The sequence below is a fragment of the Pipistrellus kuhlii genome, unplaced genomic scaffold (genome assembly GCF_014108245.1).
Source record: "Pipistrellus kuhlii isolate mPipKuh1 unplaced genomic scaffold, mPipKuh1.p scaffold_m20_p_4, whole genome shotgun sequence".
Classification (NCBI taxonomy): Eukaryota; Metazoa; Chordata; class Mammalia; order Chiroptera; family Vespertilionidae; genus Pipistrellus; species Pipistrellus kuhlii.
The window spans coordinates 73,716,187-73,825,250 of record NW_023425540.1 but is presented as its reverse complement, the minus strand read 5'-3'; the positions used below and the strand labels follow the sequence as shown (position 1 = coordinate 73,825,250).

The 109,064-nt window shown below is 56.2% G+C and overlaps 2 protein-coding genes and 1 long non-coding RNA gene across 5 annotated transcripts; 1 reads left to right on the top strand and 2 right to left on the bottom strand.

Annotated features, from left to right (window-relative positions):
• Positions 1-12,803: 12,803 nt before the first annotated feature.
• On the bottom strand, positions 12,804-108,233 carry GTF2IRD1 (GTF2I repeat domain containing 1). Of its 3 annotated transcripts, XM_036410069.2 has the most exons (27): positions 107,890-108,233; positions 77,390-77,518; positions 74,174-74,315; positions 71,327-71,482; positions 69,418-69,601; positions 68,408-68,718; positions 67,140-67,229; positions 65,446-65,529; positions 61,423-61,606; positions 57,683-57,708; positions 56,319-56,427; positions 55,483-55,520; positions 54,915-54,995; positions 54,251-54,340; positions 49,447-49,494; positions 47,902-47,967; positions 46,722-46,905; positions 42,249-42,298; positions 41,976-42,032; positions 40,504-40,587; positions 39,143-39,326; positions 38,574-38,602; positions 21,871-21,948; positions 19,752-19,944; positions 17,968-18,005; positions 14,237-14,373; positions 12,805-13,038 (listed from the first exon to the last, which is right to left on the bottom strand). In XM_036410069.2, the coding sequence occupies exons 1-27, from the start codon at positions 108,214-108,216 to the stop codon at positions 12,970-12,972; spliced, it is 3,168 nt and encodes a 1,055-aa protein (XP_036265962.2). In that variant the 5' UTR covers positions 108,217-108,233; the 3' UTR covers positions 12,805-12,969. The 3 variants fall into 3 exon arrangements, with proteins under 3 accessions (XP_036265965.1, XP_036265962.2, XP_036265964.1); XM_036410072.2 differs by lacking the exon at positions 71,327-71,482 and having other exon boundaries at positions 12,804-13,038; positions 107,890-108,028; XM_036410071.2 differs by lacking the exon at positions 41,976-42,032 and having other exon boundaries at positions 107,890-108,028.
• On the bottom strand, positions 16,701-17,961 carry LOC123651158. The gene is made up of 2 exons (XR_006739662.1): positions 17,660-17,961; positions 16,701-17,226 (listed from the first exon to the last, which is right to left on the bottom strand). It is a non-coding gene; the product is annotated as an uncharacterized LOC123651158 (long non-coding RNA).
• LOC118703263 (dynein light chain roadblock-type 1) lies at positions 95,175-95,849 on the top strand. Its single transcript, XM_036410073.2, has one exon. The coding sequence runs from the start codon at positions 95,232-95,234 to the stop codon at positions 95,520-95,522; it is 291 nt and encodes a 96-aa protein (XP_036265966.1). The 5' UTR covers positions 95,175-95,231; the 3' UTR covers positions 95,523-95,849.
• Positions 108,234-109,064: the final 831 nt, after the last annotated feature.

The window sequence follows — 109,064 nt, the reverse complement described above, 5'->3', positions numbered from 1 at the left end:
ATTCTCTCTTTGTCTTTTGCTCTTGGAATTTTAATAATGATGTGTCTTGGCGTGGTCCTCTTTGGATTCCTTTTGTTTGGAGTTCGGTGTGCTTCCTTGACTTGTAAGTCTAATTCTTTCACCAGGTGGGGAAAGTTTTCTGTCACTATTTCTTTCAGTATGTTTTTGATATCTTGCTCTCTCTCATCTTCTGGGACCCCCATAATTCTGATGTTGGTTCGCTTGAAGTTGTCCCAGAGGTTTCTTACATTATCTTCAATTTTCTGGATTCTCTTGCCTTCTACCTTCTGTGGAGGAGTGTCTTCTGGCTCTTTATGTTCCAAATCTTTGACTTGATTTTTGCGATCTTCCCTTCTGTTTTTAGGACTCTGTAAAATATTTTTTATTTCAGACAATGTATTCTTTATTTCTTGTTGATCCCTTATCATTTTTTGTTGACTCTTTATTAATTCTAGTTGATCTCTTTTCATATCCTCATAGGTCTTATCCATCTTTTCTAGGAAATTCTTGAAAAACCTTATAAGCGTAGATTTGAAATCTATATCCAGACGCTTTTTGTCCTCCATTTCTTTCGTTTGTTATCTATTTTGTTGTCGCATTTCGCAGTTACAGATGGGACGGGGTTTCAGGGTGGAGCCTGCAGCTTTGGCTTCCGTCAGCCCTGCCCTATTCAGGTCCTTCAGTGCTCGCTGCAAGCGCCTCTGAGAGAAAGGTGCCCTTGATTTTCGCCTGCTGCCAAACAGTCCATGCTCTCCCACAATGAGCCCGGTATTGGGGTTCAGTCCAGTTGGAAGTGGAGTTGGAGGTGGCGTTCAGAGCAGTCTGGAGCCCCAGTCTCCTTCCCGTCAGGGCAATCCCCCGGCACAGCCGACCGTCCCTTCTCTGCACGCAGTGTGCGCGCCTCCGGGACCTCCTTTCTCCTCTCCCCAAGGTTCAGCCTCACAGTCCCGGCTCCCTCTGGATGAGCCTGAGTCCCCGGGGTCTGGCCTAGAACTGGGGTTCAGAGCAGTCCGGGGCCCAGCACAGTCGGAGTTTTATCTCCTTTCTGCTAGGGAACGCCCGCCAGGCACTCCGCCTCCCTCCTCTCTGGCTCCGTCCTCTCCGCACACCGCGTCTCCGTACCTTGGGCTTTTCCAGCTCCTCCGCGCTCCTTCTGGTTTTCTCCTTGCTTCTCGCTGTAGAATTTCCAGTCAGTCAACCTTCCTGTAGTTCTGGGCAATGTCCGTTTTATATTTTAGTTGTATTTTATTGAAATTGTTGTGTGCTGCTGCGGCTAGGTGTTCACCTGGGCGCAGCCATCTTGGATCTCTCCTCAATGATTCTCTCTTATCATTGATGCTTCTATTTATCTCTGTCCCTCTTCCTTGCTCTCTGAAATCAATACAAAAATATATTTTTTAAACAAGAGAGGGAAGAAGGAAAAAAGGATCTAACAGCATTCTGGAATTACCTGCTATCACTCAGCCAGCTCAGGCTCAAGGCAGGCTGTGCCCCAGGGAATGGGTGGGTACTGGGCTGAGTGCGGGGAGAGCCAGGCAGGGATGGAGGATTTGGCAGAGCTCTGTGGTTTGAACCACCAGCACCAACTTCAGAGTTGTTCTGCCGACCTTAGTGTGAGGTTCAGGCCCCAGCCCCTCAGCCGAACACTGCAGGCATCCAACATACTATCAGAGTCGCACATGGGGCAGGGGCCTGAGGGTCAGGTGCAGCCTGAAAGAGGAGAGCAGTGGCCAGGGGAAGCTGGGATCTGGGCGGGTGAGGGATGCAATGCAGGGGCCTGATCTGTGGTCCCCAGAGCTGGGCTCTTGCTTTCAGGAGCAGGGCTGTCACCCTCCCTGCTGCACAGGCCTGGGCTTACAGTTAGGTCACAAAACAGTCATGCAGCTGATGCGCTCACTATTGGTCAGCAGCTCTTGGCTTCCCAGGGCCTTCCTGGTACCACTCTGTGCAGCCAAGCGGTTGCGGGTGGGGGCAACAGTGCTGTGGTCCTGGTTGGACCTGGACCACTTCCCCCACCACAGCCAGCTCCAGTTTCCTCTCTGGTGGCCGCTGGGGGCTTCCTGTCCGCCCTGGCTGGTTGGCTGAGCAGCTTCCTCATTTCTCTCTCAGCCTCTTGCCCCAAGTGTCTGGATTGCTTCTGCTCCTGGGAACTCAGGCTGGGACCAAGCAGAGAGCCACTGGGATTGTTCAAAGGGACACCACGGAAGGAACTCCTCCTGGCAGGGCCCAGCTGGGCTCCGCAGAGCCAGTGTGGGGGCCGTCTTCCCCGGGCCGGACTGCTCTGCGGCTCACTCCGCCTCCCCCACTCAAAGGCCTTCTGTGTGCAGATAACAGAGTCTGGCTCCTGAGGGACGGTTGCCAGAAAAATACAGGAAGCCTGGTTCGATTTGAATTTCAGATGAACAACAACAAATAACTTTTTTTTTTTTTTTTTAGTATGTTAAGCCCCACATAATGCATGGAACATGCTCATACTAAAGAATTATTTGCTATTTATCTGACATTCACATTTAACTGAGCCATCAGATATTTTTATTTGCTAAATCTGGCAACCTGATCCTAAGATGGCTCAGCTTTCAAAGTTCTAATCAGGTTTCCCAGGAAGGAAAGGAGAGGGGGTAGAGGGAGAAAAAAAACAAAAAGAGGACCCTGTGTGCCCAGAGTCGGGTGCCCCTGGAGAGAGGGGCACCAACTGAGCCACACTGGCCAGGGCAAGTCCAACCATTTTTTAGTTGGGTTCTGTGTTATTTTTGCTGAGTGGAATGATTAAACACGCACACACACACACACACACACACACACACACACACACACACCACATAACTTAGAGCCTTGGCTGTTGTGGCTCAGTTGGTTGGTTGGGGTCATTCCATGCACTGAAAGGTCACTGGTTCAGTTCCCAGTCAGGGCATATCCCTACATTGTGTGTTCAATCTCAGGGTGCATGCAGGAGGCAAACGATTTTTTCTCTCTTTCACCTTTTCCATTTCTCTCTCTCTAAAATCAATAAACAAACAAAAAAGAAACAAATTGGAGCCCTGGCTAGTGTGGCTCAGTGGGTTGGGCATTGTCCTGTGCACACAAGGGATTACCAGCTTGATTCCTGGTCAGGGCATATGCCTGGGCTTCAAGGCTCAACCCCCCAGTGGGGAGAGTGATGTTTCTCTCTCCCTCTTCCTCTCTCTCTCAAAATCAATAAAAATATATTTTTTTAAAAAGGTATCTGGCCGAAGCCGGTTTGGCTCAGCGGTAGAGCGTCGGTCTGAGGACTGAAAGGTCCCAGGTTCGATTCCGGTCAAGGGCATGTACCTTGGTTGGGGGCACATTTCCAGTGGGGGGTGTGCAGGAGGCAGCTGGTTGATGTTTCTCTCTCATCGACGTTTCTAGCTCTCTATCTCTCTCCCTTCCTCTCTGTAAAAAATCAATAAAATATATATTTTTTTAAAAAGATATCTGCACCCCCATGTTCATTGCAGCATTATTATTATTCTTTAATTGATTTTGTCAACGTAGGAAACATTCAAACCTGTAAAGAATTTTTGTGAGTTTATTTGAGCCAAACAATTGTGGGGAAGCAAAACCTCAATGCGGTGAGATAACACTCCAGAGAACAGCAGTTTTACACCTTATTTTATACTTTATAATGAAAAGAAAAATACATAAGTGGGTTAGATAAAATGAAGTGGGAGAAAGCAAAACCCTTTGGTATTAGTAGTACCTGTTTGACACGGGTGTATACAGGATTGCTAACAGTTAACAGGATTAGAAACAACAGTGAGGGGTATGTAGTCTTCGCTCCGGTGCATTGGTGTGCCCCGGGGGATCTGTCAGAGGATCTGTCTTTCTAAAGGTGTGTTATCTTAGATGCAAAAGACAACACACGGGCCCAGTTAAAGGGAAGACTGATTTTTGTCAGGGAAGGTTCTAGCCTAAGACATGACTATCTGCCACAAACTGCTTTTAGTTAAAACGTTTTAATTCCATGCCCCGGCTGGTTCTGGTCTGTGACAAAAGCGTCGGCCCATTGGTTTGACTCCCGCTCAAGGGCATGTTCCTCAGCTGCCGGTTCCCTATCCCAGGGAGGAGGGTGTGCAGGAGGCAACCAATTGATATGTCTCGTGTCCATACTTCTCCCCTCCCACCTTCCCCCCTCTCTCTAGAAGTCAATAGAAAAAAAAAAAAATCTTCCATTGAGGATTAAAACAAATATATTCTTTAAAGTTTTAATGTCAGACCACCCTTTGTGGTTACTTTAGGCCTCTGAGTTTGAAAGGCCACCACACAGGCTTCCCCTGAGCTTGGCAGGTTAGCACCTGGCCCCTTTTCATCCACATTTTTAGAGAGAGGAAGGGAGGGAGGGAGGGAGGGAGGGAGGGAGGGAGGGAGAGAGAGAGAGAGAGAGAGAGAGAGAGAGAGAAACAACGATGTGAGAGCCTTACATCAGTGGGCTGGCTCCCTCCTGCACCCTCCCTCCTGGAAGGTGGAGACTGGAATCAAACCAGCAACCGTTCGGTGCCCTGGATGCCAGCCAGCCAGCTGAGCCACACTGGCCAGGACCGTCCCAACACTGTTTACAACGGCCAAGATAATGAAGCAATGAAGTGTCTATCATTGGACGAATGGTCAAGAAAAAGTGGTATGTGTACACGATGGAATATTACTAAGGCATGAAGTAAAGAAAGGAGAGCTTGCCATTTGTGAGAATATGGATGGACCTTGGGGGCATTATGCTAAGAACAAGTTAGAGAAAGACATATGCTTTCACTTATAGGTGGAATCTAAAAAAAAAACAAAAAAAAAAACCCCACACAAACAAAACCCAGAAAAACCAAACTCACAGATACAGAGAACAGATGGGTGGTTGCCAGAGGCGGTGGGGGTGTGAGAGAAACGGCTGAAGGCGGTCAGAAGGTAGAAACCTACAGTTATAAAGTAAGCAAGTCCTGGGGGCGCGATGTGCAGCCTGGTGAGCAAGAGGGGCTTCCGGGGAGGGGCAGGTCTCCTGCCGAGCAGGCCTGTGTATGTCTCAGAGCTCGTGAAGCACCAGGTCTGGAAGGCTACAGGAAAGGAAGAAAAGACCCTTCTTTTCTGGGGGTATTTAGGAGCTATTAGCAGCTTGTGTGTCAGGCCATAGGTGCAATAAGCTGTTTCTCCGGGGACAGCAGCACCTTGTGTTAAGTGCTCTGAGAGCAGCTGCTGGGGCGCCCGCCTGGGGAGGCTGCAGAGAGGACCCACGCACTGGGTCGCAGAGCAGAGCAGACCCTTGCCAAGCAAACCGATGAACAAACAAGACGACGACAACAACAACAACAACAACAACAACAACAACAACGGTGTGTGTGTGTGTGTGTGTGTGTGTGTGTGTGTGTGTGTGGTAGGGACAGGCAGGCCAAAGTCTGGGCAGTGGCATGGAAGCAGGAGAGGCTCCAGAATGCTCTGAGAACAGTGAGGACATGGTTTGGCCGGAGTCCAAGGCACACTGGGAGCTACAGGAGTGAGGGGCTGGGGGCTGGGATGCCGGAGTGAGGCTGTGGATTTCCTCCTGGGACAGCGGAGGCCCGCAGCACCAGGCCTACGCCGGGCGGGGCATGCTCAGAGCTGTGGGTGAGCAGGGCTCCTTTTCAGGTGCCAGTTTCTTAATACGTGTGCCCAAGCACTGCCCTGTCATTGGGGATTGTGGCAACACCTCTAATGAGCAGTTTTTAAATGGGGTGTGTCTGTGTATGGGTAGGTGTATCTGAATGTGTGTGTGTGTGTGTGTGTGTGAGTGTGTATGAGTGAGTGTGTGTATGAGTGTGTGTGTGTGTGTGTGAGAGTGTGTGTGTGTATGAGTGAGTATATGTGTGTGTGAGTGTGTGTGTGTGTGTGTGTGTGTTTCTCTGGACCTTCCAGCTGTGGCCTCTGCTGAGATCCCTTCTCTGGGGATTGAAAGCAATATCTGGTCTGAACAAAACCTGAACTGACTGGCAACCATTTGTTTGTTTCTTTTCTTTTCTTTTCTTTTTTATGTATTTGGGGGGGAGAGAGAGAGGGGGGGGGAGGGAGAGAGAGAGAGGGAGAGGGAGAGAGAGAGAGGGAGAGGGAGGGAGAGAGGGAGATTTGTAGTTCCCTCTATCCATCTACTTATGAATTCATTGGCTGATTCTATTTTTTTATCTTTATTGTTGAGAGTACTACAGATGTCTCCCCTTTCCCTTCCATAACCCCCCTCCACCTGGTTCCCACCCTGCCTCAGACTTTCACCACCATACTATCTGTGTCCTGAGGTAAGGTATTTGGTTAATCTCTTCCTGCACACCCCCCTCCTACCGCCCGCCTGTCCCCCATTGACTGATTCTTTTTTTTTTTTTTTTTAATATATTTTATTGATCTTTTACAGAGAGGAAGGGAGAGGGACAGAGAGCTAGAAACATCGATGAGAGAGAAACATCGACCAGCTGCCTCCTGCACACCTCCCACCGGGGATGTGCCCACAACCAATGTACATGCCCTTGACCGGAATCAAACCTGGGACCTTTCAGTCTGCAGGCCAACGCTCTATCCACTGAGCCATCGGTCTCGGCCCATTGACTGATTCCTGTATGTGGCTTGACTGAGGATAGAACCCACAACCTTGGTGTATTGGGATGATGTTCTAACCAACTGAGCTGCCCAGCCAGGATTTTTCCCTTTTTGTTTCTTTTTAAATGTACCTCTCTTCTTCAAACAAGGGGGAAACCAGAAGAGAAACTCTCCCCCAGCCTGAAGTTGCCACTGCTTTTCCATCCCTGCTGGGAAGGGAAGTTGCAGGCAGAATCCATTCTGGGAGGGACCTGGTGGCTTGAATCTCTGAGTCAGAGGCCCTCGCCTTGAATCCTGGCTTGATGCTTAATTTTTCCTGGCTGTGTAACCTTGGATATAGCCCTTGCTTGATCTTTCTAAACCTCAGATTCTTCATCTGTTAATGGAAGAAATAATATTTACTTTGCAGGGCTTGAGGATTAATATTGCACACAAAAGTCTTGCCTAATGGCTGTGACATTGTAAACATTAAGTATACAGCAGTCGTTTTTACTAATAACTGCAAATTGTGTAAGCAAGACAGAATGTTTTTGGTACCTCCAGTGGTGGCCTACTCTGCCTTTTCCGGCACCGTGAATTTATCCTGGATCCCATTTCCTGCATCCTACGTGGGCTGTCTCTGGGACATTGATGTTGAAATCTAGAGCTTCTGGAGTCCAAACACTTAACCAGAAATAAAGAAAGCAAGTTTAGTGGTGGAAATATAGGCAGAGGCACAGTCATGGTTTCCTTATACAAGGATTGGAGGGGGGAAGAAGGGGAGGCAAGGTGTCTGGAATCATTGTGAAACCGGACAATGAATGGGTCTGGGCTGCCTGTCACTACTTGAGCCAATTAAGAAGAGACAAGGTTGAATCATGTATGAGTGTTTATTCTAATGCCAGCAGTGTGGGAGAGCAGCAGGTCATCCACAGAAACCAGCTCTTACCCCCACCCATTACCCTCCCTCCCCCCCTCCCCTGCCGCACCCAATAAACTAGCTGATTATATTGGGTAGAAGGACAAGGATTACGTGGGAAAGTAGGAATTACCGGCATGGGAAGTAGGCACGGCACAATGGTTACAGGTCACAGGCAACGCCGTCTGGGGGGCATAAAGGGCAGGAACCTCAGGGACAAGATGGTTTCAGCAACAAGGCTGTTCATCGTTCCATGATGATAGGCAGCTCTCGGAAAAGGAGAGTGGGCTGCATTCTGAGGTTAACCCCCAATTCTATAATCTCAGCCAGGTCAGACTGTGCTTGCTCTGACCAGAACAGAACGATCACAATTAGCAGAGCGTGATTAATATTTCTTATAATAAAGTTCGTCCCCACTGTTCTATTTATGTCCCTAACATTCCCCACTGCTATTTCTATCATCTCATATCTATGACATTAGTTTTAGGTAAAAAGTCTCGCCCTAACTGGTTTGACACTCTAGTGCACATGTGTCAAACACAAGGCCCGCGGGCCAAATCCGTCCCGCCAGGCCTTGCAATGTGGCCCGCACCGCGCTGTCATCACTGCACTCCGCTGCGTTTCCATCACAATGACAGTTTATGACTGTTCAGTAAACCATTCGGCCCGCGATTTAGGCTGGATTTTAGATTTTGGCCCCTTCTCTGATTGAGTTCGACACCCCTACTCTAGTGGATAGAGTGTCAGCCTGTGGACTGAAGGGTCTCAGGTTTGGTTCCTGGTCAGGGCACATGCCTGGGTTGCGGGCTTGACCCCCAGTAGGGGGCATGCAGGAGGCAGCCGATGCATGATTCCCTCTCATCATGCATGTTTCAATCTCTCTCTCCCTTCCTCTCTGGAATCAATAAAAATATATTTAAAAAGTCTCATCCTGTCGGACTGCACTTGCGTTTGCCTTGAAAGCAGTGCATGGGGATGGAATACAGCGAACGCAAGATCGGAAAAGAGGAAGACACTGGAAGGAGGCTGTGCAGTTAAGGGAGTACTTATTTTCTGTTTGCCGTGGACACAGGTGTAGCTGATTCAGGCACCTGTGTGGCCGGCTCACATTTAGTGTCTCCCACACCCCCTGCCTGTGGTAGGTGTTAGGCTGTGACCGTGAGCAGAGGGACACTGTGCCTGCCGTCATGAAGCAAGGCAGGCAGCCAGAGAATGACTGCACGGAAGACAGCATTGCACGTGGCAGTAATGACACGGTATTTTAAAGAGGAGATGAAATTGGAACACCGTGTGCGCGGGAAAGGTCTCTTGGAGGAGGGCCATTCCATGACGTTTCAGCGAAAGGTGAACGAGGAAGGAGCAGCCGCAAGGGGAGGCCATCTTGAGGAAACGAAAGAAGGACCCCCAATCCAGTGTGACAGAAAGGCGGTGCTGTGGAGACCAGTGCAGCGTCTGGGGTCGTTGGAGTCCTGCTGCCATCCACACCCCGGCTTCTTCTCACTCCCCTTCTGTCTCCTCAGACCCAGTCACCCAGAATGCTGCCAACAAGGCAGGGCTTGCACCCTAAGCGCTGTCTGCCCAGAGACCACAGCCTCCAGGCCTGCTCCTTCGCTGTCTTCGTGTCTCAGTTTCTCCACCGAAACATCCTTCGTGTCATTTCCCCCAAAGCACTCACCTTTCATGGAACCACAACACGAGGCTTACAAGAGGGAATATCATTCTTCTCCATCTTGTCTCTTCTTTCTCCTTCTTTGCCTGGGCCAGCTGAGAGGGAGGGAGCCCTCCACATTTGGGGGGCAGTAGATCATTATGAATAAAATGCTGACCTCTTGCCGAAACCGGTTTGGCTCAGTGGATAGAGCGTTGGCCTGCGGACTGAGAGGTCCGAGGTTCGATTCCGGTCAAGGGCATGTACCTTGGTTGCAGGCACATCCCCAGTGTGTGTGTGTGTGTGTGTGGGGGGGTGCTGGAGGCAGCTGATCGATGTTTCTGACTCTATCCCTCTCTCTTCCTCTCTGTAAAAAAAAAATCAATAAAAATATATATTAAAAAGTAAAATAAAATGTACAGCATTCCATTAAAAAAAAATGCTGACCTCTTTAAAAAAATAAAACGGTTTCTCACAGGCTTGTTATGTAGCTCCAGCCACTGGTGCTTCGTTACCCGCCTCACTTTTGCAGAAGGAAGGTGTCAGGCAGTGAGGGAGGCACTGGGATGGGAGCAGGTGCCTGTGAGAGCTGCCACCTCTCCATCGTCTCTCCTCCCTCCCCTCCCTCCCCTCCCCCCCTCCCCCCTCCCCCCTCCCTCCCCTCCCCAGGAGCCTCATCCTGGCTTTGTCCCTGTGCTGATTATTGCTTTATTACTGTTTTCAGTCAGCTATAATTCTGGCATTTTCTATAATCTCGATCTTTTCACTGATACCAGATTTTTATACAAAGATTTGTATATAAAATGATTGTGTACCCACCAGCATACATTCCCCAGCAATTAGAATGTTTAAGATGCGGCTCCTGACGCTCCTTCCGCACGTCCCTCATTTAGCACTTTCTAAAGTGTTTTTGCGATTTTTGTGTGCGGGTGTGTTTACCAGCCCAATAACAATTCTCATTTAGAGTTGCAAAACACGAAGCCATTTTGAACCCAGACAGATGGCGGCTAAATGAAGTTTAATTAAAGAATGAGCGCTTTGAATCAAATCCCTTTTAAAAAAGTACAGTACACTGAGATGCTGGAGAGGCTGCATAAACAGCATCTGGCTGTTCTAGAGAAAGCAGGGCGGCGCGGTGCTTGCGAGGAACACACTCGGGAAGCCCACCACATCGGATGAGGACTGAGCAAAACAGGCAGGCGGACCGAGACCGGTTTGGCTCAGTGGATAGAGCGTAGGCCTGCGGACTGAAAGGTCCCAGGTTCGATTCCGGTCAGGGGCATGTGCCTTGGTTGCAGGCACATCCCCAGTGGGGGTGTGCAGGAGGCAGCTCATCAATGTCTCTCTCTCATTGATGTTTTTAGCTCTCTATTCCTCTCCCTTCCTCTCTGTAAAAAAATCAATAACATATATTTAAACAACAACAACAGGCAGGCGGTCAGGCGGCCCAGCTGTCCTCTGTCCTCTGCCCTAAGCCCGCACACACCTTCCAAAGCCCGCAGCTCCCGGGACAGGAGGGGAAGCTGCCACAGGCCACCTCTTGGCTCAAGAGCTTTGACTAGGGTCCGGGTGGGGGCTATAAGGTGGGGGGGAATCCCCTTCTAAGTTTATGGAATGAGGGCGGGCACCAAGGCGAGGTTTGCTGCACCAGCCCACTTAATTGCACGCATGCATGGTGCAAACAGACCGTCTGCGGCGGGGGGCGCTCTGCACCCCACGTCCTGGATCGGTGTCCCGGGCTCTTACCCCGGCCCCACCCCCCTCCTTGCAGCTGCTGGGGGCACACGCCCCCGCCCTCCCTCCCCGCCCCGCGGGGACCCACTTCCGCTCTGGCCGCCGATCTGAGCGCCGGGCGGAGGCGGCGGGGTCGGTCTAGACTCCAGACAGCGGAGCGGCGCCAGCGGCCCGGAGGGTGGGGGCGCCCCAGGCTGCAGCCGCCCCCCCGCCGCGTGGGGACCGCCGTGGGGTGGGGGTGGGGGGGAAAGAAGGGGACAGGCCGTGGGGTGAGGGGCAGCGGCGGGGACAGACCGGGAGGAGCCCGGAGCGCCGGCTGGAGATGTGTGCACCCAGAGCTGTGGGGCTGGAAAAGCAGAGGTTTTTAATTCCGGGAGCGCCAGGGGTTCCTGGTCAGGGGGCTGACGGCCAAGTGTCCGCTGGGGCTGGCCTTTTCCTCGTGGGCAGTTTCCGCCTGGAGGGTGGTAGTCGGTGGAGGGGGTCGGCCTTCCCCTGATCCTGCAGAGAAGAGACCCGGGGCTTGAGGATGGAGTGGGGTGAGCCCAGGGGCCCCTGGGACGCGGGAGGGAGGTGGCGACACCAGCGCACAGAGGAATAGTTTGGGTGGGGTGTGCCAAGCTTGTGGTCGCTGGCTTCTTCCGTCACCTGTCCGGGAGGAAGCAGAGTCCTGAGGCTGGGAAGCCCTCCCTCCCAGCTGGGGGCAGGGCTGACCCCGAGGGCTGGCAGAAGTACTGGACTGTCATGTACTCAGCTGACTCAAACCCAGTTCCTCCAAGTCCTGGGCCTCTTGCTGGATCTTGGCTGGGTCTATGGTCACTCTGATCCTCCCACACTCCAGACCAACTGACCTTCACGTTCTGGTGGCTGACCTTGTTCTTCTCCCACCTGGCCGAACCACTGCCAGCTCTTGCTGGAAAGACTGAAGAGCCTCCCATGAGGTCTTCCAGCTTCTCTCGCCTCTGACCTTTCCCCTCTGCAGGAAGGCAGACCATTACAAAATGTGGCTCTGGTCATGGCTCTCCCTCGCTCCCCTGGTACTCCCAGCTCGGCCTCCCTGCCCTCCCCCTTCCACCTCCTAAACCTGGGAGAAAAAGGATGTATCCGGGCCGAGTGCCCTGCTGGGCCGCCCCTCAGTGCAGCATCATGTCCCAGCCTGCTGCCTGCCCCCACCTACCCTCTCTCACCCCCTGCCACACTCCTCCGGCCCCCTGCTCCTGTGACTTCCTGTTCCTGGAGAGCCGGGTTCTCAGTCTGGCTTTGCACCCCGTGTGCTCTCCTCCTAGAACACCATCTGCCCACCTATCTCCCCCCATGTTGTCCCACCAACTCCTCATGTGCTCCTGGTCTCAGCTTCGGGGACTGTTTCCTGATGCTGCGCTAGGGGAGGTCGCCCTGCCCTTCCTCATCAGGACCCTCAGCGCCCATGCCCACCTTCCTCACCAGGAGTGAGTGAGCAGCCCCAGCGTGCCAGGCCCCCTGACGTGTTTCTGCCTCTGGTCCGACCCCTTCTCCCACCTTTCTGTCTGCCCCCACAGCAGTCTTCCTGAGACAAATATGAGCCATCATTCTGCTGTTCCAACACCCTGAGCTCTATAAGAAACCCACCCTAAAAAACAAACAACCCCACCCTATCCTCCAGGCCCAACCCAAAGCTCCTTCCCTCCAGAAGGAGCGCCCACACTTCACAATCACACTTGGCAAGTTTCACTTCACCAAGTCATTGGGGCCAGGACAACCCCCTAGCACACTGCGTGCTTGGGGGCTGGTGGACCCCTCGTCCTGGTCACATGGGCGCAGCAGCAGAGAAATGGAGTCTGTATCCAGACACCAGAGCCCAGGGGTCAGGGATACCACTACTATTTTGGCAAGAAAGGAGGGCGTTGGCAGGCCATCTGAGCTGGGTTTCCTGACCTCGATCTAGGGACGGCTGCAGCTGCGATTCCAAAAGAGAAGACACAAAGGCAATTTTTTCTTTCTTTTTTACTTAAAAAGGCCTTGGTGGCAGGAATATAGTGTAAAAATCATTGGAAAAACTAAAAGGCATCGATACATATCCGAATATACACTTTGTACATAAATTACATTTCCTTTAGTCTTTCTGAGTGAGGTCCTGATTCAGCACTGAGGTCTAGTAATTCAGAGGTCCCGGCAGCTGCACGTTCAGGCCGGCATAGTCCACCATGTACATGGGCCATTGCTAGAGAGAGGGGGACAAACGGTCCCGGTTAGGATTCCAGGTGATGCAGGAAGAACACCAGAACCCTTAGCTTCGCTTTCTGAAGGGCTTCCTCGGATGCTGAAGGCCCAGAGAAGAGACATGGCCTGCCCGAGGCCACACAGTCCGTCAGTAGCCACAGACCCTAAGCTGGAGCCTTCTGGCCTGTTCCCACTTGTGTCTCAGGGACTAATTGTGTGGACCAGACAGGAGGGCCAGAGGGAACTAGCGATCGGCTCAGAACTCCCATCCACAGCCTCCTCCAGGCCTCACACTCCCAAGAAGCTGCCCTGTCTCTCTGGGACGTGGGGGGAGCACCCAAATTACCCAGGTAGGGAGAAAGGCAAAGCCTGAACTTTGGGGTTTTCCAGGAACGGAATGAAGGGAAACATGGTCAAAGGGTAAAGAAATCCTGAACTATAGGAGGAAGAGAAAAAAAAAAAATCTATAACTATGTATGTTAACTACTTATTGTGGTGATCATTTCACAATATATACAAATATTGGATCATTACGTTGTACACCTGAAACTAATATAACGTAGGGCAATTGTACCTTAAAAAAAAAAAAAAATCTTTTCTAAATGTGTTCCAATATTCTTCCCATTTGGATTCAGGATTTCCAAGGTAATATTTTGAAATCAGAAAGAACTCTCCAGCGTCTGCCCCTAAGGAGGCTTTCCTGTTGAGGGGGAGAAAACCAAAGCCAGCCACGTGGCAGAGCAGGCAGGGCTCTGCAAGAGGTTCTCCAGCCGCCACTTGCTGTAGTGAGGTCACACTGTGGAGAGCACCCTCATCTCCCAGGGCTGTGCTGGGGCTGGTGCTGGAGACGTGAGCAGAGATTAGCTTAGTATCTGACTCTCCCCCCAAAATGGGGACTCTGCTCGGGGTCGTGGGCAGGTACTACTGGGGGAGTGGACAGGTTCTCTTCCTCTCTCAGCCTTGGCTCGCCAGTGGGAAAGGGATTGTCTGCCGGGGCAACTGTGAGGTCCTGATGAGCGGGTTGGACCACCTTGTGGGTAGATCAGGCAGCTGTGTCTGCAACCCCAGGCTGTGGAGCCCACTCAGAGTCCAGTGCCTCCCCGCACCCGGAACCCACACCCCACAGTGGACGGCCCTGCCCGAGTGCAGGGCGAAGGCCAGAGAGAAGAGCGCTCAGGTCCAGATCTGTGCAACTTTACCACGAGTGAGATCTGGTTGGTGGTTGCCACGGACTCCGGGTTGGAGGATGAGGAAGAGGAAGACGAGGAGGAAGAGGAGACCGAGTTTCCTTCGGAGACCCGCTTTCTCTTGCGCTTGGGGATGCTGCTGTCTTTGGCTGGTGGGAGGAAAGGTTGCTGACACCAGATGCCAAGACTGTGTCTTGTCTTTACCAACCCCTTTGGGGAGGGCCTTTGTGTCAGGTTTAGAGTCCCCTTTTCACCACTCAAGACTCCCAACCCACCAGAGGCCACTCTCTCCAGCCTCCTTCCCTAACTAGGCCCCGCAGTCCATTCGTCCACCTCTTGCTCCTGCTTACCCGTCTGCCTTTGCTAACACTATATCCTCACCCCCAGGGAGGCCTCCCCAGAACTCCCAGAATTCCTCTGGGGCCCAGAATCCCATGGTGAAAAGCATGGCTTCCCGAGGGCATTGGGGAGAGTCGTTACTAGGTGTACCGGTTACTAGTGCAGATTTTTGTCAATAGATGGAGTTATACATATGTTGACATATATGCCATTTGATATGTATGCTATCTGAAGGTTTTAACATCATAGATATTTTTATACTTAAAAATGTCGAATTTTGTGCCAAAAACATTTGTGGAAAGTTTTGATTGATTATTTTGAAGAAAAGTGCTGTTGAAAGTTATCGTATGCTTCAGGAAGTTTATGGTGAACATGCTCCATCTCAAGATACTTGTGAACGCTGGTTTAAATGCTTTGGAAGTGGTGATTTCGATGTGAAAGACAAAGAACGTCTAGGTCAATCAAAAAAGTTTGAAAACCAATAATTACAAGCATTATTGGATGAAGATGTGTCAAACTCAAAAACAACTTGCAGAAAGATTAAATGTTGCTCAGCAAACAATTTCTGATCATTTAGAAGCAACGGGAAAGATTTTAAAGGAAGGGAAATGGGTGCCACGGCAACTGAACGAAAAGACAAATGGAAAACCGAAAAGTCATCAGTAAAATGATGCTTCAACGGCACAAAAGAAAGTGTTTTTTGCATCGAATTGTAACTGGAGATGAAAAGTGGATTTATTTTGAGAATCCCAAATGCACAAAATCAGGGGATGATCCAGGTCAACCACTAACATCGACTGCAAGGCCAAATCGCTTCAGAAAGAAGACAATGCTCTGTGTTTGATGGGATCAGGAAGTATGGAGTATTATGAGCTTCTAAAACCAGGTGAAACCGTTAATACTGATTGACACCGATAACAAATAATCAATTTGAACCATGCTTTGATCGTAAAGTGAGAAGACACAGCAAAGTCATTTTGCTTCATGATGATGCACCATCACACACTTCAAAACCAGTTAAAGACACATTAAAAGATCTTGCTTGGGAAGTATCAACCCATCCGCCATATTCACCAGACCTTGCTCCTTCAGATTACCACTTGTTCCCATCTATTGAAAAAAATCTGCATTGGTAACCGGTACACCTAGTAAATGTCCCTGCGCCTTCCTTTCCTTGCCAGTAAAATGTAAGTAAGGTTCTTCAGGGCTGCTGGGCGGGTCCCGTGAGATGCTGTGCATGGTCTCCTGTAAATACTCAGAAACTGAGAATTGGTATCGATATTATTGCTACTGTCCCTGCATGACAACCCGAACCTCTCAGATTGACAGTTCACAGGGGCCAGGAGACAAGGCAGTGAGTGCCCCAGTGTAGAGAGCTCCGGTTTAGAGCCAGAAGTCCTATGTTCAAAGTTCACGGCTGCCACCTACCCTGTGGGTGACCCTGGGAAACTGAGAAAGCTCTTTGAGCTGAAAGTGGACAACCAGGTGCTGCGAGACTCCAGGAGGTTGTGTGTGAAAGAGCCCGAGACCGAGCCCGCACAGGGCAGGTCTCGGCAGGTTCTGCTGCTGCTGAATTAAATTGATGTGAGGATCTAAGTTTTATTAAAAAAAAAAAAAATCTGCAACTGTGCACTACACAAGCGGGGCTTGAGGCTTGACTGAGTAACAGGCTACTGAGCAGAATCTGACGACAGCCCACGAGAAGGGTTTTAACGACAGTGTGAGGGTAGGCTGGGCCCAGGGCAATTCCTTCTCTGGCTGGTGAAGAGAAACGGGGGATCTGTGATGTGATAGAAACAGAGACCCCGGGAAACAGAAGACTCTGGAGGCAGGGCTGGCTTAGGCTGTGAGCCGGGGGGAGGGGATTTTGTGGGAGGCAGGTGGGCGCTGCTGGAGGCTGGCTGGGCCCCCTGGATGCTACCCCAGGCCCTGGGCTTTAGAAACATCCCTTTGGCAGTCTCCCTGGCCAGGGGGTGGGGGTGGGGGATGTAAGTGACGGCATCTACCTCTGATAATGTCCCAAACTCTCCTCTTGGAGGCCTTCTCAGGGCCCTGTGTCTCTGCCTTTGACCTGGGAGAAGCTCTCAATCCCAATCACCTCCCTCCCCTGAGTGCCTGGTGCCCTGCTGGGCCTTGGTAATGGGCACATGGTAGGAGGAGGTGGTCTCTGGTTGGGCTGTGCCGCCTCAGGCAGTGGAGTCCCAGGTGAACCCTAACCTATGGGCAGGCGGGCCTCAGGTCTCAGGCTGGGGTGGGGTGGCCTTGCTGAACCCCACTACTCTCCCCACGGAACAGCCATAGACCACAGAGGCCTGCGGTTCAGATGGATAACCTGCACCCTGGGCTCTAGGCAGCCACCAACTCACTGCATGGCCTCGGCCAGTCCTTCCTCCACTCTGGGCTCCGTTTCCCAGCCGAACAAAGAGGCCACCCCTCCCCATAATCGTCCTGAGTGCTATCGCACACCTTCTCAGTCACAACGGACGTACAAGACCGTCTCCCCGGTCCCTGTGAACTGAAAGGCTCTGAAAGCCCAGAGGCCGGTGCAGGCACGGGTCCTGCCAATGCAAGTGGAATCGAGGGGGGGGGGGTGTGTCCAGCCAGTCTCAGAAATACCTGGTTACCTTGCTCCTGCCAATCATGTCACTCCTTCTGGAGGGCCCCTTGGGAATGCACATGGATGACCTTTAAATTAATGTCAGCTGAGTCTGAGGTGACTGGCAGGGCCTTCCAGGAAACAGCCTCCCAAATGTTAAGTACTGATTTCTTATCTTTATCCCTGTGCTTGGAATGAGGAACAAATAGGACCTTGACTCACCCAAGTCTTGATATGCTAAATCCGAGGAATGAGGGAATGAGTAGGACCTTGACCTTAAACCCCCCTGTGGAAATCAATAAATGCGCTGTGTTGTCTGTGGTGGGTTTTGACTGTCCCTCCATCAGAGTGACAGCCCTCCACCTGGCACCCAGCTTGATGAATCTATTTCTGCCTCTTGTCTCTTTCTTTTATTTCTTAACCCCCAGCTCCTCCACTCAGGAACCTGTCCTTCTCCCTTTCTGTGCGGAACGTGGAAAAAGGAGAAGCACCCATCGCACCCAGTCACTTTCATGACCCTATCTGAGGTCCCCTCCTGGCTCCAGCCGGCCCCTCATCCTCTCTCTCCAGTTGATCCGACACCCTCAGCTGCGGCAGGGACCCCCTCCAAGGGCACCTACAGGCTTCCTGGGGCCTTTTGGGAGGGCGGGCCCTGCAGATGGAGATCTCAGGTTACCTGGAGGAGTTACTGAGCAGGAGGGACAGACTGTTCTCTACATGGCCAGACACTTGCTGCATGCCACCTGTTCTATGCCCGCAGGTCGGTCCCTGCAAGGCAGAAGGGTGCCTTCTTCGGCCTCTGACTTACCTGGCACCTTGGCATCATTGCAGATTTCTGCAAAAGGTCTGAAAAAGAAATGAGGGGGCAGTCAGAAAATGAGGGTTCTCTTCCTTCTCACTTGATATGCCCCGCATACGAACATCTCTTGCGAGATGAGAAGCCACCACTGCCGCTGGAGGGCAGCCAGGGAAGACCTGGATGGAGATGGTCAGCACTCCCCTCCCCACAGAGCAGGCAGGATGGCCAGCCTGGTCTCTATTAAGTGCCGTGTGTCAGGCCAATGACCCCTAGAGGCCTGGTTCCCTCATCTCCAAAGCGAGGGATCAGAAATGTATGGCTCAGTTTATGTCAATAGATATTCATCACAGCATTATTATTATTATTATTACAAATCTTTTATTTTTTTATTTTATTTATTATTTTACTTGCAGCATGATTAATATGAACCAAAAAAATTGAGATGCAACTCGAATGTCCATCTGTAGAGACCATATGGCCCATCGTACGGTCATTAAGGGAACTATCATGGACACAAATAGTGCTCAAGTGCAACCAAGACAGCCAGACAGGAGACATCAAGTTTTATTTAGTCTACAGACGAACACGGTGACCTCCGTTTCATTGTCTCCAGAAGCCTGTCTCAGAGGTATGAGGACAAAGTGGAGGCAGGGCTGGAAAGCCCCTGCCTGTCTGTGGTGATTTCTCTGGGAGCTCAGCCTGTGGGGGGTGTGTGTGTGTGTGTGTGTGTGTGTGTGTGTGTGTGTGTGATGAAACCTCTATTCTTCATTGGAGACCTTTCTGAATGATTTGATGTTTTGGTACACATCCAAATCTCATTTTATTTTTAAAACTCAAAAGGAAATATGCGTAGGGGAAAGATCAATGTGAACTCTGAAGAGGAGAGTTGTGGATTATCTTCTTTTCTTCTACCTTTTTAGGTTTCCCTGCTTTGTTTTTAAATCTGAAAATAATCAAATAAACTATTCTATTTAAAATATTATAAGGCTATATGGCAAAATAGGGACAAAAACAAATAAGAATAAAATACCTCTGGGTGATTTAATGCCATTAAAATTATATTGCCATTAAAATGGGTAAAAATTAATGATAAAGTCAGAAAGTCAAATTTAATTCAAAATTTAAAAATAAACAAACACCCATGACTGTTGTGGATGTGTGTTTTAGCAGAAAGGGGTTGTAATCAGGACACCTGGTGATACAGACTAAATGTCTGTGTCCCCCAAATTCAATGTTGCAACCTAGTTGCCAAGGTGACGGTATTAGAAGGTGATTAGGTCCCGAGGGCGGAGCCGTGGTGAATGGGATTGATCCTTATAGAAGAGGTCCCAGAGAGCTCCCTTGTCCCTTCCACCGTGTGAGGACACAAGGAGAAGGTGGCCATCTGTAAACCAGAGAGTGGGCCCTCACCAGACACTGGATCTGCGGGTACCTTCCCAGCCCTCAGAACTATAATATGAGAAATACATTTCTGTTAGGCCACCTGGCCTATTGTATTGTTACAGCGGCCTGGACAGGCTAAGATCCCTGTGTCTGGAACCACATTGACCCACACTGACTTTCACCGCCCCTTCCCTCGATCTGGGTACCAGTTTTCTGAGCTTTAAGATTCCAGTGCTAAGCTAGCAGGCCTCCCGGATCCTGTGCAAGTACATGATAGGTCTCTCAATCTCCCCCTCCCCTTCCCCAGTCTAGGCTGGGCCTGCTGGGGGATTCCCTTCCCAGATCCAGGCAGCACCCTCTCCCCGGCCCTCAGCCACTCTCCCACCTGGCCTCAGGGGCAGGGCACTCACTGGAGCTGGTTGATGATGACCATGCGGACATGCTCCCGGGCCTTCAGGATCTTCTCCAGCCGGTGGATGTCGTATGTGTTGGGGTTCCGGAAAGGGATGTCGTCAGGCAGGCCTGTGACCTCGACGGCATCTGGGCTGTCCCGGATCAGTTTGTAAGGGACCAGCACAGGCCGGTTCAGGCCCAGGGCCTCACCTAGAGGTCACAGGGGGTCAGGGTAAGGAGATGTCCCCTGTGAAGGCCAAGCCCTCTGGGAGAGGGCTGGAACCCGGCAGGGTCCAGCGCAGTAGCCATCACAACTCCAGATAGTTAAAAAGTCAACACAGCTCTGACTGGTTTGGCTCGGTGAATAGAGCGTCAGCTTGCGGACTGTAAGGTCTCAGGTTCAATTCCGGTCAAGGGCATGTGCCTTGGTTGCGGGCACATCCCCAGTGCGGGGGTGTGCAGGAGGCAACTGATAGATGTTTCTCTCTCATCGATGTTTCTAACTCTCTATCCCTCTCCCTTCCTCTCTGTAAAAAGAAAAATCAATAAAAAATATATATATTAAAAAAAAGTCATCACAAACACACCATTTATCCAATTAGCAAAACTACAAATCTAATACCCAATGCTGATAATGAAACAGGTGCTGTCACAGGTGCCGGGTGCAACGATTTGTCAAATGTGCACACCGGGACCCGACAAATGAGGACTTGACAGCTGCTTAAAACCCACTATTTTCATTTAGAAAAAATTAAGTCCTTAAGTATTATGCATGAAGTGATGTAATGTCTTGGGTTAATTTTAAAGTATTACACATATCCAAGTGAGTATGCAGAAACAGATAAAACGAGTCTGGCAAAATGTGGGTAATCACAGAAGCCGGGTGTGAGTTACGGGGTGGGCCGCTAGGTCATTCTTCCTGCTTTTGTGTATGTTTGAAGACAGGTTCCAAAATAAAAAGTGAAAAAGACAACAGCACAACAACACCCCCCCCCCCCCCCCCCCCCCCCCCCCGTGGCTTCCCACTTACTCTCAAAGCGAAACCCTGACTCGCCTCAGGCCTGCCCGCCTCCCTGCCGCACGGGACTCTGGCCCACCTGCGCGCTCTGCTCCTGGCCTCCGCCCTCCCACCGGGCCCTCTGCCTGGCAAGCTTTCGCCCCAGTGTCTGTCCCCTCTGGACATTACAGTCTCAGCCGCAACACCCCCTCCTCGAGAGGCTTTCCTGATCACTAACCGGGAGGCCTCAGCCTCCCAACTCCTAACCCGCCCGCTCATTTCTGCCTTTTCTTCTCTCCCTGAAATTGTTCTCTGTAAAAAATTTACTGTATGCCTCCTCTGCTACAACGCAAAATGGAGACAACACAAAGTTCATCACAGGTCAGTGTCAATGCATGTAGAGCCCGTGGTACAGCCTGCCACTCAATAATCTAGAAAGTGCTGTATCGCCCTAACTGGTTTGGCTCAGTGGATAGAGCGTCGGCCTGCAGAATGAAAGGTCGCAGGTTTGATTCCGGTCAAGGGCATGTACCTGGCACATCCCCAGTAGAGCGTGTGCAGGAGGCAGCTGATGGCTGATTCTGTCCCATCGATGTTTCTAACTCTCTATCCCTCCCCCTTCCTCTCTGTAAAAAAATCAATAATAAATATATAAAAAGAAAGTGCTGTATCAATGGTAACTGTATTAACGGTTCCACCCTGGGCTCGGCCTTCAGCACAGGGCCTCGCCTCTCCTGGCTCTCATCTTCCCATGCCCATCTCCAGCCGGGGCCTGGACCCCTGATGGCCGGGGCAGACTGCTTCCTCTGGAGTCCTCAGGGCTGAGCTGAGCACTGGCCGGGCAGACGGGCATGCGCATAAGTAAGTACTTGGCCATGGGCCATGGCCTCTGCCACAAGCCCAGGCCTGGAGGCGCAGAAATGCTGACTGCATACCACAGACTGGTTCTCTCCCTCCTCAGAAAGGGCCACGGAGGGGCCAGTTCCCATCCATCACCGGCAGAGCAACTATGCCCTAGCGAGCTGGCAGGCCGGCTGGGGGCAACTGGAGGCCATGCTGGCTGCAGAGGGAGGAGGGGCCACCCAGGAAGTCTGGCCCCACAGACCCTGCCCCAGGGGCCCTGCCCGCGGGAAACTGACCGTATTTCTCATTGAAGAGCTCCTTCACCTGCTCCCGAAGGATCACCTTCTCCCCAAGTCTGTTGGCATCATCTTCATCTATAAGAGGAAGACAAGGGGCATGAGGGTTGGCATGGGCTTGGCCACTGCACCTGCTCCTTCTCCCATGTGGCACCCCTCACCCTCATCAGCTGGAGCAGTCTCTCCAGGCCCCATCCACTCCCCTGCAGCCAGCTTCGGTCCCCATCCATCCATCCACCCACCCATCCATCCATCCATCCATCCACCCACCCCTCATTCTCTGAACAGCTCCTCCAGCACAGGCCCCGTGTGCAGCAGGAACAGCCTGGAGAGAGAGAGGCAGGGCCCCTCCACTGAGGCACTCACCGCGCAGAGGGGCAGCACACAGTCCCAGCACCCACCCAGAAGAAACTCCTTCAAGGAGACATGGGGCATGAATCGTGCAAGTCCAGAGAGGCCCCCTGGGAGAGCCAGCTGTTTCAGGGCTGTCTCTCCTTCTCTTAGAAGGCTGGGAAGGGTGGGGTGGGGCTGGGAAAAGGCACCCAGGCAGAAGGACTGGCTCATGCATGGCACCAAAGGGTGCAAGGTCACAGCATCCTGGATGTGGTGGGTGCCCAGGTTGGTGCTAGGGGAAGTGGCTGTGATGGGTCCAGCAGTGGGTACCGGTGTGACTGAACTGGACTAACAGGCACTCACCTTGCCTGCCTCACAGTCCACCAACCCCAGGGAGACAGAACGCACCAGGCAGTGAGGCTGTGCACCCTTTCTGCCAGGGCAGCTCTTCATGGGGCTTGGACCTTGTGTTCCCCTCACCCCTCTCCTAGGCTGAGAAAAGCAGTGGGGTGAGGGGAACCCCAGTGACAGGGCCTGGGCTGGGGGATTGGAGTGTAGGAGAGGCCAGGGGGGTGGATGGCATGAGGAGGGTCCCGGGAGAGCAGGCTGCTGGCTCGTGGCCTGAGCTGGGGAGAGAGCTGGGGTTCCAGGAAAGGCACTGTGCCCCGTCACACAGGAACTCAGTAACCACACTGGCCTCGGCCAGGGTGGGGGCGGAGCTGGACACTGGCGGGGAGCCAGGGCCTGGGAGATAAGGGGCAGAACAGACAGATGGGCCTAGGAGAACAACATCGCCTGCTTTAATCTGGAAAACCTCACAGAACTCAGCTCCATGGAGAAGGCCGACTAGGGAGCGGCGTTTCCCAGGCCCAGTATCTCTCAGCATCAGCTGCCCCATCTGCACACCCCTCTCCCAGCAGGGGAGCTGCCCAAGCTCTCCGCACTGCTGATGCCCTCTTCCCCACGCGCCTTCACTGCTGCCCCTTGTCCTGCCCTGATCGGGGCCCCCCTCCTGACTCTGGAGTCTAGATCTGTCGTATCTAGAAGGTCCTGCCTGTCTCTTTTCAGCTATAGGGATGCCTGAGACACAAAACACCAGGCGTCCCAGCTAACCTCCTGCGTCCCCTTCTCAGGGAGTGGTGGCTGTCCTCTGCCGCACCAAGACCCACAACTCAACCCCTCCAGAGACCCCCCTCCCACCAGCCCCAGCACGGCCCCTCCAGATGGTCTCCAGGACCCCAGACCTGGCTAGAACCGAGTTGATCCTTCTCCAGGTCCTGGGAAGACAATGTGACAGGGTCCTGGGCCCAAGGACCACCTAGAGCGGTGCTTCTCAACCTTCCTAATGCTGAGACCCTTTAATACAGTTCCTCATGCTGTTACTCCCAACCATAAAATTATTTTCGTTGCTGCTTCATAACTGTAATTTTGCTGCTGTCACGAGTTGTAATGTAAAATATCTGTGTTTTCCGATGGTCTTAGGCGGCCCTGCTAGCAGTTCTCAACCTGTAGGGCCTCAGCGTCTCCCCACTCCTTCGCTTTTGTTTAATTTGGAGGAAAGTCGGTCCTTTTTTCTTAGAGGATCGGTGGAATAAATGGGCCGGTAGGTTCTGGGGGTGGGAGGGTTGGCGGGGAGAGGGCCCTGCCCTCTGGGTGCTCAGAGGAAGCAGGAGGCAGCTCCTTGGGCTGTGGGGGCAAAGGAGGGACCCCCTTTCTGGGAGGAAACCTGAACCAGAGGGGAAGGGGCTCCTCCTCCCAGCCCCAACCTGCCCAGCTCTGAGCAGGGGAGAGGGCAACGTGACCATCAGAACATACTGGGCTTGGGGCTCGCAGGCGCCCAGGACAGAGCCGGTCTCCCTGATGTGAGTCGTGGTCAAGGTCCCTGGCCTGTGCAGCTTGGCCTGGCCTCTGCTGACCCCTGGGGCAAAGAAGGGGGCAGGGGGACAGGAGCTACACTCATGGTCTAAAGCACATGTGTCAAACACAAGGCCCGCGGGCCAAATCCGTCCCGCCAGGCCTTGCAATGTGGCCCGCACCGCTCTGTCATCACTGCACTCCGCTGCGTTTCCATCACAATGACAGTTTATGACTGTTCAGTAAACCATTCGGCCCGCGATTTAGGCTGGATTTTAGATTTTGGCCCCTTCTCTGATTGAGTTCGACACCCCTAGAAAGGCTAGTTATTACTACTCTGAATCCTGAGTCAGCAAACCTATCCTGGGTTTGCTGGAATAAACCATACCTCCTGTGCTCCTCTGAACCTAGGCTGGCTGAAAAAGACACCAATAGCTGCAACAGTGCAGAATGTTCTCCATTTGGAAACATAGTTAGGGCACAATGTGGAGTGTGTGTGTGTGTGTGTGTGTGTGTGGCCTTAAGGTAGCTGCTTGGATGCCTATCTAGTGGGGAAGAAGGGGCAGTGACAGGAAAGGTCCCTGGCTCAGTAGATTACAAAGCAATCTTGACTGTAACCCTAATGCTGTGTGACATTTGGAAAACCACTCAACCTCTCTGGAAAACCACTCCACTTCCTCCAAATAGAAATCCTAGCCTGTTGGGAGGATCTAACCATGTCACATAAAAAACTTTTAAGTTCTCGAGCCATCAAAATCAAATCGTTGTTGATGGCATTGCATTATTAGAGCAATGTCTCAATTATGCTGTGGTCCCAGGAAATGAAATTTTACAGGAGACTCTTCCAGATAATGGAAGCTTATTCTCTTAATCCTCTGGGTTTGATTTTCCCATGTTAGGTAGGACAGTTTCTAAAATGTATCCAGTACTGCCGGGACCGGTTTGGCTCAATGGATAGAGCGTCGGCTTGGGGACTGAAAGGTCCTGGGTTCGATTCCGGTCAAGGGCATGTACCTTGGTTGCGGGCATATCCCCAGTAGGGGGTGTGCAAGAGGCAGCTGATCGATGACTCTCTCTCTCATCGATGTTTCTTACTCTCTATCTCTCTCCCTTCCTCTCTGTACAAAATCAATAAAATATATATATTTTTAAAAAATGTATCCAGTACCCTTTTCTTACTAAGCACACAGTGGGGGGCGTGAGAGAAGTCACACCATGATCTATCCCCTAGTGGCTTCCAGAAAGTGCCTCCCCTCCCTGCGAAGCAGTGACCTGTACCCCACTGCCCAGCCCCATCCTGGGGGCATTTCTCCCGCCTCTTCCTGCTCAGTCCAGCTCCCTGGTCTCCTCTCTTTCACCACTGTCTGCCCCAGAGGCTCTCATCTAGTCCTTTCTCATCTGCTGTCTGTTAGCCGAGGATTAACGGAATTTTGCCTGGGGAAAGAAAGCAACCAAGCTTATTAAATCACAGCCATAGTAGACACACAATTTTAAGCCAATCAGCTTCGGGGTGATGCCTGGGGTGGCCCCCCCAGCCTTCTCCTGGGGCAAAGTACAAGAGCTGTAAGCAGCCTGGGCTTCCCCTGCCTGGTGTGAGGCCTGTGGCTAGGACTGACGCCCATGCCCATGCCGATAAGCATGATCATACTCAGAAGCACAGAGGCAGCCAACAGCAAGGGAAGGGCTGCGTAGAGGGAGAGCTCTGTCCACAAGGTGGAATAAATATTCCTCCCCTCCCCTCGCTCTGCCAGGCCTGGACTCCGCAACCCAGGCATCAAGCAGACCCGGGCAGGCCTGGGCCTGCAGAGAGCATGGTGGACGTGAGGGCGCTGCCCCATGGGAGGGCAGCTGCTGGGGCCACAGGTGGGAGAGCAGCCACATTCCTCCCTCCAGCCTGCAGCTGAGCAACGCCTCCCTCCCCTGGCACCAGCCTGTGCCAGGAGAAGAAGGTGCATTGGGTTTGTCTTTTAACCCCTGGTTGGGCCTGCACGAAGGGGCAGCAGGAACTCTGTCATCTCCGTTTTACAGGTGGAGAAGCGGAGGCTCCGAGAGGGGGGCTGGCTGGGCTGCAGGAGGGTGGAGGCCCGTGCCCAGGCCTGTGACCTCATGCGCCAAGAGAAACCCCTGCACATGCGCAAAAGGAAACATGAGGCCTCGGGAGCAGCCCCCACAGCCCAGGGCAGGAAGGCAGATGAGTTCAGGGCGGTCTAACCGCTCCTGGGCGATGTTACGGAGCAGAGAAAACAAACAAGCTACAGCTACACATTTCCGCAACATGTTACACCAAGTTAAGTGACAAACACAAGCCCCAGACTTGATACTTGGTTATAAAAGTAGAAAAAAAAAAAAAAAAGAAAAAAAAGCAAAAAAAAAAAGCAAATGAAACAAATATGGTAGCAACCATACTTGGGTAAAAACTGCTGTTTGAATTTTAACCCTGCCATTCTGGCTTCTGCACCTGCTTAAACAGAGGGTAGTTACCTCAGCTTCCAGGTGGAGACCTGGAGGCTGAGGCGATTTTCCCTTGCCTGGGACCAGGACTACAGGAGACTGATTCCCATTGACTCAGTAGCTTCAGGGGTAGAAACTGTAGATAACCTTTAGAGATTAACCGCTGAGCTCTGCTTCTGTGTTATCGGCTCTCAGAAGATAGGGCCACATTCCAAGCCTTTAGAATTTAGAATTCAGAACAAAGGAAAATTCCTGTGGTCTGGACCTTTAAAAGGACTGCCTACACCTGGAACCGTGTGGTCCTGTGGACTCCACCTGCGTATGGTGCTCTTGTGGCCGTCCTGGCCAGTTTTCCAATAAATCCTTGCCTGCTTTTTTACATCAATCATCTGCCTCCGGTGGTCTTATTTTGAACCCAGGGTTCGACCCCACAACACTTATAAAGAAAAAAGAAGGTCCAAGGCTGGCGATGGGATAACGGAAGCAGAGGGCGGAGTCACGTGTTGAAGATGGAGGAGGGGCCATGAGTCTGAGTGGCCCCCAGTGGCTGGAAGAGGAGAAAACAGCTCCTGCTTAGAGCCTCCGGAAGAAACCTGCCTGCCGATGCCCCAGCCGTGGCCCTGCTATAAGGCTAATTTCAGGCTCCTCACCTCTGCGCCAGAGAGACAATAATAAGCCTGGGTTGCTTTAAGCCACTAAGTCTGAGTCATTCATTACAGCAGCCACAGGAAATCCCCTTGTCCCCATCCACAAATCCTGGTGGTCTCCATGACAAGCCACTTTCTTTCTTTTTCCCTTTTTGTGTTAATCCTCACGGGAGGATATTTTTCTGTCGTAGGAAGGAGGAGAGACAGAGAGAAACATCAATGTGAGAGAGACACATCAATTGGTTGTCTCCTGCACGTGCCCTAACCAGGGCCACGGATGGAGCCTGAGGTACGTGCCTTTGACCACAATGGAACCTGGGACCCGTGCGTCTGCAGGCCGACGCTCTATCCACTGAGCCAAGCCGGCAAGGGCGGCAGGCCACTTTCCCAGGGAAACTCCCCACACGTCCAGCCCATGGATCAGTGGACTCTCACCTCACTGTGGCAAGAACGTCTCACCTGGCCACCCCAAATCCATGCTCTGCTCTGCAAGCCACGCTGATCTTTCTAAACAGCCTGCCTGACCATGTCCTTCCCTTGCTTAAAGCCTGCCGGGGGCTGCTGTCCACCGGACAAATCCATCCTCCTCCCCCTGGCACACAAGACATGTGTGGTACCACTCTTCCTGTTTGCCACCCAGGGAGTATGTTCTGCCGGCCATTCCCCAGGTCCCCACCTGAGGTTATGGGAAATCTGCGCAGTTTCATGGGACAGATAGTGGACCATGAGGGGGGACCTTCTTTTCCCGCCCCGCCCTGTGTGGCATCTATGATCATGTATGGGGGAAGGACAAATTTTCCTCTCGTGTCCGAGACTGGGTCCTGCTAAGAAGCCACCACAGCTCAGAGCCTGATCCCAATATCCCAGCAGGATGCTCAGCCGTCTCCGGCTGTGGGGTCTTCCTGGCCACAAGGGGAGAAGGCTCTCCTCTGGGGGGGTGGGGGTGGGGGAATGGGGGTTTTCCTATTGGGCTTCAGGACACTGCCCACTCCTCCCTGACCAGCTGACCAGCCCCTCCTCATCTTCCCAACCCACGAACACCGAAGGCACCAGGACTCCGGCTCTGACTTGACTCACTTCCAATGATCGCATTCTGTCTTAGGCCTTTAAGAACCAGAAATGTGCTCGTGACTCCCCAAATTAGACAGCAAGCCCAGTCTGCTCCCCGAGCCTCCACTTGTGCATGGACCTACTGCTAGGTGCCCCCCCAGAGTTAACAGCCACGGAATGAGCGCTGACATTGCAGTCTCCCCACTGGGTCTGCGAATCCCAGAGGTCAAACTCCTCTCTCTCACAGCTCCATCCGCTAGTTCTATTGACTCTCGCTACAAATATACCTGGAGCCAGCAACTCCCCACCGGGCCTCCCGCCTTCCTTTCCTCCCTGATTCCACCTGTCCTTCCCCGGCAGTCAGAACGATCCTGTTAAAAGTCTAAACTGGGTCCTTTCTCCTGCTCAGAAGCCTGCACTGGCTCCCAGCTCACTCAGAACAAAAGGCAGCGTTCTTTTCCAGCCCCGCACTGCCAGCCTCCCCTCCCGTTTCTACCTCCAACACCCTGGCGGGTGGTGAGCTCAGGTGCTCTTTGCCTGCAGCGATCATCTTGTCCCCCGCTCCCCCAGCTCACTACCGCCCCCCTCAGGCCTTTCCTGGACACCTACCCAACTGTTGTAACTCCCTAAAAATAAACACAACCTCTCTCATGACTTCTCTGCTTCTCCTTAGCTTTATACTCCACACACACTGGCTATTCTCTGCATCCACACCAGAATGCAGGCTCCGAAAGGCAGGTTGTTGATGTTGAAAGTCAGCGCTGGTTCAATGTCCAGCACCCAGCCCAGAGCCTGACCTCAGACACCTGGGAACTGTTCACGGACGGAATCACTGCACCGGAGCCCCCAAACCCTCGAGGGCCCCTCTGCAGGCTGTGCCATCCCGGTCCCCATGCCTGGGGGCCCCTGGCCTCCCCACTTTCCCTCACCACGAGGCCTCTTTTGTCACAAGACCCCTCCCTCCTGAGGCTGGAAAGATCCAGTCCACCCAGCGAACGCCTGTGCGGAGCCCCGCCCCACTCCTGTGCCTCAAAGAGGCATTGATCCGGCAGCAGGAGCTTCCGTTCCGCAGGCGGGGCCTGGTGACCCCTCCGGCGGATCTCCTCCCAACCCAGAGAAAGGCCCTGGCCGTTCCTGTCGTCTTGGGTGGTCCCGGACAGGGACATGGTTTCAGGGAGGTTTTCTGGAATGCTGCACAAGAGTCAGAAGGCCCCTTCTGGGGGGCCCGTGAAGCCCCCCTGCCCCCGCATTTAACAATCTCTGGGGAACTCTGAGTCCCCCTCCCCCACCTGGCGGGGCTGGGGCCACCGACCAACCCAAGGGCAGGATGGGGCTGCAGTGACCCAGCCAGCCGGGCCCCCCCAGGCCAGGAAGCGGGTGGGGCCTCCTGACATCACATCCTCCAGCGCCCACTGCGCAGCCTCTCCTCTCTCTCGGGAAGAAAGGAGGCAGCCGGCCAACTCCGGGCCTGGCAGCCGGGCTCTGTCTGCCCACAAAGGCCTCCCGGCCCCGCCCCCCAGATGCCAGCTCCTCCGGGAAGGCAGGGGACCATCGTTCCTGGAGCCTAATTAACAAAGAGAAGCAGAGATAATTAAGTGGAAAAACATGTGGCTGGCGCTGGAATTGTGGTTATCTTTAGAAACTTGAGAAAGGAGGTTTTATTTTGAGTTCTCAGGAGCCTGACTGGTGTAAGGGTGGAGAGAGGGTGGGGGAAGGAGGAGCCGGAGGAGCAGCCTGGGACGCGGGCGGGGCAGAGAGCGGGGCGGGAGTGGGGGAAGGTCACTCCCCGAGGGCGTCTGGGCTCCCGTAGCCTCCAGGCCCAGAGGCAAGAAGGCTATTTAGCTGAGATCACAGACTGCGCGTTTGCCAGTCCGAGATCAGATAGTGAACTTATCCAAGATCACAGTTAACTTATCGAAGGTCACGCGGCTCAGAAGTGGTGGGACAGGTTCCAGAAGGGGCCCCGTTCCTGCCCCCCTCCTCCCCCCAACGCCCTCAGCGGATGGCAGCGCCTCACCAGCAGCCAGGCCCAGCTCTGGGCCTCTTCCCGGGAAGTCCACCCCACACAGCACCTGCTGAGGGACGGACCCCAGGAGGGGCGCCCTTGGGAACACTGATAGATGCCTAATAGACCCTGCCTTCCTCCAGTTGATGGACAGACGTGAACCCCACCTGCAGCAGGACATTCCTGAGCACTGAACCACCAATCAGCACTTGCCAAATACCCTAAGCTCCCGATTCCTAAGTCCCTAGGTCCCTAATCATAGGCCTTACACGAAACCACTAATCAGCGTGTGCTGAGTGCCCTAAGCCCCGTCCCCTATCCTTAAAGGTGCTTGTACCCCAGCCCTCGCGCTAGCTCGCGCATTCTCTCTCTCTCTCTCTCTCTCTCTCTCTCTCTCTCTCTCTCTCTCTCTCAGCAGCTGGCAGTGGTACTCTTCTCTTCAATAAAGCCGGTGTCCTGGCATCCCGGTCTCCGCCCCTCTCTATTTCATCTTTTATGCCCCCCATGTGAGAGGCTCCCTGAAAACGGGGCCTTCCCCTCGCTCCGGGAACTGGGCCTCCGGCTGTGCAGGGGGAGGCAGTGAAGTGAGCGAGTAGAATTGTCTCCCTTCCTCAGCAGAAGGTCATTTTACGCTGTAGTTCCTTAAATTAAAACTCAAGTCGAGTTTATGGAACAGTCCCTGGGAGGACTTCCTAGAGAAAGCTGGGGCTGCCAGGAACCCCGGCCCTGGCTCACCGAGTGCTCGGCTCCCGCTCCGGGGACATCTGCGGGAGAGCTTGCCCAGGCCGGGCCTGCTGGGTCCGCCCACACTGCAGAGCCAGGCCTCCAGGCCCCCACGCTCTGGCCCGGCCTGGCCGGCCTGGCCGCCTCGCCCCTCCTGCTCCGGACGGGCCATTCCCCCCCACCCCCTCTTGCCTTGGCTGTGCGCTCAGGTGGCCCTGCTGTGGGACTTTTCCCATTTCACACGCAGGGAGACAGGGAGACCGAAGCCCAGGCAGGCAGCCTGACTGGCTGGGGTCAGACAGAAAGTCGTCAGCCCTGCTGTGTCTCTGGGGCCGCCTGCCCTGGGTGCCCGAGGGGTGGGGAGCTGGGCTGCTCAGCAGGGAATTCCCTCACGCTGGCAGGGTGGGCAGGGTGGAGGGAACCAAAGGAGAGGAAGCTGGAGCCAGGGCAGCTGGGCCTGTAACTGGTTCCCATTTGGTTCCCAGACCAAAGAGGAGCTGAGCAGCAAAGGGAAGGAATGCGGTGTGTGTGTGTGGGGGGGGGAGGCCCCTCACGCTGCACCCCTCCCTGGTCCTGCAGGGCCTGGACTCCGCTTCCCTTTCTCACCAGGCCGGCTGGTGGGAGCTGCACGAAGCCAGCCCTGCGGGAAGCAGCCTCTGTGGGGGGTGGACACGCAAACTTCCGCTCAAATGCTTCCCTCCAGCAACAGGGAACTCCCTTCCAAGGCTTTTTAAAAAGCTGCCATTAGTTGAGGATAGTTCTAGAATGCTGTTTACTTCTCGGATCCCTCTGGTGTTGCCCAGAAGGACTCAGCTCTTCTTGCCCGCAAACCCCTCCACTTCCTCTCCTTGGGCCCCACCTTCCCCTGTTCCTTCAAAGGCTCTTTTCCTTCAAGGTTACTTGGAGATTGCAGCACTCTGGGCTCGGCCCTGAGTCCTCCCCTGCTGCCTTCATACCCAACCGTGCCCAGCCTCAGTGCCACCCTGCCAGCTCTAAGCACCCCTCAGGACCCGCCAGCTTCACATCTGTCCCTGCGGGTCCCGTAGGCCTGCAGACCACGCCGTGAGGACCACGATTGATCACCCTTCCAGAACCTTCCCCGCTCCCTTCTCACACCCTACTGCCGCATCTAGATTCTAGACCCAACTCCACCCACCTCTGAGTCCTGCAGCCACTGCCCGACCTCACCAGAGTTTAGCCTTCTATACCCACCCATTCTGACTGGACTGTCCTCATCCTCACTGTGACCCAGTTCCGTAACTGAAATACAGACGGTCTCTCTATTGCAGGTGTCTGGTGGGGACCCCCCGGATTCGTGGATCCAACGGTCCGACCTGCTTGATCTTCTCGGGGGTTAAACTTGCCCACTATTCAGGCCCTGCTCCCATCTTTCCCAGTTGTTCAGGACAAAATCTTGATGTTTTGGGGATTCAGGATGAATCCCCCCCCCCCACCTCGATGTGCCCCAGTGGTATGCAGATTGTCTTGAGCTAAAGACATGACTTCTGCCTTAGCTAGTTTGGCTCAGTGGACAGAGCGTCGGCCTGGGAACTGAAGGATTCCAGGTTTGATGCCGGTTAGAGGCACATGTCCAGGTTGTGAGCTCGATCCCCAGTAGGGGGTGTGCAGGAGGCAGCTGATTAATGGTTCTCTCTCACTATTGATGTTTCTCTCTCTCTCTCTCCCTCTCCTTTCCTCCCTGAAATAAATAGAAGTATATTAAAAATAATAATAAAGGCAATTATTTCTTTTGGCCTTTCTACGGGACAGCGCAAACTTGTGTTTACTAAATGTCTGCTCTTCGTCAGCCTTCGGACTGAAAGGTCCTGGGTTCGATTCCGGGCAAGGGCATGTACCTTGGTTGCGGGCACATCCCCAGTGGGGGGTGTGCAGGAGGCAGCTGATCAATGGTTCTCTCTCATCGATGTTTCTAACGCTCTATCCCTCTCTCTTCCTCTCTGTGAAAAATCAATAAAATGTGTTAAAAACCAAATGTCTGCTCTTATCTTCCTGCAACGACCCCTTGGAGCCCCCGAGGTGCATTATCTTGTCCCTGGCTCAGGATGTCTCATATACCTCTGTGAGCCTCTCCTGCCTGAGGGGCCTCTGACTCTCTCCTGTAGGCAGGGTTCCCACACATATGTGTGCAATAAACTTGGTTTTATCCTCATGCTAACACATCTCGTGTCTGTTTGATTACTAGGCCAGCCAGAAGAACCTAGAGGGCAAAGGAAAGTCTGTTCCTCCCCCACAACGTCAACTTTGTCCTCTCTTTTCCACACACTCACACCCACAGCATCAGCAACCTTGTCAGCTCTACTTTCACAATATGCCCAGGGCCCCAGGGCATTGACTGGCCCCACCCCCGGGATGTTTTGACCTGGATTTCTACTTGGCTTATACCCTCATTTTTAAAAAAATATATTTTATTGATTTTTTACAGAGAGGAAGAGAGGGGGATAGAGAGCTAGAAACGTCAATGAGAGAGAAACATCGACCAGCTGCCTCTTGCACACCCCCTACCGGGGATGTGCCCACAACCAATGTACATGCCCTTGACCGGAATCGAACTCAGGACCTTTCAGTCCGCAGACCGAGGCTCTACCACTGAGCCAAACCGGTTTCGGCTATACCCTCACTTCTTAACAGACAGTCCTATCTATTGTATTTGTCTCCATGGCACTAGTCACTATGGGATAAAACTGTCTCTTATTTCTCTGTCTCCCTCGCTAGACTATAAGCACCACAAGAGGAGATTTTTAAATATTTTGTATTCCTATACCTTGCTTGACACAGAGCAGATATATGTTGTATAAATAAATGAACCCAAAGTATTATGAGCCTAAGGGGTTAGATAGGTAGGACCAATGTTACAGATGCTGGCAGCCAGGAGGGGGCAGCAAAGAGCCACCCAATGTAGATGAAAGATGAAGGCGGGAGATCCTGAGTGATCAGTGACTTCTAGCAGGTTCCTTTATCTCTCGGAGTCTCAGTTTCTTCCTTTAAGACAAGTTATTGGGACAGGTCACTTGTGCTGGCGTGGGGAGTCCTTGTAATGGGCAGATCATGAGCATGATGTAGATATTCGGTGTCCACAGTGTGAGGAATGTTGTGGATATTCGGTGTCCATAGTGTGGGGGGTGTCTCAGTGTTCACAGTTGGGGAACAGGCTAGTTAACCCCCCATTCCCACCCCCGCCCCCGCCCCCACCCCCACGCTCCTAATTTCTCAGCACTACGACATCCTCTGAAACTTGGACACAAGTCCCGGGAAAAGGGGATCCTCAATAGACTCAGATTAAGTTTCTGCCGCTCTGTAATGGCGGGTTTGGGTAGAAATCTGGTTCAATTTGAGAAGAATAAAAAAGAAAGTTCCTATCATACACTTCCTAGTCAGCCAACTAAGGCTCACTCCGTATCTTTAGACAAAAGAGAAAGGAAAAGTCTCCACGTCTCCGCTGTGCCAGGGTAAGGGCTGCCTCTCTGTCGGGACACACCATACCCTCTGGCGGAACGGGCCGCATCCCTTACCGGTGCCCTCGCCACGTCCCATGAGCACCGCTGAACCCCGTGCCAGCACCACACACTGTTCCGCTCACCTCCGAGGCCCAGGTCACTGTCACCTCCCCCAGGGAGCCCTCCAGAGCCTCTGGAATAACAGGGACGGCCAACCCCGCGGGCTGAGCGCTTCCCCACAGAAGGTCCAGGCTGACGGCTTTACAGACACTCATCTGGGTGCCAGGACAAAGCACCACTCCCGGGCGGCAGGGTGACACTGGCCTCCAGAGCCCACCCACCACTGCCCACCATCTGTCCAATTCAGATCAGCCGGGAAGTGGGATGACCACCGCCACCTGCCCGACGAGGAAGCGCGGGCGCAGGATGTGCAGGAATGAGCACGGCTGCATGGCTAGCAAAGGGCGCGGGGACTGGAACTGGGTCTCTCTGATAACAGCCCGTGCTTCCTGTGGCTGACACGCTGCCCAGAGATCACCGGCTATTCCTCCACACGCCAGGGCCCCTGCTCACGTTCGCCTCCCCCGAGGCCTGAGGTCCTGTTCCAGTATCCTGCCCCCCCCCCCCCCCACGCTGTCCGGTGTCAGGCTTCCGTGGTTTTCTCATGGAAGGTTTGGAACAGCCCTTTCTGGGGCAGGATCAGCACTCAGTGACCTCCAGTGAACGCTCGGTCTCCCGTGAGCCTGGGCACCTGCCCAGCCCAGCATGACAAGTGGCAGGAGTAGGCTTGGAGCTGGCCGACGAGCCAGTCTGCCTGGCCCCTCCAGGCTGCCACCCCGTCCGGCGTGCCAATGCCTGGAAAGGTGCTGGCAGTTCCATCCCTGAGGGCCGGGGCCAGGGCCACGTTCCACCGCCTCTTCCAGGCGGCCTGCCATCTCCTCCCACACCACGTGGGCGAAAAAGCATTTCCAAGGCCTTTCTCCGCACACGGAGGAGGCAGAGGGAAGGCCAGTGGGTCGGTGGGAAGGCCGACCGGCACAGTGACTGGGGGCTGGTGGCTGAGGTTCAAGAAGCTGCTCAAACAGCAAGAGGAGCTGCAAGCTTTCTAGTTGGAGAGTGAGGCCCGGTCGGCGAAAGCGGCCACCCCCGGAAGGACCCAGGAGCCCTGTGGTCTGGGCGACGGCGGCTGGCCGGCCCTCTGCCCCAAGGGTGTCTCCCTAAAGCCTGACCCGTCACTCTGCAGTGACTGCTCTGAGTTACGTACCCCCTGCCCGTGACCATGGCCTCCTGACAGAACGCAGGGAGCCAGGCTCAGAGCCAGCAGTTCCCTCACTCCTGCTGCGCCACCCCAGGGAATCACTGATGCTCCCGCTGTCCGTCCGTAAGCCGGGAACGGAAACGGTGCCAGTGCCAAGCGCCGCACTCGCACCCAGCACACCTCAGGCGTCGTGACTTTTCTCTGCTGCTTTCCAGACTCATTTAAAACGCACAAGCCCCTTTCAGTCCTCCAGGGGACCCTTCCTGCTGGGGAGGGGGCGCTGGGAGCAGAGGGGAGGCCGAGAGGAGGCCGAGGGGAGGCCGAGGTGCGCCTCGCTACGTTTCCAGTCTTCATCAGCAGAGGGAAGGCTGGCCACGCTTCCTGCTGCTGCTTATGGGATCGGGCCAGCATTGACACCAACTTGGGCTGAAATCCAAGTCAGGGCAGGCAGTGGCAGGAAGCTGACTCAGGGGCCCCGGGGCTGATGTCTATCAGCCCTGGAGCCAGGTGAGTGATCCACAGGCTGCCAACCACGGTCCTAGAGCAAGGCAGCTCCTGGAGGCCAGGCAGCCGGGGGTCGGGGGTCGGGGGAGGGAGTGGGAGAGTGGCTGGTGGTGCCAGGGAAGGTGTGTTCTGGTCCCCAGGGCCAATGTGAAGGGAGTTGTGTGCCCAGCCAGTGTGGGTCAGTGGTTGAATGCTGATCTATGAACCAGAAGGTCAGGGTTTGATTTCCGGTCAGGGCATATACCCAGATCGTGGGTTTGATCCTTAGTAGGGGGTGTGCAGGAGGCAGCTGATCAATGATTCTCTCTCATCATTGATGCTTCTGTCCATCTCCTTCTCCCTTCCTCTTTGAAATAAATCCTTTCTAAAGAAGAGGGAATGTGCTAATTGACTGTCCCGCCCTCAAAGATGGCGGTGCCCAGTCCCCTCAGTCCCATAGGGGTGCTTGCCTCCAGAGTCCTCCAGTTCCCTCAGCCCCCCGGCTTCCCAGGGCTGGCCCGAGGCACAGGCAAGCCTCAGATGTCAGCTGCCCAGCCGCTCAGGGCTGGCCCAAGGTGCAGGCAAGCCTTGGATGGCAGCTGCCCAGCCGCCCAGGGACACCCAAAGCTCAGGTAACCAGGGCCGGCTGAGGCTTGCACTGCCAGCAGTGGCAGCAGCAGAGGTGTGATGGGACATCACCTTCCCCTGATTGGCCGGGTTGCCTCCCACCCCTGAGGGCTCCCGGGCTGTGAGAGGGGGCAGGCTGGGCTGAGGGACCTCCCTCCGGTGCATGAATTTTTATGCACTGGGCCTCTAGTAAAAAAAAAAAAAAAATATATATATATGGTGTATATATATGTGGTGTATATATATATGGTATATATATATTATATACAAATATATAATACGTATATTTAAAAAGGCTTAAAAAGAGAAGGGAGCTGTACAAGTCCATATGCCTATGATGTTCTCATGAGCATTTGAGCATTCATGTACCCGCCCTGCCGCCCCCAGCCTGCTTCCTGGTGAACCTCACTTCCACTGTGGACATATGAATTAGGGGCCCCCAGTTCCACCTCTCCCAGAGGATGGGCCTTTAGGCCACTTGCTCGGCGTGTGGGGTGGCACATCGCTGAAACCCTGAGCTGTTTTCCCCGCGTCTGGCTCTCACACCTAACTCATAGGCCCACGGCGTTCACGCGATGCCTCCTAGTGTTCACTGCTGAAACCCTCGTTCTGCAGCACAGCTGGTCCCAGGAGGGCCTTGGAAACGTGTGTACGGTGAGCCCCCAGGAGTGGGCCTGACCCCCAATCCTCTTTGGTCGGGGCCGCCACAGCTGCCTTTTGCTACCACTTCCCCCAGCTCCACCTCGGTAACGTCATTGTGCCGTTTTCACACCTCCGAGAGCTCAGGGAGCGGGGTTACCGACCAGACACCCCCTTTCCCTCCCCTCTCCAAGACTTGGCTTCTCCCGAGGCCCAACGGGAGCCTTCCTTTCCAGGAAACCTTCCCCCGTCACCCCCACTCTCGCTTCCCTCCCTGGGGGTTCCCCGCAGCCTGACAGCGGCTGCCACATCCCTACGCCCTCAGTTCGATGGCCTCCTGACCCTTCCCCAAAGCCACCGAGCCAGGCCTGGGCGCAGGGGGCGAACAGCTCCCGGGAGCAGGGGCCAACGCCAGGCAGGTGGGAGCCACGTGCTATGACCAGGACTGTGAACCAGACCCCGGGGTGGCAGGCTCTCTCTGGTGTGGGCCTGCCACGGCGGCTCACCCACTCCCTGCACAGCCACAGGCCGGCTGGTCTCCACGCCCGCAGTGCCTTCTGGGTGGGCACGGTGTGGGGTGAGATGGCAGGGCTCCTCCTGTCTCTCCATACACAGGCCCTGGCCAGCCCGGGGTGCTCACAGGTGACGATGCTATCCCCACAGGGACAGCCTCTGCACATTAAGCATTTGGGAGGTGCAGGACAGCCATGGAGGAGATGGAGGGCCTGGGTGCCTTGAAAGGGGTCAGGAGAGGCATTGTGCCATCTGAGGCTGGGCAGGCGCCCCCTCCATCTCACCGCCAAACTCTCCGAGGTTAGAAACCCCTGCCACCAACCTCAGCTGCTCACCAAAGGCGACCAGGGCCCTTCCACCAGAGGGGTGAGGGGCACAGACCCCCATCCTTCCTCCAGAACTCTGGCTGCACAAAGCTTAAGTCACAGGTGCTACCCACTACCCCTTCCTCTGCCTCAGGTTCCAGCGTGGCCTTCCTCCTGCCTCCTGGAATAGTGCCCAGGGAGGTAAAAGACAGAACGGCAGGGGCCTGGCTCCTGCTTCAGGGCCCCACCACCTGTGTCCCACAGCTAGCCTGGCTCCAGCTTTGGTCCCAGCACCATGGCCGGCCCCCCATGCCAAGCAGCTATTCCCCCCAACTCCCTCCGCCAGCCAATGCCTCTTACCAGGCTTTGGGATGAGTCCTTGGAAAGGCCTGGAAGAGAAGCAGAGAGGGGAGTGTCAGGGGAGGGGCTGGGAGCTCATCAGAAATGCTCGGGGCATGTCTAAGACCTACGGCATCAGGATCTGCCATTTGAACAAGATGGGCAGTGATTCGTGTGCCCGGGACACTGCGCAGAAGACGGTGACCAGGGTCTCCTGCTGGCCTTGCCCTGGATGGATGTGACCTTGGGCAACAAGTTGTCCCTGTCTCCTCTCCTCTGAAGTGGGCTTGATGCCTCTCCCAGGGGCTAGGAGTGCAGTGGGCAGGTGCTGTGGGCAGGTAGAAGGTACCCATGAAGGCTGTGCCTGCTATAGTGGTTATGTTGTGGTGGCTGGTCTCTCCTCTGGGGGCCCTCTGCACCCCGGCTGGCTGCAGTCCTCCCCCCAATCCCCCAGGACCCAGGATGACACTGGGACAGCTGCACCGTCCTACAGGAAGGGCAGGACCACCCGGAGGAAAGGCCAAGGGTGCCCTGTGCAAGCCCCCACCCGCGCTACCATCGCCTCCTCTCCCGGCCTCTTCGCCCAGTACCTGGTGACTGTGAACTTGATCTTGTCAGCCACGGCGAGGATCCGCTCCAGGTTTTGGGAACCAAAGGTGCAGGGCTTCCGGAACGGGATTCCCGGGGGCAGCCCCTCGATGATCACCGAGCCCGGGTTACTCTTGATGCGCTTGTAGGGGACCTGGACCGGGTACTTGATGCCCAAGGCTTCCCCTGCGGATGACGGACGGAGGAAGGGTCATTGGGAGCCAGAGGCACTGGTGGTGTGAGGATGGAGGTGTGTGTGGGTGCTTCGTGTGGAAGAAATCTGCCATGTAGTACCAAGGGAAGGCACCATCCGTGGGGGACTGGGAGGGAGGGGACCTCGGGGGCCAGGTGTGTGAGTCTGAGCAGCGGGCAGGGGACGTGTAACTGCGGCTGCTGGGGAGGGGGCAGTGGCTAATAATTCTCACCCAAAAATCTGAAAGCCCACCTAGAGCAGTGTTCCCCAAAGTGTGGTACGCGTACCCCCAGGGGTACGGGAAGAGTTTGGTGGGGGTACGCGTTGCACCGGAGTTTGGTGGGGATATGCACTGCACCGTGCTTATCTGCGCCTAATTCTACGTCCTCATGAGGACGAGGGGTACTCAGCGTTACGGAAATTATAGAAGGGGTACCCGTATGTCAAAAGTTTGGGAAACACTGACCTTGCGAGCAGGGCTGCCCTTCCCACAATGCCTGAGCACATCTTAGCGCCGCGCACTTTCCTCCAGGACCAAGGCCAGGGCCCAGCCCAAGAGCATCACTCTGGCCTGAACCACCATCCACCCCTTGCCCTCTGGCATTCACTTTCTTCACAGCGTACTTCAAAAGCGCAAAGTGGCGCGTTATGTCACTCTTCCCAACAGAACACAGCGCTGACACCACGATCAGCTCCATGGGGTCTCTCCTCCCTCCACCTCCACCTCCACGTTTCAGCACGCTCCCCTTCTAAGGATAAGCCCCAGGGCCTTTGCACATGCCATTATCTCAGCTGGAATGTCCCTCCTTAACTATCATTCAGTTCTCTCTTCAAAGAGGCTTTCCTTGGCCCCCGATTTAAGGTAAGCACCCAAGCTATCCTCTCTGGAACAGCCTGCTCGTTTCCTGTATGATCCTGGGAGAATTCCTCGTGGCCATTAGATTCTGTGTCGTTGCTGAATGTCTCTCTTTTCCCTGACCCACAGGGCCCACGAGGGCAGAGACTGTGCATTCTCTTCATTGCTGCGTCTCCAGGGCCTGGTACCCGGTAACTGCTCCAGAAATACAAGCGGACGAATGGGTTTCTAGAGGTGACCACTGCAGACCTGGGGAACTCCTGCCTCTTCCTCCCACCCTGCCCGCTGCCCTCCACCGCGCGGCCAGGGCTCACCGTATTTCTTGTTGAACAGATCCTGGACCTGCTCCCTCAGCGTGTTGGCAATGTCGATCCGGGAGAGCCTGGCATCATAATTCTCTGCAAAGTGAGAAGCAATAATGGATTGAGGCTGTTAAAAGGCACTTAGTGACTTTTAAGGACTATGATTTTCTAATTATGGGGACCTCCTTCTCTGGCAATTATCAGATCCTTGGAGTGAGGCCCTCGGGTCCTTCAGAGCTAACATCTCAGCAGAGGTGCGTGTTTTTCCGGGAGGACGCACACTGTGACAACAGCAACAAGCGAGCGGGAAATGGAGTTAATTGTTGACATTTAAAAAGCACCACAGAGATAAACAAGCCCGGAGGGAGAGACGCCACAAGGAGGGCCGGTTCCTGCACCACCTGTGCCACGGCGGGCTCAGAGCAGGGACACACGAGCTCAGGTGACCGGGCGGCTCCCAGACGGGCAGGGAGCTGGCCTAGCAGCCCTCCATGGTCACTCACTCACCCCAAGGGGGTGTGTTAAGGAGCCCGTATGCCAGCACGTGCCCGGATGGGCCCTGCTCAGGGGAGATGATAGCCTGGAACTGCCTCGTGAGAAGGGAAAGGCGAAGGAGTGGATCTGGACCCCAGTCCCCCATGAGGACTGGGTAGGAGGGGCCTTGGGGTGCGGAGAGAGACTCCAGTCCCCGCATCACAGAAAGCCCCAGCTGCCGGGGAAGGAGTGAGTGACGGCAGTGAGCAGCCCCCCTCTGGGATTTGGGTCCTACCTCTAGGGCTCCCCACCTCCGGGGCTGGCCCTCCTGCCACTGCTCTCCTTGACACGTTTTCTCCTCAGAGACACAGAGACCACCTAGGGCCCACCTAGGAAATGCCCACTCACTCACAGCCACCCTAGGGCTGCCCCAATAGGCACTCCGACGGGGTTCCCTGTTCCTCCACTGACGCTATACTTGATCTCAACCGAATGGTTGAAAAGTGATGCTGCACCCGCCTCAGAGCCTGGCCGTCCGGGTTCTGGTTCTCAGGCATGATCACTCTTCACGCTTCCCTTCCCTCCACACACCTCCTCCCATCCCTTCTTGGCTCAGCTACAGCTCCCCCTCTCTAGAGAGGGGGCGGGGGGGGGGGGGGCGGGCGCACTCGGGCCTTCCCTGCCCTTGCGACACCCCCTCCTCTGACTTCAAAGCAGCAAGAGCAAGGCTGACTGACTAATACAGAGTGGGCAGGGCAGCTGACTTCCCAGGTGGACAGTGGGCGGCTCCTGCACCCTGCGGAGCCCCCCCTTCACCCCCCAAAACCCCCATGGAGTCTCTCAATCAAAGCTGACAGGCTACAGCCCATCCCTACTGCCAGCTCCCCCTTACCCTGGCCCCAGGCCCTGGGGTTGTAGCCAGTCCCACCCCTAGTGTGGGCCTCCAAACCCAAGCCAGGTCAAGGTCATGGTGCTGGGACAGTGGACCCCTTCCTGAGCTGCAACCTTACCTTGAGAGCCCTGTCTCTTCAGGTTCTTGGCCACAAAAAGGTCCCCTGGATCCCTCTCTGGGGGTGGGGGAGGGGCGGGGGGCGGGGGAGAGAAGCCAGGGTGAGCAGGCAGCTAGCTCCTGAGACCCAGGGACAAAGGTGGAGCACACCCGATGGGGAGGGCAGTTGGGGAGTGTCAGTAGGGGACAGAGGAAGCAGGAGGGGTGGTGGCAGAAGCCTGGGACCCCTCCCACGCCCAGCCCGCACCTTAGCCCACGACCCTGTGCAGGGTACCTTGGCTGTCCGTGATGGGCTCTTTGACTCCTTCGGTGAGCAGCTCAGGCCTGGAAAATACAAGTGGGGCTATCACCAAGGTCCCACCAAGCCCCCTTCATCCTGCACAGGCCGCCCCTCTGAGCCTCAGTCTACACATCTGTGCAATGGGCTCTTCTGCCTTTGGACAGTCCAGGTCTGGGGCCCCTGCCCTTTTCCTTGCAGCTGTCCTGCTGACCCATGTGTGAGATCTGGGCCGGGTGTGTGTGTGTGTGTGTGTGTGTGTGTGTGTGTGCGCGCGCTGGGCTCTGAGGATTCAGCCGGGAGTGAGGCCAGCCGGGCCCTGGCCTGGTGGGGCTGACAGCCTCACTCTCAGTTCTAGGATGCTGCATGACTGCCGCAATCCAGGGTCAGAGCACGTGGCCTGGGGAGTCCCCAGAGAACCGGCTGTAAGTGTAGGAGCCACTGGGGATGACGATGTGGCAAGTTCTCGGAGGCACAAGGAAGGCCCGAGGTTTCTGGCTGAAACCTGAGAGCTGCCATTGCACTTTGGAGTCAGGGGCCTCGGGGTCCCGGCCAAGTTCTCCTCCACAAAGCCCTTCCCAGACATGAGGTAACTGCCCACATCCTTGAAGTAGCCACTGTTTCCATCATCCCATTCTCAGGACCAAGAGACTGAGGCATCAGGAAGGTTAGTAACATGCCCAAGGCCCCACGGCTCCAGGGGCAGAGTTCAAATAAAAGTGCCCCTCTCCCCCTCACCACAGCTTCTCCAGCTGAGGGACACCTCTGTTTTCTCATTTGAAATGAGACAGGAACCCTGTCCTGGCTCAAAGAGGGGAGCAAGCCTTACACATCCAAGTCTGAGGAGACAGCGCGGACTGTGGGAGTTACGTTGGCCTGGGCCGTGGGGGGTCCTGCTCCTGACCCTCCTCGGTGACTGTGGGACATCACTCTGCCTTCTGCGCCTCAGCCTCCCCATGAAGAGGAGGGAGAGGGAGTGGCGGGGGATCTGAATACAGTCAGGCCTTTTCCAGCTCCTGAGACCGTGGGCTACGGCAGGCTGTGCCTCCTCCGTGCTGGGCCCCAGGAGCCCAGCCCTGTGCCAGGGACTGAGCGAATGCCGATGCCTGCTGCCAGGACAGGCACCAAGCCCTCATTCGCGAGCCGCCTGACCTGGGGGCAGAGTGCCCTGAGAATCTGGCCTCTGGCCTCACTCCCTGGCAGGGTCTGTCGCTGCTCGGCCACGTCTGTGACGGAGACCCAGGTCTGCATCCCTCCCTTCCCTTCGGGAGGTTTGAAGTGGCTGTCCGTCACCTGTCCCACTCCTCCAGGCAGTCAGCTCTCCTCTGGCCGGCCTGCCCCCTCAGCACCCTCAGGCGGCCACAGACCCCAGACCCCCACCACCCGGCAGGCCCACGCTGGCTGGACCAGGCTGCACTGAGAATGGGGCATGAGAGTCAGTGCTGGGTGAGTTAGCCTGGTCCTAGTCCCTGGTTCCCGGGAGAGAACCTCTAAATCTCTGGAATGTCTGGAATGACAGGAGTGTCTTTGTTACTCCTGGCGAGCCTCTGGGATCACACCTATGTTTATGCTAATGAGCTGACTCAGGATTCAGGAAGAGCAAGCATGTGATTAGAGGACTGGGGCTCCCGCCACCTGACACCTGACTGCTGGTGGGGGCTGGGTGGGGTTGGCTGGAGACAACCAAGCCTACTGAATGCATCCCTGTACACACTGTGGGCACCGGTGCTCGGTGCAGAGGCCTGGTTCATGAATCGATGCGCTGATTTCATGGCAGAGGGCGTGGAAGCTCTGTGCCCAGTGCCCTCCCAGACCTCACCCCAGACCTCTCTCCAATTGGCTGGCCCTGACTTGTGTCCTCTATTTAAAACTGCGATCATAATGCAGCCTCCCCTGAATCCTGTGAGTTGTTCTAGCTAATTATTGACCCTGGGTGAGTCAAGGGAAGCCAGTTACTCAGAAGTGTAGACTGTAATACTTTATTATGGCAGCTCCAGCAAACTAATATTCACATATACATACATGCATACATGCACACATATGTATATCTAATGAGATGTATTTCACATAACATAAAATCCACTTTTAAAGCATGCCCATCAGTGGTTTTTGCTATATCCACAAAGTTATTTTTGTAGCCACACGTCTATCTAATGCCAGAACCTCACCTCCCAAATGTATCCTTTTTTATAAGAATTAATGAGAAGTGGCTATTTTTCACTTAATTGTCCCAGCAGGATTTCTGCTAATTTTTAAAAAGAGGAAATGCTCTAATAAAGACACTCGAGTGTTCACTCTCTCTCCTCCAGTCATCTCTAAAAGCCACCCCAGAAGGTAGTCTTCTGTCCCATCACCCCACCTGCTGCCCTGGATGAGGTTTATCCCTCTCCCACCGGAACCTCCTTCTTCACTTGCCTTCCAGGAAACTGGAATTAAAGTCACTTTTAAAAACGGCTACTGGCCAGGTGGCCCAGTCACTTAGAGCCTCATCTGGCACACCAAAAGGCTGCGGGTTTGATTCCTAGGGTACATACCTAGGTTGCAGGTTGGATCCCTGGTGGGGGAGGGTGCAGGAGGCAACCGATCAATGTGTCTCTCTCACATTGATGTGTCTCTCCCTTCCTCCTTTTCTCCTTCTCTCTAAAAATCAATAAAAAAAACATATCCTCAGGGGAGTGTTAAAAACAAACAAAAAAATTTGCTATGCTGTTAAAGCAATGGACTCCTCACACAGGTAACCCCCTGGATAAATCTCAGAAGCTAAGTGAAGGGAGCCAGATGCCCACTGCTGCACACTGTCTCGCTCCATTTACATAAACATTCTCGAAAAGGCAAAATGAGAACAGAAGGCTGCCCGGTCGCTGCCAGGGGTGAGGGCTGCCAAAGAAGGGGGCACGGGGAAGATTTTGGAAACTGCTTTGTATCTTGATCATGGTAGTGGTTTATATGAGACTATATGAGTTTGTCTAGTTCAAAGGGTTGTACATTTAAAAAAGGTGAATTTTATTGGATGTAAATTAAACCTCAATCAGCCTGACATTAAAAAAATCCCCCGACCAAACCCACAGTGACTAAGTTCTTAGACTGCCAGGTCCCCTGCTAAGCTGTGACCTCTACTGCCATCCTATGAAGTGGAACAGTGCACCCCACTGAATACCCCAAGGACCCTGCTGAAGGTCCCTGCGAGGAATGACTAAGACCCAGGAGACCACCTCTGACGTCTGCCCCAGAGCCGCCAGCCTCATGTACTTCTCAACAGAAAACAGCATTAAAAAATGCTCAGGTGCCCTGGTTGGGTAGCTTGGTTGGTTAGAGTATCATCCCAATATGCCAAGATTGTGGGTTCTATCCCTGGGTAAGGGCACGTACAAGAACAAACCAATGGCCCTATCCAGTTTGGCTCAATGGATAGAGCATCAGCCATCAGGCTGAAGGGTCCTGGGTTCTATTCTGGTCAAGGGCACATGCCCAGGTTGCTGGCTCGATCCCCATTTAAGGGCATGCAAGAGGCAGCTGATCAATGATTCTCTCTCATCATTGATGTTTCTATCTCTCTCTCCCTTCCTCTCTGAAATCAATAAAATAAAAAAAATCAACCAATGAATGCATAGGTAAGTGGAACAACAAAGAAATGTTTCTCTCTCTCTCTCCCCCACTCTCTTTCCCTTCCTTCCTCTCTCTCTCTAAAATCAGTAAGTTAAAAAAACGAAGTGCTTAGGAGCACAGGGGAGAGACTGCTTCTGCAGGTGAACAACAAGGAAAGTCGGTTCACATGGATTCGCTGTTGGTTTGGTTCCTTCCTTTGAGCCACCCAAGGGCTTCAGATCTGGGTTTAAGGCGATGGATGGGGAAAGCTGTCTCCAGGTGCACGAAGCCCCCTCAAAGCTGATAGCTCCAACTTCCTGTCCCCACTCTGACCCCTCCACTGAGCATCAGGGCTGTCAGTCCCATTACCCACCTGCCGTAGGTCCCTCCCTGAAAAGCCCAATGAATCTCAAACCTAACCCATGTCCGACCAGCTCTTTATTTTTATAATTACAATATATTTTTATTGATTTCAGAGAGGAAGGGAGAGGAAGAGAGATAGAAACACCAATGATGAGAATCATTGATCGGCTGCCCCCTGCACACCCTAGGCTGGGGATCAAGCCTGCAACCCGAGCATGCCCTGGCTGGGAATCGAACCGTGACCTCCTGGTCCATAGGTCAACGCTCAACCCCTAAGCCATGCTGGCGGGGCACGGCCCTACCTTTAAAAAAAAATTTTTTTTTTTAAATGTTGGTTTTCTACAGAGAGGGATAGAGAGCTAGACACATCGATGAGAGAGAAACATCAATCAGCTGCCTCCTAAACGCTGGGTATGTGCCCGCAACCAAGGTACATGCCCGACAGGAATCGAACCTGGGACCCTTGAGTCCGCAGGCCGACGCTCTATTCTCTGAGCCAAACCGGCTAAGGCAAGGCCTTACCTCTTGATGACGAACTGGATGCTGTTGCTGGCCTCCAGGATCTTGCGGAGCTTGGCGATCCCGAAGCAGTTGGGCCTGCGGAGGGAGATGCCCTCAGGCAGCCCCACCACGAACAGCTCCTCCGGGTACATCAGGAACTTGGAGTAGGGCACCTTGACGGGCTCCGAGATGCCGATGGCCTTGGCTGCAGAGACACAGCTGCTGTAGGCCCACCGGCCTCAACGCCAGCCTCCCCCGTCGGCACGGGGGCCACAGCTGCCAGGGCCCCTGTAGAGCCAGCACTGAGAGCTGAGTCTTTCTAACCTTCCGGAGAGGTGAGTACTGCTACCCAGTCCCCGGGTAGGAGACTCGGAGCCCAGGCGGGACGTGCCTCATCTCAGGTCGCAGAGCTCCAGAGGGGAGGTACGTGAATCCCAAACTCATGCTTGGTCCACGCCCTCACACCCAGGCAGCGCGGGAGAAACCACTGCCGGTGGGTGAGACCTGGCGGCGGCTCCACCCAAGGCCATGTGTCCCTCTGGTGCCAGAAAAGCCCTCCAAAGGGTCCTCGGCCACCATCAAGAACCCCAAAACTCTGTGTGGCCTAACACCCTGCTTTGGGGAGAGGACAGATCCGAGGTCCAGGCCAGGTGCTGCCACGGACTAGCTGTGGGGCCTCAGAGAAACCCTGTCACTTCACCAGGCCTCATTCTCCTTATCTGTAAAATGGGTATTAAGACACAAAGGATTCTGTGAGATGGGACCAGAGAACCTGTGAGAAGCACTCAGCCAGTGCCTGGCAAACCACAGGCGCTTACGTAATAAAGAACAGCTTTCTCTCCTGCCTCCCCATCCTCTCTCCCGGTCTCTCTAATAGGAAAGTCCTCGCTATGTAACGAGTCCTCCTGAGGACCCTGGACGACGGTGCCCAGGAGGACAGAGGGGCCTTCTTACCATGGAGTAAGGACCTCTCCCACCTGGGGCTGAGGCGGATGTGAGCGTGCGTGAGCCTGCTGACTGAGCAGGCCAGGGTGCAGCATGCAGAGGGTGGGGTTTCCCGGCAGTGCCTGTCATCCTGGGTGCCCCATCCCTTTCCCAGTGGGTGCCAGCCCCTCTCGGGCCTCCCCACCTTGTGCCCATGCAGGGAGCAGCTGGGACGGGGGCCAGGCCAGGCTGCCCGGCCCTGCCGTTCCTTGCTCACCATATCTCGTGTTGAAGAGCAGCTCCACTTGCTTCCGCAGGGGCCGGATCACATCGCCGTGGCCGTCTGAAAGGCAAAAGCAGCGTGGAGCCTCCCCAGGGGCAGCAGCGCCCTGCTTCTCGGCCCGGGCCCCAGCTCTGCTGGCACCAAGAGCGACCCTGTGGTGGGATCTCGGGATGGGGAAGGCCAGGTGACCTATTCCTTCAGCAATGGCACCCCCTGACGGGCCTGCAGCTCCTGGGCTCCAGCCCTGCTTGTGAAACCTGGTCCAGGGCGTCCCCAGGCTGAGCGGGGGTCTGGGAGGTTTTGTGGCCCAAGAATGACAACGGGCCTCTCCAGACCAGCTCAGCGAGTTACCTAACCAGCTAATAACTGACACGATGTTTTGGATGTAATTAAAAAAGGTCTGCTGCTGCCCTAGCTGGTTTGGCTCAGTGGATGGAGCACCGGCCTACGGACTGAAGGGTCCCAGGTTCGATTCCGGTCAGGGGCATGTGCCTTCGTTGTGGGCACATCCCCGGTGGGAAATGTGCAGGAGGCAGCTGAGCAATGTTTCTAATTCTCTATCCTTCTCCCTTCCTCTCTGTAAAAAATCAATAAAATATATTTAAAAAAAAAGAGTTCTGCTGCTTGCATCTATAGACGCTTGTGGGATACAAATGGCTAATAAACACTAAGCCTGCAAATCGAGGATGCTGCCACCAGGTGGCAGTGGACTTTGGCTAACACTGCATGGTTGCAGCTGCCTGGCCTGGTTTGGGGAGGTGACCCTTCTCTCCTCTGACACCCACTCACTCCACTGCAGGAGCAGACACTCCTGAGATGAACAGGCCCATCCTCACTCGCGCCCCCTCCCCTCCCCTTCCTGGCCCAGCCTCCTTCTCAGCAGGAAGGAAGTGAGCCGTGTTCCTAAGAAGGACCGTGTCTGATGGACACAAAGCCCATTTTGTGCTTTCAGGCCTACATTGTATTGTACTTGCTCAGGGAGACTGACCCAGACCTCATCCTTTAAGATCTCTGTGGATGATGTTGGCAAACAATTAAAAAATAAAGGGGAGCTGAGGCCGGTTTGACTCAGTGGTAGAGCGTCGGTCTGCGAATTGAAGGGTCCCAGGTTCGATTCCGGTCAGGGGCATGTACGTTGGTTGCGGGCACATCCCCAGTAGGGGGTGTGCAAGAGGCAGTTGGTCAATGCTTCTCTCATCGACATTTCTAGCTCTCTCTCTCTCTCCCTTTCTCTGTAAAAAATCAATAAAATATATATTTTTAAAAATAAAATAAAGGGGAAAAAATCTTTGTGGAAAGGAGAAGTGTGTATAATAAACACAAAAATGGAAAGCCTTGCCGTTTCCCTTCCAAGAAAGAGCTGCTGTACCTCTGACCAGGTGCCTCCTAGAAAGCAGGTCTGCAAACCTCCCCTCAGGTCGCCCACTGGACTCCCGTCCCCAAATGAGGTGTTGAAGAGAGAGAAAGGAGAGGTGAGGGGCAGGGGAGGCAGCAGAGAGAGGGAGGTGGGTGCCGTGTGGAAGGTTGTCGGTGCCTTACCCTCCGCAGGCCGCTCCTCTGGCCGCAGGTCCTCGCTGGGGCCTTTGTCTGAAAGAGAAGAGAGGATGCTGGGAAGCCACGGTCATCGCCTCCTGCACCCTGTGGTGCCAAAGTCAGGTCAGACAGGGGAGGAGCGGCAGGCTGGGCGCTTCGACTCTGGAGCACGGCAGAGTGACCCCCAGACGGGACCAGGGGTCTTGATTGAGCACAGGCATGCCGCCCTCAGCTCCATGTGAGGAGGGCAGCTTCAGAGACCAGGCATCCTTCGCGTTTGGCAAGCACCCCTGAGGGCCAGCCCTGTGCCTGCCCGTCCTTCCTACTACGCTCTACGTTCTGTTCCAGGCACCACGGACACGCAGGAACAGGACAAAGCGCTGTCCTCCTGGGATGACACAGACATGGTGCTGATGCCATCAAGAGAAGCAGAATCAGACAAGGGGACCAAGGGCCTGGAGCCATCCCAGGTCTGGTGGTTGGGGGTGGGGCTGATGAGGTGGCCCTGGCCACAGCCCCGGCTGCCAGCAGTGGGTCCAACCTTGCTTCCAGAGGCTTACCGCTCTCAATAAAAGGGCGCTTACTATCCACAGGTAGCAAGGACGCAGGGCAGCAAACGGGAGGTGGCTGCTGAGGCTGCATGGAAGTGTGTGTGGGGGTCCCCCTGCTGGCTTGGGGGAGCTTTTGAGAGTGGAGGCTTCCTGCAGGAAGGGAAGCCTGGGCCAAACCCGTGTCCAGGAAAAGCAGTGGGTGGGAGGGACACAGGAAGGGAGGGAGCACACAGGAAGGGGGCGAACTCTGCGGTGAGGGGTTTTGACTGGGGATGACATGGGAACTGTGACAGTGGAGTGGGGTGAACGGGCCGGGTCCCTGATGGGTATAGGCCCTCAGCAGCAGCCTTCATTGCTGGGGCCAAGGAAGGTCTGGGGCTTTTCAACATTAGTGACACTTAGACGGGAGCTGTGATGTAGGAAGCTCACTGGCGCCTTCACACACAGTGCTCAGCCCTTAAACAGCTCCTTCCAGCCCATGACAGGCAGCTGGGCTGGGGAATGGGGGAGCAGGTGGCCCCCAGCTCTGGAGAGCATGCAGTGATGAGGGATGCAGGGCGCTGTCCCCCCGTCCAGAGCTGAAGGAAAGGGGCGAATCCTGGGAGAGCTGTCAATGGTCAAGGCCCAATCACCGATGGAGGAAGGGGAGCCCGCACATCTGGGGTCATCAGATAAGCCTGAGCCTTGGGGGTCAGCCTGGAAGGAGCTGGAAGGTTCTGGAAGGTTTCTCTATGCAGCTGACTTGAAAAGGTGGAGGGCCAGCCCTGAGGTTTAGGCCTAACCTTTCCTCAGGGAAATGGACACTCTGCAGGGCTGTGTGTGCTGGGTCCACGTGACCGAGGAACTGGCTGTGGAGAAGAACCAGCAAACAGCTTGCGGTCAATGCCTTGGAAACAGCACTCAGCCAATGATGGTGTGTGTGTGTGTGTGTGTGTGTGTGTGACGTGGCAGGTCTCGAACCCAGCTCCCTCTTCACCCAGTGGCAGAACTAGTGACTCTCCTGGGCCCTCAGCTCAAGTGCCTGCAGCAGCCACACACTTGATAACACGACTGTGCTGCCCCAGCCCCACTTCCCTCCCGGTGGTCCCGGACCTCCTCCCAAATGGACCAATGCCCCACTCTTCTGCCATTTTCTGGGGAACCCTCTCATACGCTGGAGAGCGGGGCAGACAGGAAGACAGTAGTCTGGTGGGGACAGAGGGACAAGCGGAGCCACCAGGGATTCCTGGGCAGGTGCCAGTGACAAGGATCAGGAACTGTGTCTATCCTCAGAGGCAGAAAGCTGCCAGGTAGTAATGATGCCGCCCCTGGAAGTGCTCAGGAGGGGACAGACTCCGAGGCCAGGTCCCCCTCTCCTGTGCCTCAGAGTTCGCCAGGTGGCCTGTGAGTCACAGGAGAGGGGGACCTGGCCCCGGAGTCTGACCCCTCCTGAGCGGTCCACGTTGCAGTGCCAATCTGCCTCCTCCCCCCGCCCTGCCCCCCGGCAGTAGCAGCAGACCAGAGCACCAGGCCCTGACCCAGCCATTCACAGGGTCCCAAACTGGGAGTGGCTTATGGCAGCCTTGTTGGCCCCCCCACATTGGACTAGGTCCTCTCCTGGGGAATCTTTCCAAGGCAGGGGGAGACAAAGAAAAAAAAAATTTAATTTCCTAGCACACAGGGCAGGTACTTTGGGGGCCCACATTCTAAATAAGGGGAACGTGCCATTTACTCTGAACATTCCTGTCCACAAGCTGACTGCTCCCCATTTCAACACTGGGAAGCCGGAAACAACCTCAATCCGTGACCCAGGGCATGCCGACACGGCGGAGACCACGCTGCCGCACGGCTGTCCACCGTGAGGACACGAGGACAGTGCACACGATAGAGCCCGGGCATCAGCCTGTGTGCACTTTCCTGCTGTCACACCAGGAGGGAGAACCCTTTCCAACAGAAGGGGCACCGTGCTGGTCCATGCCCCCCACCCCCTCGGTCTCCAAACTGGGACCCCCATGGTTTCCTCTAATGCTGCTGAGCACAGCCAGGCACCAGGGGGCCTCCTAGTGGCCAGGCCACACTGGCAGCTCATCCTGAGCCTCTGACCAGCTAAGCTTCCTACGGTCTCCACTCACGGCTGTCAAGTCTGGTTACGCCCAGCCCGCGCCTGGCAAATAACATTCCTTCTTCATCACCAAGGGATGGAGAGCACACACATCACTGATTTAGGAGATGAGAAAGATAAAGCACTTAGCTTAACACAGCTTCTGTTTTGATATTTCTTTTTTTTTTTTAAACTAGTGATTATGTTTTCAACACAGTTGTCAACAGAGCACACTCGACTTTTTGTGTTCTGCATTCTCCTTTGTTGCCTATTTTTAGTGGCTGTGTCAGGAGGAGACCATTAATGGCGCCCTGGTTCTTTCCAATTTCCACTGTCATCAGTAACACAGCTACAAACACTGTGCAGGAAATATTGTCCATATTGCAGATATTTTCCTAGGACTGTATTCCTTGGAGGACCACAGGGAGCTCATTTTCATGGCTCTTCAAACTGACAAACTTCTTTATTATTAGTAGTAGAGGCATGGTGCATGAAATTCATGTGTGTGTGTATTTCTCAGCCCAGCCTGCATCCTCTCCAATCTGGGACATCGTTCTCACAATCCAGGACTGCTGGCTCCCAACCACTCACCTGCCTGCCAGCCTGATCACCCCCTAACCACTCCCCTGCCAGCCTGATCAATGCCTAACTGCTCCCCTGCCAGCCCGATTGCCCTCAACTGCCCCCCCACCCCCACCCCGCCGGCCTAGTCACCCTTAACTGCCCTCCCCTACAGGCCTGGTTACCCCTAACGGCCTTCCCCTGCTGGCCTGATCGCCCACAACTGCCCTCCCCTGTCGGCTACCTTGGTGGCCATCTTTGACCACATGGGGCCATCTTGTGTGCTGGAGCGATGGCCAATTTGCATATTACCTCTTTATTACATAGGATTTTCAAATTTCCTTAAAAAGCAACTTGCACATTTGCATTTGCACGGAGTGCGAACCCATTTCCCAATACACTCAACTAAAGTTATATCCGATTAAAAAGTGCAAAAGACATGGCCCTGCGCAAGTCCTCATTCCTCCGTGCCTGTCTACTCGCTGTTTGTTTACTGGTGCAAACAGATCGCCCACGCATGCCGTGGTGGACACTGGGATGTACCACCAAGGTCCCCAGCTTGTTGCCCCAGCAGCACGGACTGTGGTGAGCTGGCAGCTCAGGGCCTTGCCCCTTCAAGGACCACCCTTCTGGGCCAGCCCACATCCCATAACCAATTGAGGAATAAAGACTAGGACACCCCAGATCAACTCAGAACTCTGGGGGGCTATTCTGGCTCCAGAGCCCCCGTGCAGTTGGTGAGACTGTTGCTGAGGTTGCATCGTGGGTCAGAAGGCTTTCCTTCTGCCCGCTGTGCTTCCATCCCTTTGTTTTCATAGGTGTTGACCCCAGGGGCTGCCCCCAATAAACATCCCACACGTTAGGCTCCATCTCTGTTTCCTGGGAAACACAACCCATGACGCATATCCTTGGCCTGTCAAAGCCACAGAGCACATGTCTTGGGTGGACTCCCCATTTCTTCCCGAGGCATCTGTGAATTGCATGATCCCACTGCCCGCGGTCCCTTTACCCGACTGACAGTTGTTCCTGGGAGGACTGAGCCCTTCCGGCCGGCACAGGAGACTTCCCCGGCGAGGCGAAGGCGAGGTCCCCCTGCAGCCCTGCTTTCCCAGCCCACCCCTCAGGCCGGGCCCACACTGAGTCCCTTCTGATGACCCTCAGCCATGTGTGCAGAAGTCTCTTCTGGAGCTGTGCCTGGGACCGATGCCCAGCCTCCCTATCTGCCATTTGGGCAAAACCTCATCTTGAAGTCCGTTTTCTTTTGTCAGCTTGGCTTCCAACCACCACCACTTCTCCAGTGCGACGGACGGGGGGAGGGGGGTGTGGGGGTGTGTGTCTCAGGGGTGGGCTGCGTGGGATCTAACTGCCGGGCAGCGGAGACCTGCCCTTGCCCATAGCAGCTCCGCAGACCCTCGCCGCTCCTTAGTGACGGGACTCTCAGTCCTCCTCTCTCTCCACTTTCAGACCATCCTTCCTGACCGAGACGGAGCCAACGAGGGGCGGAGATGTTCTGCCTTTATTCCGTCACCGACTCGCACGACACCACCCACGGGGGCCTGCGGGAAGCCTCTTTGTTTATTTTCCCAGTCACCTGGGTTGCCCCCAGCCCTTTTCTTACCAGTCATCATCTCCATCCCATAACCAGAATCTTCCGAGGGTAGATGCCCGGGCATCGAATCCGTCATTTCCTCAGAGGTTGGCGATGGGTCTGGAGATAAAATCCAAATGATGAGAGAACCTTCTGCTTGTCCCACCCCGTCACGGCCCCTCAGGGGCCCACATCCAGCATGCCCACAGAGCAGGACCCTTCAGGAAGCCGTGGCCCGGAGCTCTGGGGGGCAGCCTTAATGACCCGAGGCCAGGCAGGGCCCCAGGGGCCCGGAGCTGTGGGCTCAGTGGTTCCTCCAGAGGCCGAGTATGCCCTCCTCACAGACGTGGAAAAGGAGGCGTGGAGGCTCCAAGTGTGGAGTCAAACTCAGATCCTCTTACTCCCGCGACTTTTCTTCTCCTCCCTCCTGCCTCCACATCCCTGGGAAGCCAGGCCAGAACGGTCAGGGCGGCGGGAGGGAGCCTTTAGGAGGCCGGAGTCCTGGCACGCAGGGCAGACGCGGCTGCAGAAGGCAGATGCGATACCCCACGACCCTCAGGACCGAACGAGAGCACCCAGAGGGGTCGCCCCCATCTATTATATAATAGCTGGGAGCCCTGCTGTGGGAGTTGCTCGATTCCTGTAGGTCCAGGTTAGAGCAGCAGGGGCAGCCCTTCAGACGCCTGTCCCTTACCTGGGATGGTGACCTGAATGATATCCAGATCCTCCGGCTCGATTTTGATGGGTCTCAGCCCACCCAGCTCCCCGGAGGTTCCTGGGAGGAGACAAGAGATCCAGGCAAATGTGGACATGAGCTTGGCTGGGCCAGGCGAGTCGTCCCAGAGCATGCTCTTGCCTGTGACTGGCTGGTAACACCCAGGAACAGCTGTATCGGCCCCTACGCGCCTGCCTCACCAGGAACAGAGGGTCAGGCAGGGCGTCAGGCCAGGCCTGGAGGCTCTAATTTACGGACCTGGCAACAGAGGCCCACAGAGAGAAAGCCACTTGCCATAGACATCCTAGGAGGTAGTGGTGATGCCAGAATCCAGGTCTCCCAACTCCCTCAGTGCTACCAAACGCCCTCGGCCCCTCCCTGCCCTCCACCCCAGCTGTGCTGCAGCGCCTGGTACTCTGAGCCCTGGGCATGAGGGGCGGGGGTGGGCAGAGGACATTCACTAGGACCCCGGGCTCACAGTCTGAGATGCTGGGGTGGGTGGGGTGTGTGTGTGTGCTGAACACTGTGGGGTCCCGCTCCTCCTCACCTGGCCCACAGTCTTCAGAGACCCCGCTCCGGTCCGACCTGTGGGGAGGAAGCCGAGACATGACATGGCACCAGCCCAGCTCTGCCCTCCCGGCTGCCAATTCAGAACGCACCCCAGACCACGCTCACGCCAGGCTCCACAGCACGGTGCCTGGCGCCGGGGACAGGAGCCTGCTTGCTCTCCTGGGGTGAATGGTCTGGGTGCCCACCTTCCCCACCAGCGGGGAGTCCTGAGGCCTCGCTCTGGCCACGGTGGGAGCTCAGTTTAGCACAGTAGGAGGATGACCAGTGCTTTCTGGGAGGGCTGAGACCGGTAGCCTAGAGGGGGGCTGGGGAGCAAAGCCGGGCAGGGCGCCTGGGATGGTGGTTCTGTTAATTCACGGAGCCTGGAGGGGAAGCTGGGCGGGGCACGGGGACTTGCGCTGAGTGGCCCACCCCTGCGCGGGTGGCACTGGTAGATGGCGACTGGGCCACACACCGAGTGCAGGGCCTGCGGACACACGGGCAGATGCCTGGCCACCCAGGAAGGCTTCCGAGACCAGGGGACACGCAGCTAAGTTCCCCAGGTCGGACGAGTTCTCCAGATGGAGAAAAATCGGCGGTCCCTGCCCTCCTCCTCTGTCCCTTTATCTCCCTGCCACACCGTGGGGTGAGGACACACTGTGTGTGTCAGGGTGTCTAGGCGGGATGCCCCTGTGCCTGTGGAAGGCTTCAGGGGGTTGGGAGGCTCTGGGCACAGCATCCCGGCCCAGCCCTAGGCCTTGCTCCTCCCCGCAGGTGCCACCACCTCCTCCCGAGTGGGGGTGCCCATGGGCTGGCAGCTGGGGTGTGGCTTACCGAGCAGCCCCTGCCAGGTCGAGAACGGTGGCACGGGAGACTTCTGCAGAGGTGTCCTCTGGCGGGCTGGCGGGCTCCAGCTTCGTGGGGTCTTTGGTAAACTTGTTCCCTGGGTAGAGAGTCGGGGAGGGGCGGGGGAGGTCAGGGTGAAGGCTCTCCAGCCTCCCTCTGCCTGGGCAGGGGCCTCTGCGTGAAGCTGTTGGGAGCACCCTGGGGTGTGGTCTGGTCTCGGACCCTCCTTTTTTTTTTTTTTAAATATGGAAATTTAATACATTTTATTTATTTATTTATTTACTTAATATATTTTATTGATTTTTTACAGAGAGGAGGAGAGAGGGATAGAGAGCTAGAAACGTCGATGAGAGAGAAACATCGACCAGCTGCCTCCTGCACACCCCCTACCGGGGATGTGCCCGCAACCAATGCACATGCCCTTGACCGGAATCGAACCCGGGACCTTTCAGTCCACAGACCGACGCTCTATCTATCCACTGAGCCAAACCGGTTTCGGCTCGGACCCTCCTTCTTGCGAGCTCCACGGCTGGCTGGGCCAGGGTGGGTCCTAGGGCAAGATGCCTCCCCTGGGAGAAGGAATAAGGGCCGCGGTGCCAGGGGAGGCCAGGGATCTGCGAGGACTGGGAGGGAGGAAGGAACTGCCAGCAATGACGGTCCTGACACCCACATGTTGCTGGGGCTGGGGGAGCCCTCGGGAAAGGGGCTGAGTCTCCCCGAAGGCCGTGCCATGGGACCGTTCTCTCTCTGAGTTACCCCGGGGATCTGGGGAAAGGTGCTCTTATCACACCCACCCCACAGATGTGGAAACCGAGGACCACAAGACCCCGCCGAGGACCACAAGACCCCGCCGACGATCACAAAGCCAGTGGGAGGCAGGGCCAGACCTGGGACCCAGGTACATGGCACCCCAACCTCCGTGCTCCCTTTGTTGAACCAGGCAGAGTGGGCCTCCTCCTTAGAGGCCTGCTTTCTACTGGCTACGGCCCGGGCTCGGGGGCTACCAACATGCCAGGCCCCACTGCTCACTAGCCGGGCTTCGGGGAAAAGAAAAAGAAGACACGTCACAGGGCTGCGGAAAACGCAATTTCATTAAAATGAGGTATTCTGACAGCTTAGAAGAGTACCTGGCACACGTTAATATTCAGAAAACATCAGCTTCATTGTTTGCTATTCAGGGCATCCCGGGTCTGCAGGGGTTGCCTGCTCCCGGGAGCCGGGGCCTGTGCCCGCCTGGGCTGCAGGCGCCACCCCCAGGCCCTCTCTGCCCCCGGCCTAGTGCAATGGCAGCTCAGGCACTCTTGGGGGCATCAGCTTGGTGATGGTAAAGATAAGATGGTACCCACACATACCTGTGAAAATTCGCTCATCAAACATCCTGGAGAGAGAGGAGAGACGGGCATGAGAGAGGTGCAGCCCCAGGGCTCCCCCAGGCTCAGGGAGCCGGCCTCCAGGTCCCCTTCAGTGACGGTCACTTGAGTCCCACATGCACGGCTACAGCTGCAGACCTGGGCCCGGGGCTGGCCGCATGAGGGCAGGAGAGGGTGCGGTCCAGCACAGCCAGATACCCGAAACCCTTTCTCCTCAGCCAGGGAAGGCGAGGGCAAGCCCCTGGTGGTTCTGGGTGGTCCAGGACGGTGCCTCAGGGGCCGCCTCCAGCCTGGGCTCCCCTTGGCCCCAGCTGGTGGGTGACTCCCGCCTTTCCCACCAGGCCCACAGACCTGTGTCTCAGGGACAGTCCTGGGGAGAGACCCTGCTCCCAAGAAGCTGTCTGTTGACTGCATAAGCCAGGCCTGTCATCAGGTCACAGACAAGCAAGATGACACCTGGGACCTCTCACGTGTCTCAGGAGCCCAGGGGGCCCAAGCAGAAAGGGAGTCGGGAAAGACTTCAGGGGAGGGATGGCAAACTCAGGTGAGATGGCTGAGAGGTTCTCCAGATAAAGGCCCGGGGTGAGGGTTAGGGACCGGGGGAGGGGGCAGGGGAGCTCCACCTGGCTGGTGCTCAGGCACATGGTCTCTACCCTGTGGGCAATGGGAAGCCCCGAGGGGCACAGCACCATCAGATCACTCCATGCTCACCCAGAGAATGGACTGGAAGGGGATGGCTGGGTGGCTGGGCCAGTCAGAGACCCCTGAGTCATGCTGGTGAGAGACCTAGAGATTTGGCAGGAAAATGAGGATGGAGGAAAGGTGTCCTCAGTCCCAACCAGGTGGCACCCAGGGGGTTGGGGAGCCCTGGGCAGTGCGTCTGGGGCCTGCAGTCACGCCTGAGTGCCAGGGGCCAGAATTGGAACCTAGGCCGTCAGGGCTGGTATGTTTAACTACTACTTCATATAACAGGGAAGTGAGGTCAAAAACAAGAACTCGTGTTTACTGAGCATGTCAGCTGTGTTATGTCCACTTCCTCAGTTTACGTTGGAGGAAACCTGGGAGAGGAGCATCATCGGCCCGGTTTTTATAGACGAGGAAACGGAGGCTCAGAAGAGAAGTTGCTATTCAAGGTCATCAAGATGTGAGTGGTCAACCCAGTTGGTGTGGCTCAGTGGTTGAGCATCAACCTATGAACCAAAAGGTCATGGTTCGATTCCCAGTCAGGGCACATGCTGGAATTATGGGCTCGATCCCCAGTGGAGGGTGTGCAGGAGGCAGCCGATAGATGATTCTCTCATCCTTGATGTTTCTATCTCCCTCTCCCTCTCTGAAAGCAATAAAAATACATTCGAAAAGAAAAAAAGATGTGAGTGGTTTCAAGCCCAATCATCTGATGCCAACGATGTTTCCTCCAGGAAGCCCCATGGGTTTGCTGCTCAAATGCCATTGAGTCTACACCGGGGACATATGGAAGTGACCACCCCTCATGATGGGCAGTGGCCTCTGGGGGCAGGTGGGGACTATGCCTGCTCTTTCATAAAATCTTCAGGGGAGCCCAGGGAAGGGCTGAGCGTGTAGAAGAGACATGCTAGTGAAGAATTCAATGTTCTGGGTTGAAGGAGATGAAACACATGGTCAAGCACATAAGGGGACACTGGGATGCCCTCGTTTTCTTCTCTCCTATCCCCTACCCGGAGTCAACTGAAGAAAATGGACTGAGGCAACAGCAAGAGGGATCTAAGCTAGACCACCGTAGCACGGCCTGATGACTGACTACAGTTCACCTCCAGAATCATTCACGAAGTGGGCTCCACAGGAGGGGCTGTACAAGCACAGGAGATGGCGGCTCAGATGCAGATGCCAGCAAGGAGTGCGCTAATGAAGGAAGGGGGCGTGGTCTTTCCGAGAAAAGAAAAACCCGGAGAGCAAGAGCAGAGGCCCTGGGGTGGGTGGGCGTGTGCCTGGCATGTTAGGGAAGCAACAAAAAGGCCGGGAGACTGGAATGAGCAAGCAGAGTGGGGAGAGGAGGGGAATGCGGTCCCAGGTGAGAAAAACAAAAGCAGGCCTTGAAAGACAGGCAGGTGGGAAGCTGGTCCGGGTGGAGGAAGAGCTTCGGCGAAGGCCCAGAGGCAGGGGAGGTGGCAGGACCCCCTGGGGGTGTGGGAGGGCAGAGCAGCAAGAAGGCTAGCTGGGTGGCTGCCAACAGGCCAGAGAGCGTGCCCTGCCCCCTGAGGGCCAGAGGCAGTGAAGGCTTCTGGGTGGGAGACCCACACTATCAGCCCTGACCTCCAGAATCTTCTCCTGGGAGGCACCTGAGAGGCCCACCCACTGTCCTGGCCAGCGGCCTCAGCCTGTGATCCTCGCCCAGGCCTCGAACATGAGCCCTCTTCTCTTCTTGTCTCCACCGCTCTCTTCCCTGAGATCCCTTCCTGGCCCGGACTGACAATGTTCAGATTTTTATCTCTAACCCAGGCCTCTCTCCAGAGCTCCAGGCTTCTGAGAATGTCATCTCCGGATCTTCCCTGAGTTCACACATCCACAGTGAACTCCCTCGGAAACATGAGGGTGATCCCTGTCCCCCTGCTCCGCTCCCCGCTCCCACATTCCATCCACCAGCAAACCCCATCACAGCTGAGCATCTATCCCAAATCCCGCCACTTCTCCCCCTCCTCCGGCCACACTGGCCTGACTCACTGCTCAGCCTCCCCACCTCTGCTCACGTCTCCCCGCAGCCAGAGGGCCTGTGAGACCCCGACGCTGGCCTCTAGCAGCACCGCAGAAGTCCGACCCACCGCCCTAGAACTATTCTTAACCTTTGCTCACGCCCTGGCCTCCTTGCAGCCCCGGGGAACCCAGACTGCTCCCTTCCGCCCAAGCACTGGCCAGCTCTCCACGGGGCCCACCCTTCTCAGGCTCCCAGCTCTGGCTTAACACATGGGGCCTTCTCTCCGAGGCCCCCTGACCACCCTTCGTCGGCTCCCTCAATCCGTGTCTCTTCCTCCCATTACCCAGTTTATTTCCTAAGCTCCAAGAAGTCAGAAGGTATGAGCCCAACTTGGCCAAGCATGTGTGCATGCGTTCATTCATCCACTCATTCCGCAGACCGATATTAGGCATCTACTGCCTACCAGGGACCGTCATGGCCACTGGGGACTCAGTAATGAACCAAACACAGCCCTGTCCACGGTCCCTGCTTGCTTTATGGTCTAGTGGCAACCAATAGGCGAGCAGGCACATGAGTAAATGAATGCACTGGGCTCACACCGCCAAGGGGAAACACCCCGGAACAGATGCCCGGGGACGGACCAGGCAGTGCCTCCTGGAGGCAGGGGGCTGGCCCCCGCAGCCTCTGGCCGCCCCTCTACCTCTAACCGTTTAGGAAGGATCATCCAGGAAGTCCGGGCATTGCCTGGTACAAGCTTGGTGGTGAGTCCAGTACCTGGGAGGGCAATTCTCCTGCCAGCTAGGAGGGCCAACCCTCGCCCCAGGTAAGAGGAGACCACCCAGCTGTTAGGTTCAAGGGTCAGAATTCTCTCTCGGGTCTGCTTGATTCTCTCTTTAGGTCAGAGAACCACTTCATCCAGTCCCTGCCCCATCGTCGCCTCCCCAGGGCCCTGCCTCAGGCCGGCTGCTGCCCCTGCCCTGCTTTCACACCCTGATGCCTTGGACCCAGGCCCAGCGTGGAACAAAGGCCACGCCCCCTGCAACCCACCCAGCACCTCTTAATGATGAAGTGGATGCTGTGCCGCTCCTCCAGGATCCGCTTCAGCTTGGGGACCCCGTAGGTACAAGGGCGCTTGAAGGGGATCTTGTCCGGGATGCCCACGATCTCCACGGCCTCCGGGTCGCAGGCGATCTTCCTGTAGGGGACGGGGACCATGTGGTCCAGTCCCAGGGCTTCCGCTGGAAGGCAACGGCAAGGCTGAGTGCACGACGAAGGCCGCAGGGCACAAAGGGCCGCAGGCCTCGGTCGCCATCCCTCCCACCACCCGACACCGCTGGCCGCCCGGTCGTGGCCGTGCTGAAATGTCAAATCACGTCCTCTCTCTCAGAAAACGCCCACGGGCTCCCACCTCACTCAGGGATGGTCCACGTCCCACCTGGGCCTCTGAGACTCGATGGGACCAGGCCCCCATCACCTGGGGACCGTGTCCCCCTCCTCTCCCCCCTCTGCTTGCTCATTCCAGCCTCCGGGCCTTTTTGTTGCTGCCCCACCCCAGGGCCTTGTTCTTGCTCTCCGGTTTATTCAGATACTTTCCTCCCAGATAACCAGATGCTTCCCTCTCTCCTTTTCTCCAAGTGTCTGTCAGAGGGCCCCTCATCAGCCTAAAACAGCCCCCTCCACCTCTCCCAAGCCCACCCCGCTTTGTTCTTCACCCCGAGTTTATCAGGACCTGCCATTGTGAACATGCTCATCTATTCACTGGCGCACTGTCTGGAACCTGAGCTCCCAGGAGCAGGGGTCCTTCGCTGCCAGCGTCTGGGACCGAGACGGGGCTGGCACACCACAGTGCGCCTGGCGTTTCCATTGAGGGAGTGAATGGCTGCAGGAAGCCCCCGGCTCCAGGTGGCTCCGGAAGGAGGCTGCTGGCCACACAGGTGTGCCTCCTCCTCCAGTGAGGGCCTGGCACTCCTCACTCTTCAGTGACATAAATGAGATCCAGGCCGGAAGCTGACAGCATTGCCGACAGCATTACAGACAGAATCCGGGCTCGTGAGTGGTTACTTGTTCTTTTCCTCGGGACTATGAGGTTTGGTCTTGTGCATTTCAGTCATTCACCTACACCCCAGCTCTCTGTGTGTTTATTCATTCACTCACCGAACACTACTTGAACACCCACTGTGTGCTTGATGGTACTTTGTAAAAAAATTTGATTTTTAAAGAGAAACATCGACTGCTTGCCTCCCATATGGTCCTGGACCAGGGATTAAACCCGAAACCTAAGTAAGTGCCCTGACTGGGAATTGAACCCGAGACCTTTTGGTCTATGTATGATACTCTGACCAATGAAGCCACCTAGCCAGAGCGTGATAGTACTTTCATGTGTTCCCTTTTCTCCCCAAGGCCTGAGAGGTCTCAGGAGATGAGCTGGACCGGGTGTCCACTCTTTTAAAAAAAAAAATAATAATAATAAAAAAATATATATATATTATATATATATTATATATATATTTTATATATATAATTTATATATATATTATATATATAATTTATATATATATATATATATATATATATATATTGGTTTCAGAGAGGAAGAGAGAGGGAGAGAAAGAGAGAAATATCAACAATGAGAGAGAATCATTGATTGACTGCCTCCTGCACACCCCCTACTGGGGATCGAGCCTGCAACCTGGGCATGTGCCCTTGCCCAGAATCGAACCTGGGACCCTTCAGTCGGCAGGCCGATGCTCTATCCATTGAGCCAAACCAGCTAGGGCCAGGTGCCCACTCTTGCCTTCTGACTCTGTTCTCTCCCAAGGGACCCACATCTCCTCACTGTTCCCTGGGCCCTTCCCCATCCTGGCCTTGTCTATGTCCCCACCAGGCTTTGCCTTCGTCCTGACAAGGACCAGCCCTGAGCTGACCAGGGCAGAGCAGAGCTGTGTGGGCCCTTTCTGGGACACTGCTGACATTGTTTCCCTGTTGGAGCCGCCCAGGCCTGCATGGGCGGCTTTGGCAGCCACATCCCACTGTGAAGTCACACTTAACTCACTGTCAAGTGAAACCCTCGAAATCTCAACAGCTGTCAAACCATTTCTTCCCCCGACCCCGCCTCCAACATCACCAGCCACGCCCCAGCCCCAGCGCTTGAGCAATACGTAAATTCCTCGAGTCTAAGTGAACTCATCTCCGCTTGGGTTCATCCGAAGTGCTGTCTCTTCAGCAGCAAGGGGCTCCAGTGGACGGAGGCAGGACCCTGCCCAGCCTCCAGCTGCAGCAGGCCTGGGGAGAACCAAGCCACTGTGCACCATCCGACATCCTTCGTCTAGTCTCTCCGTTTCCCAGGTGACAATATCCTTGAGGCTCCCTAATGGCTGCCACCCCATTTCTTTGTTATTTTTCTCTCTGTACCCCAGCCCCATCACCTCCCCCAGAACTGGTGGCTGAAAGGACAGGAGCAGAATCTATTCACCCGGGGTCTGCAGGATGCCTCAGGCCGCCCAATGTTCACACCCATGGGACCCCCCCCATATTCACGGGGAGCCTCCTCCTCCCCTGGGCAGCTGAAGGGAAAGCTGAGAAAGGGCAAGACCTAGACCACGCGACGTCCAACATTCCTGCGTGGATTTGGCTGTGGTGGGTGCAGGTGCTCAGGTCTAGAAAAGGTTCCTCATTCCGGAAACATCAAGAGCCCACAACAGGCCTGAACGCGGGTGGCTGCGTGCCAGCGAGGCAGAGCCCTCTCCAGCTCTCCCCACCCCCTGCCTCCCATCCAGTCCACACCTGCCGGGGGCCTGGAGGACTCAGGTGCAGACAGCCCTCCGGTCCCAGGCAGAGGGGTGGAGTGGGTGGGCCAGCGTGGCCACATCAAAGGCACCCAGCCTATCCCAGAAGGCTCCCGGGGCCCGCTCAGCCCCACCCCAACCTGGAACTGTCAAGCTCCTGTGCCCAGGCCTCCTCAGCCCCAGCCTGGATCAAAGGGCACCTCCTCTGTGAAGCCATCAATGACTCCCCGAGCCTGCTGAGAGCTCACCTTCCCTTGGGCTGCCTCTCTCTGAGGGCTCCCATCCCTGTGTGCTACCACACACTGGAGTGTGTGGCTGTACGGCATGGCCTGCTACCAAAGACACGTCTTCAGCAACTGCTGCCACACCGTGAGAGCAGAGCTGGCCTGGGAGCCTGGCACAAGGCCGGGGCTCGCCATGCATGGCTGGTAAGTGTGCGAGTCAGTAAATGTGCGTGAAGAGAAGGGAGAAAGCGAGACCGATGTGTGATATAACAAGTGTGTATGTGGTCTTCAACTCTGGTTCCTGGCGCAAGGGCTCACAAAACGCCTGTAATCTCCTGAGCAACAGGGGTGGAAGGGCGTCCATTGTTACTCATAAGAAGTCCCTTTCTTTCTTTTTTTCTTTAAAAAAAAATATATTTTATTGATTTTTTACAGAGAGGAAGGGAGAAAGAGAGTTAGAAACACGGATGAGAATCATCGGTCAGCTGCCTCTTGCACGCCCCCTCCTGGTACATGCCCTTGACCGGAATCGAACCCGGGACCCTTCAGTACCCAGGCTGATGCTCTATCCACTGAGCCAAACCGGTTTTGGCAAGAAGCCCCTTTCAACCCTACCTGACAGGGCTCTGGAGGCCCAGCTAGCCAGGCCAAGTCTCAAGAACAAGGGGGACTGAGCCTCCAAGAGATGCAAAGGGCAGGCCAGGCAGAGGGCACAGCACAGGCAAAGGCAAGGGGGCAGGAAGGGGCACGGCACTGTGGGGAATTCGCAAGCCGTCATTTTTCATTTAACTGCCTGCCTTCCTCGCCCTCCCTCCCCCCCCAAATCTGCCTGCCTCCCACAGGTGAGTCAAGGTCTGGGGCTCTGCCATCAGCCCCACCCCCGGGAGAATGTGGAAGAGAAATATTGACACAACCACCCCCTACTCAGACGGGAGATGACACGAGCGCGGGTGGCACTCGGGTGCCGGCATATGGCGCTGGCTGTCGTGTTAGGGAACACAAGTGACTGCCACGCAATGAGACGCGCAGCACGCCACCGGGGCCACCCCGCGGCCGCCGCCCACTCACCATATCGGCTGTTAAACAGGATCTGCACGCACTCCCGGAGCGTGTTGATGTCCTCGGTTTCCTTGATGAAGGCGTCCCACTTCTCTATCAAAACACAGGAGGTACGAGTGAGGCCCAGTCAGAGACGTGGCCCCGCGGTCCGGCGGCCCCGTGAAGAGACAGACGCCCCTGCTCCCGGCCGGGGCTGTGCTCTGAGACAACCATTCTCTCTCCACAGCCCGGGCCCTGGGCTCTCCCCTCCACCCGCTCCCACCGCGGGCCCTGCCGCCCCAGCCTCCTCCAGGAAGCGGCCCCACACACGTCCAGGATGCTCTGACAGTCTCCCCACCGGCTCTCTCCTCTTGCCTCTGTCTGCCCCACGGGCAGAGGAGATGGTGCGGGCTCAACCGGTCCATCCTGGGCTCCTGCTGTCCCAGAGCGCTGGGAGAGCGCTCCCTTGGAGAACAGAGAGGCTGAGTCCTGAGACCAAACCTTCACGCTTCACACACTCAGGGGTCTCACCTAGCCTTGGTGTTGTTGGCTTCTCCTAAACCCTTAACCCCACTGGCCTCTTCCATGAAAACAAAGCCTCTGCCTCAATTTAACTTGAATAACAAGAGTGATCATTTGTCATTATAATTACAAAGCGACATCTTTAATTTATTAAGTGCTTATCCATGCTATAATATATATATAATATCCGGTTTAATCCCTCGTGACAACCTTTAAACATAGATATTATTTCTGTTTCAGATGGGAGAACAGGCTCAGAGATGCTCCGTGTTTTGCCTGAGATCACCCAACCAGTGCCCAGCGAGATTCTATCCCAGCTTGGACCCCTTGCCCTCCAAGGCTGCTCCATCTGGACACCCACACCCTCCCCTTGCCAGGGATCAACCTTGTTTGGGGCAGTGGGGTTTCCAATCTCATCCAAGGGGCCTAGGTTTTCTAAAAAGAGGCTCTCACTGCAGGTGAGGCAGAGGCCTCCACCAGGCAAAACTGCTGGGAAGTCTCCATCCCTCTTTAAGGAAGCCGAAGTTTCCTGCTCTCGGTTCTCTGGGAGGTGCTTTCCAATCTGTCCACATTTTTTTTTCACACTCCTTGTTTCCAGAGGTGGTGATGAATCCCTCTCCCTCCCTCTGAGTGTGGATGAGATCAGGCTCTGGCTTCTAACGGGTAGAATGTGGCAGAAGTGACAGTGATTTCTGAGGCTAGGCCCTAACGGGCATGCGGCTTCCTCCTCCCTCTCTCTGGGATCACTAACTTCAGGAAACCAGCTGCCACAGTGTGAGGATACCCAAGCAGCCCTGCAGAGGCCCGAGCAGTGAGAACAGGCCTCAGAGCCACACCACTGAGCTTGGAAGCGGTGACTCCAGCCCCAGTCAAGCCTTCAGACGACCATGGCCACAGCCGACACTGCCGACGACAATCTTATGAGAGATCCTGAGCCAAAGCACCCAGATGAGCTGCTCCTAAATCCCCATCCTACAGAAACTTTAAGTTATAAATGCTTGCTGGTTTAAGCGAACTCTGGGGGCGATTTGTTAGGCAGCAACATGTGACTATTACACTCTGGTTATACTCACAAGTCCCTTGTGCAGAGCTGCCCTCCTCTCCCTCACAAAGAGACGACAGACGCATTTCCATTGTATCAAGCACCACCCTCAGCCCCCGGCTCCACTCCGGTCAGGGTGCTGCCACGGGCGCTGTCCTACCTGACCTGTCGTGGACGATGGAGAAGAGAATGCGCTTGGAGGCATGGACGTTCTGAATGAGCGGCCCACCAGGCCCGGGGGGCTTCTGTCCTGGACAAGGAAAAGGAAAGGTACAGGTTCGAGGTGGGCCCCCAGAGGGGTCCCCAGATCTGGCCTCGGAGCACAGGTACTGGCTCTGGGGTAACAACGTCACCCAACACAAACTCCCCAGAACGGAGTCCTGTATTCATGAACTCTAGGACAAGTTCTCTAACCAGAGGCCTGAGACATTCTTGAACAGAGTCTGCCATCCAAATAGCAGATCAGGGAAGGCAAGATGTCTGAGGTCACCTTTTATAGGTGGGGACAAAACAGGCAGGTAAATCCCAGCTCCCTGCTCAGCCAACACATTTGTATGTATATGGGCATCCTTTTGTCTCCTTAAAGGCCAGATGCACAAAAATTTGTGCAAGGGTAGGCCTTTCTTCCCCTGGCTGCTGGCACCGGCTTCCCTCTTCTGGCCCCGGCTTCGTCAGGAAGGACATCTGGAATGACGTCCGAAAGATGTCCGGTCTCATTAGCATTTTACCCTTATATTATAAGATAGTAAACATAACTTATAAGCACCCACTATGTGCCAGCAGTTCTCAAACTTGAGCGTACATTGGAACCACTTAGTGGATTTGTCCATTTGCAGACAACTGGGCCTCGCCCCAAAGCTTCAGACGCAGCCAGACTTCGGTGGGGCCTGAGCATGTGCATATCTAAGAAGCTCTGTCATTTAATCATGATCACAACAGCTCGAGGTAGGCACTCTCCATTTTACAAATGAGAACACTGAGGCTCACAGAGATAAAGATTTGCCCCAGGACACTCAGCCACCAAGTAGAGAAGCCAGGATATGAACAAAGTCTTTCTCATATTCAGCTGTTCCTTTTCTGATGCTTCCAGAATCCCTAATCCAGTAGGTAAATAGTAGGTGCTTATTAAATGCATGTGACCAAGGTTTTTTTTTTGTTTTTTTTGTTTTTTTGTTTGTTTGTTTTTTTATATAGATTCCTCTGGGAGTCCTCGGCTGTCTCTTGGTCCCAGGCCAAGGACACTGTTCACAGAAGGCTGAGTGTCTGACTGGGTCTAAGCCAGAAAGCCGTTTGTCCTGCCCCAGCCCTGTGCCCTGACATTCCTCCTTCAGTTCTGGGAGGGCCTGAACACCCTGACTTGCCCTAGAGGGTGCCCGAAATGAGCAACCTCTGTCCCACTGCAGACCTGGGGCCCCCGCAGGAGCTTACCACAGCAGTCCGAGAAGCCCTGGGCCATAGGAGTCTTGGGCTCAGGCCCAGGCCGGCTGAGGCCCAGGTCGCTGGGGGCCAGTGGGTAGGTGGGCGCCTCCTGCTTGAGCTCTCTCCCGGCGTGGTTGGGGAGTGCAGTGCTGTACAGGAAGCTGGCCATGGAGGAGGAGGTGGCGCTGGGGGGCAGGTCCTGAGGTGGCCCCTTGGGGGCCTGGCCATGCAGGCCGCAGTCCCGAGACCCCTTGGCGATCAGGGAGACACCGTTCAGCTCCACCAGGGCCTTCGAGTCCCGACCGCCGTCCTCGAGTGGCCTGGGTAAAGGAGACGAGGACACACAACAGCTTTGTGCACCTGACCGCTGGCTACGTAACGTCTGCAGCCCCTCAGCCCTCCCTCCCTCCGCAGAATACGGCAGCCTGTGAGGTATGCAGGACAGGAGCCATTCCCCATCCTGCAGGCGGGGGTGCAGGCCTGGGGTGGGCGTGATGTGCCTGGGGCACTTGGCTGGGCGATCGGAGAGGCCAGGCCCTGCCCTCCGCCTCAGTGTCCCAGTCCACCAACGGTGTCCTTTCAGCTGCAGTTAATCCTCCACCTCCCATCCTACCCCTCTTCCTCGTGGCCCGTGTGCGGGCAGTGGGGCTGGAGCACGGACGGCCCTCGGTCTGCCTGGCCACCTCCGCACTCTGCCCGGCCGCCCTGGAGCCTGCAGTGCTGCTGCTGCTATTTCCCCAGCCATGTCTCTCCCGGCTTCTCTGCACCACAGCAATCCCCTGGAGGCCTCCCGTCACTAAACGCCTGCTCAGGTGACACTCCATGACGGCACTTCCGCCTCACCTCCACCGTCAGACTGGCACCTTGTACAACCAGGGTCCCCTGTGGGGTCCGAAGAGATCACACGGGGCTGAGCCAGCATGGAAGCAGGTCCCCCTCCTAGCCAGGTCCCCCTGGCCCAGCCCTTACGGTGCAGCCACCAGACCCCGGCCCTCTCCCAGGCGGGCGGCCTCACTCACCTCTTGAGCTTGAAGCGGATACGGTGGCTGTGCTCCAGGATGGCCATGAGGGCCTTGGGGTCATACTCAGCCGGCCTCCGGAAGGCCAGGCCCTCGGGCAGCCCCTGCACGGCCAGCAGCCCCGGCTCCCTGAGTAGCCTCTCGTAGGGGAGTGGCACCACGCTGGCCCTCCCCAGGGCCTCGCCTGTGGGAGGAGGGATCGAGGAGAGGGTCTGGTGTGAGAGGGCAGCCAGGATGGGCGGGGGCCAGGCCTGCTCCAGTGCTGGGGATGTGTTGAATGACTTTCCTTGATGCTGGGTTCCCAGGAAATAAGAACTCCCATCAGTTCCTTAAATGCAGCTTTCACCCAGAATAACCTCAGAGGCTGGTGGGTGGGGACTGTGGGCAAGGACCTATTGTCTGAGGGCCAGGGCTACCCACAGAGACATCTGGATGGAGGGAAAAGCAGGCCTGGGGCTGTGGGCACGAGGTGAGGTGAGGAGGGGGTGAGAGAGATGAGAGAGAGAGAGAGAGAGAGAGAGAGAGAGAGAGAGAGAGAGACAGACAGACAAGAGGGCAGGAGAGAGATTGCAAGGAAAAAGCCATAGGGAGGAAGGGAGAGGAGAATGAGAGGGAGAGAAAGTAAGGAAGACAGGATGTAGAGAGGAAACAGAAAAAGAGAGGACAGACTGAGAAGATGGAAAGGATGAAGGAAGGGGTGAGTAGAGGGGAGCCAGGCTGGAAAACGAGGGGTAGGAGGGCCCGAGGCCTGGGCTCAGAAACATCTGTTTTTGCCCCTTTGCTACAGCCCTCACCTCAGGGCCACCTCTGATTCTGCTCAAGGTGGGGAAGGAGGCCAGGGCAGAGCGGGCAGGGGCACAGGGGACTCTGGGCACGAACCCTGTAGCTGGCAAGATTGTCTGCAGTGGCGCAGCCAACCTGAGTGACAAGTCCTCTTGCCCCAGGGTGGCCGGGGTGCTTACCCAGGGCCCCTGGGCCCCATGTCCCCGCTTGGCCGCCTTCTCCCCACATGTACACAACAGCAGGCGCTGCCTCACAGACCTGCTCCACAGAGCCAAGGAGGAGCGGGGAAAGGTACAGAGCGAGTCAGAGATAAGTGAGGTAGGACCTGCCCGAGGTCACCTGGGGGGTGTGAAGGCTACCGCTGGGCCCTGACTCTGCAGCCTGACCCTCCCTCCCCAGCCTCGGAGGAAAGATCTGGCTGCCAGGGAGCCTTCACCAGTCACTCAACAAATGCCCTCTAAACCCTGCTGCTGCCCCAGCCCTGACCTGCAGGCTGGGACCACAGAGACAGCAGGTGCATCCCTGACCCCGCTGGGAGCAGCTGGCCTGGTGAGGGGAGAGGAGGGCACAGCGGGTAGCCAGAGGGGGCTTCCTGGAGCTGAGCCTGAGAGGAACAGGGTGTCCACCACAGAGAGGAGAAGGCAGTCCACAGGGCGCAGCGGTGCAAAGGTGAGGGGCACGAATGGAGCCGGGGTGTGCGGAGAACAGGAAGTGGCTCAGGTGGCGGGTCAGCCCAGCCGGCCCAGCCGGAGAGGTGGGCGAGGAGGGGCAGTGGGGGCTGCTCAAGCCACCCTGCAGGGGCCAGAGCACCCCCAAAGGAAGTGCAGGGAAGAGCCTGGCCACACGTGTGCTCTGGGAAGTGCCCTTGGTCACGGGCAAGGAGGCCTGGGGCCATTTCTGGGTGAGCAGTGGCAGTGTCGCCAGGGCCTGGGCAGGGGCAGCGGGGATGGCGGGTCGGCACACGGGCGGGGGCGGGAGGTCCACGCCCAGAGATGCAGGAGGAAGGAGAGCTGCGCTGAAGTGCTGCCCCGGGTCCACAGTGGGCAGGAGGGAGCCCCCTCAACTGAGCGGGCACTCGGGCTCCCACCCGCCGGGGGCCCCCAAATGGAATGAGGAAGGATCTTACTATAAAGAACATCAAACACCTCCTCTACCATCTTCCGCAGCAGGTACACATCTGAGCCGTGCTCCAGGGTCGACCGAGGGATGTTCCGGCCGCCGGCCTCCCCCCGAGGCACCCTCTTGTGGTGCTCTGCTTCCGGCTCCTTCCACGGGGGTCCTCCTGAGGGCACAGAGCACACAGCATCCGTCTCACCCCCTGCCCGGAGCTGGACTGTCCCTGCCCTGTGCCGAGCTCAGCAGCGGGCCACCCAACACCAAGTGCAAACGAACGAGTGAATGAATGAATGAAGAATGAATGAGTGAGCAAACCCTGCGTAGGGCCAGGCTAGTCATGGGGCCTGCGTCTCGACGCTGGCCATCTCTAACCTGCTGTGTGACCGTACCCAAGTCTCCCTCCTCTCTGGGCCTCAGCGTGTGACCTCTCACTGGAGACCAGCTGGCCTGGCTCAGAACTGGGGTCCAACAATATCTATTCCATCTGGCTCTTTCCGCACTCTGACACTAACGCTCCATTTAAACAACCGAGGCCCCCGTTTTCTGCTCTGCCAAATGGGGAGATGACGAGGATCCCAGCAGGGGTCTGTGAGGCTTGGGAGAGGCAGGTTCATGCAAGGCTGGGCTAGGGCGGAGGCTTGGGCGTGCCCGTGGGCCACTGGGCGGGGAAGCTGCTGGAAATGGCGCAGGAAAAGAGATGAGAGTCCAGCGGCCCCCTCCCAGCTTGCAGCCTGCTCTCCTCCGAGGATCTGTGACACTTGAAATAAACCAGCCTGAGCTCCCAGCGCTATAAATAGTGGCTCTGCCTGGCTCCGGGGAGCCAGGTGCGCTTTCGTCAGGCCCCGGCCTGGCGTCCAGCCTGGCCAACGGGGGACCACAGACCCTGCCCCTGCCCACCCTGCCCTGCCCTGGCCCCCGCCCTCCCTCGGACAGGGTGCCGGCGCTGAGGGCTGCGTGGGATGGGGAGGCTGGGGCAGCGGCTGGGCCCCAGGAATGACATGTCCCATGCTAAGGGGAGGCTTTTCCCGAAATGGCTGATCCCGGAGTCCAGACCTGGGGTATAAGGAAAACGCCACACTGGTGAGACAACAGCTGGCCGGTCCCGAGTGTAAACCAAGTGCCAAGCATTGCTCTAAGACACAAACTTCTCTCATGGTGAGAATCACCTGGCGGGGTTGTTAAACTACAGATTCCTGAATCCCAACTAAGAAGTGCTAAACTAGGATTTTGGGGAACATATAGGTAAAATTGTATACTAACTAGTGCTCTAAGCTTAGAAGTGCTAAACTAGAATTTTTGGGAACATATATAGGTATAATTGTATCCTTAAAAAAAAAGTATACAATTTTACCTATATGTTCCCAAAAATCCTAGTGTAGCACTTCTTAGTTGGGATTCAGGAATCTGTATTTTAACAACCCCGCCAGGTGATTCTCACCATGAGAGAAGTTTGGGAAACACCGCACTAGTGCTTGCCACATATTAACTCATTTCATCCTCAGACCCACCTGTGAGGAGGGTAGCCCTGTTCTCCCCTTTCACAGATGAGAAGGTTGAGGCCAGGGAGCAGGAGGCAGGGCCGGAATGTGTGGCCTCAGGCGTCTGACGCCAGGGCCCACCCTCAACTCAAGAGCTCGAATGCTCGAGACTGAGTGCTGGCCTTCAGTGCCGGGGCCAGGCCCGAAACCTGTAGGACCTAAGAATCCCCCAGAAAGGTGAAGGGGACCTCCCCCAGCTTACTGCCAAGCGGGGGCCCCAGGCGCAGGTGGACCTTTGGGCACAGGAGGCTGGCAGGGTGTGGGGAGCAACCACAGCAGAGGTTCGAGGGACGGAGGGGCCTAAACGGGGCCGGAGGCGGGAGGCTGGGCGGGCACCGGCCGGGCAGAGGAGAGGATGGGGACCTTCCCGGCAGGGCAGAGGCAGAGGCAGCGATGGGGAGGGACACAGAGCTGGTAAACCAGCGTGCAGGGCAGCGCAGCCGGGGTAAGAAATGCCGGCAGGGCCTGGGTCAGGAGGGGCCATGAAGGCCCAAGCAGCGCTGAAGGGCTGGGGGCCTCAGAATGACTCCTCTGTCTCGGGGGCTTCCGGCTCACTGCCCGGAATGTCGGTCTCTGAGAACCCTGTGGCAGGGCTCTGGGGTTCCCGTGCTGCATCCCCCCGATCCCGAAGGAGTGTCACAGAAAGGATGGGTTTCAGAACCGGAGGCCTGGCCTCAGACCCTGCCTCACTCCCTCATCGGCTATGTCCCCGGGGAAGTGGCTTATGCTCACGGAGTCTCAGTTTCCTGTTTGTGAACCAGGGGTGAGTGTCACTGTGCCCGAAGCCTGCTGGGAAAAGCGAGTAGCGGTAGTACATGGTGGGGCCAGAGCACAGTTTATCACATGTACCGAGCGTTCTCTATGTGCTGCTGGACATGTCCTGTCACTCCAGCCACCGGGGCGGCTCCAAAACGATGTCACTGTAACAGTGACAGTGACAGTGCCTACCCCTAAGGTTGACGTTAGGATAAACGCGTTGGCATTGTGAAGGGCACTGCATACAGCAGGCGCTCAGTAAGTATTAAACAAGTGTGCTCAGCCTCTGTGTCGGGGATGCACAAGCACTGGGCAGCGCTGGGCCTCAGTGCTCCCTTCTGTCAATGAGCAGATGGGGCTGGCCGGCCCTGGGGTTCAGTCCAGCCAGGCGCTACCAATCGAGGGGCCGCTGTATGATTCCAACGAAACCGGGGGCTGCCCCCGGTAACGCCAAGTCAGGAAGCCTGCACAACCCCTTCCTGTCTAGGGCGTCCCCCAACAGAGTCCCCCAGGGCTGTTCTGGGACCCAGTACCCTGGCCTTGCAGAGTTCCGGGGTACTCACGGCAGAACCTGAGGAAGTCTGATTGCAGCTCCTTCCGCGCGGTCAGGAACATCCTCCCCTTCTCGGTGCCCACCACGAAGGCGCTCTCATCGTGCACAGCGACACAGGCCACCTCTGCATTCAGCTTGGAGAGCGCCGAGCACTGCAGGGGGAGCAGGGGGCGTGAGCCGGGGGGAAGGTCCCCCATCCCCGCACACCTTCGTGCCAGCTTTGGGGGTGGGATGGGAGTTCTCCCCCAGCAGCTCCAGGGAGCAGTCACTCCTACAACATTCTCAGTCTTAGAATCTGCAGTAGGAACCAATGAATGACCCGGCCGCCCCCTCTCCTCCCCGCCTCCTCCCACGCACTTGGCCAAGGTCAGGGGGAGGAGATCAGTTTACGGAGGCTGGAGGAAGCCAAAGGCACAAGGCCTCTGCCCTTCCTTCTTCCCAAGTCCTCCCTGCTCTGGGGCGGGCTTCCTCTGTTAGGCTGGGCCCAGCCCCAGGGACAATCCTGTCCTGGACTCTCTGTGCCCTGGATGAGGGAAAGGTAGGATGGGCCCCAAGAGAACCAAGGCTCAGACAGATCTAGGCTTCCATCCCACTCCAGCCTCTTCCTGTTGTGGGTCTGGGGCAGTCACACCCCTCACTGGGCCCGTTTCCAAGTCTGCAGAATGGAGGCAAGCAGCCCGGCTCAAAGGGCTTCAATGGGTTTGGTTGTGGGGATTCAAGGAGGCCTTGTTGGCGGGAAAGAATTTCTAAATGGGGCATTCGTGTGGGCATCCAGGCAAAGGGGTATTCTGCAGCCTTAGAGGTGAGATTGGCGGGCTCACTGCAAGGGGAGCCTTAACACAGGGGACCCTCAACCAAGACCATTAACATCTCAGGCCTCTGGCCTACATCACCAGGAAAACCCTGCCCGTCACTTTCTGCATGCAGTCGGTGCCTGATAAATGCTGGGTTTTCCGAGCTAGGTAGTGCTTTGCTGACAGTCAGGAAATCTGGCTTCTAATCTCAGCTCTGCTGCTGTGTGACCTAGACATGTTCCTCACCCTCTCTGGGCCATAATCATGCCTCTCATCCTGAAAGGGCAGAGCAAGGCTATAAGCAGAACTTCCCTTTTTGGTGAAGAGCCAGCCCTATGTGCAGCTCGATGCTGGCCTTGAAAACAACACAGTTCTATCCAATTGAAAAATGCACCTGGCATGGCATTGAGATTATGGGCATATCTAATCTCTGGCCTACAAGGTCATATAGCTGAGTTTATCTTCAAACAGGCTAAAGCAGGCTAGACAGCAAACATTTTTTTAAACAGCAGGTTTTTTTTACAAAATAGTTCCAGTTGCCTAACCCAGTCTTAAATCAGCCAATAAGAATGCAGAAGGCCAAATAAGCTAAGTGCATCCAGCCACGTGTGTAACTGGACCCTGGCCCTCTCCCTACCACCCAACCTAAGCCCTGTAAAGAAGCTGTACTTTCAGAACTTGGGGCTCTTTGCATCCTGCCCCTGCATGGGTAGAGGCGGAGAGACTGGGCTCGAGCTTGAATAAAGGCTCTTTGCTTTTGCATCGGACTCAGCTCCCTGGTGGTCTTTGGGGATCTTGAAATCTGGGCATAACAGTCCAGCTCCATCCTAGAGTTGCTCTGGAGAGGAAGCTGGGACATTGCAAGGCCAGCAGGCCAGTTTCCACTGATCCCCTAGTGAGGGGGGTTTTGTTTTCTACTCTCTAAGATTAAAGCAAAACCTGCCACTCCCTTTCCCCACAGCAGGATATTAACAAACAGGACCAACAGATCTGGTGGTTTCTAACAAAGGAGGGGCTGTCAGAGTTGGCGGAGAGCCTTGTGGGGTGGTCACACTTCAGCTGAAGGAGCTGAGGCCACCGCAGGGAATCGACTCACCCAAAGGCACCAAGCATGGGGGCCGGGAGGAAATGCCTGGAGGAGGGCCTGAAACAGGTGTGGGGTGGGGTGGTGATGATGGACAGCACTTGCCCACACCCTGCGGACCACCTGAGGGCCCTGGCCCTGAGCCCTGGAGGATGCCAGCGTTCAGTCACTTCCCAGCAAGTGCCTTGTCACCGGTGAAGGTCCCTCAGGAAATCCGTTAAGGGCCCAGGGGCTGGGGGAGTTTGCCTTCTGCATGTCACCAGGCTAGCAACAGAGTCATCGGCTCCTCCAAGCCCCAAGGAGCCTCGGAAAACCCTCTAGACCAGTGCTGCCCAATAGGATTTTCTGCCGATAGAAATATCCGATTTCTGCCCTGTGTAATGCTGTGGCCACTTGCCTCATGTGGCCACTGAGCACTTGAAATGAGAATAGTGTGACTGAGCAACAGAACTGTTTAGTGTATTTAATTTTAGCTAGTTACAATCTAAGTGCCAGTTGCCTCTTGTGGCCCGTGGCTGTGGTGACTGGTGACTGCCGTCCATGTCTGTGTCAGCGGCGTTTCCATACCAGCAGGCTAACCCTGCTGCAGGCCCGGGGCGGCTCCCTCCTCAGGAAGGCGGCTCTGCGCTGGGCAGGGGTTGCACCCAGCCACCTCCCCGCCCCCCCATGGCCCAACACCTGCTGCCTCTGGCCCAACACCACCTACGCTGCTCTAGAACCACCTACAGCAGAACAGCCTGGGAGGAGGTCCTTTGTCCTAGGGAACTGACGACTTGGCACCCGAGTCCACTTCAAAAACTGGTCATACTGTGTGACTTCAGGTAAGGTACTGCTGTCTCTGAATTTCAACTTCACCATCCTAAAATGCAGATTTAAACACACACACACACACACACACACACACACACAAAACACCTGTCTACCCTCCATCATAGAACTTCCCCCGGAAAAGGATAGAGGAAAATTGTATTATTATTTTTCATTTACTGTTAAAGGCTTAGCTGTGTTGGCAACGGTGCCGGAAGAGTACTTTACGAAGCCCCATTTCCCTCTCCCAGCCCCAAGATGCAGTTCCAGCCGTTGCTGTAACACCGGATTACAGCTTTCTAACGAATCGCTGCCCACACATTACCTTCCAGGTGCTGGGAGGGGGCCTGTGACCATGCCAGCCACGGGCCTTGGGTAGGAGTTACTGAAACGAGGAGCAGGGAATGAGCACTGGGTGTTTATGTACGTAATCTCATTGACCCTCTCGCCCCCCGTTGCAGGCAGAGGTGGGACTCGAGCTCCAACGTCTGGTTGTAAAGCTGGGTGCCCCACTCCCCGGGGGGGGGGCCGGGGTACTCACCATGGAATCTAAGGCAGACACAAGGCTGGTGATGATCTCGTCTTTGCGGGCGAAGGCGGAGTTCCAGCGATCAGGCCCACAGCCATTGGCGGGGACGTCACAGCGCTTCCCCAGCAAGGCCATGGTCACCTGGAGAGAGGGGGGGGGGGCAGACGGAGGTGGGTGTGCGCCGCGAGGAGTGGCCGCCCTGACTGGCTTGGCCCCAGACCTCAGAGCTGTTTCTACTTCCCACATAGAAACAAAAGACAAGTGAAGAGCTGGCCTTCTCTTCTCCTAAGGGCCTTATATGCAAGATCGAGTACACCTCCCCCTCCCCCCCAAAGTCTGCCGCCTCAGAGCTGAGCCCAGGACCATGGCCAGTCTGTCCAGCAACCCAACCGTCAACTCTCCCCATACGCACTGCACTGGCTATCGCTCTCTGCCCCACACACCCTATGTGGCTCCCTGCTGCCCACAGTCTGGACTCGGCTTGGTATTCAAGGTTCCTGGTCCAGACACCCATGTTCCAGTGTTCTAGGTATCGTCATTCCCAAACATACCCACATTCTTTAAAAAAAATTTTTTTTATTGATCTCAGAGAGAAAGGGAGAGGGAAAGAGAGAGAGAGAAACGTCAATGATGAGAGAGAATCACTGATCGGCTGCCTCCTGCATGCTCCACATTGGGGATCGAGCCCGCCACCCGGAATTCCCTGACTGGGAATCAAACCGTGACCTCCTGGTTTATAGGTCAATGCTCCACCATTGAGCCACACTGGCCGGGCGACCTATCCACATTCTTGTGGCTCCCCAGCTGTCACAGGTCCCACTCTCCCTGACCCATGCCTTGCCTGGTCCCTTTGTCATCTGTGGACTGCCTGCTCAGCTTTTAATTGTTGCCTCTGTTGTGAAGGTACCCCTCTCTCGCCCCACTTCCTGCCCTCTCCTGCCCCAGCTACCCTTGCCGTCTTCCCACATGTCCCCAAACTCCTCCATCCCGGCTCTGTAACAAGCCACAAGGGAAGGCCACTGCCCCGCGGCCTCTGAGCCACAGTCTACTTTCCGGCTGTCAGGACTCAGTCTCAGAGGTACAGAGGTTGCTTCATCTCAGACCTGGGTTTCTCACACACAGGACTTTGTCCCCTCGTCATAAGCTCCTGGAGAATAGAGCTGCATTCTCCCCGTCTCTGGGGCACCCTCAGATCAGGGCCCCCCTATCAGGAATTCCCTGGGCAGGAAACTGGTCTGCTGCCCCTGTGCCACCCAGCCTGGCCCGGGCACCCACCAGATGCAAAGGTCAGCCTCCCTCAGTTCCGTCCCATCCTGCCTTCCCCTTCCAGACGCCAGCAAACATGTCCAGGGGGCCCGCCCTCAGGCCTCCTTAGGGCCAGTGCCTTCCTTAGAGGCAGCTGCCCCCTCGCCAATCGGAGCCAAGGAGAGGGCAGAAGTTAGTCCGTTTCCCTCTCGGGGCCCAGCCTCCTCTGATGCTCTGTGCACGGTCCCAGCCCCGGGGCGCCGTTCGGGGAGTGAGCGGGGACCAGGGCTGCGGGCCTTGGAGGGAGTTTGCCGAACCCCTCCTGACTCCCAGCAGATCGGAGTGAAGGAGGAGTCTGTGTACATGACTAGGGATGGGGTGGGGGCGGGGAACAGCTCTGGGCAGGTGAGAGCTGGCCTGGCACCTTAAAGGGTGCCAAGCCCAGAGTGTCTCCTATCGGTGCAGCTGCTCCTGTACCTCAAGCTCTGTGAGGACAGGGACCAGTCCGCCTGTCACCGCTGCACCCCCAGAGCACAGCTCAGGGCCGGACGTAGGCGACGGACCAAGGCCTGTGATCCACACCAAGGACTGTGGCCTCTACGTGGCTCACAACTCCGATGACATGAAAGAGCAAATGTCTGAGTGCGTCACACAGAACAAGGTGAGAGGCTTCCGATCTCAGTCACAGGAACATCCGAAGGAATGAGGGCCGCATCAGAGCTTGGCTCTGGCCTCAGTGTTGGCCGGAGTCTGTGGTTGGCTGTGGATCAATATTGATTCTAACAACTGGCCAGTCAGCAGTCGGCCAACATGTATGTTGGGTTCACCTCTAAACGTTGATTAAATGTATTTCTTCCCCTAGACTGCAATATTATAGGCGTTCAGAGTCCACAGTATTAAGGATGCTGAGGGTATGAATAAGACGTGCTAAAGGACCAAGAGGCAGCCAGCACCAGGCCGGGGGGCCTCTGTGGCTTGGCCGGCTGAGAGGGGTGCCAGTCTGGGGTGCTTGTCCCCGCCCCCTCAGCGACTCCCGCTTCGCCAGTCCCCTGAGCCATTCCCAGAAAGGCCTCCACTGCCAGCCTCCCAGCTGCTGAGTCCAAATCGAATCAGAGCAAAGCAGGAGGCACCAGACAGCACTCCAGCCCCGGCCTCCGGGTCGCCCCTGCCAGCTGCGGCTCCTAATCCACTTAGGAAGGATGCAGGCAGTCAGAAAGGGAGGAGCATGGAGGGAGTGAAGGGAGGCTGGGCCATCCCCGACTCCTTGTCTTGGCTATTTGAGCTCCCAGGACCCTCTATCCTATGAACCAGGAGGTCAATGGTTTGATTTCTAGTCAGAGCACATGCCTGGGTTGGAGGCTTGATCCCTACCTAGTAGGGGGCGTGCAGGAGGCAGCTGATCAATATTTCTCTCATCATGGATGTTTCTCTCTCTCTCTCTCTCTCTCTCTCTCTCTCTCTCTCTCTCTCTCTCTCTCTCTCTCTCTTCCCTCCTCTCTCTGAAATCAATAAAAAAAACATTTAAACTCCCCCACCCCCACCCCTACCAAAAAAAAACCAAAAAAAAAACCAAGAGGCAGTATGAGAGATTGCAACTCCGGCCAAGGTTAGATCACGGAGGAACAGTCCTGGAATGGAGAGGGAGGTCGGTCCCAGGCCCACAGCACTGGCAACACCTGGGCAGCCATCAGCATGTCTGCGGTGACCATCACTGTGTGTGAGTATGAGAGGACCTGCCTAAGACCCCCAGCCACTGGGTCGTGGGGATGAGGTCTGTCCTGTCTGTCTGTCCATTAGCTTGGTCTTTCCTGTTGGGAGGACACCTCCTCCCACTCGCCGGAACACGCAGAACAGGAAGACCAGTGATCAAATCCACAGCTGACACGCAACCAAGCTGATCAACCCGCCCTGGAGCTTGCCTGGGTTTAGCCCAGAAACCTATCAGTCCCAGGCAAAGCAGGGTGGTGGGTCAGCCCACCACGCAGACAGGGGCCAGCAGGACCAGGGGCCCCAACGCCCCTCTCGGCCTCTGAAAACAACGACAGACACCAACAAGGAAGACAAAGTCACGGACATGAGGTCCTCCTATCTTCGGGTCCAAGATATTCGGCTTCACTTAGGGAGGTGACAGACAGGCTTGGGACAGAGGAGAAGCCTCCCGAGGAGGGGCAGGGCCGCTTCATCCGGGGAGATCACAGGAGGCAGCGGCTCTCCTGATGTGCCTGAGGGTCCGGCAGGGGTGTGTGTGTGTGTGTGTGTGTGTGTGTGTGTGTGTGCGCGCGCGCGCCAAAGCCCCAAAAGCAGAGCTGGAGCGTGTGGAGAGCAGGCTGGGATCCTGGTTTGTGGGGACACTGCTGTGTGACACCTGCCCTATCACCCAGCTCTCAGCCTCACTTGCCCATCTGTGAGGGGGGCAGGCAGGTAGCACAGCAGCTGCCAACATCTGCCAGCCCCACCCCGAGATCCCGGGCCCCAGAAGCTCTCCAGCGGCAGGTCCCCTGCAGGCCCAGGACGACGTATTTTGAAGTTCCCAGGGGATCCTGACGGGCAGCCAGTACAGGTTGGTCTCTGGGGACATTTCCAGCTCCCACATCCGACTCCCGTTCCCTCAGCTTCTCCTGGCTGCTGCCTCCCTCCCTCGCCAGGATTCCTTGCCTAGATAGTGGCAGCTTTCTGGCCGCTGAGAGCTGGAGGTCCGCCCGGTCCCGGAGCCAACAATTAGCCAAGCGCGAGTGTCCATGTCTGAGCCACTGTGGCTGCTACCCAGGCAGGCCTGCCTCCAGGTGGGAGGTAAGCACGGAGGTCAGCCTGCAAAGCCCACTCCAGCTGGCCCTGGGGCCAGGGCGGTGCACATCCGATCCCAAACCCCGTCACTCAGCCTGCAGTCCAGGTCAGCAGGGAGGTGCCCATGGCCTGGACGCCAATGGGAAAGGCGCTGGGGCAGGTGTCACACAGCAGTGCCAGACCCTCAGGCACACCAAGAGAGTGGCTGCCTCCTGGTGAGTACCTGAGCTGCCCCAGGGGCCCAGCAGAAGTGAATGGGGCTGATGGGGTCAGAGGTCGGAAGGGGTGCGAGAAAAAAATCCGGGTGGCAGTCGAACCTCTTAGCTGGGCTCATTTACAAACTCCCTTTCCTCACCCACCATTCTGGATGCTCCTTTCATTCAAGGGTTCGACAACCCCACCCTCCCCTCCTTGCCCTGCTTCCACTGCCAGCTCCTTCCTCCTCTGCCAGCCAACCATGGCTGCCCACCAGGGGCCCCTGGCGTGGGGCCTCGCCCTCCCCCTTGGTGGCTGCCGCCCTGTTTATGAGCAATCTGACATCCATGGCTTCCACCCAGGGAGCGCGGCTGGTCAGAGGGAACGAAGAAAGGGAGGGTACAGACACCAAGTTCCAGAGGCAGGGCATTCTGGTTCAAACCGAGTGACAGAATCAGGACGGGATTTGGGGCGCAGGACCCACTCCTCATTCAGAGGCATGCGGCTAATGGTGGGACCCCAGGTGCAGCGGCCGGCCAGCTCAGACAGGACCCGAGGCAGGGTCTGCGCATGTGATGGCGTGAGCCGGGTGCCAGAGCCTCACACCATGAGCCCAGGGACTCAGAGATGCACACAGAAACACTAAAGGGCCCGGGGGCCAAAAAGCAAGTGCCGCCGAAACTGGTTTGGCTCAGTGGGTAGAGCACATGTGTCAAACACAAGGCCCGCGGGCCAAATCTGTCCCGCCAGGCCTTGCAATGTGGCCCGCACCGCGCTGTCATCACTGCACTCCGCTGCGTTTCCATCACAATGACAGTTTATGACTGTTCAGTAAACCATTCGGCCTGAGATTTAGGCTGGATTTTAGATTTTGGCCCCTTCTCTGATTGAGTTCGACACCCCTAGGGTAGAGCATTGACCCGTGGACTGAAAGGTCCCAGGTTCGATTCCGGTCAAGGGCATGTACCTTGGTTATGGGCACATCCCCAATGGGGGGAGTGCATGAGGCAGCTGATGCATGATTCTCTCTCATCGATGTTTCTAACTAAAAAAAAAAAAAAAAAAAGCAAGTGCCATGGAAATGGGCACAGCTACCATCTCTGCGAGGGGAGCTCTGCAGAGGGGAGGCAGGGCAGGAGCAGCAGGCTGTCTCCTAAGTGCCCCGGGCTGGGTAGGCCCCTGGGATACAGTTCACTCTCAAACCATTCTCATGTTACAGAGAGGGATGCGGAGGCTCCGGCACCCTGACCGAAGGCCTCAGAGCCAGGATGTGGCAAAGCTGAGACCCGAACCCAGATCTTGTCGACTAAACCTGGGATCCTTTCACCCGACGACAAAGCCTTCGGCCCACCTTCCTCTGAAACACCCACAGGTCAGTGGGCATGGCCAGCTGGAGTGAGAGGGCACCCCTCCAGCATTCTGTTTCCCCGTCCATGGGGCCCCAGGGCAGGTGAAGGCAAGGAGACCCCCAGAAGGGTCTTTCCTCGCCCTGGGCCTGAGGAAGAGGGCTTGTCCCCGGAGCCGAGGGATGCTCTGGGCAGATGCCTTCCCTAGCCAGGGGTCCAACCGGGCACCCAGGCCCTACCCCTCACGTCTCTAGGCCCCTGGACACGCCTGTCCTCTGGCTGCTGGGCCCTGGCACCTCTAGGAGAGAGACACCCTCCCCTTTGCCTGGCTCGCTCTTAGCGACTATCAGGCATGGAGGTGCCTCCTATCCTGACTCTCCAGGCTGGCCTGCTGCCCTGTGGCCCGGCACCCACAGCTCCTTCTTCCTCCTCCCCTCATCTCTTCCTCTTCCGGAGGCCACCTGCTCCTCTGGGCCCCCTGGGTCTGCCCAGTACCAGCCTGGAATACAGAACGAGGCCTGGAAGGGTGTCTCCGGGGAGGGGCAGGTTTGGAAGAATCAGGAGACACGAAGAAGGTGGGTGGGGAGGAGGGGGGCACCCTGGACAGAGGGGGCAGCACAGGCCGGCCGAGGCATGAGGAAGCATGTGGCGTGGGGTCCTCCCTGAGGCTGGAGGGAGCTGGTGCAGACAGACCCCCGAAGCGCTTTCAGACCACAGTCCCATCCAGGGACTGTCCAGTAGGAAACACCTGCACTTGTGGCCCCAGAAGGTCCTGCCCCGCCTTCCTCTGTCAGAGAGCCAGTCTGAAAGCCGTTTCAGGCCGTCTGAAAGCCTGAGGGGACACGCCCCACGGGAGCCCACATCTCCCCAGGCCATCTTCTGAGCACTCAGGCCCCGGAATCATCTGGGCAAGCACCCCACCCCCTGTTTCGGGCCCCAGAGGCCTGTTCGCCAGTATGTCCTCCCATAGTGGCTTTAAATGACGGCAAACTCTTTGACACTTAATATGGGCCTTAATAACTCACTTCTAACCAACAGAGCGCTCCGAAGTGCCGCCACGTGACCTCCAAGGCCAGGTCCCCAAAGGTACTAGGCTCCTCCCTCTGTCTGAGACGCACCCCGCTGGAACTCTGAGCCAACACGTCTTCAGCATGACAGCTCCATGCTGAAGAGGCCGAGGGGATCTAGACATGCCTGAGCAGACCCAGCTCTTCCCCAGACCGGCCAGCAGACCGGTAAGGAAGTCTTTGAGATGACCCTGGCCCCAGCCGTCTTTTGGCTACAACTGTTGGAGAAACCTTGAAAAAGAACCACCGAGCCGAGTCTCGTCAAGCCCCAGAAGTGAGAGATTCAATGGGAAATGACTGTTGTTTGTCCTTGCTGAGTTTGGGGCTACCTGTTACACAGCGATAGTTAATGGATATACCCCGGGGAGAGGCCATGCAGATGCAGGCACACCCGCAAGGGGCAGCTGCTTAGGAGCGTGGCCAGAGCTTGGATATGGGTGAGGTACCCACAGGCATGTGCACAGTGTGGGGAAGAGCTGAGATGAGTGCCGGGAACCTCCTCTTCCTAGCTGGCATGCCCTATGGGGGAGCCCCCCTATGAGAACGGCCACTCAAATTTGCCCGCAGGGACTCATGACAGGCCCAGAAATGGTCCTCAAAAGGCATTCACGCCCTAGTCCCAGGAGCCTGAAATTTCACCTTGTATAAAAAAAATTGCTTTTGCAGATGTGATTACATAATGGCCTTGAGACGGGAAGATTACCTATCACCCAGGGGAGCCCTAAGGACCACCGCATATATCCTTACGGGAGGCGCACAACAGCGAAGGCCCCATGAAGGCAGAGCAGAGAGAGATCTGAAGGTGCCGACCTTGAAGACCGGGGCAATGCAGCCACCAGCCACAGAGCGCTGGCAGGCACCAGGCACCAGGCACCAGGCAAGAGACCCCCTCTCCCGGAGTCTCTCCAGGGAGCATGGCCCTGCTGACACCTGGATTTTGACGGAGCAACGCTGACTTTTTTCTGGTCTCCAGAACCGCGGGAGAGTACGTTTTGGATGTTTCGAGGCAATCTGCCACAGCAGCCTCAGGAAATAGGCCCAGGGCCCCTGCCCTCCCCACTCACAAATCTGGGCCCACACCCTCAACTCCTGGCCCACACAGTCCTCAGCTCAAACCTCTGCAAAGCCCAGGCCTGGGTTTGCCGGAAAGTTCTTCAGTCCCAGACTACTGGGAAGAGCTGGAATTTTCCAGATGCCAGGGGAACACCTCTGACTCAAGTCTCACTGCTGGGTGCTGGAGCTGGTGAAAAAAAATACACTCCACTGTGCAAAAGGCAAGCGTACACACCACCCAAACACAGCCCCCGCACCAGCCGCTGCCATATGCTTGTGTTTCTTGAAAAAGAAGCTTGAGAGAACAAACAAAAAGAAATAATCTCTCCTCTTGTGGGGCAGGGCAGGGGCATCCTTCCTCCCCAGGAGCCCCACCCCCACTGGACATCCCATCTCTGTCCTAAGGCCCCTCCGTGGGGATGGAATTGCCTGGGCCCTTAATTTCTGGCTGCTTCCCAATGCCCACCCATCGCGGCAGCTGGCAGAGAGCAAAGCAGACCACAGCCCTGACTTGCTCTCCTGTCTGCTCAGGCGGGCTCCAAGGGGCAGCTTGAGGGGGTCTTACATGAGCCACAATGCCGTGGGTGGCAATCGAGACCTGTGGTCAAGACACCTGAGTCCCAATCCCCATTCCAACCCCAAGTCCTTTCCCCCTTCCCTGCTAACAGAGCCCCCGTGTCGTTTAGATACAGGTGCGTGGGGCAGCTTGACTCTTAAGACTTAGATCAAGGCAAGCCCATCACCCCTTTGCCTGGGATTGGATTAAGGAGAAGCAGGGAACTCTGTTCTGGCCACTGAGACACAAGGGGCTTCTAGGAAAGGTGTCTACAGAGTGCAGATCCCATCACATCCCATTTGGTGGTCTACCCACAGCAAGAATCTGGGGTTTGGTAGCAGATGCTGTCACTGGTTCGCTCAGCCCCCATTCGACCCTCTCCTCCCCTACCCACTGAGCAAGCGCTGGCTGCCCAATCCCTCCCGCCCCTCTAGGCCGGGATGACCAAAGCCACTGCCTAGGAGGGAAGACCAGGGAACAGAGACGCCAGCCCCTGTGATGTCCCTGGACAGCTGCCCCAGGGCGGGGCTGCCCGCCTCCAGACTGCTCTTTACAGACAACAGACCCCTCACCTTCTCAGTTTCCGCTTAACAGGTTACTTACAATTCAACACTTTTCTAATGCAACAGATTCCACAGCAGGCATGTTCAAATTCAGATTCACTTTGCTACAGTTTGTGTCTTTCAAATCCCTTCTGAAATAAGGTGGGGCATAGATCAATGAAAACAAATCAACCCATGAACCTTTTAAAAGGCCCGGCGCTGGGCACCATTCACGCAGAGAAAGCCCTGCGTCCCCAGGAACCAGCTTGATGGGTAAGTAGGTTATTTAATCTCCCCAAACTTCCCTCTCCTCATCTGTAAAATGGGGCAACTCAGACCCACCTCACTGCACTGTTGAGGGGTTTAAAGACTTCAGTATCGCCGAAACAGGTTTGGCTCAGTGGATTGAGCGTCGTCCTGCGGACTGAAAGGTCCCAGGTTCGATTCCAGTCAAGGGCATGTACCTTGGTTGAGGGCACATCCCCAGTAGGAGGTGTGGAGGAGGCAGCGGATCGATGTTTCTCTCTCATCGACGTTTCTAGCTCTCTATTCCTCTCCCTTCCACTCTGTAAAAAAAAAAAAAAAAAAAAAAGATATATCTATCTATCTATCTATCTATCTATATATATACCTCAGTCTCCAAGATTCTCCTGATAAATATCTCTGTCCCTCAATTCTCATCACTGAGGAAAGTTTTCCAAGCCCCGACCTGCTTCCTCCTGGCGGTGCATCTGGAGGCACACAGGATGCATGGCTGAAATTCCCGCTCACCAGGCCTCTTTCCTCCAGCCTGAGCCACCCCAGTTCCTGGCCCTCAGACAAGCATTAGAAGGCAGTAGGGCTGCCGAAGCCGGTTTGGCTCAGTGGTAGAGCGTCGGCCTGTGGACTGAAAGGTCCCAGGTTCGATTCTGGTCAGGGGCATGTGCGTTGGCTGCGGGCACATCCCCACTAGGGGATGTGCAGGAGGCGGCTGGTAGATTTTTCTCTCTCATCAACGTTTCTGGCTCTCTGTCTCTCTCCCTTCCTCTCTGTAAAAAATCAATAAAGTATATTAAAAAAAAAAAAAAAAAAAAGAAAGAAAGAAATCGGTAGGGCTCCCATCCTGTCCCTGGCACAAATCCCAGGTCAGAAATCTCAGCAGGAATTGGGATGGATAGACCCAAGCACTGGATAAGCGGTTCAAAGAGGTGACTTCTCAGGTCCACTCCAGGTTTGAGATTTAAAACACACACACACACACACACACACACACACACACACATATATATTTCAGAGAGGAAGGAAGAGGGAGCGAAAGAAACATCAATGATGAGAGAGAATCGTTGACTGGCTGCCTCCTGCACACCCCATAGTGAGGATCAGGATCAAGCCTGCAACCCAGGAATGTGCCCTGACCTGGGAATCGCACCATGACCTCCTGGTTCATAGGCCAACGCTCCACCACTGAGCTACACTGGCTGGACAGGTTTGAGATCTCACATTAAAGTGAGGTTGATAATAAAATAATAATCCCCAAAATGATGCTGTACACCCATTTTCATAGAAGCATCATTTGTTAATAGCCAAAAGGTGGGAGCAACTCATGTCAATCCACAGATGAGTGGATAAAGAAAACGTTGTACACACACACACACACAATGGAATATTATCCAGCTTTAAAAAGGAAGGAAATTCCGTAATATGCTGCAGCTGGAATGAACCTTGAGATCATGCTAAGTGAAATAAGCCAGTCACCAAAGGGCAGACACCGCCTGGCTCCACTCGTATGAGGTACCTAGCTAGCGGAGTCGACTTCACAGAGACGGAAAGCAGAACAGAGGCTGCCAGGGGCTGCAAGAAGGGGGAAGTGCGGAGACAGTGTTTAATTTGCAGTTTCACTTTGGGAAAATGAAAACCGTTCTGGGGGACTGGTTGCACAACAATAGGAATCTACCTAACACTACGGAACTGTCTGCTTAAAGATGATGGAGATGGTAAATTCAAAAATAATAACAGCAGCAGCTGCTACCATTTACCGAGAGCTATCCAGTGGCACCTGCTACACCAGGCCTGGCAATGCGTGTCACCGCGCCCATCCCCGACGCCATGACTGGCTTCTGCAGGCCCACACGGAGTCCAGGTCCATTTGCACTGAGCTAGTGGACATTACAGGGACACAGGCTTCAGCTCAATCCGGGGAAACACTTCCCATGGAGGGCTGTCCCCAAAGGAAAAAACAGGCTGCCTCGCAGGCCCTGTGTCCTCTGTCCCTGGCAGTTCCCAAGGTGGAAGGAGACCATGTATGCAGCCCACTCTTTTCAAGGAGACGAACTACCTGCAAGGATCCTTCCACCAGTCATGGCCTGGGGGTCACATGGACAGAGGTCAAGGACAGTGCGGTCTGCTTTGTGGAGAAAGGGAGGCAAGCTGATACATAGGATTGCAAGGGCAAACTCCTGCCGCTTTAGAAAATAAACGCTTCGTGCTCTTTAGTGATACCCTTAGCGCCACGGGAGTCAGAGCTGGATGGGCCCACCTCCATGTGCCTCTTGGAAAACCGAGGCCTGGAGGGGGGAGGACGGCGGCCCAGACCGGCGCCCCCAGCGCGGGTTCACGCCCGGCACAGCGGGCGCTTCCGCTGCCTAACGGCCGTGCAGGCCACAGGGGCTTTCCTGGTCACCGGAGAGGCCTGTAAGGCCGTGGTCGGCAAACTCCTTAGTCAGCAGAGCGGCAAACCGCCGCTTTCAGGGAACCAACGCCTATGTCTTTAGAAACGGGCAATTCTTCTGACGGCATTCTGTGCTCGGCGTGGCGCCCGCGTGTTTGCTTCCACTGCGTTCTCCCTGGTGTCTGATCGCGTGAAAAAGACATCAGACATGTAAACACATCGCACCGCATGCAACGCCCGGCGGAATCGCTCCGTATGAAGGAAGAATCACAGCACAGGAGGTCACAATGTAGGGCTCAACCTGCAAATGGTCCAGACCGGCTGAACTCGGTGGTCAGACGTCAGGATGGTGGTCATGACGGGGGGCAGAGGGCAGATTGGAACGAGGCATGAAAGGGGCTCTGGGGGGCTGGGAATGTTCTGTTCTTAGAAAAAAAAAAAAATCTTTATCCAAGGATATATTTATTGATTTTTAAAGAGAGAAAAAACAAATCAATGTGAGAGAGAAACACCAATCTGTTGCCTCCTGTACATGCCCCGACTGGGAATGGAACCCATAACCTAGGTAATGTGGCTTACCCGGGAAGGGGACCCGCGGCCTAACCTTTTGGGGTACGAGATGGCACTTGCAACAGCAGAGCCACCTGGCCAGGGCAGGAAGGCTCTGGGTGCTAGTTTCCTGGGTGATCTGGCTTCCAAAATGTGTTGAGCTGTTGACTTACCATAGCATTTTCCCCTCCATAACGTTTTAAGAAGACAGCAGGGGTTGGGATTCCCCAGGGAGGCAGCAAACAGGAACGTTGCTTTTTGGCACACCCCATCGCAAGAGTTTTAACCGAGTTGCCTACCCGGTGACCCCGCACTTCTATCAGTGCATCCTGAGAAAACCATCTGAAACCAACGTGGACTTGTGAAGGCATTCCATCAGAGCGGGTGACACACGTGTAAATACAACCGCGCACACAAAAAGGAGCAGCAGACACGCCAAGCGCCCGGAGGGGGGACGGGCGGGGTGCTGAAACCAGCGCTGCGCAGACTGACCTCGGGCACACACGCGGAGCCTGGGGTGCGTCTCCGCGGGCTGGATCACTGGACTTCCCTGCCCTTTCCTTCTCATGTTCTGTGAGTTATCTGAGACATCACTGATTTTTGCCGTTTGGAAGGGAATAACAGAAACCTCATTCTTAGGAAAATATATAAAGAAATAACAACCAACTAACCCCCATAGCTGTCCCTCCCCCAGGGCAGGAAACCGGCCCCAGGCTGGGCCAGGGCAGACCCGGGGCAGCACAGGCGGCTGCTGCTTCCTGGGGAGAAGGGGCGGCCTCCTGCCCTCTCGGAGGAGGAGCTGGGGGGCGGCAGGTCATGGCCTGGCAGGGGGAAGCCCCCTCCGTGTACTTAGTTCAGGATCCCCGAAGGCAGGGCTTTATCCCTCTCAGGTGGAGAGGGGTTCCTGAAGGTGGGTGTCTCCTCTCGGATTGGGCTCCCTGGGCCAGGCCGGGGCCAGGCCTGTGCTCAGAGCGCCGAGACAATGAAGGGAACCCTCCACGTCACGTGTTGCCACGTCTCTGCCACCCCAAAGGAGACGGGTGCAGGGTGCTGCTGGCAGGAGAGGGTGCCCTGGCTCTCGTGGGCAGACAGCTCTCTGGGGTCAGGTTTCCAGCCCTTTATTTAAAGCCCCACTGTGGCTCCCGGCGGACGGGCAGGGGCAGCCGCCGCCTGCGTGACCAGGATGAGAAATTGCAATCCCGACTCGGGCCTGCGTGCCTATGGCAACTGGCGTCGTGGCCTTGGAGACTAATCTCCAGGCTGCCAGCCAGCAGGGGCCTCTCCGGGAGGGGTGGTGCTCCCGGCCGAGGCCCTTGGCCGAGGACCGGGACCACCTCCTGTCCCCACGGCAGAGGGGCATCTGGCCTGGCAGTGGGCTCCTGGCCAGGCTTAAAGCACACCGGTTCCCACGGCCACAGCCCAGCCACCCTCCCTCCCACCTCATGGCCACACAGACACACACACAGCAACACCATCACACTTCACCCTACACCGCACTGGGACAGACAGATCCCTAGGTGCTCCTGCCCATGACAGAGTCCCAGGCTGGGAGGAGATAGGGCAGTTAGGTTATGAGGGGGGGAAAAAAAAAAAAAAAAAAGATTAAAACACAGAGTGACACATCTTGATTTGAGTGGTGGTTACATGGGTGTATACACAGGTTAAAAAACTCATTATGCTTGGACCCTCCAGACTTAAGCTTTTTACTGTAAATAGATTATACGTCTGTCAAAGATAAAATAATAATAGTAATTAAAATAATAATAATAAGACACACACAAGAAGCACGGGGTGACAAGGCGGAATGGCAGGGGAGGCGCCTTGGAGGAGCTGACACCCAAGCCGAGAGGAGTGTGATGTCATGGGGGAGAAGTCCGCAGGGGAGGAGCAGGGCCAGGGAATGGTGCCCAAACATTGCTCATCTGCCATGGGACGGCTGCCCCGCCCCCTGCAGGGCCCACCTCCCTAGAAGTAAGTGCTGAGCACACGCACCCAGCCCCGTCTGAAGGAGGGCCACGGGGCTCAGGCAGGTTGGTGACTGGGGCGGGTCGCTGGGTCTGGCTATGCACAGCTCAATGGTCCAGGGCAGGAAGTGGTGGGCAAAGAGACAGGCCGGCACCAGGGCTACGCCCGGGACCTCGGGAGAGATCATTCAGGGGACAAGAACGACCAAAAGGATTGGAGCAGGGGCAAGACAGGGCCACTGTAAGGGGTTCCGGCCGGATAGGACAAACGACGGGGGCAGGGCTCGATAAGGGAACTGGTCCTCATCAAGCCTCTGCAATGGCCTGGGCCGGAGATGGTCAGGTCAGAGGCAGATGCTGGGAGCGGAATGGAGAGAAGAACTTTCAAATGGATGGGGAGCCCTAAGCAGTTCTGGTTCCAATGATGGAGTGGAGGATGGGGTCCCCAGGGAACAGAGGGGAGGAGGCTGTCAGATCCCTAGGGCCATCTGTGGGTGTCAGAGGCTGGGGGTGTCGAGGGGACTGAGGACAAGGGAGAGCTGAAGAGTCAGGGGAGGGGAGAAGGATGGGTTCTGGAGGTGGGAGATCGGAGGCCAGGAGGCTGGCCAAGGAACCCAGAGGAACCCAAGGGCTGGGGAGACAGATGAGGGAGCAGGGGAGCTGTGCAGAGGCTGAGGAGTGGGAGGGGGTGGAGGCCGTGGGATTGGGGGGAGAAAGGATGTAGAGAAAGAAGTGGGGTATGGAGGGCTCACAAGGGCTTCATTCTTTTTATTTTCTTGATTTTTACAGAGAGGAAGGGAGAGGGATAGAGAGCTAGAAACATCGATGAGAGAGAAGCATCGACCAGCTGCCTACTGCACACCCCTCACTGGGGTTGTGCCCACAATCAATGCACATGCCCTTACCTGGAATCGAACATGGGACCCTTCAGTCCGCAGACCGATGCTCTACCCACTGAGCTGTACTGATTTCAGCAAGAGCTTCATTCTTTATGAGGAGGAAACACGAACCAATGGGGTGGACAGAGGAGACAGTCTCTCAGCGGGAGGCCGGCTCCCAGATGGGTCACAAGGCCTCTGCACTCAAGACACAGGCCCAAAAGCTGAGCCAAAAGCCCAGGCGCTCTGCCAACCTAGGACAGCGAAGGGTCCCCACAGATAGCTCATGTCCCCAGTGAGGTGTAGGCAGGATGGCAGCGGCTGGACCCAGAGGCCACCCCGGGCAGGCGAGGGAGGCAGTGGTCTCACCGGCCTCCATAAAGGTGTGCGCACCTGGGCCTGGGGGCAGGGATTTCCACGGCCGTGCCCAGCACCAGCTCCATCAGTCCATGCACACCTGCTGGGTGGATGAGCGCACGGCTAACGCGATCGGGAGGCCTGAAGCGGGGGCGGTGCGAAAACGCTCAGCCAAGCATGACGCCCTTGGCACCCGAGGCCCTCCCTGGCACTTCCAAGTCCACCACACCCACAGCTGGTCAGCCTGAGGGGAACCAGCTGGGTGTCGGGGTCAACCAAAGCTGGGTGGGGAACTCTCCGTGCCTCAGTTTCCTCAAGAGCGAAACAGTGCCGCCACCAGTTCTGCTGCTGTGCCCCGAAGCGCCTGGCATGGGGCCCCGAGATCACAGGTGCCCTTTAAAGAAACGCAGTGATGATTGCCTGGCGCTGACATCACCTGCCGGGCTCCTGTCCTCCCCAGTGAGCTCACTGCGTCTCCTCAGCGCCAGCGTCTGACGGGCAGCACAATGACACTGCTGTTCCCCCACAAGCCGGGACCTGGGTGGGAAACGCAGGCCTGGCGCTCAGCTGGGTGCAGGGGACCCTGGCACCCCCCCCCCCCGGGTCCTGGGTGACCCCCCGCAGCTCACCGGCACAGGGGAAACCGGTGCTGATTCTTAAGCATCTGCAGTGCTTGGGGGCCGGGTGTCAGGAGACAGTAGGAAGCAGCCAGCCCTGGGTGGTGCCAGGCCCTGGGGTGATGGCGTCCCCAGAGAGCCCCCTTGCCAGGCGGAAACAGGCCTCATAAGGATGAGAAATGCAGATGAGGCAGCATGCATCAGGCCCTTTCTTGTCAGGAAGAGGCTGGGCAGAGCAGGGCTCGTCCCTCGGGGCTGATCTAATCCTGGCAACCGGGCCCCACTCCCGAGCTGGCGTGCTCCCTCTCCTCCTGCGGGCTCCCACTCAACCCAGTGCCCGCCTCTGGGCAGCTAGGGGTGGGGAGCAGGGATCCCAGGGACGGCTGTGCCCTGCTGTGGACGTGGGGTCAGGAGACCTGGCTTCCAACTCCAGATACCACTCACCCTCTCTGGGCCTGTTTCCCCCTCTGCACCTCCGAGCTTGGGCTGGAAGTGTGTGAGGGTGTGCCCCTTGCCAGAGGGAGAGGGGCTGCAGACAGGGGCCAGGCTTCCTCTCGGGTCACAGTGAGGTCCGAGGCGGGCTTCCTGGAGACACGGTGGGCCCTGACAACCAGAAGGTATGGAGCTGTAATTTTCTGAGCCAAAAGTGGGGCTCTGCTGCCAAGACCAGGGGCCCTCAGGGGTGTTGGGGAGGGTGATGGGGACAGCAGAGGGGAATTCCAGGAGCCGCTAGCCCTCCGAGCAGACCCCAGGCTCCAGGCTGCCTGCCTCATGTGCAGCAGCGGACATGGAGCCAAGAAAGGGGAATGTGTTTTCCTGCCTAAAAAGTAACCCCCTTTGAAGCCTGGGGAGAGAAAGTCACTGCTCTTCCAAAGCTCCGTCCCCGCAGAGGTGCAGGTCCGTGAGGAGGAGTTGCAGGTCAGCGGGGAGGGGGTCGCAGGCCCAGCCCCTGGCATCCTCCTGCCCACCCATGGGCTCTGAGGACCGGCTTACAGAGTGAGGACCCTCCTCACGGGGCTGCCGTAGCTCCAAACCGGCTCCCCGAGGTGGTGGGCAGCAGTGGGCACCTGGGCACAAGCCACTCCAGCACCGGGCCTGCCCCCTTCCCCCGTCCCCCCACATCCATTTTCACTAAAGTCTCAGAGTGCTTGGCAGCAGCATGAATGTGGACGCAGCCCACACGGGCGGTGACTCAACAGCAACGCCAGAATAAACCTGGGCCCGTGTCCTCGAGACTGCGTTCTCCCCTTATGGGGGGGGGTGCTCACCACCCAAGATACCCATCTGACCCATCCTGGTCTTCTTTAGGTACTTCCTACAGTGAGGGCATCGGCCACACTTGGCAGACCCTGAGGGCTGTGCCTCTGGGATGCAGCCGGACAGGAACGAGGTGGGAGGGACACACAGGATACAGCACGGGTTTCCCGGGGCAGACATCAGTGCCCCTTCTCTCCTGCCTGTCCCCGGGGGCCACCAGCCGTGCCAGACTCAGCACCTGCCCCCTCCTGCCTCCGGCAGCATCTGAGCCACGCTGCTCCCCTGTGAACTCACATCTCATTTGGGGTTTTGGAGGCCCCGGCCACTCTCACTTCCCTACGTTTCCCATCTACCAGCTGATGGCAGACAGGGGAGGCTCAGGGGCACCTGCGGGAGGGCAAGGAGACTTGGGTCAAGAGTCACCTGACGTGGCTTTTGGATCTTGATTCTTTTAACTCCGGAACCGTAGTCACGTGTCTTCCTGGGCCCGAGAGCCTCAGTTTCCCCGTTTGGGAAGGAAGAGGTCAGCCCATTCTGAGGTTCCTTCCAGATCTAAGAGTTCCTGGCTCCAATCACATGGCACACCCCCTCCAGGAGGCTCAGGAAGAGGGGAGGGAGAAGGGAGTCCGAGGGAGGTGGCAGGAGGCCCCACAGTAACTCTTGGCCCCAGCCCTAGGCATAGGTTACATTAGCCACCACCCCCAAGGACAGACCCAAACTCAACAGCTACATTTGAAAGGGAAGGTGGGACCGGGCTGGGCAGCGCTGACGGTGCAGGGCTACCCATTCGTTCCGAGATGGCAGAGGCGGAGGAGACACTGAAGCGACTTCAGAGCCAGAAGGGAGTGCAGGGAATCATGGTGGTGAACACAGAAGGCATTCCCATTAAGAGCACCCTGGACAACCCCACCACCACACAGTACGCCAACCTCATGCACAACTTCATCTTGAAGGCCCGGAGCGCCATGCGTGAAACTGACCCCCAGAAGGACCTGACTCTCCTTCGGATTCGCTCTGAGAAAAATGAAATTATGGTTGCACCAGACAGAGACTACTTCCTGATTGTGATTCAGAATCCAACTGAATAAGCCACTCTCTCTCAGCTCCACGCATCACTCCTTAATTTAAGGCCCCCAAGAACAAGAGTGTGAGTCATGTCAACCAGCTGGCAGGTGGAAACCACCTTCGATCCCCTGCGGGCCAGCCCAGGGGCCGGCGTGGCCGCAGCACCGCCCGCCCAGGCGCCCCTCTGCTGGCCGCAGCCTGACGCCCGGGAGGCCTCTTCCTCACCCTCCGAAAACGAGAGCTTGTGAGAGGCCCACACCCTGCTTCCTCCTGACGTTCAGTTCACTTTGTTTCCCTTGGAAAAGGCTGCTTTTCTTTAACTAAAAATAACTGAAACGTGAAAAAAAAAATAGATGATAGATAGATAAATAGATAAAATAAAAGGGAAGGTAGTTGCTGAAACCGGTTTGGCTCAATGGATAGAGCGTCGGCCTGCAGACTGAAGCGTCCTGGGTTCGATTCTGGCCAAGGGCATGTACCCTGATTGCCAAAGGCAGTTGATGGGTGTTTCTCTCTCATGGATGTTTCTAACTCTCTAACCCTCTCTTCCTCTCTGTAAAAAAAAAAAATCAAAAAAAAATCAATAAAGTATTTTTTAAGAATTATAAAGAAATAAAAATAAAAGGGAAGGTGGTGCCAACTAGAATGAGTGGACAGTGAACCCGACATAGGGTTAATCTGGGAAGGCTGGCCCCAAAACCAGGTGTACTCTTCACCCACTCAACTCACTTACTGGTGCCCAGTTCTCTCCGTTTTTACAGAGAAGGCAAAACTGTGAAAGGAGAAGGATTCTGCCCATCAGCACCCCAATCTCCACTGTGCCTCTAGTCAACCAACCCACCTCTACCCCTAAGCAACCCCTGATCTGCTCTGTCCCTACAGTTTTACCTTTCCCCAAATGTCATACACATGCAACCGTACAGGATGGAGCCTTCCGGGTCTGTGCCTTCCACTCCGTTTACTGCTCCTGTGATTCCTCCGTGTTGTCTGCATCAAGTTCACTCAACATACAAACTAGCATCCCACGGCATGGACGTACCAGGGTGTGTTTATCCAGGCACATTCAGATTGTTTCCAGTTTGGAAAATTATGAATAAAGCCACTATAGATATTTCTATTCAGGCTTTGATATGAACATAAGCTTTCATTTCTATTGGGTAAATATCTAGAAAGGGAATAGCTGGGTCATATGATTAGTGCACGTTTAACCTTTATACATACATACACACACACTCACACGTATATTTTACTGATTTCAGAGAGAAAGGGAGAGGGAGAGAGTTAGAAACATCAATGATGAGAATCATTGACTGGCTGCCTCCTGCACGCCCCACACTGGGGATTGAGCCTGCAAGCACAGGCATGTGCCCTTGACCGGAATTGAACCCGGGACCCTTCAGTCCGCAGGCTGACCCAAACAAGCCAGGGCACGGTTAACCTTTTAAAAAGATGCCAACCTAGAGACACGATTGTGGCTGCCAGGGGCTGGGCGTGGGGGGAGGATGGGGATGACTGTTAATGGGTCTGGGGTTTCTCCTGCAGTGGTAAAAAAACACTTTCTGGAATTAGACAGTGGCGATGATTGTACAGTCTTGTGAATACACTAAAACCAGTGAATACTTTAAAATGGTGAGTGTTACAGTGTAATTATATGCCAATGAAATAAATAATTTCCAAACTCTTCTCCAAAATTGGCCATACCACTTCACACTTCCACCAGCAGTGTATGAGAACCCCGGCCCAGGCCAGTTTGTTTATTTATTTATTTTTAGTTAAACAATGATTTTACTGCTCGAGTACATTTCCAATTGGGGGGCAGGACTCGTTTGGTCTTATAACATCGAGCCAACCGATGTACACGGCTCTCGATCAGAATCAGACGGAATTTAGCTTCCTTATCCTTTCTGTTCCTCTCAAGATGCTTTCGAACTGCAACAGCTTTCTTAATTAGGAAGACCGGGAGCAGGTCCTTCAGCCTTAAGAATTCTCAGGATCTTTTTAAAAAAAAACACACATATTTTATTGATTTTTCACAGAGAGGAAGAGAGAGGGACAGAGAGCTAGAAACATCGATCAGCTGCCCCCTGTACCCCCGTCCCCAAGGCACGCACCCAAGGCACACGCCCCTGACTGGAATTGAACCTGGGACCCTTCAGTCTGCAGGCCGACGCTCTATCCACTGAGCCAAACTGATTTCTGCAATTCTCAGGATCTTACTGCCTGTCACAAAACGTACTTGTGCAGTGCCACGCCCCTGCCAGTTTTAAAGGTGAGAAATCCCACAGCTCCTTCTGGGCTGGGAAGCATGAAGGAGCGAAGGCCTCGAGGCAGGACTGGGGGAGCCCTAACTACAGGCTTCTGGGCCTGAGCAGAAAGGTCTCTGAGTGGGGAGGGGTGTCAGAGTGGCGTGGGAAGTGACGTGACGCTGCCCTCCACAAAGTGTGGCCCTGGGACTCCTGGGCAGGGACACCTGACGGGCAATGTAAGTCTGGGCTGCAGCAGAGCCAGATGCCCATCGGCAGGGTGGGGTTCCTCATTCCTCTTCCTGCTCCTGGAGAAATGAAAGCATCCCCACTGGTCTAGGCCTCAAAGGGCCAAGACTAGAGGTCTGCTTGCCTATAAGCATCCCTCACCTGTTCCTCTCCCAGGAGGCCAGGGAGCTGGTGCCTCGGTGTCCTTCCAGCTCCCTTGTCATTAGGAGAGCTGGGCTGAACCTGTGCAACATCGGAGAAGTCCCCAAGGAGGGTGTGCATAAAGGCAAAACCCTTATGAGAGGAGAGGAATTCTGCCCTCACGCCTGCTCTCCATGTGAAGCATGGGTGTGAGGGCTGGAGGGGAGGCAGCCATCTCATAAGCATGAGGCACACGTAGGAGGACAAAATTCAAAACGCTAGATCAAAACCATGTGCTATCACTTCACACCTAACAGGGTTGCTATAATCAAAAAGATGGATAATGCCCAGTGTTGTCAAAGGCATGGGAAAACTGGAACCCTCGTTACACCGCTGGTGGGAATGTGAAATGGTGCATCCATTTTGGAAAGGAGTCTAGCGTTTCCTCAAAACGTTAAATTGTCATCACGACCCACCAGTTTTACTCCTAGGTATTCAGCCAAGAGAACTGACAGCACAGTTCACCCAAAACCTTTTCCACACGTATTTACAGAAGCATTATGCACAACAGCCAAAAGGTAGAAACGACCCAAATGTTTATCAACTGAGAAATGGATAAAACAAAAACAAAAATGTGGCATATCCATGAAGCAGGAAACTCTTCCGCCATGAAAACGAGTGAAATTCTGACGTGGTTGTGGGGGAAGAGGCGAGGGGGTGGGGGTGACCCCATGAGTCTGAATTTCTTCTTGGGGTGATGAAAACGCCCTGATATTACACAGTGGTGAATACTGCACAACTTTGTGAGTATATAAAAACACGATGAAGAATACTTAGAAGAAATTAATTTTAAAATAAACTAAAAACAAAACAAAGCAACATGCCAGGGAGGACAAGAACCCCTGAAGGCACCACTGTGCCCCAGCCAGCCTCAGACCACCCACCCCCGAGCTTTTTCTTGAGGAATAAATAAACCCCTTTGTTTAAGCTTCTGCAGTCAGGCTTTCTATTCCCGGGAGCCAAACACACTCCTAACTGAGGGACTCGTGCCCCCCCCCCCCCCCCCCGGCCGTCACCCAGTGAAACTAGAGGGGGCTCTGTATAGCGGGCAATACTCATCCTAGGCTGGTGGTCAGGACTCAGCTAAACGTCAAGTTATCCAGCACAGTCATGGCTGGTGGCCTACAAAATGCCACCCTATATGCGAGTACACACACGTGTGCACACACACACACACACAAGTGTGTGTCCACACAGCTCACAGGACTAACTGTTCGGAGGCTCCACACTTGTGTTCTTTCCGTGCACACCAGCTGCCCTTCAGAGCGGAAACCCCAAGGAGCTGTAGACAGGACACTCCCCCACCATCACCCCACCCCCACCTCTGGATGCCTGAGAGCCACAGCCAGCAGGGGCATCCCCCGGGGAAGACAGGGGGGAGCCAGCAGGAGTTGGTACAGAAGGATGGAGAAGCTCTTCACCCCTCCAAGGCCCCACCCAAATCCCCAACACCTGGCTCACTTCTAACTCACGTCATCAAGTTTGCCCACCCTGCCTACTCCTGGGTCCAAATCCCACCCACCTTCCAGGGTCAGGCAAAAAGTCGCCTCCTGCAGGCTGCCCTGAGCATGGGCTTATCTCACCTACCTGGAGGGCAGACTCTCCAAAAGCCAGGTGCAGGGCCCAGCCGTCTCATCATGATGCCCGATGACACACCAGGGGGCTGAAGGGTGGACAGGCCAAGGGTGCAAACCAGCTCTACCCTCGGGGCTGCCCCAGCTTGCCGAAGCAGAAACTGAAGCACAGCTTACCCCATCCTCTATGGGCAGATGGTGCTCCCCACAGGGGCAGGTGCTGGGGGAGCATGGGAAAAGATGGTGTCCAGTTCCCCTCTGGGGTCATCATGACATAGTAGAGGAAAATGCCCGTGGATGAAAAAGGGGTCCCAGCGAAGGTACCCTCACAGGTGACCTGATCACACACTCCTACTTGGGCAGGTCATGGTGGTTCATGGCACGTAACTTCTTAGTAAAAGGCTTATCTCTCTGCCTTGAGCAAGCCCTGTCCACTGCTTCTGTGCATCCAGGGTAGCACGTCTCCGAAATGCCCCCTTCCCGCCCCTTCTACAGGGGACCACCCTCCAGCAAACACACAACCTCATTAGCCATCCTAGAATCCAATTCCCATCTTGCTTTCTCTCTCCACCCTCCTGTAATCTTCCTATGTTCCCTCCTTAATATCAAATGCATAAAAGAAACTGCAAACTGGTATTCTCCAGAGCATTTGAGATTTTGCTCCCCGGCATATGTTATCAGTTTGGCTCAAATAAATGCTTATAAAAATTCCTTACAGGTCTGGCGGCTCCTCACGTTGACATACTCTTAACTGAAATGTCGGCCGGCTTCCCCCGCGTCCCCCCCACAACCGAATGTGCTGATCCTCCCAAGAACCCTGCTACGTTGGCATAACCGTCCTCATTTATCCAAATGAAACTCAAAAAGGCGAAGTCACTTGCCTGAGGCCAGACAGCAGGCTGGTAGTAGAACTGAGGCTTGAACCCTTGTCTGTCTGGCGTCAAAGGTCCTGGCGGTTCCGTGTCACCCGACTGCGAAGAGGGGAAGCCCCGAGGCAGCCAAAGGAACCCCCCAGGAGGGGCACTGGCTTCCCACCCAGGGCAACTAGGAGCATCTCCCTGTCTACCATGTGCTGAGAGCAGTGTCTGCGGGAGCAGCCGGCCCTGGCGGGGATGGCCCGGGATCAGAGGGAGGATGTGGTTAGCCCACCTGCCCTGAGCCAGGGAACGGGGCCACCACCTCCTTCCCAGACGCCCTATCTCTCCCAGCCTGGGCCTCTCTGCGGAAAGCGGCCGCACCTGAAAAACCAGCTCGCGGATAAACATGAGAGACACCAGCCTGGCCCAGCCACAGGACCCCCTGGGAGCCCGCCGGGACCACCCTGGAGCCAGGTGGGTGTTTGAGCAGGGGTCCTGCCTGCTCAGGGCACCACCCAGGAGCAGCCGAGGGCCCTTCTGCACAGGGCAAGCCTGCCACAATCTTCCTAGGCTCCCCCCAAGCACAGCCACGGATGGGGCTGAGGTGCCGGTCTTGGAGGACACGGGTGCGGGTGGGAGAGGAGAGTGCGGGGGGGAGGTGCTGGGAGCAGCCCAGCTCATCAGGAAAAGCCAACGGTGCACGCGCACGCTCGCGCGCGCGCTCTCTCTCTGTCTCTGTCTCTCTCTCGCTCTCGCTCTCTCTTTCTCTCTCTCTCTCTCTCTCTCTCTCTCTCTCTCTCTCTCACACACACACACACACACACACACACACACACACGCAATGAGTTAAAAAACCCCGAAATCTCTTAAGACACCCACGCAGGCCTGGTTATCACCAGGGAGCTTCCTTTTCTTAGGAAGCCACGAGCCCCAGACGACCAATAATCTCTCTCGGGCCTTTCCTCCGCTCAGGCACGGCTGTTCAGGGCTTCCACGGGGTCCTGTGGCCCCCATTTCCTGGGTGGTCAAACTGAGGCTCAGCTGACTGGGCAGCCGTACAAGTCCTACGAGCGGGCAGGCGAGAGCTGGAATCCACTTGCCTGGAAGCTTCTGTGACCGACCGACTGAGGAGCAAGGGCCCACCACACGTGTTTGTCAGGTAACGTTTTATTTAGAGCCCCAACAGACAGCTCGGATAACAGGGGCCCCACTCAGCCTCAAAGGGGGCACAGGGAGCCGGAGGCACATCCCCCCCCCCCCCCCCCCCCCCCCCCCCCCCCCGCTCCCCTCCGCCTCCGGGCAGGCCCCAGGCCCTCCAGGCTCCAGGAATTCCACCAGCTTGAGTTCCCCCCACGGAGCGAGCGGCACGCTGGTCCTGCACACCAGATGCTCCGGCTCTCCCGTTTACAGATGACCAAACCAAAGCACAGACACGTGAAGTCACTGCTGGGTGACCCTAAATCCTGCTCACAACTGTCTTCCCTAACCCCCAAAGCCCTGCCCTGGTTTTCAGGAAAACACAGAATTTCTACCCCAAGCAGACAAGCTACAGGAGTAGAGAGACCAAGAGACACATGGCTAGGGACCCCCCCCCCCAGCCTCCAAGAGGAGTGGGGTGCAGAGATGGGTGAGACACCCCAGGCAACAGACGGCTCCCCTCCCACAGGCCCGCCCGAGCATGGATTGTCTCCGGAGCCCACCTGCTTGGCGGCGGACCCAGCCCCGAGGGCCGCGCGGGCAGGTGTAATTTCACCCGGGCTGGCTGTACGTGCGAGTCACCAGAACCGGAGGATGAAATTCCAGCTCTGCGGACCGACCGAGGCACGCAGCTCTCCTGGCCCGGGGCCGCTCTCAGAGCGGGCGGGATGGGGTGCAGGCGGTCACCCTGTGGAAATGAGACAAGGGCACTCTTCCTCGGGGTGGTCCTGAGCAGAACGGGGCTTTGGCAAGCCAGGTGTGCTGTGCCCACACTCCGTGGTGGGCCCACACGGTGGAATATTACTCAGCAACCAAAAGGAACCAGCGCCTGACATCACGGGAGAGGTGCACTGTGCCCAGCAACCAGAGCCAGGCAGGCTGCAGACTGTGGGGTTGCACTTATAGGACGAAGGGACACTCTGGAAGATGCCACACAGACAGAAAACACGCCAGGGGTTGTCAGGGGCTGGGCACAGCGGAGAGGGCTGGCTACACATGGGCCGGAGGGTTTGGGAAGAGGGAGTGTTCTCTGTCTTGACAGAGGCTGGACTATGTGATTGCGTGCATTGGTCAAACTCCTTGGCTGGAACACTTACGACGTGGGCACTTCCCTGGCTGTACATCATCCCTCAACAACACAGACAATTGGTAGGCGAGCCCCCGCTTCCTGCTGGTCTGCAGCGGGGTGCCAGAACCCGGCACCCCAAAGACCTGGCGCCAGTGCAAGTTCCTCACAGGCAGCTGGACCGATAGACAGAGACCTCCCAACCCTTTATGGTGATCCTGTAAGCAGCCAGAAAATGTTCCTTGAGACTCCACTAGACCTCAGCCAGCACACAGGCCTGGCCCTGCAGACGCCTCCAGGAGAGCAGCAGTCCGAAGGGTGTCCTCCAGCTATGGGCCCAGGAAGGAAGGGCCCAGCTGCTCTAACTCACAGCTCACTGTCCCCCTACCCCTCCCTGGCTGTGCGCCTGAAAGAGCCCCAGGACTCGCCTCTGACTTCCTAGCCCGTTTCTACTCCAGGGGTGACCCATATACCCACTAGCAGCTGTGAAGTCCCCACCATGGGACACCAAGTTCACCAAACCACAGCACCACCTTGGGGCTCAGGCAGAACGGAGTGGGGGTATCATTTCCATGTTACATATGAGCGCACACCTGTACTGGGAAGGAGGGGACATGGCCACGAGACCCCGCCCTGCCTCACTTCCCAGCCATGCTCCCCACCACATTCTAGGGTCCTCAGCCTAGCACAGGTCTGAGGGGTGGGGGTTCTGCCTCGATGGCAGCATGGCGGGGAAGGGGGCAGCAATTCCCAGCATCCAAAGGGACACCCCTCAAACCTTCCCCTACCAGCGGCTCTAGAGACAGGATCTACAAACCTTAAAGGTGGACACCAGAGAAACCGCCTCCCAGTCCTCAGGCCTAGCTCTGCAAATCTTGTCTGTAAATCCTATTCTGGTGTCTGATAGGGTGGTTCCTGGCAACTCCTCTCCACCCAACATCCCTTCGTACGCTGTATGGACCACAACGACAAAACCAGGGCTGCCCAGGCTGGCGACCCTGAGCACCCACACCTTTACACCGAACAGGAGATCTGGACCACAGGCCCGAGAATGCCTGAGCGAGGAAATCAGAATCAAAGCTGCTCAATTCAAACTCACTCCAGTCCACCCCCAAAGTCTTGGCCCCAACACCAGGCCTTAGCCACCCCCTGCGCTCCTCCCTCGCCCTCAACCGTCTCAGTCCCAAAGGCTGAAGCTGTAGGATGGCCAGATAACCCAAGACCCTAGGTCAGTATGAACTGTGGATGAACAATGAGTTTTTAGTGTAAGTTATGTGCCCAATACAGTATTATTCGTTGCTTATCTGAAATGCAAATTTAATTGGGCATCCCAATTTTTTTTAAGCCTCTCTGTAGGACATGCTTATTGATTTGAAAAACAGAGAGAGAGAAAGAGAGAGCGAGAGCGAGAGCGAGAGAGAGAGAGAGAGAGAGAAACCTATGTGAGAGAGAAACATCGATCCATTGCCTCCTGCACGCACCCCGACCAGGGAGTGAACCCGCAGCCTTTGGGTGTTCAGGGTGACACCCCAGCCAACTGAGCTACCCGGCCAGGGCGGCATCCCTGTTTTTATTAGCTAAATCTGGCAACCCGAAGCAGATGGTCCTGAAGGAGGGAGGCAGGTGGGCACACAAATAACTCTGGGCCAGCCAGGCCATGCGCTGGCCCAGGAGGAAGGGTGTCTGGAAGGAGAGTTCTCTGTGCCTGGGACACCCCCACTAGTCGCTCCCAGCCTGGTATGGATCAAATACGGCCTCACGAGCTCATTCAGGAAATCTAACTCAGGACAAGTGCTCAGCCCCTGGCACCACCCTCCGCCGGGCTCTGAGCCTCTTTGCTGTCATCACTGTCACCCACAGCACCGAGTCTGAGATGACCAAGTCCTGGCCCCGTGAGCATCAGGATCACAGACAGTCCCAGCCAGACGGCCCTGCGAAAGAGGAACCTTGGTGCCCAGCCAGCGAAGGGTCTGGCTCCCCTTGAGACACACTGAAAGCCCCCAACACCTCTACTCAGAAGTGTCCACACGGCCAAGGGGGTGACATCCCTCTGCCTTCCGACTAGGTTCACCTCCTCCCTCCCCCACGCAGACCAACCCTTCCCACCACGCCACCCCAGCTTGTGAATTCCTGCTGGGAATTCCCTTCCCGCCTCCCCAAGGTCCACGGCTCCTGGGTCCCCCCTCCCGAGCCCGTGGCCCTGGGTCCTGCTCTGCTTTGCAGTGTTTGTGGACTAACCCTGCAGGTCTCGTTCCTGGTACCCCTACCCTCCGAGGCCCCTGCAGGCCCCTTGGTGCTAGTGGCACACACTCCTAGCTTCTCTCAGAGAACCTGACGGCCCACGAATGGCTGAGTGGGAGACTGAGAGAAGCAGGATGGAAGACACTGGGGGAACAAAGCCCCAGACACAGGTTCAGGGGTAATGGGAAAAGGGAAAGGAGGACCCTTTGGGAGGATGAGGAGCAGGAAGTTCAGGGGAAGAACCTGGGATCCCTACCATTGTGGAAGACCTGTCCGGAGATGAAAATGTAGGAGAGAGTTGCTTAGCAATGTGGGCCAACGCTCTGGAGTAGGCCTTCATTCGTTCATTCATTCATTCACTCAAGTAGCCATTCAGCAGATATTTGGGTACCAATCCTGGGGCACCAAGGAATCAAAAGCAAGCCTCGGTCCCTGCCCTGTTCCTAGAGCAACCGAGGAAACAGCCATGTAACTTCTGAGTGAGCTCAATGTTGGGACAAAGGACAGGATGTCATGGGAACAGAGAAGAAGGTAGCACTCTGCCCAGCCCTAGGGACATGACAGCTAGCTATGTCCTGACCAGGGAGAGGAAAAATACATATTCCACAACTCCTGCCCTCCCCCAAGCCTAGTCAGGCAGCGCCGTTAGAGACATCCTCCTCTCCCGCTCAGGGGAGGCTCAGGAAGAACCTTCCAGATAACAGGCACAACAGGTGCAAAGGCCATTCAGGAAAACTGCAGGTTTCAATGGATGGGCCAGTGGGCCGAGGGTGGACAGAGGAGATGAGCCAGGCTGAGAACGAAGATGGAACGGGAGGTGTGATCTGGTCACACTTAGGACTTGAATGCCCCAAACCGTAACCCACATCACCCTGAGATTCTCACCTGGAATCTCTGACAACCAGTCCTCTACCAAACTGGCCACCCTGGATGCTGGAGTCAGGCGAGGGGTAAGAACCGCTGCCTCCGAGACCCCGCTATTCACACGTGCCTCCCCAACTACATCCACGCACCAAGCACTAACTGCCACCATGTCGGGGGCTAGCCCAGCTCGGGGAGACTGCCTTGCGTGAACACACAGGAAGTATCTGTGATGAGCACATGGCAATAAATGTCCTCTCCTCCAGCATCTAAGGAACAGCCACACATCTTAAGTAGGTTAAGTGCGCCCCTATAACGCTGTCTCTGAGACCCAGTTTTGCAACCTTCGGCCCCAAGGTCTCCCGCATTTAATGGCTGGCTGTCGAGATCCAACTCTTCCTCGTGTCCTCCACGGGGGCCCTCTGGGACCCTCGAATCGGAGCCGAGACTTTCTAGGTCATCCTCAGAGCAGGCTCCAGAACGGGGTGTGGTCTTACGCCTCCCACATCCCCAAAAACAGGCTGGGGGACCTGACATCCTACTGCCTTGGTGCAGGGTCTGTTCCTCGGTCCCCAGTCCCCTGTTCAGAAGAGGTCAGAATCCACCTTGCCCCCTCGTGGACCCTGCCGTGGGAGGCTCACGGTGGCCCCCGGATGGACCTCATCCTTGCTGCCCTGTTCCCAGCCCCTCTCAGCCAGCTGCCAGCAGCCTCCTGCTTCGAATAGATAATCAATGCCAGCGCCCTTTCCCGGTGGGAATGACGCTGCTGAAACAAATGGGCTCCTCGGAGGCCCCTCCCAAGCCCTGAGGCCCAAGGCCATGGCCAAGGAGAGGCCAGTCCTGGGCATAGGGTCACCAAATCCACAGGGAAAGACGATGGTCAGTGAGAGCAACTTCCGGCCAACACTTCCTCCTGCAAATGCCACCCCTCCCGAAACTGCCCAGGCCCACCTCTCTCCGTGCCGCCAGGCCCAGGCCAATCCCCAGGCAGCCCCAGACCCCACACCATCCTTACCACATTCCATCCTAAGCCAGCGCTCCTCCCCCCTTCAGGCAGGGAGACCCCCTCTCAGGTAAGCTCCCTGACCCCAGCTCCCACCCCACGTCTGGTCCTGGGAGGCTGGGACTCAGGGCCAGGTGTCCAGAGCTTGAGCCCACTCCAGCCGTGTGGTCCCCCTTTGCCCTGGGCCCAAGCCAGTGCATCGTCCCTTTCCCTGGCCCCAGGCGGGCCTGCAGAGCCCAGGAGAGGCATCATGTCCATCGCTCCCAGGGACTGGGGATTGGGGGTGGGCATCAGCGCCCTGAGGCCCCTCCTCGGCCTGGCCTCCTCGCCGGTCTGCAGGAACTCAGAGATTGCCCACAGATGGGGCACCTCCACTGCTCCTCCGAACCCTTTGAACCCCCACGGAGTGTCCCCCAACCAGGGGTTCCGCTGCCAGCCTCAGGCCAGGCCCCTCCCGAGACTCCCAACAGGAGCCACTGTATTCGCTGTGCTGGACTCTGTGAGTGGGGGGCGCGGGCCGGGGGGATGGCCCAGCCCGAGGCAGGCAGAGGCGGGGGGAAGGGGCCCACGGCCTTCCCAGCCCCCTCAGCTCCCACCCAGGCGCCCGCCTCCGCGGGCAGCACCACTGACCTCATTCGCCAACCGCAGCAGCCTGCGGGCGCCCGGGGAGCCCCCCACCTCCTCCGGGAGGGCCCGGGGTGACAGCTCCGGGCTCCGGACCCCTCCAGGCAGGTGGGGGCGGCCGCCCCTCCCCTCCCCCGGCCCGAATTATAATCCCGGTCACGTGCCTCCCGATGCACCTCAAAGGCGGACCCAGATTCTGGAACACCTGGAGGGGGAGAGGCGGGGGCCCCCGGGGTGGGAGGAGAGGGGAGAAGGGCCCGGGCGCCCGCCCCACCCGCAAAAGTTTCTCTCCTACCTTGGAGGATCCCCAAGCGCTGCTGCCAGCGGCGCCCCGGCCCCGGCCCGCGGCCAGGACGCAGCCTCCTGCCGCCGCCGCCTGAGTTAATCCGGGGGCGCGGGGGGCGGGCGCGCGGCGGGGGCGGGCGCCGGCGCGGGGCGCGGGGCGCGGGCCGGGGAGGGGGCCGCGACGGGGGCGCTCGGCCGGCCGGGGGGCTGGCGCTCGGCGGCCCCCACCCCCGGCGCGGGCTGCGGCGGAGGGCGGGGCGCGGCGCGGGGAGCGGAGCCGGGAGCCGGAGCGCGGGGAGGCTCTTTGTTCTGTAATCCCAGTAAGATTGCCAGTCATTCGCCCCGGCCCTAATCCCAGCCCCGCGCAACACCACCCTCCATTGGCTGTCATTTACATACGGGATTAGCCCGCCCGGCCCGCCCCGCGCCCCGCGCCCCGGCCTGGGCACCGCGGAGGGAGCGCCGCCACCCCGCCCGCCCCGCGCTCCCGCTCCGCGCCCCACGCGCCCGCCGCCAGGGGGGCCTACGGGAGGGGCGCCCGCGGCCTCGCGCCCCCTGGCTGCCCGGCTGGGTCCCTCCATGCATCGCCCTGCGCCGGCTGGCTAGGGCGGATTAGAAAGCAGGGGCGCAGGGACCTGGAGGGTCAAGGTCACTCAGCGGGCGCGGGGGAAGAGCTTGGGAGCAGAGGCCAGGGCCTGGAGAGGCCGAAGGCCCTGCACCTCTTCTGGGGAGACTGGCTTCGGCGCAGCTGGTCACTCCCGCCTTCCCCGATTATCATCGCGCGGTGGTTTGGCCCAGGTGCCTCTTTCAGCCTTTGTTCCCTGGGATGTGGAGGAAGGCAGGGGCATGCCCGAGGCAGCAGCAGATCCGATGGGACACACCGGGTCTCATCTAGTCTGGGCAGCCCTCCTCCTGATCCTCTGGCCAAGTTGGTGCCACCACTTGCCCTCACCATAGCCGGTGACCTGCTGGAATCGGAGAACACGCCTCCCTCCTCGCCAAAGCCACCACGCATGTTAACTCAGCACAAGGAATGCCCTGAGCCCTGTGTTAGGTCCTTGCTGTGCTGGGCACACGGGCTTGGGAGCTCCTGGCCTGGACAGAGAGAGTCTCATGTAGACTGAGAACCTACTAGGTCCTAGTGAAGCCACAGGGGCCCCGATGGACACAATGAACACTAACAGG

Coding starts and splice junctions, on each gene's coding strand:
- LOC118703263 (XM_036410073.2), top strand. CDS start 95,232: ATGGCAGAGGCGGAGGAGACACTGAAGCGACTTCAGAGCCAGAAGGGA.
- GTF2IRD1 (XM_036410069.2), bottom strand. CDS start 108,216: ATGACTGGCAATCTTACTGGGATTACAGAACAAAGAGCCTCCCCGCGC. Junction 68,719..69,417: donor ATCCGCTTCAAGCTCAAGAG/GTGAGTGAGGCC, acceptor TCCTTTACCCAG/GCCACTCGAGGACGGCGGTC. Junction 54,341..54,914: donor CATTCAGGTCACCATCCCAG/GTAAGGGACAGG, acceptor TTTTATCTCCAG/ACCCATCGCCAACCTCTGAG.